The 144179-nt window shown below is 36.1% G+C and overlaps 2 long non-coding RNA genes across 2 annotated transcripts; one reads left to right on the forward strand and one right to left on the reverse strand.

The window, feature by feature from the left end:
• Positions 1-19270: 19270 nt before the first annotated feature.
• On the reverse strand, positions 19271-36687 carry LOC138693731 (uncharacterized). The gene is made up of 3 exons (XR_011330419.1): positions 36603-36687; positions 27372-27505; positions 19271-19425 (listed from the first exon to the last, which is right to left on the reverse strand). It is a non-coding gene; the product is annotated as an uncharacterized lncRNA (long non-coding RNA).
• Positions 36688-38578: 1891 nt separating this feature from the next.
• On the forward strand, positions 38579-81698 carry LOC138693741 (uncharacterized). The gene is made up of 3 exons (XR_011330430.1): positions 38579-38667; positions 68416-68489; positions 80647-81698. It is a non-coding gene; the product is annotated as an uncharacterized lncRNA (long non-coding RNA).
• Positions 81699-144179: the final 62481 nt, after the last annotated feature.

A 144179-nucleotide genomic window follows, 5' to 3' on the forward strand; every position in this document is an offset into this window, starting at 1 on the left:
TAACTGCACAGCACCCTAAAACTAAGAATATTACGATTGCACATTGTTTCAAAACAAAACATTTTCAATTAGTATTCGCCTATGTTGTAGATTTAGAATTATCTTCATTCAAAAAATACATAACTGGTACTTAATATGAGATAGCCTATTACATGCCTTGCAATTTGTACATCTGCATTATGTTTCTTCCAGTTATTGTAGTATACCACAGAAGTCAATGGTGATTCAGTTTCAGAAGCGTGGCCGTTCGTCTCAATACCTCAGATGCTGTCTGTCATATGGATGAGAGCAAGTTCGAGCCTCATGCGAGTAATTTTTTTCTTGAACAACGTGGAATAATAAAATTTTATTACTGCCCAGTTTGTTTGGGTTACTATTAAGGCTCATTCATAATGAAAATTAAACATAACGTAAGCGTTAACTTTAGAATATAAACGTTACGGTAAAATCAAGAAGTCATACCATCATTCACGATGGGAACATAAACATAACCGCAAACATACTTGGTAGCCATGGAAACATAACAACGACGCCATTTCCTCATATTCTGTCGTATACTTCAGCGCTCCACGATTGTGTTCTGTTTGCAAATCACGTAAGCATAAGCATGAAAGTTTGGAGTTTGCGTTAACGTCTTACGGTAATGTTTATGTCAATGCTTATGTGAATCATTGTGAATGATCCCATTTGGTAGCCTGGGCGCAAACTTCTTTGTTTATGTTACGGTTATGTTTAATTTTCATTGTGAATGGGTCTTTATGCTCGACCTTACATAAAGTTAGTGGTAGAAAATTCAGTTCTAGCTTTTCGCCCCTGTCGAATATATTTTATATATATATATATATATATATATATATATATATATATATATATATATATGTACTTTTTTTCCGGTAAAAGGCCACAGATTACATAGAAGGAGCTATTACATATCTGACGAGAACAAAGTGATTTTTGTGAAAGATAGAGCAAGTTCTTGGCCACGTATGAGGAAAAGAGGTAGTGATGACATTGTGTAATTGTAAGCAATAGTAATGACACTTTATACAGAGTGTTTCAAATAAATGGAATGAAAGTAATCTCAGCGTTAGGGAAATTTTAGCTATAAACAGTTGATGGTTGAATTGTACTGTAGCTTTCCTGAAAAATATGTTAAATGCAATCATCTTGTGAATCACCAGTGTCTTGTCCTGAAAACTGACACCTGGTCCAGCAGAGGAGCGTCCTAGGGAATAGTTTCAGGAGAGCAACAAGAAACCTGAGAGACGAAGTGGAAACATTACACTAGTCGACAAAAATGAACTTTTTTTCTTTCACAAGAAGTAAAATAACATTTTCTAGAAGAATATTTCATGCTGAATTCAAATACAATTTCAGTTTTTCCCCCATCAGGCAGAAGTTTTTTGTGATATTCATTTGAATTTTTATGATATTCTAAAAAAATCTGTAACTAGCTATCTAACTCAACATTATAACTACTCATTCTGACTTAGCTAGCAAGTGGTAGATAGTGATTTTCGGGCATATTTTGCATCTGGAACGTCTCTCTTCTTGGTCCAACAGTAGTCAGCCAGCATATTGGAACTCCACTTGCCTTGGTACCTCTTTTCCACAGTAGAAATTTGCTGATGAAAACGCTCACCATGCTCATCGCTGACAGCTCCAAGATTTTCGGGGAAGAAGTCCAAGTGAGAGTCCAAGAAGTGAATTTTTAAAGACATGTTGCATCCCATAGCTTTATAAGAATGCAGAAGATCAGTCACTATGTCACGATAGTTTTCTGCTTTATGGTTTCCAAGAAAATTGAAACATAAACTTTTGAAAAACTGCCACGCTGCTTTCTCCAGTGGATTTAACAGTCCTTCGAAATGATCATCACCCATTAATGACCGGATTTGTGGTCCTATAAAAATTCCTTCTTTCAGTTTAGCATCACTGACTTTGGGGAATTTTGATTTCAAGTACAAGAATCCATCAGACTGTTTATCCATAGCTTTGACAAAATTTTTCATTACTCCTAACTTAATATGCAATGGAGGTAACAATATTTTTTCAGGATTCACTAAAGGGACATATGACACATTTTTGTGGCCAGGGATATGAGATTCACGTTTAGGCCATGATTTTGTAACATAGTGAGACTTCCTATCTCTGCTGTCCCAGAGGCACAAAAAACAGCAAAATTTGGTGAACCCAAGTTGCAAACAAAGCAATAAAGCAATGACCTTTAATTCGCCACAGATATACCATTCATATTTTCCATATTGTAGGCTATTTTCTCTAGAATTACTTTCATATTTTGATATGTCTCTTTCATATCAGCGGCATGCGCTACAGGTATTGATGGAAGTTCATTGCCAATATGTAGCAGCACAGCCTTCAAACTAACTTTAGACGAATCTATGAATAGTCGCCACTCATCTGGCCGGTGTTGAAGCCCAAGAGTTTCCATAACTGAACAAATATCATTACAGAACACAATACCATTTTCTTCAGAGAAGCAGTCCTTGAAATCACTATGGCGGCCACGATAACTACATATTCTTACGTCTTTTTGGAGTAGATTCCACCCTTTGAGTCTGGAAGCTAAACCTTCAGCTTGCTGTTTAGACAGATTTAAATCCCGAATCAGGTCATTAAGGTCTTTCTGATTGGGAAAGTATGGTTCTGATGAACAGGTATTGGCTTCAAATGTAGGATCATTTTGATTTTCATCTGAAGCATTTTCAGTTTCAGTTAGGTCAGAATCAGAGTTATTACCTAAGGTCATATCGGCATATACTGGTACAGGGAACTGTTCATTGTGTAAGACAGGTCTTATTGCAGATTTAAAATTAGGATACTTAACTGTATGTTTTGTTTTAGATGTGATTCCTGTAATATTTGTCAAACAGAAATAACAATCACTTAAATGATCCTTCGGTTCCCTCCAAATCATAGGAATTGCAAATGGCATACGATGTGTACCCAGTCAGCAATCTAACACACGAAACACAGCATGTATTTGGGGCCCAACTCTTATCAAAATCACCAGCCTGACAGCCAAAGTAAAGTTGATAACACTTCTTTACAAGTGGGGTAAAATGTCGCCTCTGAGACTTGAAGGTCAGCTCACCACAAATATAGCAGAAACTGTCTACATGATTTACACACTTTCTTGGCATGATGAACAACACTAAGCACTACATACACAATACACTTCCGAAAAGAAAGGAAGGAACTATTTCACTACTGAACAAACTCACGGCCAGCTCGATACTGACACATCACAATGCCAGATGAACAGGTCTGAGCATGTCCAAACATGAATGAACCTGCACAGGATTGTTTTATGGTGCTTCAGCATAATATTACAAATCATTTCCTTAAATACAGCTTGGATAAAATCGCTACATATGAGGTAACGGTTCCTATGACAGGTCAAAGAAAATGCTAAAATCCGATTTTAAAAAGTAGCTGTCACAAAAAAAACTTTGCCTGATGGAAAAGTTCTGACTACATATCTGAATCCAGTATGAAAAACTGCACTAGAATCACTAATCAGATTTCTTGTGAAGAAAACCTTGTCAACCAGTGTTATTAGCAAGTACGAATAGACGCAAACTAACTTCTGCTGGTCAGATTAGTTTACAATAGGAATAACGTTAAAATTATTTTTAAAGAACAATTTTTCATAACTGTCTTTTTTTTTTTTTTTTTTTTTTTGTTTTTTACTTTTTTTAAGAAGACAAACTATCTTCTAAGTAATGGTTCGATTTTTTTTTCTATGTAAAGCCTAATAATAACTAATAGGATTTGGGCAGTAATTATTTCACTTTCTCTTAAACAAACTGAACATCGGTCCCATGACCCAGTAAAACCCCACTTTCGAGTTATTCAGGAAATAATAATCACTCCGATCAGGCTCGAATCCACTCTTCTCCGCATTACTCGCAGATGTCTGAGCTACTGAGAAGAGACGGAACACTTCACATAACTTTACCTAATTAGCATGTAGTGTTTCGGTTTTGCGTAACTTCCGATGTTTGGTTATTATAGTGGGACTGTAGCCTAAGAGGCAGGAAAATTGTCAACAATACATCAATTGCTTCTTGTAACTTTCCAATACACACTGTGTCCTTAAAGTCATGGTGGGGTTACCAAGTTTCCTAGGTGTACTAAAAACAGAAGACGGGAGTAACTCCAGGACACTAGTAAGTAGCTTAAAATCATGCCATAATGTTGCAGGAAGTCATGACCAACTGAAAAAAAAAAATCCTCTTAGTCATCCTTTTGTACTTCAGTACAATACATCATTACGATGAAATTATACTGAAATAGACAACATTTCCGTACGAAACTATTGCAGTTAATTTACCATGCATTTTTGGTGTAAGAATACTTTCTTTGCTGATATCAAATTATACTGGTCAACAGCCATTTTGCACCAGACATAAAACTAACAAACTCGTACTAATTTCGTCCTCCCGAATTAAAAAAAATAACACACAAAATGTTCCATCCGTTCAGGTTTTCGAGATGACAATATAATTCATTATATATGCATTCTATTTAAAAAACCACCGTATTTCGTCTGAAACTACTTTGTTCTACAAATGTGATGACCCATTATGTGAAAACATGTTAGAAGCACTTGTAGAAATGGAAATTATTTTATTGCCCTTTTACGAATCTATTTGGAGGGTGTGAAACAGGTTCACAGTATGAATTCGCTTGAGTTTACCTGATTTTACTTGAGATGTCCATTTCTTTCACTGTGAACTGTAATGACATTACTGTAATTTATATTTTGCAATAGACCACCTTGTCAAAATGACTTCTAAAAGTGGAAATTGTTTTATTGCCCTTTTTGGTTCCATTTGGAGGGGGAGAAAGAGACTTGCTATATGAAATAGCTTCAGTTTACCAGGAGATTTCCGTGGTGTTAGTATTCTGTGCAAGACGTGTATTTCTTTAAAGTGTGCTTTAATGATAATATTCAAATTACGAATGGTTTATATGTGCGGGTTTGAAGACTATAATATTGCTTCTTGGAATTCAATTAGGCTACACAAAAATGTTAATTTCTGTGCGAATGGGACAGGTGCGCTCAAGATAAACATTATAAAATAAAACGACGATAACTAGAGCCAGGGAAGAAAAATATTACATATCAACCCCTTCTACTTCAAAGTAAAATACCGTAATTTTAACCTCTTCACACATTAAGTTAGGGTTAATAAAGAATGTTGTTAAAGGGATGAATCATAAAATGAAGCATTTAAACATATCCAGGAAAAATTTCCTGCTATTAGTGACTCGAAACTAAAATAGGGAGTTTTCAATGGACCACAAATTAGAGAAATAATGAGGGACAATCACACTGAATCTTTGTTGGAAGGAAAAGAGAGAGCTGTCTGGACTGCATTCAAGGAGGTTGTATGAAATTTTCTCGGTAACCGTAGAAGTGAGAACTATAAAGAACTAGTGCAAAATTTACTGTTGGCGTATGAAATTATGGGTTGGAACATGTGCCTGAAAATTCACTTCCTTCACTTCCATCTTGACTTTTCCCCCCAAGAATTGTGACGATTTCAGTGATGAGCATGGTGAGCGCTTTCATCAAGAAATTTCAACTATGGAAAAAAAGATACCAAGGACAGTGGAGTACCAATATGCTAGCAGACTATTGTTGAACTTTATCTCGTGATTTACCTGATGCCCAGAATGAAAGAAAATGCAGAAAAAGAAAGCTGTAATCTTCTGAACAGTGAATATTTGACCTTAGTGTCATTATATAAAGCAGTACTTTGAATATATATAATTCGAAAATTTCTCGAAAACCGTAACCAACAACTGTTTTTATTGTCATATTCTTATTCAGGTTATCATCCAGTCTGCTGTCCAAAAATCTGAAAGTTAGAATTTATAAAACAGTTATATTACCGGTTCTTCTATATGGTTGTGAAACTTGGACTCTCACTCTGAGAGAGGAACATAGGTTAAGGGTGTTTGAGAATAAGGTGCTTAGGAAAATATTTGGGGCTAAGAGGGATGAAGTTACAGTAGAATGGAGAAAGTTACACAACACAGAACTGCACGCATTGTATTCTTCACCTGACATAATTAGGAACTTAAAATCCAGACGTTTGAGATGGGCAGGGCATGTAGCACGTATGGGCGAATCCAGAAATGCATATAGAGTGTTAGTTGGGAGACCGGAGGGAAAAAGACCTTTAGGGAGGCCGAGACGTAGATGGGAGGATAATATTAAAATGGATTTGAGGGAGGTGGGGTATGATAATAGAGACTGGATCAATCTTGCACAGGATAGGGACCGCTGGCGGGCTTATGTGAGGGCGGCAATGAATCTTCAGGTTCCTTAAAAGCCATTTGTAAGTAAGTAAGTAAGTATTCTTATTCAGGAGCCTCAAATTATAGAGAAAACATGTATCACATGCCCAGCACAAAAAAAAAGTTAAAATTTGTTACGCAGTGTTATATTAAGGTGTAAGGAAAGGAATGTAATGACATTAAAACAAATTAACAATCAAATCACATGCTACTCCTTTTTCCCCCCTCTACTGATCAGTGCTTGTTTTTTCTCCAGCTCAACTCGGAATGGTCACTAATGCTAGAACAGTTTGGTTATTTGTATTCTAGAGTCTAGCCACGACATGCAGCAATAATACCCATTCCACCTTAATGACTGTATAGAAAATGGATGTTCAAACAAAAGTGCAATGTGCGTTGTGGATGGCAACCCATGTGTGTTATGAGCACTGTATGTGTTTAACAAATAACCACTGCACAAAACTAGCATTCGTTGCTGGGATAGACAGCTGAAAGAGACGTAAATTTTACTAGACAAAAGCATTTAGATTTTAATTTTTTGCATTTTATTCTAAATTACACATGGTCCAATACTGGACACTACCAGTGTTTCCAGTACCAAACAGAAAATAATTATTGTGGCACATAAAATAATGCCAACATTTGCTTTCAAGATGACAGTGTCTAAAAAGGGAAAATGACTGTCAGTAGAGTACTGGTGGGGAGAGAAGCAGCAGAGCAAGACCGTGTTTGGGGTTTGTGCCCTTAAGAGGGGAGAATGAAATAAAATAAATCCTTTAAAGAACATTCGACAATGAATTGGAAAATATCTTAAACAACTGGACAATTGTTTCCTATCCTGAACATAATCGGACTTCTTACTCCAGTCTACGATCTTGCTGAGCACTTAAAAAATTGCCACACCAATTCAACAGAACAAAGCAGAGAGTGGGAAACAAGTTTTATGGTGGATTTATCAAGCAGTATTCCGAATTTTCTTTGTGTTGTGCTCAATTAACAAGCCTGCAGAGAGCTCCAGGCTTTAATAGGAACAAGTGAATGCTTTTTTTGCCGAACTAGAGGAACTAATGGGAAAATATTCGTTCCCTCCAAGCAGAATTTTCAACTGCGACGAAACTGGTGTAAGTTCAGTGTATTCAAGTAACTTGAAAGTCTTGGCTCTTAAAGGCAAGAAGCAAGTTTGGTAAATGTGCAGAAACATCACAATGATGCTTTGCATCAATGCTAGGGAAACGAATGGCTTCACAATTGACGAAAAACACACCAGACGGAAGCGTATTTGACACTCAATACAGCAGTTGGATCACAGTATCAGGCTTTCTGACATGGTTGAAAGCATTTGTCAGGCTGAACATGGATTTGAATATCAACAGGATGCATCAGGCATTTAAAGAAAAGTATCCAGGAAGTGTGGTTAGTTATATAAGTTCTATGATAAAGTTTTCAATAAGGAGTTTCCAAATGCTTCATTTCATCGGCTAAGAACTGATACGTGCAAAACATGTGATGGTTCTGCTTGTGAAATTTCTTCAGTCAAATAGACTCAGTCCCGTGATGTGAAAAGGTATCGAGACTTATGCCATACAAAATGTAAGGAAGTACTTGAGACTGTTATGATGCACGTTTTCCACACAGTGAAACAACAGTAATGTCAGTTGATCTTCAGCAAGTGTTACTAGTTCCAAACCTTACCCACAGCAACATGTTTTATAGCAGACAGCTCAACTGTTATGATTTAGGCTTACATGTTGCAGATCATCATGATCGTGTTATGTGTATGTGGGATGAGAGCATTGCCTCTCGTGGGACTAATGAAGTTGCATCGTGCTTATTGAAATTAATAAAAGGAGGGAATTTGAACAAGAGGAAATTAGTCATTTAGTCTGATAATTGCGCAGGTCAAAACAAAAATCGCGTAATGACTTTCCTTATTATGTCTTTGGTACATCATGACAGAAACATGGACATTACAGTGAAGTGAAGAGAAGCGAACAGAAGCATTTGAAATGTGGATATGGAGAAGGATGAAGCATGTGAAATGGACAGAGTAAGAAACGAAGCTGTGTTGGAAAGACTGCAAGAAGAAAGAATGATGCTGAAACCGATCAGAAAGTGGAAAAGGAATTGGCTGGATCACTGGTTGAGAAAAAACTGCCTATTGAAGGATGCAGTGGAAGGGATGGTGAATGGAAGAAGAGTTCGGGGCAGAAGAAGATATCAGATGATAGACAACATTAAGATATATGGATCATATGCGGAGACAAAGAGGAGGGCAGAAAATAGGAAAGACTGGAGAATGCTGTGCTTGCAGTGAAAGAACTGCCCTTGGGCAGAACACTGTGAATGAATGAAATGCCCTTTGAGGAAGTTACACTAGAAGTTGCTTATAACGCTCACAGCTTCTTGATCTGTGACCGTGATTTTGGTCTTATTGAGATGAGAAAGAGAGTCTGCAAGGCATGCATTCCAAGAGATTTGCATTATGTTGTGGAAACTGCTCGACATCTTCAATGTCATGGAGATTGAATCTGATGATTTCTTCGACCTAAAATATGCTGCAGATTCTGTCATTACGACCTCAAAATGTGAGATCTCAAAATTAAATATGATTCATGTAACTAAATAGTTACCAGGAAAGCTTCTTACCAAGAAAACTCACAGAAACCTAAAGTGGAAGGTGATGAACATTATGAGGACAGGAAAACTTCCTACTAAGATAAGAGACACTTTACTGCATGTACTCCCACAACCTATGTTACCAGTTGCTAAAATAGCAGATCTGAAAAGCATGATATCGTTTCTACCAGACTATGCAAAGGTTCTTTTTATGAAGAACTTTGCAGAAACTGAGTATTGGAACAGTAATCCTGAAACTATAGTCCCGTCGCTTTAATTTCCGGCAGCCAATCGCGTTGCAGGTCGGTTACATTTAAACGCATGCATCTTGTGATTCACTGATGAAGACGCTATTCATTTCTTAAGGTTCGATAAATACTTAATACAATCGCCCGCCATTTTGGCTCTTTCCTTGGCGTTCACAGAAAGCATACGAAGACGCTGTCACTCAATTACAGTGCGTTTGATTTATTATCATAGGAGCTACGACATGACAATGTTTAACAGTGTGGCAAATAGATTCCTCGTATGGTAGCTCAGCAACGAAAGAACAAAAATGGCGAATGATACTATCTACCTAGACTTTATAGAGCCTTCACTTCCTAAGACATAAACAAAGAGGAGGAGTCACGCCGGGAATAACAGCATCACGACTATATAATAAGACTTTTTTTTTAGTCTACATGACCTTATATTATCACCCCTTTGTGATGTACATGTTGTAATACCTAACTACAAAACACAGCATTTGGAACACTATGAGTGAGATGGACAAGGTACTTAGAATATTCTATAAGTTTCATTTTCTTATATTTTATTCTACATTCCAATTATCAAGAAAGTGTATTTAAGTCTTATACTAACATGTATCCTGTACAAACATGTGTCTATTTTGAACACAAAACGTTAAGTTAAAAAATTGAGAAGTTTTTATTGTCTCCTGTGAAATTTTCTGAATGGCACTTAGAACTTTTACCATTTCCACTCTTCAAATAATAAAGAAGGCTTTTCTACATAACCAATAGCTCGATTTTTGTACTTCCAACCTGATGTAATACTTGAAAGATTTCACTGTATTAGGTTTCTTCTCATTTCTCATCCCGTGTCGTTTTATATCACTGGCACATATACCTTGTAAGAACCAGTCTTGCTGATCCTTGCTAGCAATATTTAAAGGCATTCAATTGTCATATTCACCAATTTTTTAATCCCTCAGACCTATTTGCCATATGCACATACGCAGCTCTCTAGGTTAGTTCTCAAGTGATTTTACATACCACATGTAAATATCATGCATGACTGCACAAAACCGGCCATAGTTCGTAATCAAATTGAGATATGAATAGGCCTATGTGGTTTTTTCAATTGTATTGCAGAGAGTATGTTTTTTACTGTCATAATGGTTATATTATGTTTAACCATTTCGAAAACTGAAATAAAGGAGTGAAGTAATGTAAATTCCATTCTACTAGAGCATTTAAATACCACTTTAGCGCTTAGTGCAGGGACTTTTAGGGCAGTATTTATAGACATTTTTAGTGCGGGCTTTCGGTGGATTATTAGCGTTTTTTCATATTCATAAACCAGTGTTAGTGATAGGATATGATTTGAATTCTGTACTAGTAACCAGTGGATAGCCGGGGCTAGCTTAGTACGCTCGTAGCGCGTGCTACGAAATGTCTATGAATACCACCCTTAAATACCTTGTTGTCGGATTAAACCCTCTTTCTGGCATTTGCAGTCTTCACTATTCACTTTTTAGGAACATTCTTACCACTGTGGTTCATATGTTCTCCACCATGAATTCTGGCCTTTTCAACATTTCTTCTATATTCCGAAGAATGTTTTGTTCTTTTCTTGCTATAAACACCAGTGAACACACATGCAACTGGACGTGTATAGTACTGTACTCAGATAAAGAGCAGTTCTGCAGTAGTGCCAACTGTTTCTTGTTTATTGGAAAAACAACTGGAATCCTGCACTTCAGATGAATATTGATGCCTTGTGCTTCACAGTATTAACTGTCACTTCGGTTGTTTTTCTGCTCAGACTGATGTATCTATGTGTGACGCAGTCATTACAATGCTCCACTTATTTTAAACCAAAATGTGACTTAGAGTGTTTTTATAATCAGTATTTACTTGATTACACCACAGTTCACTGTTCCTGATCACTTAGACATGTGCGGAACTTTCTCAATATGTTACAGTCAACTATTCCTGACTACTTATCTCTGTGGAAAGCTTTGATGTACTGTACTGCAATCAACGGCTCCTGATAACTGAAATTTGGGTAGAATTCATCTGTATTACAATCCACTGTTCTAGGTCACTTATCTGTGCACGTAATTTTCTCTTTGTGCTACAATTTACTGCTTTCCATGCCTTAACTGTGCATACTTCCTTGCTGCGTTACAGCCCAACAGCTTGGACTCCACTGCACTTCTCACTTTATCAATAATGGAATCTTCGTGTAGAAAGTCCACTTCATGTTTGGCTGGGTGGACATTCACATCCACATTCCTAGGGTCCAACTACAGACTCATGTATATTAATGGTTGACGTTCTTGTGGGATGTACATCTGCTCAAAGGTCTTCTTCAATGCTGCCAACATGTTATAAACGTCAATTTGTTACAATTTGTACATTTGTTTACTGATGCTGCAGCAATAGAGAAAACAAATAGGAGTTCAATCTTGGCTAAAGGCAACAGATTTTTAGGTGGCAAAAATTTTAAATGTGACTATCATGTGATGAAGAAATAAAGCAGATGACCTACGTAATATATTTACTTTATGTACCAAAAAAAAGCTATTTACTGTATGTAAAAAAAAAAAAAACAAGTTTTTCGTTCATAAATTAAAATGAATAAAGGCAACATTTTCATCTGTATTACTAATTCTGGAGAAAGAGACCACAAATTACAAATTCACTGTTAAGTACTCAGCACAAAAGTAAGCCACCAACCAATTTCGCATGGACTTGGTAAAATTTAAATCTGAAAATTCCTGAATGGAAAATTAATGCTGTAGCTATTTAGAATGCTGTACTTTACATAAATACTACAATTTAAGTGTAAATCCAAATTTAATTCACTTACAATGGGAGAGGAGGTTAGAATTAGGCACCTGGGTATTCACAGTGTTGACATTTCCATTTCAGAACTACATAAGGTTCCATCTTCAGAGCAGACAGGTAGTCAACTACTCTGTTTGGACTCATTATGTCTGACAAATCTGGATCACTGAGCCAAAGTCTAAAGACGAATATGGGAGAGGAGATTTATTTTAACTTCTCTAAACACTACAGTCCATAAAAGCTTATTTCTGTTCTGTTTTGCAGCCCCATGAAACAGCTGCAGTCTCAATCAAGATGCACCCACAGGGACAACTTTAGTGCAGCAAGGAACTTGCTTGGCGAGGAGTAGAGTAGATGCAAGAGGAGCTGCACAAACTATCAGCAACGTTCATGTGCACTCGGCTTGGCTTGATGACATTTTGAGTGAGATTTATCACAGCGCATGTAATGTAACGTGAACCTTGTTGCAGAGTAACTAATAACACAACATGATTGAAAAAAACCTACCCCCCCCCCCTATCTCTCGCCATGCAATATTGATGTAAATCAGAACGTGTAGTATTACAAACTGTAATGGAACATGTTTAATAAAGTTCCTTACAAAAAAATATTCTCTCTCTCTCTCTCTCTCTCCTGCTGTTCTGTGGTTTTTAGTTAGAAATTACATTAATTAAATGTCACAATAGAGGCTCCTTTAGTGCTAAACTGGCGTTAATTACATAAAATTAGAGCCTACATGTTGAAGTACAAAATCTATACCAAAGAACAGGAATGAAATCATACGACAGAATTCCAGAACAGCCACAAGGTTGACTTAGTCATCTATCAAATAGAGTACCGGGTCTTTCCTGGGGATAAAACGCGATCATAACTATATAAAACACAGAATATTTAATGCTCACGTTGGCTTCTACCCGCTCTGCACAATACGAACAGCTCAAGACCATGCTTTCGAATCGCCCTGTAATCGGCATTAGGTGGTTCATAGCAGCAAGTTCTTCTTGCATCTACTCATTTTCTTGGATTAGGGTACTTTTGCAAGCCCTGACACTTCCTTCCTAATTGAGCACAGTATTCCTATCAACACTGCTCTCAATCAGAGTTCAATCCATGAACCTGAGATAACCTAAACACTAAACTAGAAAAACCAGTTATATACCAGACTATTTCTTGCAACAACAAAGAAACTGTACTAAACTGAAAAGTAATGAAATCACTATTATCATAATTTGTTAGCCAAAAAAAAGAGAGTAGCAATATGACAATGAGACGACTTCATCATGTCTTAGTAATCGAATACTTAATGTTTAAAAAGAAATCTGAATTAACAAAACTGATTACATGAACATGTGTTATCAATTACTATGTGCCATACCACTTGAGCTGCTAAGACACGAGTAAGAAGTCTCTACTTCGGAACACTTACGAGGCGCATCCAGAAAGTAAGTTTCCCGATTTTTTCCCCTTGAAAGTAAACGTAATTAGCCGTGTCAATTGCGCATGCATAACAGATCTATGACGTATCAATCATATGCCAGCCGGACAGGTCCCGCCTGGTGCCAGTAGCGTGGCAGCAGTGGTCCGAAATGGAAACTCTTATTCCTTCTCCCACCACCTGCGAGGTTTGGACGGTGATAAAGTTCTTTAATGCACAAAGCATTGCGCCAATTGAAATTCATCGGCAGCTCTGTCAGGTCTATGGGCCGAACATCATGAGTAAGCAGATGGTGCGTCGCTGGTGTAGGCAGTTTTCCGAAGGTCGTCAAAGTGTCCAAGATGAAGAGCGCAGTGGGCGACCGTCCCTCATCAATGATGATCGTGTTGAGCTGGTGCAGCAGTGTATCATGGAGAACCGTCGCTTCACGATTACGGAGCTGAGCAGGTATTTTCCGCAGATATCGCGATCCTTGTTGCATGAGATTGTCACTAAGCACCTGCTATTCAAAAAAGTGTGTGCCAGGTGGGTGCCGAAAAACCTGACACCCGAACACAAAATGCAATGTTTAGGAGCAGCACTGACATTTCTGCAACGGTATCATGATGACGGCGACGAGTTCCTCGACAGGATTGTCACGGGCGATGAGACTTGGATTTCGCACTTCACCCCGGAAACCAAGCAGCAGTCAATGCATTGGCGGCATAGTGGATCTCCGGTCAGGACGAAATTCAAACAGACGCTGTCGGTACGAAAAGTGATGTGCACGGTGTTCTGGGACAGGAAGGGCATTCTGCTCATTGCCTTCCTTCCAGTGAACGCTGACCGTTACTGTGAAACACTGCGAAAATTGCGACGTGCCATTCAAAATAAGAGGCGTGGAATGCTTACTGCAGGTGTTGTGCTCCTCCATGACAATGCTCGTCCACATACGGCTCGGCGCACAGCAGCTGTTTTGACGGAATTTGGCTGGGAGTTGTTTGATCACCCACCCTACAGTCCTGATCTTGCTCCCAGCGATTTTCACGTTTTCTTGCACCTCAAGAAATTCCTGTCCTCCAGTGAGCATTTTGGCAACGAAAGAGCTGAAGATGTCTGTCACACGCTGGTTCTATTTACAGGCGGCAGAGTTCTACGAAAGAGGGATACAAAAGTTGTTGTTGTTTTCTAATGCCAGGCATTTGACAATGAAGTCATTTGACCTCTTGCACTCCAATATTTTTCAAAGATATTATCATGACCAGCCACTGAAGCACAGATTTTGAGATGTTCCGAATCCATTTCTTGGTTTGAGTTGCACAATGGACAGTTAGGGGACTGATATATTCCAATTCTATGCAGGTGTTTGGCCAAACAATCATGGCCTGTTGCCAATCTAAATGCAGCTACAGACGATTTTCGTGGTAAATCGGGAATTAAGTGTGGATTTTGATGCAGAGAGTTCTATTTTTTCCCTTGGGATTGTGTTATTAAATTTTGTTTGTTGAAATCTAAGTATGTAGATTTAATAAATCTTTTCACAGAGTAATACGACAAGTGTCTCAATTCTGATGGTGGCTATGTTGAAAAATAGCTGAAACATTGCTGTACCTGTTGCCAATAAATGTTTTCCTGAAAGTGTGTGTTCTTTTTTTTAAAAACATAGGGAAACTTACTTTCTGGATGCGCCTCGTATTTCAAATACATTATTTGGTTCTAGTTATATTTATGCAGTTAAATTCAGCTATAGTGGCTGGGGGATCATCATTCTGCCGTCACACCCGTACTGGTTGGATGACTATTCACCTTTACTGTGGCATGTGGGCATGAGGCCAGCAGTCCAGCTGATTGACCATAAGCCTTGGTCCTCCATGGGTTGTTGCATCACAGATTTATTTTATTTATAGTTATATTTATAGTAAAAATAATGCAACCAGAGGAGATGTATTAGTTGGCATAAACTAATTTTCTGAGTTTGTATTTGGAGGAAGCTGGACATATGAGACTTGAATTAACTTATAATAATTAACAGGAAAACTCTGTTGACAGCTGTACTACTTGGTGAGCTGCAAACCTATAGGGGGGTGGGAGTGTACACAAGACATTTGAATGGCCTGAACTCAATTAGGTATCCCAAGTGTACAGTATAATTATATTACCGCCAACACTGTCTCTCTACTCAGAGTGTTCTTGTAAAATTATCTCAAAGAGCAATCGTGAACACTGATAACAGAAATCGAATATATAAAACAAAACAGAGATTCAAAACAAGTGAACTCCTATAAAAATTTGAGAATATTTCACTTCCGGTTGTTTCAATGCACACAAACAATAAAATTAACATTATCACAACACAAGAGATATATTCAACAATTAAAATTAAGCATATTTCAAGTCATTATGTTTCATGGCAGAAAAAAGACATAATTTATTATTGCTATGCTGTTTGAATGATTTTAATACACCCAACATTTGTATCATGTCACAGAATGTGTGAGTGCAGTTATGTGAGGGGTATAAAAAACTGTGACTTAGGAAGGTTCAGTTATGTAAATCAAGAGTGTAGGCTATATTCAGGGAGGTCGTGCAGTAAGTGTTAGTGATTGTTAATACGCGACAGTTTGTGCTAAATACGACTAAGAAACCAAAACAAGAACACCAAGGCAATGCCATACTAACTGTGCACGGCCAAAGGGCTGTACGAAAGGAAGAGCTTACAAGTGGTAGTGGATTTAACACTCTGCAGGCGAAGAGCATATTGATCAACTATGTCAGACATACGCGCCCAGCAGTCCCCACTATCTGAGGAGAAGATACAAAAGCAAGACGTCTGCCCTGTATGTAAACTAAACATTGATGTTATCAGAAACAGCAGCAGAATGCAACAGATTAGCCTGCGTAATGAGCCAAACAGAGTAGGCGACCCCTCTGGTCTTACTTATTTGTTCTGACCTGTATGTAGTTAGTGTTAGTGATTGTTAATACGCGACAGTTTGTGCTAAATACGACTAAGAAACCAAAACAAGAACACCAAGGCAATGCCATACTAACTGTGCACGGCCAAAGGGCTGTACGAAAGGAAGAGCTTACAAGTGGTAGTGGATTTAACACTCTGCAGGCGAAGAGCATATTGATCAACTATGTCAGACATACGCGCCCAGCAGTCCCCACTATCTGAGGAGAAGATACAAAAGCAAGACGTCTGCCCTGTATGTAAACTAAACATTGATGTTATCAGAAACAGCAGCAGAATGCAACAGATTAGCCTGCGTAATGAGCCAAACAGAGTAGGCGACCCCTCTGGTCTTACTTATTTGTTCTGACCTGTATGTAGTTCCAAAATGTTGTGGAATATATCCGAAAGCTTAATTTTGAGGCACAAAATTGTTTCGAAGCAGGTGTGTAGGGAAGTGAGTGATGTACAAATGTACACAGTACAGTCTTACAGTGGAGTGTTTAATAAGTGAGTGCCAGAAACATTTATGCAGAAAGTGACCTCCTCATCAAGATGACTCACCAATGGAGTAAGTAATAGAAAGCTGATTTAATGTGAGTGTTAAACAGAATCCCTGTATTGTGGGTCTCTATCACCACTGTATGGAGCGTCCTCAGGTTGTGGATAGAGGAGATGGCCTCCAGATATGGTGTGGTCCTCCAGCTTGGGGGTTGGCTAACAAACCATCACCATAAAAAACAGCTTGTTACGAAACCCCAAAATAAGCTTGGACTCTCACTTTGAGAGAGGAACAGAAGTTAAGGGTGCTTGAGAATAAGGTGCTTAGGGAAATATTTAGAGCAAAGAGGGATGAAGTTACAGAAGAATGGAGAAAGTTACACAACGCACAACTGCACGCATTTTATTCTTCACCTGACATAATTAGGAACATTAAATCCAGACGTTTGAGATGGACAGGGCATGTAGCACATATGGGCGAATCCAGAAATGCATACACAGTGTTAGTTGGGAGACTGGAGAGAAAAAGATCTTTGGGGAGGCTGAGACATTGATGAGAGGATAATATTAAAATGAATTTGAGGGAGGTGAGATATGATTGTGGAGACTGAATTAATCTTGCTCAGGATAGGGACCGATAGTGGGCTTATGTGAGGGTGGCAATGAACCTCCGGGTTCCTTAACCTTTAAGAGCCGAGCTACCATTATAGTGGTATAGCTAGTATTATGATCATGACATGATATTATATAAAATACATTACAGGTGATATCTTTCAGTTGTATGAACACTAATAAGTACAATAAAACTATTAAAGATGTTAGTTATAGTCTCCATCTTCAGTGACTAATTACCATGACTGCAAAACGAAAGCAATTATAATTAATCTCTTGTTTAGTTATATTTCAAAGATTAAAAAGTGACAAATGGAAAAATAGAAGATATCATAAGTTGTGATACTTTATAAAAGTCTTTCACTGATTAGAAAAGTTAAAAATATAAAGTATAATTGATTTCTAAATAAGCAATACTGTTATGTCTTCTATATATGCATATAACATTTGAAAATGATATAAGAAATTATAATAATGTATGAGATTGAATAAAAATGTGATAATAGAACTGACATGTTAAAAAGTTAAAATCTTATAATATATGTACATTCTTCTGATAAAAAGTTTACACAGATCATATTTAAAAAATAAAAATAAAAGGAGAATGGACAAAATTGCGACTTGGATGAATGACTCACCGGTGTGGTTCAGGTGATCGAACCGTGTTGTTGCTTGGCTTGAGGGAAGGACAGACTAATACTACGTTAGTCTTTTACTATTCAAATCGGAAGTAATATAAAGGTCAAAGAGAATGTTTTTTTCATAAATTGCTTTTTCATTCAAATTATGAGAATTAATGAATTTGTCTTTGTATATTTCAATAGACTCCAGAATATTTAATAATTTACCTTTCCTATTCATATGTAAAATTTCCATGTCTGAGTTAATGTCTGTAAAGTAATGTTGATTATTGGATATGTGTTCACTGAAAGCACAATGAGAAATTTCATGGGAGATATTTCTATGTTCTTTATATCTTATAAATTATACGTTGATATTCTTTAATTTCATACAACATTAAGGACACTGCATTTGATTACAATAATTAAAAAATCCCCCCCCCCCAAAAGGAGCAAAATCATTTCAACTGCAGTCAACTGAAACTCCGTATGCGTACCATTACACTGACTGTTTTACATGGGTCCTCCCCATCCTTTACCACAGACTCAATTGACTGCAGTGACTAGGACGCGAACCTGTGATCTTAGGCACGATATGCTGGCCGGACATAGCTTGTGCACCTTAAACCACTCGGCTAACGAACCCAACACGAATTTGCCTGATTATGCAGGTATACGAACTCCTGCTTAAGAGTTAGAAATTTGCGTGCAATAGTGGTACAGGTCTTGCGGCTTCTAAATGTTAAAAGCCATTTGTAAGTAAGTTGTTAAACAGAATATGTTGTACTTATTGCAGTTTGTGGCATGTCATTTTGTTTTTCAATTATGTGACAAAATATTTCATTTTAACTTCATATCTGAATAATACGAAAACATGTTCACAACAACAACAAAAATGAGGACCATGGCACTTCCGCCTTGTAGTGGTTTCACTGTACTAAAACTTCCAGACTGTCTAATTCCTTTCTCTTTTATATAAATCAGGTAACAATAATGCGGTAACTATGCACTTGTGAATAATATGATCTATCCTCTTCTATATCGAAAACTATGAGAAAAAAATTATACAAGTATGTCAAAATCATTCATGCCATTAACAAATAATAACATGTGACATTATCATGATTCATAAAGTTACCTGTACGCACACTGACCACTTGCTGTCTTGGTGGTTATGGCAATATGGCTAATGCTCTCCTCTGAAACTGTATGTTGCTATTGTACACAAATCTTCAAACTTCTGAAGTTTGCTTGCCCGACTTCACTATGGTTTTTATTGCAGTGGCACAGGCATTCAAACTGGAATGACAAGTTCACATTATGCATAATATAAGCCTATCAGTGAATGCTGCTAATTATAAAAATTATGTAATTCCAGAAAGTTTTATTCAGTATCAGTATGTATAGCTAAGAATTATAATGCTTGTATAGGGATGGTCCAAGTTGAACAGCATTTTAGTTTAGACTTAAAATTAAGGATGCAAAGAAAAAAAAAAGTTAAATTAAGAATGCAAGGAAAAAAAATTTGAATCTTGTGAACCAGTAATCATGAAGTTTAAAGATTCTAACTGAATCAAAATGCTACAAAAATTATGTATTCCAATTATGTCTTATAAGAATTGTTACTTGGTATCCAAATATCCAACATGTAACTGCACCTGAGGACATTTTTTTTTTCCAATACAAAGAAATGACACTGCTCAAACACAAATACATAACAAATAGGTCTAATGCAGGTGAAAAGATAAAAAAGAGTAATGATTAATTGAAGAGTTTTTTTTCAAAAAACAAGCATAGTCCTGGTTGAGGTTCTGGCTGATATGTACATCTATTGTCAGACAGTACATCTCACTTAATATGTGTCAGAGGAAGAACAATTGTTTGTATACATCTGAAGTCTGACTAGTGTAATATGTAGCTAGTCAGTGATATATGCAATGGAGGGGAAAGGAACTGGTCACCCTACCTCATTATCTCCTGGCTTACTTGCCTCATAAATAGTGCCTTCTTGGTATCACTTGTGAGGTTCAGACCTGTCTTTGGACAGTTGACTAAACAACAAGAGTCCAAAAACATACATTTTCAGGAGAAACAAGAAACTATCTGGCAGGAGTGTTGCTGACACTTGAAGGTCTTGTTAAAATTCATCATGCCACTTCTTAAGGTGTTATAAAAACTTGGGAAAACTGAAGTACATATTTTATAATGTAAATTGTCTCATAGAAATACATGAGTAAATATAGGTAACTGTGGACAATGGTTGTTTTAGGAAAAAATACTCTGTTGTGGCTGAAGTGTGCCTCCCCTTTAATCTTCTGTTTCTTTATTCCTGTTTCTTTACTTGCTTACATTTCTTCCATGGCATTACTTCTGCACCTAAAGATGACTTTCATACTCCATCGGCAAGTCTATCGTGCTTTCAGAAAGGAGTATGTTATATGGCAGTAAAAATTTTTTAAATAATCAAGATGTATAAAAATTTTTAATAGCCTCCATATCGATATAAAAATGAAACTCAAAACATAAGATTATTTAAGGCCAAATTAAAGAAGTACCTAATTTCTCACGCCTCCTATTCTGTAGGTGAATTCATGACATTCAACAACGCTTCATGAAATTGATACTAAAACTTTGTGTTGTACTAGTACACTCTATTGTAAACCTCTTCTGTATATATTTCCATTAGACTGTAACTATGAATTAAGACTTTATAGTAGTGTTAAGCCTTTTGACTTGTTCCATATTCTAGCTGTGAAGCAATGTACGAATACATCGAATGTTGATAAATACAATACAATACAGTAGTCCATAACGACCATAACTAATACAACAATTCACGTGCCAAAGTATTTTTCTCTGAGGTGGTTTTTGCAGCGAATCTACTACAGTTTAAAATTGAATGCATATTTCAAGGTGATTCATTCATTCATTCATAGTGTTCTGCCCAGGGGCAGGTCTTTCACTGCAAACCCAGCTTTTCTAGTCTTTTCTATTTTCTGCCTTCCTCTTAGTCTCCGCATATGATCCATATATCTTAATGTCTATCATGTAATATCTTCTTCTGCCCAGAACTTTTCTCCCGTTCACAATTCCTTTCAGTGCATCCTTCAGAAAGCAGTTTCTTCTCAATCAGTGACCACAAGGGATGTTTGTAAATGCTACAATCGTCCTGGCTGGACAATGACTGTTTTCACAAAAAAAAAATTCTTTGGACTATGGTTGTTTTATGAAAACCAGTGAAAATTTCCACTCTTACAACATAGGCTTACGGTGTTTTTTTCCCCCTAACAACTAGGCTAATTCTGTAGATGGCGCTACAATACACTCGCCATATGCTTAATATCTGAAATTTGTATTTTTTTGGACTATGATTTTTTTTTCAAAAACCCTTCAATTGTAATAGCTTTTGTAGCAGTAATGGTACTGATTTTGAATTCCTCTCCACTACTTTAATGAATTTTCCGCAGAAATGTGTTGTTGTTAATTTTAGCAGTGAAGCCATTGATTAACTCTCTTCTTCTCCAATATTTTCCACACAAAGTGGGTTTAGAGGAAAGGACTGAGCATCTTTGAAAAATTGAAAATTATTCTGACCCATTTCTTCCTGAAGACTGCACAATGGACAAAGTGATGAAGAAATAACTCCAATTTTGTTCAAGTACTTTGAAAAAGTGGCGTGAAATCTTGAGGAGAGTCCATTGCGTAAAATCCCCTATAGCACACACAAAACTTACCTCTGCAAAGCATTTCAGATGCCTGATGGCTTTTTAATGAGTAATTTCCTGACCTCTTTGATTCTGTCATGAAACAACAACTAGTTCATAAAGAAAAACATCCTGAATCAACATCTTAGCTTTCACCAAGGGTTCAGAATGAATTCATCCACCTAATGGCAATCAACATTCGGCAGAGGTTACTAAGAAGCATACAAGAAGTCAAGTTAATGTTTTACTCGAGTCCTGATCAAGCACATCGAGAGCAATTGTCTGAGATACGCTACATGGAAATTGATTTTGAGAAAAAAAAACAGTAGTCTATTTGTTGGAGAGTCTTTCCTTGGCTTCACTGAAATAAATCAGAAGGATGAGGAGAGCTTGGTTGAAGCAAGCTATAAGTGGATGAAATGGATATAATTATGAGATTATTGATCCCACTGCTACAATAATGCTGGACATAGAAGTGGTGTTTGTCAAAGAATAAAGAGGTAACTCGGCAATGTTTGTAAATTGTAGCAATCACTGGTGGGTATACATGTAGCAAAACAGATCTATTGATGACGACATTTTTCAGAATAATCGAAATCTTCTACATCTACTTGCTCGAAACACAGCACTGAGAAAAACTGTAATTTGTTATTCCTGTGGTTTGAAAGTTGGAGTCAAAAATTATGTTGTTGTTGTTTTCTAATGCCAGGCATTTGACAATAAAGTCATTTGACCTCTTGCACTCCAATATTTTTCAAAGATATTATCATGGCCAGCCACTGAAGCACAGATTTTGAGGTGTTCCGAATCCATTTCTTGGTTTGAGTTGCACAATGGGCAGTTAGGGGACTGATATATTCAAATTCTATGCAGATGTTTGGCCAAACAATCATGGCCTGTTGCCAATCTAAATGCAGCTACAGACGATTTGCGTGGTAAATCAGGAATTAACTGTGGATTTTGATGCAGAGAGTTCCATTTTTTCCCTTGAGATTGTGTTATCAAATTTTGTTTGTTAAAGTCTAAGTATGTAGATTTAATAAATCTTTTCACAGAATAAAACGCAGATTTAGTAACAGGTCTGTAAGTAGCAGTGCTGCCCTTCTTTGCTAAAGCTTCCACATTCTCGTTTCCCAGGATTCCACAATGGGATGGTATCCATTGGAATACAATTCTTTTATTGAGTGATATTAATTTTGAGAAAGCATTTTAATTATTTCTGCTGTTTGAGATGAAGGTGTGTGTTTAGAGACTAAATTATGTGTATGTGGCGTGCAACAGAAGAAGCTGTAAGACCCATCAGCAAGTACATCGAAGAGATACTTCAGGTGATGAGAACAAGAAGTGATGCGTGACAGTTACCTATACTGTACACAAGCTTCTTGTAGGATGACCAGGTTTTTAGGCACAAAAAGCAGGACCATTCCTAAAAGTGGTTTTGTAAAGCACTGTCTTAGGCTTTTGCTATTTATCTTACACATCATGTGTCTGAACTTCATATCAAGCAGTAATCAGTTTTAATATTCATATACATATTCATTTACTGCAGCCAACTGATCACATACATGATATGGGACATGTCAAAAGTGACACATAATTACTACGCTATAACAGAATTAAAATACAACATATGAAATTTCAACATTAATTATAAATAATTTCAACATTAATTATAAACAATTTCAACATTAACAAATAACAACCACAAGAACAGGTATAACACTTTACAAGACAAATCACATTTCATTTAGCAGTCTAGAGTCAATTTCGACCTATGCGTCCTTCATGAGAAGACATCCTTCTCGAAGTCAGGATCTGGAAAAGAGGAAGTAAAATTTTTGAAGTAAGGCATTCTTTTCTATTCAGTTATGTCAATTTTCAATAAATTCGTTCATACTGTAAAAGCAGTTTTTGATTAAAATTTTGTAAAGAGCTTTCTTAAATTTTTTATGTGCAGATATTTCTTTAAGATAATTTTGTACGTCATTATACATACGAAGACCAGCATGAATGAAACATTTTGTATAGAGTTGTGTTAAAACTTTCAGTAAAAATATTATCTTTATTTCTTGTATTGTGCTGGTGTGTGTCTGAATTTTTGAGAAAGCTATACAAATTACATTTGATAAAATTTAAAGTTTGATAAATATAAATACAGGGTAATGACAAGGTATGTATTTTTTTTAAGACTGGTCTGCAGCTGGTAGTTTGAGACACTTGAACTATGGCTCTAATTGCTCTCTTTTGTAGTTTAAATATTTGGATTGCATTGGGTGAATTACCCCAAAAGATTATACCATACGTTAGGATAGAGTGAGCATGCGAAGTGCAATGTGCGAGCAGATTCAATAGATGATGCTCTTATTAGTAATCGCAAGGCAAAGCAAATTTTACTTAATTTCTTTCCTAGTTCCTGAAGGTGTACAGACCATTTTAAATGTTCATCTAGCTATATACCAAGAAATTTTGTACTGTAAGAATATTGAATTGTTTCATTTTGATGTTCTATGACTGGCCACTCAGAATAATTGTTTTGTGAATGATGAAAAGAAATGGCTATGGTTTTCGACTTATTGATTACCAGTGTGTTTCTCTCAAACCATTCCACTAGTCTTTTCTGTAAGAAAACGCATGGTATTGACATCTTTTCCTGATAAAAAGATACTGGTATCATCTGCAAAGAAAGTTGGTTCTCCATGGCTGATGTATGACTCTAAATCGTTTATATATATCAAAAATAGAATTGGTCCGAGAATTGAGCCCTGTGAAACACCATACCTATACATTTTTTCTTAGACAGATAATTTATTATTTTACCATTTTCTTTACAAGTGATCTCTGTCCTTTGTTCACGGTTTTCCAGGTAAGAAGTAAACCAACTGTGTGCCAAGCCTCTAATTCCAATAGCTTTTAATTTTTCCAACAAAATAGTGTGATCCACTAGGTCAAATGCTTTTGAGAGGTCTAAAAATAATCCTATTCCTATTTCTTTCTTGTCAATAGATTCATATACTCTTTTTAAAAAGTTTATAGTTGCCGTATTAGTTGATTTACCCTTACAAAATCCATGTTGGTTTTCAACAATTATATTATGTTGGGTTAAAAATGATACAAGCCTCTTGTGCATAACCTTTTCAATTATCTTAGAAAAAACAGAGAGTAAGGAGATTGGTCTATAATTTCGAACTTCCATCTGTGGTCCTTTTTTATATAAGGGTTTCACTTTTGCCATCTTCAAACTAAGCTTATCTGGGAACTGGCTTATTGACAGTGAAATATTTACAATGGCAGTTATAGGAGTAACTATATTTAGGAAACATCTTTTGATAAGAAAATCTGGAATCCCATCGATGCCAGCTGATCTTTTACTCCCAAGTCGTTTAATAATTTCCATAATTTCTGTTTCATTAGTAGAATTTAGACATATGCTATTACAATTATCCTTGTGTTTTGTTATATTATTGTTTTTAATCTGTGTGCTGTTATCCAGAACAGTTTCTGCAATACCTACATAATAATCGTTAAATATGTTTGCTGTTTTATTGATGTCACATAGTTCTCCACATCACATTTTAGTTTGATATTTTTTATATCATTACTATTTTGTCCGAGTTCATCTTCAATAACTTTCCACATAGCTTTTGACTTGTTCCCAGCTGAATTTATAAATTTATCATTGTGCAGTTTTTTGGCTTGACTTATTACTTTATTATAAATTTTCTTATAATGATAATAATAATCTTTAAACGTTTTTGAGACATTCCCCCCTTTTAATATTTTGTTAAGAAATCTTAGTCTCTTTCCGGATTCCCTTATCCCTGTAGTGGCCCAGTTTTTTTGTATTGTCTGTAAATTTGATATTAATTTCAAGCAAAGCTATCTCATAATAATAATTGAATGTTTTAAAGAATTCGTCATAAGCAAGGTTTACTGAAGTTTGTTCGAATATGGAGTTACAAGATTCTTTCTCAAGTAGATGATTTAGATACTGAATATTTTCTTCCTTAAAGGATCTTACTTTCTTGTATACAGCAGAACTATTATAGTTATTTTTATTCCTATCTTCTAGATGTAACTGCAAGATTTGAGCTTCATGATCATAGAACCCAGTTGTTATTACATTAGAACTGTAGTTCCACAAATCCTTGTTTAGTATTATTTGACCAACTGCTGACTGACTGCTGCTTCCTATTCTTGTTGGGACATTTACTATTGTCTCTAAGCCATGTGTGTTTAATACTAGTTGTAATTTCCAATTAATATTATTATTATTATAATTTTTAAAAATCTACATTTATATCACCCATGATTATAATATTTTTGTTTCTATTTCGCAAAGTATGAATTATTAAATCCAATTTATCAATAAGGATCTGATATTACTGCTGGGAGTCCTATATATACAGATTATAATTCGTTTCAAACTCGAGAATTCCACCATACTAGTTTCAAAATGTTCTTCAACATTATCAAATAATGTAGGCTAAATGGTATTGCTTCTATACTTGTTTTACAAATACACATGAGCCTCCATGTTTTTTGTTTTTCCTATAGAATTTTGTTGGAACAAAGTACTTATTTCAATTGATCGAGCTCAAAAGAGGCTGCAGGAAATTGCACGATGCCACCCTGGATACGAAAGGTGTCAGAGATAACTTTCATGTCGAAAGAGGAACTTAGTCAACTGCTCCCTGTAAAAAGTGATATGGGTATGTTGAGGTTGAGAGATGTCAAAGACGAAAGAAAATTATGCCTGGCGAGAGCTGGAAATACATCACATTAACCGCTAGACAAAACATGGAGAAAGTCATGAAGGAATCACTCAACTGCCTTCACATGGAAATGGACAAAAGTTTCTCTGTGCTGCAAGAAGCTGAATCAAATCGGGTTCCTTCTAGATATCAGTCAATACACTATGTTATGGTGTTGACAATACCAGTAGTACCTTAAAAAACAAGTGCAGAAATTCGGACGAAAACTACAGCTGTGATACTGATGCATAACAGAACGCAGAATGGATTGCAGAATGCTGCTTTCGACTCACACTGCGAAAATTTCAGGTCTGAAGGATTCTCGATTTCATGAACATGATGTTTCCCCACTTTATGCATTGCAACACAAATAACGCTACCTATTTCAGTTTCCATTGCCAGCTGTGAGAGATTGTTCAGCAAACTGAAACTGATTGCTTACTGCTTGAGAGCATTTATAGGCCAACACTGACTCTTTAATCTTGTCAGGCACTGTTGGATTCGTAGAACAATACAGTATCAACACAATTTCACAATATCCCATTCCAAAAAAGAATCCATCTGCTCTTGTTTAAAGCAGGATATTACCAACACAATACATCTCTACCAAAAACCTGACCAAACCAAACCTAACCTCCAACTGTTCTCAGATCTTACGAAGACTATCTAGGCCTATATATCTATATACCAAAAACCAAACACACAATTCATACCAAAAACCTAACCAAATCAAACCTAACCTTTCACTTATCTCAGACTGTCTTTCTACCTATATATAAAAACTGCATACCAAATTTGGCACATTACATGTCTTCAAAACAGTGTGCCAGCGTTCTTGAGTTGGTAGATCTTTCAGCATCGGCATCATCTCTTTCAATAGGCAATATTCTTGGTACAATGCAGCACCATTTTCAAAGTCCAGTTCTGTATTAACATGCAATATATTCAGTAAGGACACTGAATGTGAATATATATATATATATATATATATATGAAATTTCAGAATGTAATACTGCAATGAACAAAATTCCAGACATTAAGAGTCCTGAAAACAATTTAATTTTTTTCGACAATCCGGAAAAATTCCGGATGGTTGGCAATCCTATACACAAGATGGTATGACAACTCGATTTTTGTGTCCAATAACTGTTCATGAATTTACACAACTTGTAACTTACATAATACCAAGTTTTATTTATAGGGTTACTTGGTGAAAGTAAACGTCTTTTACTATTGTTTTTGTCTTTTGCGCTCAAATTATGGCAGGTCAAATTTAGAACATCATTATCCAAAATACTAAGCTTTTTAAAGGAAGAGTTTTCAGTAACACACCCTTAGGTATCAGTTTTTACAGTTCTCACATTTTACATTTCTACACAACACACTCATTATCTGTTTAGGGTTCCCAGACATATTGGAAAAAAAATACGGGACACTTATCAATTATCACTAAGTAAGTTTAATATGCACATCCACCAAATATACCAATCTTTCAAACTGTGTATGTAGCGAAGTTTACTACACAAACACTTTACCAACTAACTAAGGGTAAGTAAACAAATAGTAAACAAAATTGTTAGGGAGCATAAGTTACTTGCATTAAGTTTAAGCTTCCTTATGTAAGTTGCTTTCAAATTGGTTTTACTAAGTTATTACAGAAATAGTTACAAAATACACTAAGTTACTCATGTGACAATATTCTTATAAATCAATCAGCCTTGGCCTTGTAATACTTCTCTAAAGAATGAATTTCACTTAACAATTGTTTATTTTGAAGAATCATGTCATGAAAAGCAACACAGTTCTCACTGAAGAATGATATTACAAGCATTAATTTTACTGTTTTTACAGACAATTTATTTTTATCATCAGTCCATAGAGCATTCATGCAAGAAAATAATATTTTGGCACACGCATTCATTCCAGGGATACACATAATGAACTCCACTACTCTCTTCAAATTTGAGAGTTCTCCTTCAGTACTTTTAAAAACATCCACCCAGACTTCATCTAAACGTTTGGTCTTGCCATCACTCGCCTTGAGAAATTAATAACTCACAATAATATTGTTTCATAACAGACCATCTACAGTCATCTGCAATGATGAAGTGCGACATTGTAACTTTTCCGTTTTTTCTCAGTTTGGAACTCTAAAATACGGGACAGAAAGCTGTCCCGAAGACTTTTCTCGGGAAACAGGACGCAATAGCAAAAAATGGGGTGATCCCATATTTTACGGGACGTCTGGGAACCCTATATCTTTTGGCATTTCAATGCAATGGACATATTTACATCAATCCTTTCCACATGCCCTCCCAACAGTTATTAATGTTTCCACTTCATTATCACTATAATTATATTATCAAAATCACCTGCATAGAATTGGAATATATCAGTCCCCTAACTGCCCATTGTGCAACTCAAACCAAGAAATGGATTCGCAACATCTCAAAATCTGTGCTTCAGTGGCTGGCCATGATAATATCTTTGAAAAATATTGGAGTGCAAGAGGTCAAATGACTTTATTGTCAAACTCCTGGCATTAGAAAACAACAACAACATATTATCAAAATCGCATTTCTCCTGTTTGAATTGGTACGGTTGGATACTTCTTTTAGTGGGTTATTTTACGATGCTTTTTCAACTGCTGAGGTTACCTAGCGTCTGAATGATGTCAGCAAAATGAGTCCAGGTTCCAGCGCCGAAAGTTATCCAGCATTTGCACTTAATGGGTTGTGGGAAAAAGCCTCAAACAGGTAACTTGTCCCAAACAGGATTTGAACCCAGGCCCGTTCATTTCAGGGTCAGGCATGCTAACTGTTACTCCACAGCGGTGGATGGTTGGATCCCTGAAGCCATAGCACACTATAATTTATCTCAAAATGAATGCGATTTATATATCTGCATAGAAACAGGTGTATGTATGCAATGTTGTCACCGGCAGCCGAGTCCAATGATGTCATCAGGTAGGCTACTCGCTTTTCTCCCTCTTTCCTCGGGTGTTTTTGAAGGTACAGATGCCACGTTTGAATTAAACTGATTGTAATTCCTTCCTATGTTAAACTATATGGTGAAACTAGTGCTGACGCTGAGGTAGTTCCAGTGATTTCGGAAGTGAAATTCGTCTAATTTATAAGGGATTTTATAATTCGGCATAAAACGTTGGTCAATATGGCGGACATCATGTAGAATCTGGGACAGGTTAGGTTTGGTTTGTTCAAGTTTTTTATATGCCTATCAAAAAACGTATAAGTATGCAAGGCGTACCAAAAACCTCAACAAATCATACCCAACCTGTCACTGATGTCCCTCAGATTGACCAACTTTTTCTACCAAATTACCAGGATTTTTGAAGTGAAACTAGCACTGAGGTAGTTCAAGTGATTTCAGAAGTGAAAATCGTTTAATTTAAAAAGGATTTCTTATGATGATGCAGTTGATCGTATATGCAAGGCATAACAAAAGCTTAAACTAACCAAGCCTAACCTTCATAGATTCGTATATACAAGGTGTATAAGCGCAGTATGAAGGAAACTACCTCAGAGGTAGCCTAGTTTAGCCATTTTTTTGTGGAAATGCAATTGATCGTATATGCAAAGCATAACAAAAGCCTAAATTAATCAAACCTAACCTGTCACAGATTCATATATGCAAGGTGTGTAAGCACACAGGAATTAGCTCAGCGCTATGTAAAGATTTACTTTTGGTCCTACAGAATTGATCTGTTATGGTTACAATGGTTATTAAAGGAGAAAAATTTGCTCTGGCGCACAGTGGTCCAGAATGCAAATTTAGCGGACATATTAATAACTTTTCAGCTACCGAACAGATTTTTATGAAATGTTACACAGTAGTTACAGGTAGCATATATGTATTGTATGCAAGCTCTCGTTACGTTGGTATAAGGGGAACTACCCCTTATAGGGGGCACAATTAGACAAAATTAGTAACTTTTCTCCTATTTAACAGGATTTTATGAAATTTTACACAATAGTTACAGGTAGCATATATGTTTTGTATGCAAGCTCTCGTTACGTTGGTATAAGGGGAACTACCCCTTATAGGGGGGGCACAATTAGACAAAATTAGTAACTTTTCTCCTACTTAACAGATTTTTATGAAATTTTACACAGTAGTTACATGTAGCATATATGTTTTGTATGCAAGCTCTCGTTACGTTCGTATAATGAGAACCACCCCTTATAGGGGGGGGGGCACAATTAGACAAAATTAGTAACTTTTCTCCTACTTAACAGAATTTTATAAAATTTTATACAGTAGTTACATGTAGCATATATGTTTTGTGTACAAGCTCTCGTTACGTTCGTATAAGGGGAACCACCCCTTATAGGGGGGCGCAATTAGACAAAATTAGTAACTTTTCTCCTACTTAACAGATTTTTATGAAATTTTACACAGTAGTTACAGGTAGCATATATATGTTTTGTGTACAAGCTCTCGTTACGTTTTTATAAGGGGAACCACCCCTTATAGGGGGGCGCAATTAGACAAAATTAGTAATTTTTCTCCTACATAACAGATTTTTATGAAATTTTACACAGTAGTTACATGTAGCATATATGTTTTGTATGCAAGCTCTCGTTACGTTCGTATAAGGGGAACCACCCCTTATAGGGGGGCGCAATTAGACAAAATTAGTAACTTTTCTCCTACTTAACAGATTTTTATGAAATTTTACACAGTAGTTACATGTAGCATATATGTTTTGTGTACAAGCTCTCGTTACGTTGGTATAAGGGGAACCACACCTTATAGGGGGGGGGCGCAATTAGACAAAATTAGTAACTTTTCTCCTATTTAACAGAATTTTATGAAATTTTACACAGTAGTTACAGGTAGCATCTATGTTTCGTGTACAAGCTCTCGTTACGTTGGTATAAGGGGAACCACCCCTTATAGGGGGAGCGCAATTAGACAAAATTAGTAACTTTTCTCCTACTTAACAGATTTTTATGAAATTTTACACAGTAGTTACAGGCAGCATATATGTTTTGTGTACAAGCTCTCGTTACGTTGGTATAAGGGGAACTACTCCTTATTAGACAAAATTAGTAACTTTTCTCTTATTTAACAGATTTTTATGAAATTTTACACAGTAGTTAGAGGTAGTAAACTTGTTTTGTATACAAACTCTAATTCTCTGGATTGTCTTTGTTTTGACCTCATACTTGCTGTAATGGAAAAGCTTTTTTGGGCAGACACGACTTTTTCCAGGGGTAAGTTTTCTATAAATGTTTATTATTATCACGAGGAGAACCTAATTTAATAAGTAGCTCACTAAGCCAATGTCCATTTCGTTTAAAAAACGCATATCCCTTATCCTCTTGCTCTCCAACGATAAATTATCTTATGGGAGGAAAATGTAACATTTTAGATACTATTGCACCTTTTGGGCACTCGGGAAGCTTATTTGGTATATAATTAACAAGCTGTCATCTTGGATTCCCTGTATTATACTGCGAAAGCAGATTCGATTCACAGATATTGAAATAGGCCTAACTGCAAACGAGAAAAATTGCACTACTGCACCTCGAAAGAATAGTGCTCATAAATTATTACTTCTGCAAATCTGCGCACCTTAAGATTAGATTTAATATAGAGGTAACTTAAATAGTGGAGGAAGTGAAAAAAAAAATCATTTTTGGACGAACCACAGGGGTTTTTTTTTTCTTCTCTACCTTAGCAAAATCTGCACTCAATGGTTATATTTATATTTTGTACCGTGTCCATTCATGCTAATTTTACATACTATAATAACATTAAATGTAACAAAAACAAACAGTGTTACATACCCAAAGAACTACTTGACATGTTGATACTAAATATGAATGGAATCGACCACTTACAACAGAGTTACAGCACAAGGAAAACGGCAGACTCGCGGCGCGTGCTGAGTAAAAATGCTGGGTGGCGAAATGTGGCATGTTACCGGCCTCTTATCTCGCTATGCAGCCACCTCCGCTGATTAAGGTAATCAATTGGGTGTTACTCAGTTATACAGGAAAAATAATTTAAGGATTTAATTTCATTTTTTACATGTCATTTTTCTGCATTTGTCCTCCTAAATATGGATTTTAGACCACTGTGCGGACCAGGGTCCTTGGTTCTACGTACCAAGTGCTGTAACTACTAAGCTACGCAAGTTCGATCACAGCACCGGAAAAAACACTAGAGAAGGGTGATTCGATCCGGTGCTGTGGATTGAACTTCGGCGTAGCTTAGTGGTCAGAGCGTTTGGTACGTAGAACCAAGGACCCGAGTTCGATCCCTGGCGCCGGAGCGAATTTTTCTCCTTTAATAACCATTGATACCTCAGCACTAGTTTACCTAACTATATGACAAACTAAATATAGGCCTAATATGTTTTTGTGTTGTGATTCCCTTTAACAAGTGGAAAACAATGGAATTGAAATGATATAGCTACATGTAGGGGGAGAGATGTAACTTCTGCGCCTCATGTGGCACTGTTTACACTAGATAGTAGGCCTCTTGGCCGGTGTGGATAACGATTAGCGCATCTGACTGCGAAATCAGGTGGCCCGGTTCGAATCCCGGTCGGGGCAAGTTATCTGGTCGAGGTTTTTTCTCCTCAACCCAATAGGAGCAAATCGCATCCCTAGAATAATACTGCCGTTCTCTCTCAAAAATTGAATTTTCAGTTACAGGTAGCTCTGTAATCTTTATTTAATCCTCTATCAAACAATAGAACTGTCGTATCTCTAAGTTCAAGCGCAAAGTCTGCAGGGCTCATAGGCAGGCTAATGATACTTGGTAATTCGGAGTTTTCATACGACTTTGATACGTTTATCTTGCATTTACTCAAAACTAACGGGCGCGCTTCCAAACAGGGCATTTCCACTAAGGTTAGACCTCAGTTTAGGTGTTTGTATATTAATAAAAAATAAGGGGCTAGAAAATATTGAAAATAGGACGCATGTTTATGTGACATTTTTTTTTTCAATTAATACACACACACCTAAATGGACTCTAACCTTAGGGGAAATGCCACTGCCCCTATTCGGAAGCGCGCCCCTCATTTCATCGGCATTATCACCTTCATTTCATTCAGACGCTAAATAACTTGAGATGTTGATACAGCGTCATAAAGTAACCCACTAGTAGGCTTCTTACTGAAATTCAAAAGTATAATGTAGTAGCAAGGATATACTTTAGTGCAACCTTTGGTAAACTATATACATTGTAATTATAATATCCTTAAAACAACATAACCTGTAAAGTTAAAAAAAAAAACTTGCCTGTTTTCTATTTCCTTCAATGCATTAGCGGGGCGCTGTATAATTTCTCCTACTGCTATCCGATTAACAACAGTGTCGTCTAATTTCCGAATTACTGCCGGTCGATTCATTGTATAAAATTAAATTAATTTATTTCCGTTTATTTGATTCATATTCGCGGTTATTTAGTAAGTCTATGTTCATATCAACGAGTTAGCGTTGGTTCATATCGTTGCTTACGAGATTACATAAGCTGGCGCATAGCGCTTGAAAAAAGAGTCTGAAGTGGTTCCCTCGTAATGCCAATTCCGCCGCTCGGAGCGCTGTTCTGCCCTAAATATTCATAGCAGAACACTTAAATGACATTGACATTTGGGATATTTACAGGACTCACCATTGCTTATTACATGCTTCGTACAATATTTTATGGACAATAGACGTAATTTCCTAACTACTACTCCTCAATTATATTACAATAAAAGGCTGTCATTCTTGATATTAGAACATATTACATATAAACTGAGGGACTCTCTGCTCTGTACTCCAGTTCATACACCAAACATTTCCGGAAATAAATTAACTTGACATCTTACATATACCTACGCACTATGGATAAACTCCAGAACATGGATTGCACCCTTTCCCTCTTACTTCAAAATTCCAACCTTGTGCACACAAAATAAATTATTGGCACTGAAAAGTGCCTTTTCGTAAATATAATGATGCGCATTCGACAAACGCAGACAAATCTGCTATTTTTAGTATTTTAAGACATAATTTGGTAGGTGCAATCCATGTTCTAAAATTTTCCCAAAATACGAACGTCACAATAACTGAGAAGTATAATTATTGCGCGATTTTTTCTTGCAGTGGTGAAAACATTTCTATAGGCCTACTGATTAATCTACTGAGCATAGTAATAGTAAATGCTGTAGTATTTTAGTGCGTGTAAATATATTTTGAATTAGCATTTATTAAATTAGGAAGTTAGCCTGTAATTTGTCTGATTGAAATGGTTTACTGCTGTGTGCCATTGTGCAAATCGAACCAGAATAAAGAATGTGATTTTTCGTTTCATTGTTTTCCACAAGATGAAGGACTAAGAAAGAAGTGGTGTGTAGCCATTTCTCGCGAAGGGGACAAACCAAGGACTCTTTGGACGCCAAACAAGAAATCACGTGTCTGCAGCAGACATTTCAAAGAAGCTGATTTTAGCATTAGCACAACATTAAAACGTTTGCTTCCTAATGTGGTACCATCCGTCTTTGATGATTTTCCAAAACATAAACAAAATGTTTCAAACATAAGTAGACGCAACAAAAGAAGGATAACAGAAGTGGTGAATAACATCCATCCTGCTAAGAAAAATAAACCCAATGTTAAACATAGTACGTCAGCTTTCAATGAAGCAAATGTTTCAATTGAAGAAATCTATGAAGCACATAAAAAAAACTATAGCCACCAATGCCAGTGCTCAATGGAAAGTAAAAAAATTCCCAAAACCATTACATTACAACGTAAAAAAAATTACTAGGACAAATCGGAAACAAAATCAGCTTATTGGAAAACTAAGACAGACAATGTGTAAATTAAAAAGCAAGCTCTGGAGTTTATAGAAACAAAACGAGAAGGAAGAACAAGGAATAGGAAAGCAACTTACCAAAATAAAAGAAGCTGCTAAAGAAGGTAGTTTGAAAGCAAGCTTTTTGACTGAACAAATTCAGGCTTTCGGAAAACAAAAGTGTAAATTTCATGAAAACACTGAAAATCTGCATATTGTTATCTAACAGGTCATCTACCGGCTATAGATTACTAAGAAACTTGGGTATTTTACACTTACCCCATCAAAAGACATTAAAAACTTATATTGGTCACTCAAAATGAGAAACAGGTGTAACCTCTTTGATAAAGGCTCGGCTAATTGCAGAGGAAAAGTCCTTGGAGCATGAAAATGAAAAAGTTGAATCTCTTATTATTGACGAAATGAGTATTAAACCGAAATTGATGTATGACAGAAATTTGGATATGTTGATAGGATTGAGACACTAAGAAAAATGCTATTGGGATTGAAAATAAGCTGGCCAATAAATTGCTGTGCATTCTGTTCAAGGGTCTGTCTACAAAGTACAAATACCAGTGTCATTATATTTTACATACAATTTAACCGGAGATGAGTTGGCAAAATTGACTATGGAAGCCCTAAAAGTAGTGGAAGATATTGGATTTAAAGTAATTAGAATTGTGACGGATAACTGCCAATTTTCGAATATAACTTAGCTGAACAAGCTTCAAATAACACTGTAATATGCTTGGCATATTTATAATATTCGTACTCAATCAGTAATGCACAATTAATCGAACTATTTTCACGATACACAATGCTTTGTAATGGTACTATTGATCATTTCTTAGGGCAGCGAGGCGAACCTAGCGGCAGAAATTGTCATAACTCACAGAGACCTACTCTCGATCGTGCTATGCGCCAGCTTGTGTAATCTCGTAAGCAACGGTTCATATTCATATTATAATTCGCACTACCGCTGCTGCCAACACGATAATGCTGAAAGTCTCCAAATGCTACGCAAAAAGTCCCCATTTTCAAGTAAAATACCTACCGAAAATTTCAAATTAATAATTAATTAATTATTATTTTGCTTAAAGTACCACATACTGAATTCCAGATAACAAATATTGAGATAAACAAAAAATTGATGCGAAATGTATGACCCCTCCCTGTCATATACAATGACGTTGTAGTTACTTACATTATGTTCGAAGATATATTATAGAGCATCGATCGACAAAGTGCAAGTGCAACCGACTGCCATGTAGAGGTATCGACTGAATTTATTTTCCATGTCACACTGAATATCGATCGACAGAGCCACTGCCATCGTGATCTAATACAGGCCACAGTATAGAGAACATACTATACGTTCTCTATACTATGTACAGGCTAGAGATGGGTAAAAAATAACACAACAGTTATTTTGGAACTGTTCCGGTCTCGGAACTGTTGCAAAAATGAACAGTAGGTCGGAACCTCCTGTTCCGAAATAACAGTGTTCCGACTCCGAGCTGCTCACTTCCCAACTGTTGCGGGCTCGCAGTACCGCGTGGCACAAGGTATGTTCCGACTCCCTCGGAACTGTTGCAAAAATTAACAGTAGGTCGGAACCTCCTGTTCCGAAATAACAGTGTTCCGACTCCGAGCTGCTCACTTGCCCAGCTGTTGCGGGCTTGCAGTACCTCGTTGCACAAGGTATGTTCCGACTCCGAGATAACAGTCGGAACGTCGGAGCTTGTTCCGATGAACCAACGACAGCTGCAGTTACACTGTACTTGAAACTCTCACGTGGTTGGAGGGGGGCGCATGGACATTGAAATCCTTGCGGTGGCGCGAACTTTAATATCAACATTTGTAAGACTGGCCAATCATCTGTAATGTTATAGTATGTATTCAATAATCTGTAATATTGATTCCCGCTTTATGGTTCATTTCACCATTAGTTGACTAATTCTGTTTTATAAACATTCTACAAAGTCATAAAGTACGCATACTATTATTAATTCATTGATCAGCTGATTCTATACAAAGGTTAAAGTCGTAAATGGTAATGAGTGGTTTAGTTACAATGTCTGTATGTCGTTTGTTGAGGTTAAGTCTGACAAGCACAAGTTTTTGTGCTATCTTCTCTGTTATCAAAGAACGACAAAAATGTTGTAGCATTATTTGTTGGAAACTACCCATATAAGTACTGATTTGGAGAGCGAGGTTTAATGCGAAGTTTAAATTACACTTTGGTAAAGATGCGATTCCAACATTTTACTAACCCACTGCGGGGTTTCCAGGTTTCAGTATTGCCAATATATATCTTTTTTTATTTATGAAATTGTAATATTTATTATTATTAATATTATTATTATTATTATTATTATTATTATTATTATTATTATTATTATTATTATTATTATTATAACTGTGTATTAAGAAAAGTAAAAATAAAAATTAATGATTTGTTTTTTTTTATTATGTAATAGAGAGAACAGAAATTACATACCATATGTTTTAGATGTTATGTTATTTTTTTTTAGTTGGCTACCATGTCTTTATAACTTTATGTACGAAAACAAAGTGTTGTATTCTGTCCTTGTAGTCAACAGCTGTGTAATTACTAACATTAAGCTTTTGAGTTCTGTCCGCATGCACAGCAATTTTCCAAAATCGATTCGAATGTGCATTGCAGTGCCATCTATAGATAAGAATGTGTACTATGTCATGCCTATGAGTGCTCCAGTGTGAGCTGCATGGTGTTATTTGCCTATGGTGAAGAGGGAGGGTACTGTACCGTTCGTTTGAACGACTCAACGACTCCGACTCATCACCACTGGTGACTGTTATTTCGGAACTGTTATTTGGAACATAGTATTTTTTCGGAACCGGAACCGTCGGAACTGTTCCGGGAAAAGAACAACTTCGCCCATCACTAACAGATATATGCTTATTACTACTCTGTGTTCTATTCTACTTTAATTTTTTTGTAAAGTCAATTGAATTCACAAATTTGCAAAAGTCTTTTAAGAATCTTTTTGTTAGGTCTCTTTCGCGATCAGCTGTTAAGCGAGTCACGTGGTCTGCCTGTACTACAGGCCGTAAGGCAGACCACGTGACTCGCTTAACAGCTGATCGCGAAAGGCGGTCTTTCAACCATATGAATTAGTTGCAGTGCATGAAGAATAACACATATTTCTCTGAAATGCAAATTGCGTCAGTAAAATTTTAAACAGTGATTGTGAGACACTTGAGACACAATTTACTTGCAATTTAAGGTATAATATTATTTTTGGTGTGAAAATTACGTTGTTGCAGGCAAAGTTCGTATGTGTTATACCTGCCTTTATTTCGATTAAATATTGCGTCCTTATGTGGTTAAGTGAATTTTTGGTCTTATAAACAGTAGGCTAAATATGTGTAATAATATATACGTGAAAGTGAAACATTGACTGGCATGTGAAGTAAGTTGTGATTAGGCCTAAGTGCAGCGTTATCGATGTTACTCTTGTCTAATCCATTATTGCTAGTTTACCGTATTTGTCTTATTAAATTTAAATTATTGCGCCCTTTTTATTTGTGAACAACCTACATTATACGAGTAAATAATACGACGTTTGATAATATACACAATTTGAACTAAAAACGAGATACATATAGTAATTATATTACGAAAAGGTAATTTCATAGAAGACGGGCACTTGGTTGAATATAGTAAGTATTACCAACTTCTTTATTTCAGAGTTAAATGTTAGTGATCTTTTAGTGACTTTTACATGTTAGTTCTAGGTTTTTGTACTAGGTGTCGCCGTGATTTTCTTTTAATTTTATTGGTTATAGTTGTCATTTGTTCTAGAATTTTCGTTAATTTTGAATGGATAATGACGTTATCAGTTGTTCTTGGTTGTTTGACGTGAGTGGTGTTATGTTGTGCCTGATGGCTAAAAGCTATTGAAAGTTTCTCATTTTATGATTTTTGTGATTTTCTTTCGATTTGATTGGTTATAGTTATCATTTATTCTAGAATTTTCATTAATTTTTCATGGATAATGACGTTGTCCTGTTGTTCTTGGTTGTTTGACGTGAGTGGTGTTACATTGTAGATTTGTCTGCATTTGTCGAATGCACATCATCATGCTTACGAAAAGCCACTTTTCAGTGCCAATAATTTATTTTGTGCGCACAAGATTGGAATTTTGAAGTAAGAGGGAAAGGAAGGAAACCGTGTTCTGAAATTTATCTATTAAATTTTGTGTCGATTTTGGTTTAGTTCTTTCGCTGGTGAAGAAGGATTGTGTTGAATGTTGAGAAGAAAACTGTTTTCCTGTGGTTTAAAGGAATTATTTACTGAATTTTCTGTAGAAGTTAAGATGTAATAAGTGTTCGAAGAGAATTTCATTTAGTGTAAACACGTGGTTTATTTATGCAAAGTTGACTGTACGACAAAGTGTTGGCTTAGTTCTTTGTTGGCTGCATGGTTTAAGTTTAGATTGCCTTGAAGCCTGTGTCATTTGTACTGGAAGTGAAGAGGTTGTCGTTGAAGACGTCGATGAGAATTGAATTTTATTTGATAAGATGATAAATTATTATGTTTTGTTTTGTGTTTTAGTGATTTTTGGGGGGTAAAGTACGGACGAAAACTGCCAGAAAAGTACTACCAACTATGAAGTTCGAATGCCACCAAACGCCAAAAAAATCAAAGGCGAGAAATTAAATATATTTTCATTTTTTTTGGAGGGCTTGTTCTTCTTTAAAAATATGAATATATATTTGATTTTTCATCTCTGATTTTGCGATGTTTGGTGACATTTGAACTTCATAGTTGGCAGAAGGTTTTTGGTAGTTTTCGTCAGCCATGTTGGATTTTGCCCGTCTTCTAGGAAATTACCTACGAAAAATTATACCCTATAGTTTTCATTACTGTTACAGTATCTAGAATTGTAATTAGTTGAAATAAAGCACTCATGCTTCATTACGAAATTCTTGCACATTCATTTATGCACGTTTCAACAATTTTCAGTTGCATCGCACGCATATTTTAATGTGTTGAAGTTATAGGTTATGTTTATTCTATCAGTAATATTCGCAATTATGCATTATAATTAAGCATAACGCTACGTATAACTTATAAATGCAATTTGTCTACACTTCAATTGTATTTATTCGTTTCAGACGGTACTCCAGTCTGAAGTCTGATTAGTTTAATATGTTACTAGGGCTAAACTAGCGCTGAGGTAGTTCCCTTCGTATTCATACATCTTGCATATACAAATTAGTTCGGTTCGTTCAGGATTTTAATATGCCTTGCTTATAGGATCAAATGCATCTCCACAAAAAATAAATTCAACTGTTTTCAGTTCAGAAATTACCGGAACTATACCTCAGCGCTACTAAGTAATATAACGTATGTACGTATCATAGGAGGGACTGTGGTGAATTTTCTACCTATAAGTAAGGACGGTAACCGTGTTCTGAAGTTTATCCTAAAATATATTCTTCTTTATTAAATCTCAAAACAGTTTTCGTTCTCAACTTTAACCTAAAATGTTGACGCAGATAGGTTATGTTAACATAAGTAAATTCTCTTCACATAAAAATAACACAGTTTTATTTATTATTCCTGCCACATTATGCAACACATAAATGGAACTTATGCACATGTTACATTGAATAAAAATTTAATTGTATTATTTATTTGTTCCCTACTATACTGGGTTGTAATGAATTGTATTTATCTAATCTACCAGGTTAACACACAACTGTACATACACTAATTTCATAGGAGGGACTGTGGTAAATTTTGTACCTACAAGTAAGGAAGGTAGATGTGCTAAATTAAAATCACAATATAAATAATTCTTCTTTATTAAATCTCAAAATAGCTTCCATTCCAAACTTAAAATGTTGATGCAACCAGGTTATGTTAACATGTAAAACTCCGTTCACATTAAAATAACACAGTTTTGTAATTATTTCTGCAACATATTATGCAATAAGAAGTGTGAAGGGGTCTTATACACACATTACACTAAATAAAATTGAGCGCCGACACGCTATAAAGTAATATATTTCACTCAGCTCCGTATACTCAAATAGAAAAGCCCGACTCATCGAGTGACGTCACACAACCTGCATTACGGCCTGGTCTAGATCACGATGGCAGTGACAGAGCGGTTCAAACGTAAACACTTGAACAGTAGAAAAATCATATTATGAAGCGGGAAAATGAATAGCGACAGCTCAGGTCAAGATAAATATACGTGAGAGCTTGGGAGAGTTCCACCAGCTTGTACCTTCGTTGTGGGATGACGAAGAAAAGTTTAAATATTATTATCGTTTGTCCATTAATACATACAAGGAAATAATAGAGAAAATGAGGCCACTAATAGATGTTGGGCACACAAATTTCAGGAGAAGCATAAGTTTTGAAGAAAGGCTGACTGACTGTAACTTTGAGGTAAGCATTTAAATGCTTTTTAATTGGAGGTTTGAAAGTGGCATTCAGTATTGACATAACGAAAAGTATGGCAATAGTAAAGTTTAGCGGTCCCTACTGAGATATATTTAAAATCATCTGCCTCAAGTGAGGTTGACCACTGGGGTCCGAAATTAACAAACATAAAAGATAATGGGAAATGAAACGAGTAAAATACTTATTAGATTTGCACATTAAAACAAAAATTTATGTGTTAACATATAAATGATAGTGTAGAATTTGAAGAGAGGCTTTCAGAATTTCCATCACAATCTTGTGAACCTCATAAAAGGGAGTTTTAAAGGATTTAAGGATATTACATGTAAATTTTTGTAAACAACCCCTCGCTCCAAATAGTAAGCCTGTAACATCCCAGTTGTAAAGCGAAGTGCCATATTTTTCACTGAGGTATGGAAGACAGGTACAGTACATATTCAGCTCTCTTGTCATTTATCTGCAGTGCCTGATTCGTGTCTCGTTCAAAGCAAACTGCAGGGTCTAAGACCGTAGTCGAACTTTCTTTAAATAGGATAATAGAGTCGAAGATATTCCTTCATAACATGCACACACCTGAAAATAAAAGAGCTGAATATGACGAGTTTCAGATTGTTTGAAAACCAGTTGCACCAGTACATTGCTTTTATACCTTAATTTGCAGCTGTTTGATTATAGTGCAGGTGAATAATATATAATTAGCCTACAGTTACATTTATATAAGTTTACTGTATATTACTTTTATTTCTTGATTAACTGCTTGTCCACCCTGTTGAAGTTATGAGATAATCATCTACTGTGAATTGATTCATACTTAAATTAATTTAGTAAACTAACATTCCATGGGAACTAGAAGTGTGATCTCAGGCTCGTTTTAATTCTGTGTATGATGCTGTTTGGATTTTTGTCAGTTTAATAGCAGGTCAATATTATAAAAATGTGTGATTTTTTTACGCTTAGAAAATGTTTTAGTATGTAACTTTTGAGTGCAGTTTAGTATTTTCATGACTTTATTTTAATATTATGCAAATAATAAAGTACCCCTTTCATTTTGTGCTACAAAATACAAATATGGTATAATATATGCACGTTTTTTATAATGATATTGCAAGAAACTTAACAAAAATGTAACATTAATTTTCTGTTACAATTGCTCTTTTCTGTACTAATTTGGAAATATGGATGCAATTTCACATTCATTTCTAGATAAATTCCATACAAGATTGCATTGTTACAAATTGGTGAGTAAAACCTTAAGTTTCTCTGAAAGCATATATATATATATATATATATATATATTTTACACCTTTCATATGACATTATTGCATTTAATTACATGTAAAAAATATACTGTCAATATAAATATCGGATGTTTGAGATATCTCATGATTCTAAATTAATAGTAATATTTTTTATTTATTTGAACAAAATTATGTAAGGAATCCGTAAGAAAACTAAAATTATAGGTGACAAGTAATAGAAATGATTGCTGCTATGTTTGAAATTGAGAAAACTATCTTATTCAAAATATAAAAATAAAGTTATGCACAACTTTGTATATGTACTGCACTTGTCTGTTCAACTATATATTTGTGTAAATATTGTATGGTGCACTAGCCTTGTTCATCTTGTGCATTTACATTAACGTAAGTATGGACAAGAAACTCTTATTTTGCAGAGCGTACGAAGCATGGTCAGTATATTTTTACAGTAATATGGTCTAGGACTTAACTTCTATGAAGAAATAGATCAATATAGGTGTTTGATCATTCTCACCATATTATTCCTCTTTTGACCTGTTTCATTACAGTCATTTACAAAGAAAAGCCATAAGAACCAGCGGTATATCCAAGTATTGCTGTAAGAAGACATGGATTGTTTTTTTATTAGACTAGGAATACAATGTGGAAGCTGTACTGGACTGGATATGGGGAATAGCAGCTTTCAGGCCGGTGCCCATGACTCGACAAGGCTTGGTACTTAATAGCATGTCATGAGTGTGAGGCTAAGGTCTGCAGTCTGGTTTTGTCTTTGCAGTCACATGGCATTTAATGTATAGTGTTTAGTAATGAGTTAGTGATTTATAATTTATATATCAATAATGTAATGGGGTAATGTCAAATAGCTTTCACAATCCAAGAAAGAATTTTTATAAGCAATATAAGGGTCATTCCATTGTGACAGTTTGTGACATTTGTACTATAATTATTCATGAAAGAAAAAAAAAATAGAACTAAATGTTCAAATTTGTTCAAAATTTATTTTTACAAAAGTGCTTCAAAATCACTAAAAGAACATTACAATAGAGACTGTACATTCTACAAAACATACTTTTTTTCTGTGACAGTTGTAACCATTTCATGACATGAAGTTCCCACAAGAGTTTTTTAAGACAAGATTTCTGTTAAGTTTTGGGATAAGTAATATGAACTTATATTTTTTTCCTGATACATTAGGTAGCAGTGTATAAGACCTCGTATACACAGTAGATATGATGCTTTAGAAAACACGGAAATTTTACTTGAAAGGTTTGAAAGTAAATCCTGGAAAGACCAAATACTAATTATGTCTCGTGACCAGAGTTAGAATTTATAAAACAATTACATTACCGGTTGCTCTGTATGGTTGTGAAATTTGGACTCTCACTTTGAGAAGGAAATAGAGATTAAGGGTGTTTGAGAATAAGGTTCTTAGGAAAATATTTGGGGCTAAGAGGGATGAAGTTACAGGAGAATGGAGACAGTTACACAACGCAGAACTGCATGCATTGTATTCGTTACCTGACATAATTAGGAATATTAAATCCAGATGTTTGAGATGGGTAGGGCATGTAGCATATATGGGCGAATCCAGAAATGCATATAGAGTGTTAGTTGGGAGATTGGAAGGAAAAAGATCTTTAGGGAGGCCGAAACATAGATGGGAAGATAATATTAAAATGGACTTGAGGGAGGTGGGATATGATGATAGAGACTGGATTAATCTTGCACAGGATAGAGACCAGTGGTGGGCTTATGTGAGGGCAACAATGAATCTGGGGTTCCTTAAAAGCCATTTGTAAGTAAGTCTCGTGACCAGAACATAGTACGAAATGGAGATATAAAAATTGGAAATTTATTCTTTATAAAGAAGGAAAAATTCAAATACCTTGCAGCAAATATAAATTATACATGAGAGGAAATTAAAACGCAAAATAAATATGGAAAATGTCTGATATTATTCGGTTGAGAAGCTTTTGTCATTCAGTCTGTTTTCAAAAAAGCTGAAAGTTAGGATTTATAAAACAGTTATATTATTGGTTTTTCTGTATGGTTATAAAACTTTGATTCCCACTTTGAGAGAGTAACAGAAAATAAGGTGCTTAGGAAAATATTTGGAGTAAGAGGATGAAGTTACAGAAGAATGGAGAAAGTTACACAACACAGAACTGCACACATTGGGACTGGATTAAGCTTGCTCAGGATAGGGACCGATTGCGGGGTTATGTGAGAGTGGCAATGAACCTCTGGGTTTATGTATGTGACGGTTGCCACGTTGTGTGAACTTTTTAATCGTATACGATGATATCTGCATGCACATAGGCTAATTTCTATATAAAGTGATAACATCATCATCAACTCTTGAAGGTTTAGGAGAGCTGTCTTGTTCTGCCTCATGCTTGATGCCATATTCATGCTGGTTTCCCTGCAGCCTCATATTAAAGTGGTACCATATTTTTATTTAATTTCTTCGTGTAACCACTACAGGTTGCCATCGACAAAGAATACCATGATGCATTAGAGTAAATGTCTTGAGGCTTAGTGATACATTGTTGTTAGAGTGAAAAATAACAGTTTGAATTATATTGAAACACATGATATTAAACGAAGTAACGTCAAGGAGATCCGAATTAGTCATGGTCCATATGTATGATGCCTGAAAATAGCTATTGAGCCTTTGAGTGCTGCAATTGTTAGATCTCTTAAAATATTTTTATGCAGGCCAAAAGATTTACAGAAGTCGACTAGGAACTAGGGTATGGTCCCACGGGCTCCTATCATTAGTCCCATAGTGACAATGGATTCCAGATGGTATTTGTCCTTATAAAAACTGATGGAAGGTTCGTATATATTTCTTTTTTCCTCGTGTACTTCTTCTGGCTGGTGTTCGTGCGATTCGAATCTCACAGTAGGATCTATGATGTAACCTTCAAGAGAGGGAGGTTTAAATGCAATTATGTCGATTCTTCGATTACTGCCCTCACTGGATATGCCGTGTATTTCTTCATATACTGAATAACCTTTGTTCCTTAAGGCAGTTGCTATTATAGATCTTACTGTATGATGGCGCATATTTCATAGAAGTTCACTGTGTGAACAGGCCCCTAGGACATGGGCAAGGGTTTCAACCTCCCTGTCGCAACGTCGACAGAGGTTACTGCCCGAAGACCTGCCAGGTACACTACGCACAGCTGACACGTTCGCATTCATCTTGATCGCTTCCCTCCACTCACTACAGATTCCGGATCCACTTACAAGCCGGGGTATATTGTTGGTATAAGAGCACTCCTTTGCATTTATGTTTTTTCTGGCTCCAGTTGTCAAACGCTTTTTCTCTTAATACTTGCCGTACCTTTCGCGTATCTACAGTGCCGTATTTATTTAAAATATTTGCTGATTCGGTGATATTGAGTGCTGTGAGACTGGATGTAATTTCTTGGGATAATGGCATTGTAGCATGTAGGAAGGAATTATTGGATTTAAGCAATATCTTACATGCATTTATATGTTGTAAGTATAATTCCCATGCTGAACAAAATAAACTTAATCCCTTGAATTTTGTGTCTGTATACAACATATCTGTAGGAAGGTCATTAGGCAGTTGCAGTAATAATATCTGCATCCATTATGAATTTATTAGAAATTCTTTTTGGAGGCACTGTCTGAAATGGATATATTAGACTAGAACAGATTGAGGTGTTAATGATGTTGTATTTTTGATCCGCTTGTATGGTGAAGAAACAAGCAATTCTACATTTGTTTTTACTTTAGACAATGTTGAAAGAGGATCAAAATTAATCTCATCATAAAAATTGACTCCTAGATAGTGAATGAAGTCACCTCTTTGCAAACCAGCTATTTCATTTCCAGACGAGATGTGGAAATTTTCTTCAAACAGCTGATCCTCTTTTAATACAAATGCCTTTACACTTGTTAATGTTAATATCTAGTCCAATTTCATCGAATTGTTGGAATGCATGATTGAAGAGTGTTAAAGCGGATTTTTTGTCTTTACCAATGATAACAATATCATCTGCGAAGCCCATTACAGTTAATTGATCTTCAGATGGACTTAAGTTAAATCCATACTGAGTAGTCATGCCGTGTTCACTATTCTTACACTTTTTATTCTAAATATATGAAAAATATTATTATTCATAATTTGTGTGACGATTGGGACATTAAGCGCTATTAACTGTGCTAAAGTAAATGTGATTAATATATTTAATATAAAAACTGGAGAACCTATGAACAACATGTATTTCTCTCCAATATTAAAGGAGAAACAATGGCACCCTTCAAAACAAAAGAATAGTGAGTTGCACAACATAGTTTAGCCAACCACAGAAATTATAAATTCAAGGCATTTAGTTTTATCCATACTTTAAATTAAAAAATCTGGAATATTACAGAACACATGGGATCAGTATTTGGTTGTTATATGCCAATAACCATAAAATTAATCATTACCTGTCAAAATGCACAAAAAATTAACTTTAAAATTGTATGGTTATGTCAAAGTTTACATGGAATGACTCATAAATATATAAATAGATCCTTGGCACAACAGCCTATGGAGGGTCAGATCATCAGTCGACTGCTGGCCTCACGTCTGCATGCCTCAGCAAGTGTGAACGATAATCAAAGCAATACTGGTATGAAGGTAACATGTGATTAGCACAATAATCCCTACCCCAGCCATTACAGTTGGCTCACGAGACCGGATTCCACTATGTGTTGTAGCTCCCCAAATTCAACATGCTGCTGAGTGGTCACTGTTCCTATACACTGGTCGAGATTTCATGAGAAAATTTGTTCTCTCCCCTGAGGACTGGAACCAGCGGTCATTTCGTATCACTAGGCCAAAGCATAATGCCTTATACCACGCAGATACAGTGATGGACTTTCATAAACATTACGTTGTTCGTCTTATAGAGATGTCATTGACAACTTCAAAGGAAGTTTCTGCAAGTTGATCCTCTTGGTAAATTCGGAGTTTATAAAATAACCAAAAAATTTCGTGAATCAGGTTTTGTGATCCTGTGATTAATTTGGCTACATAGGTATATTCTCATATAGATGCTGAACCTGACCAAGTGGTAATTACAACTTAGATCAGAAGCTACCTACCTACTCTGGAAAGAGAATAGCACCTACCAAAACTGGATCAGCAAAACGTAGAAAGGGAAAAACAGTTAAGAGACGCATTCACAATTCATTTTGAAAGTCAAGTAGTTCAAGGTAATGTTGTTCCATCTTGAATCTTGTGTACACTACTTTTAACACTTAAATATAAATGATTGGTTAAATGGCAAACTTACTAGTGTTAAATTATATAAGCACGTGTGACTTACAGCTGTTTTGGTGTATCTTTCACACCATCCTCAGAGCCTACTAGATCCTGGCATCATCATCGACATCGCTGCAAAGATTGGATCCTGCAGGTGCCCTTGTTCAAAATACTTGTCTTGCAATATTAGATGACTACAGGTATCAATGTACTCTGCCCTTAACTACATAACAACCCAATGGCTGGAAATGAAAACAGAACACAGCCTTAATCCACAAAGTGAAAAATTAATTTAATGATGGCGTGTTTCTTTCATTGTTCCTCCAATCAAGCAACTGCTGAAAAGACTTTATGAATGTATGAAAATACTGAAAAATGTTGCTAGTTTAAGTTTCCATTATGTTCTACAACAAATCAAGGTTTTCTTAATTCAACACAGCCAAAAAAGTTACTGAAAACATTTAAGTACAGTAACGCGCGATGAACTTGATGAAATGGAAAAATTTCAGCTTTACTATTGATTTTTGGGATAAAGTTTTCCAGTACAAAGAGGTATCAAATACAAAACCATTAAAAGAATTAGCATACCAAGTTCGCACCATCAATGTTATGTCTTGCTTGGTGAAATTCAGAAGTGGTTTCGAAGCATTATCGTTAAACCAAAATTAGTCCACCACTGTGGTCTTGTGGTAGTGCGTTCGCTCCCGAACTTAGCGGGCCAGGGTTCGATTCCCTGCTTGGGACAAGTTGCCTGGGTGAGGTATTTTTTTCAGGGTTTTTCCCTCCTATGAATGAATATCAGGTAACTTTATCAGGCGTATGGAACCCCACTCATTCTCGTCACTTCTTTTCCCCCTCATCATCCTTTCCTTATCATTCTGATTGTGTACTTGGTTTTCAGATCGCGCCTGCGGCAGCCATCCAAAGCTCCTGACGCTCTTGGCTGGCTCTATGGAGATTCCAAAGCATGGTAGTTGCGGAACCCATTCCCCTCCCGATGGGAGGGGTGGCCTATACCTTAGACCATTTAAGGGGGGAATGTGAGGGTGCTGTTGTGGTGGAATGGTACACGGACTTAGAGGGATGGTGGGACTGGTCATTAGGGTGTTGGGATTTAGGTCGGCTCGACGTGGGTGCGGTTGTTGAGCTACAACTCATCCCAGGGGCGCACAATAGACCTCAGGTCGCGGGTGCATAGAGATGTTCTCCTCCCGGCCTCATAGAGAGAAAAAAAAACAAAATTATAAATAGAATAGAAATTTCAATAAATTTTGAAATTAGGGCTGCACTAAGACGGAGTGTTATGTACTGTTATAATTTTTAATTTCTTCAACACAATCATGTTAAAAATTTGAACTTCAACTGCAGCTGCAGGTGTTTCAAACTTCATCTTCTACACCTTTATCTGAAACGTGAAATCACTAATTTTATAGTTTCGATATTGAGTGTTTAATAATTATTTATATCTTATCTACTCATTATTTAACAATTAAGTGCAAACAAATTTGTAGAAACAAAAATTAGGTGGGTTTTATGACGTTAAATTTGGTGAGTTTTTGTACGTGTGTAGTGACTTTTCGCAAATTGGAGTTGGCGGCACTGTCGAATAGGTGCAGGCGGTGATTTACAAAGTAGTTTAGTTTGGTGTTAAGTTGAGAGGATAAACTAATGTATTTGTAGTTTCTGAGTGATTAAGTAATGATTTTACGTAAGTCAGTTCGTAGACATTCATTTAATTTAATATACTGTAATCGTAAGCAGCAAATTTGGTTGTGAAATGGGTCATTCCTGTTGTGTGTCTGGTTAGAAATCGAACTATGGCAAAGCACCATATATTACAGTTTTTAAATTTCGTAAAGAGAAAACATTGAGGGGAAAGTGGCTGAAGAATATACAACGTAATAATTTTGAAGTGAATGATAAAACAGTATGTGTTATATATTTCAAACTTAAGTTTGTGGTTAGAGAAGATATTTTCTCTTTGCTGAATAGTGAACTTATTCGTGTTCCTCTGAAAATTCCAAACAAACCTGACTAATGATGGTTATCCTATAATTTTTCCTAATCATTCATCTTATCTCGCAGTGAAACTTAGCAAAGAAAGAAAAGATTCTGAAGAGCGTGTGCAGCAGATTTTACAGAAAGATGAGAATAACTTTATTGAATGGTATCAACAAGATATCATTGCAAATTTTGATTAGGCTATTTCACAAGTGAAATTACGGGAAAAGACATTAATCCATTCATAACTATCATCAAGGAAGATTACATCTTTTTCATTAAAATAGATTAACTTATGATGGATATACGTAGTGATGTACACCATCTGTGTCATTGAGTTTTAAAGTTTCGAGTAATTTAGATGTGACTTGAAATGTGACAGCTGGAGCAAATTTGATAATTTGGTGAGTTACCTTGTTAATTCTAATAATCATACTATGTCAGTCTCTGAAAGAATGCTTATATTGTGAAATTTATCGACTCATGCAAGTACTGATTAGCAACAATTACGAGTCTGAATTTTTTAAGTTAAAATCTGAGAGTTGCTATGATAACATTAAGAATTCAGTTCATTGAAAACTCTGTAAGCTAATATAGTAGATGGTGGATGAAGTTGTGGTGTGCCTTTGTTAAAAGTTGTTAAAAAATGTGTAAAAGTGTTAGCTAACATATTTAACTATACCAAAGTTTTTAATAACAAAAAAGTGTCCAAGGAACTGGCAAAAAAGAAAAAAACTGAAAGTCAGTTAAAGAAGAAAAGTTACTGACGAACTTAGAACCAAAGTAAAAATGCACAAGAAATGTGAACTTGGCAACAAGTAAATAGGGCTATGTCAGGTAATCTGCATTTTCCATTTTTTTTTTTTTTTGCACATCAGTTACTTTGTTTACATTCTGTTTTTTTCTAGTAGCCTGTATACGATGGATAGTATACTAGAAAGTCGACAGCAATTGGGAAGGCGGTCGTCTGCTAACGTTTGCGTCGAGAGAGACAGACAGATAGAGAGCAAGGCAGCGTACAACATTGCCACATCGCACTTACACGTGTGTGCAATACAAATAGCGCAGGAGAGAATTTAAATTCTCAAAAGATAATAATGACCTTAGCGTTGTTTACTGTAAGCATGACACCAAACAATCCCCCTTTCCTTTATTAACAGCGTTCTTTGCACTGTTCCCAATCCCACACCACATGCTTCTGCAGTCGTTTCTTGTGCGTGGGCAACGTTGCAGCCATCACCATGATGGCCGGCAGCATTCTGCTCGTCAGCATTTTAAAAATAATTATACACCTTAAACACTATTTCCCGCGCCTGCATGTGCAATACTTGTCTTTTTACAATCTCTCCTTTCATTTATTTATTTACCTTACACACATAAGTTATTATGTCAGTTTTATTTATTCAGTGTATTGAAACACTCACAGTGAACAAACGGACTCGGGAAGCACTTGTTACAGACTGATTCCGATTGGTTCTACTGTACCGCCTTGTGACGTCACATACCAGAAATGCTATGGAGCATATAGCAGACGATCTCCTTCCCAAATGCTGCCGACTCTAGTTGATTGAGCTGTTTTTATGCATGCAGTTGTGATTTAACGTAATCAGTAATATTAGACTATTTCGTTATAAGTGAAATGCGTAGTTGTGAAAAATAACTCTCGGTCGAAGGTTTCTTGTAGAATTTATGCCTAAATAATTTCAAAGCGTTTTCTCATAAGTTATGCCTGTTTGTACAGTGGTAAGTTACCTGTAACTTATATTATAGAATAGTTTCCATTTGAGTCTGATCTTGTATATTGTCAGCTGACCATCTTCGATGGCTGCCATGTTTTTTTCTATGTTATAGTAGAGTCTAGTAGGCTATATACAGTCACGAAGCTCAATACGTAGGAAATATGCATCCATAGGTAGTTGCTAACCACTAGGATTACTACTATAGCCTCGTCACAGACAATGCGAAATAGTACCAGCACAGTCTATTGTTCCTAGTACCCTCAACAACTCAAGGTTCGTGAATGTATATACTAGTCTGTGTAATGGAATCTGGTCTTGCCCTAACCCTCTAGCCCAAAGAGTTTGTAATACTTACTAGAGACACATACCCGTGAGTGGCAGGCAAGGAAAATGTCACATCCGTCCCATCGCTTTCAAGCATTTTGCCTTGGCTCGCTCTCTCCTTTATTTTTATCCTCGAAGGTTGAACCCAACGAGTCTTCTGAGCTCGTGGGTTGAATGTGTTATGGTTGTTACATGGACTGAACATTTCATTTCTGCTTTCTTTTATTACTGTTCATCATATTCACCAACAGATAAGGATACTGTGTGGTTCCTATGGAGCCATTAAAAAGAGTTGTCTCAGGAGGATAGGATGAGACGAAAAGTAGGCCTATATTGCATCTTGTGAATCTTATTTCATAACTCGAATATCCAATTTTTACTAACACTTATTTATTTTTAATAGTCGTCACTAAACTCATGACCAGACTGGCATCAGCCAGTAAACGTCTCCTCTCGTTTACAAAATAGCCTACATGCATTTATTCTCGAAGTGTGCAGAACATAAAATACTATGTGTTGTGGGATACCATTGATTTGTCTTCATTTTCAGAGTCCATGGATATCCAGAGTATCGCAATCCTTTGCGCCGGAAATACCAACAAATCACCCATTGTTATTCCCGTGGGCGCTATTTTCCATACCACTCCATTAGAACTATAATAGATAAATGATTAAACAGAGAAAAAGCAGCATATCTAGGATTCCTGGGTTTACACTCAGCTTTTGATGAAGTTCCTAGAGAAGAGATGTGGAAAGCTCTGAGGAAGAAAGAAACCCCTAAGAAGCTGATGAGAGCTATGCAATCAGTATTTCAAAAGGTAGAAGGAGTAGTATGTATGGATGGTCAGGTACATTTGACATGAGGGGACAGTTTAAGCCCACTACTGTTCATCATCTTTATGGATGAAATAATGACATGTAAAGCCAGAATGGATGAATCTGTAGCTTAGTTGGGATGTGGAAAATGAGACCAGTATATGTACAGGCTTTAGTATATTGTGCGCATAACAGATGCAGAGAGCAAACTACAGAAGGCAGTGACGGAATGGACGGAAACATTGACAGAAAGGGGCATGAGAGTTAATATGAAGAAAAGTCAAGTTATGATGATTACAAGGACGGAGGAAAATATAGAGATCATGTGCTTAGGACAAAAATTAGAACCTGTTGAGTCCTACAACTACCTCAGAACCGAATATGCCGAACAGAAAAACTCCAACTAGAAGTCCGTAACAGGGTCCAAAAGGCAACCTCGGCATACTTCGCAATTAATGACATTATATTTGGCAAGTCAGAGTTGGAAAAGAAAACAAAGACTAGAGTTCAGAAAGCAATTATATAACCAATACTAATATATGGATGGGAGAGCTGGGTCTTAACAGTTTGAATGCTGTACAGATGAAGGTACCAAGGAGAACAGCATGTGAAACTAGGAGAGATCGGAACACATCAGAGAGGAATTGCAACAAGAACCAGTAGGCTAGTCAAAAGAACAGAAGAACAGCAGTTGAGGTGGTATGGACACGTCCAAAGGAAGGAAGACAAGGCAGTTTGCAGAAGCTAAACCCAGGAAAGTCGCCTGAAAGGGAGGCCAAGAATAATGTGGGAAGAAGTTATCAAGGAGATAGTCGAAAAAAGACGGAAGTCGATGGCACAAATAAAACTTCTTACAGCTGACTGGGAACAATATAAGAAATGGATCAGAGGCAAGCCCTCCACGCTGCTCCGGTGGGAATCAGGAGGTAGTGAAAGAAGAAGAAAAGGAAGCTATTTTCCGTATATAGTCGTATAGGAAATGAATGTAGCCTAAATCAGAGACAAATATTTTTAATTTTAAGGACCACGGACTCTGGCCTAAATTGAGTTTTACTTTAAACATTCGTATCTCAAGCCTGTTGAAATGGAATAACATTGGTGGCCTACTAGCTGATTGCGTTACTCTAGGTGTCCACAGATTCTGTTCATTTTCTAAACCCACTGCTTCCTTAAGGGAGGCGATGGGTGAAATACCTATTTTCTATATTTCGTTAGCTAGAGACTTGATTTTTTGTATACATACTCCCATTGATATCAGTAGTGATGTGTTTAAGTTTCGTGTTAATACGATCAGTAGTTTAAAAGTTATTTAAATTTTTTGACAAAAAATTTGCATAATTTCAAAATGCTACTTCTCCAAAATTGAAGAACCAGGTCTGAATTTTTTTTACAACAGCTTTGATCTCTTCAGAAAGTTTCTATGTTCTCACATTTTTTAGTTTTACCTTGTGAAAAGAGGAAAAAAAAAATATCCTATTCATATTCAAATTTTTTAAAATTTACAGAGTACATGCACACATTTTATTTTTTTATTCACAAATTATTTACTTTTTTGAAAAAGTTGCAACATACGTTTGTTAAGTATACTTTAGAGCACTTGTAGCAAAAATTACAACTTCTTAGCATAACATTTGTGGAAGCCTTAGCAATGTGAATGCAGAGAAATGAGCTAAAATAAAAAGTGTGGAAAAATGAGTTTAAAAGTTTGCATGCATTTCAAACTTAAAAGAAAATATACAGGCCTTGTTAAAAGTGTCCAGCTTTGTATGTAGTGCCCTCTGTCCTCTTAGCAGCTTCTAGAAGTCGTCGTTTGGCAGATTTGATCGCCTGACGGTAGTGCTGGAACTTTTTTGTAGCTCGAAGCTTCGCTTTCACTACACGTCCTCGGTCACGGCGAACTCGAGCTATTGTTTTATCTCCAGTAGGCAATCCAGCAGCTTCTTGGAGACTGAGGACAGTTTTTGTGCAGCCAGCATTGAATTTGCATACTGCCAGGTCCACTGCTAGGTCCACTCTCCTCTTCGAACCAAAGGAGTCCTTCGGACAGTGTCTCCATATGACACTATGCAGACTTTCGTTGGCATTTTGTGTTAGACACTTTAAACACCTCTCAAGCAGTGTATTTGATGCCAGCATTTGATACACAGGCATCATCTTTGCAAGTACAGCTTCTTTGAGAGGTGTACCAACGTTGTCTTTATGAGGGCCTGGTTGCTTACCCTGTGCGACTGCCCTCTGATAGAAGCACCAACTTTCTGTGCCAACAGGGCAATTGCCATGCTGGGGCTTCTCATCAGTGGAAATGCTGTGAAACAAAGTGGCATATATTGCACTCTTCATGGCCAATAGATTACCACGGTTGTCGAGGATTGCCTTTTGGTAATACTTCTGAAGTTTGGCAATAGTCATCGCTTTCAGCGTACCATGTCCCCGACCACCTAATTTACATCCACGAGTTCTCCATTCACTCACAGCTTTCCTGAGGGCAGTGCCCAGCCTTTTTCCTATGTGGTTGATACACTCTTCCTTCTTGATAGCAACCGAGGCCCCGTATGGCTTTTTGTCAGAAAGTCTCTTGTATGTAGAGGCTCTCCATCGGAAAGGATTGTTGTGTATCTAAGGCCATACTGTTCTGACCTTTTCCATAGGATTAAGGCTGCTTCTGCTTCCATAGCTCCTGATGACCCCTCGTGATTTATATCATATTCAGGGGCATGGACAGCATACCAGACTCTAAAATCTGTGATGGGCATGCGTCTCTTGGCGATCATGCACCTGTAACAGTGTTTGCTCATGACAGTGTAATCAAGAACAAACCCTGTTAGTAAGTCAATTACACTGCCTACACCATACATGGAACTATGTCCACGTGTGAGCCATGTCCCATCAAAACTGACTGAAATATCTGATATTTCAGGTACAGCTGTATCTACAATGAGGTCGCTATAAGCTTTCCTTACCTCAAGTCTAGCATCATGGAGAACACTGTCAGCAACACATTCAGAGGCCTTCTTCATTACAGCTGCATGGTCATTGAATGTAGATTTGTTCATCACAGACATATTCATGACCATGGCAAACTGTTCTAATTCAGAGTACCCCTGATCTGCATTCACGAAGGACTGGACAATCCTCTGGTTCACATCGAAGCCCGGTCTCCTGGATTTATCCTCACGACGCCTCGAGGAATAAATTGAAGACTTTGTCTCTCCACTAACCCTACACACTAAATCTAACTTGTGGCTGAACCCATGTTTTTCATCACAAAGTACTATGTACAAAGACTTACAATTACAGTCACTACATTTCAAGTCAGAGACTAGGCCTGACAACAAACTACTATCTACCAATAAATATTTACACTGTTCATTATTAACACTATATACATTCTGACAACTAATTTCTAGTTGGTTTTGTCTCAGATTCCTTTCTGCACTATTGTTCTCTACACTAGGCCTACTTGAAATGGTTTCTACACTACTAGTAGTATGTTCTACATGAGGCCTACTATTTACAACTCGAGTTTTTTCTTTTTCTCGCCTTTTCTTTACCATGTTCAGACAACGTCTAACTTTCTTACTTCTAGGCATGTTGAATTTGTAATAGCTTATAACCTAAACGTACACGTGACTACACTTCACACGGCGATAAAATACTATTTACACAAATAAATATACCTTACATGTACACTATACTCTACTATACTACACTATACTACTGTAAGAAAACTAACGAAATAAATATATTTAGAAAAGTATTTTAAACGTTCAATTAAAACTCAAACTTTTGTAACAACGCAACACACTTTCTTTGTATACAAACATTCACTTCGAAGTTATAAGATCTACAACCTCTTACACATCTGTTTTTGAACTTACATCGCTCTGCCATCTATTGGTGCATCTATGGTAATTCCTAAACCAGTCACATAGAACCTTAAAACCTTCATTTTCAGATGCAAAATCCGTGATAATAAAAGGGAGCAACAAGTTCAGTGCAGGCCAAACCTTCACGGGAGAATTTAAAGAGCGCAGCCTTTTAAAGATGGCGTAATTAATGACACAACCGCCGTAGGGTTCTAAAACTCTGCCAAAGTGTAAAGTAGGCTTCATTACTTCATTTTCTACAAAAAACGAAAAAATTCAATTTTTCACCAAAAATTACGAAATTTTCACCCATCTCCTCCCTTAACAACTTATTTCGCAACAGAAATCTGTAAAGCAATATACATGTTACAGAATTTTTCTATCAATAACAACTGTTATAGGCTATTTATAGTACGCCGAATACTAAGTTATGGCAAACTACTTACTTGAAACATGATGTATTTTTTGTTTTGTCACTTCATTTGCTAAAGTTATAAGCAGAACACACAAGGGGCATCTTAATTAGGGGATTTAAAAATCTCCATTTGTGTATACACCTCCTTCTGCTGACCAGTTAAAACATGGAGTCCAGCACCACCCAGAGCACCACTCTATATCCTCACTTTTAGCTCGATGGTCTAGCCTGTATGGTCAGCTGCTAGTTCCTAGTCCCAACTGCTTGCCATGTTCATTACAGGTTTCCACACTGTATTCAGCTGTATTCATCTAGTTGGATTTCGATGACTTCCTTGATGACTAGCTAGTTCCCAATAACCCTATGCCTTTTCCAAGATGGTGGTGGCATTGAAATCTATCTTGTGGCCCATTTCCAGGCTGTGTTGCGCTACTGCCGACTTATCGGGGTAATGTAGTCTTATGCTGCATTGATGTTCCTTGCAGTATTCCATAATGGTGCGTCCCGTCTGGCCAATATAGCATTTTCTGCACTCACAAGGTATTTTAATAGACAGCATGTATACTAAGACCAAGGTCGTTCTTAACTAGTCTCAGCAATTTTTTTTACTAAAGATTATTATTTCTTTGTTCCTACAGAATATAGCCTATCTGTCCCAGTAATTGTTCTCAGTAAGTTCAGAACTTTCATATCTTTCTTGACTTTTGAATAACTAGCCTATATTTTTTCTCCCTTGTGGCCTATAACTTAATGTATTATTTTCATAGGATTTTTTTTTTTTTCCCCCCCACTCTACATGTTGCATCCAAGAGTTTCTGTAGGTTAATTGAAGGGTTCAGAACCATAGTGGGCCAAGCGCCATTTACTAAAACTGTAAAAAACAATGGTTAAAATGAAGTTATTACCATAATTGAATGAAAATGTATAGCAAGTAAATATAAAGTATATACATTAAAACTAAATGATGTCAGTCTTCATTAAACTATGGCATTCACTTAACTTTAACCCTTGCTTTCTCCATTTTTAATAAATGGCGTTTGGCCCACTATGGCTCCGGACCCTTCAATTGCTGATTGTATGCTGGTGACTAAGAGCCTAAACAAATATAACATTACAGTTAATTGATTCGTTTATTAGTTTACTTATACAAAAATCCGGAACATACCAGTATCCGCTTCCCTAGTACATTTTCAGAACACTGTAACAGAATATTTCTGATACCTAGTCCTGGAAAAATCGACCAAAATACTTCTTTCCCATACTCTTATAATGATAAAGTAAAACTCTTTATTCATTTCCTATATTTTCGTCTATGTATCAACTCGATAGCCTATATCATAATAATCACAATGTTTTGTAATCGGCATGGAGTTTATATTGACACGTGAATTAAAATGTTAACTCATTAGTTAAACGTATGTTAAAGCTGCTTGTGATTGGAGCAAATCTGAGAAATCCTGATCAATAAACAAGCTCTTATCTTACCTCTTCAAAGAAAAACGTCGTCTTTGACACTGCTGGGCAAACATGAGGCTACACGCAACTCAAACCCCCTTCAGCGAATTACTGGTATGTTTGGCGATGTACATTTCCAAAAAAAAAAAAAAAAAAAAAAAGCATTGCTTCTTTACGACTTTAATTTTCTTCCATAGCAAAGCTGGCATAACCTTTGACCTTCTCCCACAAATGGTGAAGTTGGAAAAATACCTTCAAAGTGGAGGGGTGCTGACTTAGACGTGTGGCTGAGAATGCATCTATGTTATACAGTAGCCTACTTCACCTCCATCAGGATGATGACAACAGTTAAGGTTCAAGTTCATTTGAGCCTGTTCCTGTGTCTCAAGATGTCTTGATTTGACCATCATTGTTCAGGTGTTCGTCTATCTCGGAATTTCCACTAAAGTTAGTTGACTTTAAACAATGGCAGCAGAGAAAAATTCTGATTTAACGGTCAACAAATTTTGTAACAGATTTGAATATTTTTGTCGGCGATGAAATTGATACAGTTGTGAACATTTTAAATTCATAACAGGCCTAGTTCACAAGTAAAACACAAATTTAATCTAGCCTATATAGGTAATATTTAAGTTTTACAGGTATATTATATAAGTGTCAATAAGCTGAGAATACAGAAGTTTATTGACTGTTTGCCATCAAAAAGCTTATCAATTGCTGAGTGAAGTGTATTCGCTAAATTAGCATGATGTGTTTGACAGTGTTACATAGGTGGACGTTTTCGGCAAATGTTTTGCCATCTTCAGATCATTTTGATATAAATGTAACAATAGGCTATATGAACACATTACTGGATTAGCACACAGACAATGTAAAAAATTAAAATAGTTAAAATAATTACTGCTAATTGATAAGTTGGTTAAAATATAACAATATAACAATGAAGAAAATTTTATCTTCCATTAATGCATTGTATGAAAAATGGTATTGTTTGTAGCTATTTGTTTATGTTGAACATTCTTTGGCTCTTATAACTGATGTTAATAATGTTGTAGTTTTCCATAAGGAAGATTGTTGCAAGTTGTGTAAATCAACCAGGCCGTATGCAACTGCAAATATTCAAACGAAAAAAAAAAAAAAAACATGTGCTTAGCTAGTAATTAATAGTTTTCAATCTCTTCTTTAGGACTTGCGTGTGGTGTTGAAAGCTGCTAGGTTATATCGTTGAATGATGGACACAAGCAGGCTTACAAAGTGTGTATGAGGGTATTACGTCATACGGGGAAGGTTGAGTAAAATAATGTTGGAAGGCGCTAATTACGGAGGTTTGTAAATGTTGATGAATTTAAATAGGCCTAAATTAAACAAAGGATTATGTACATTTGAAATTTGTTCGTTAAGAAGTGATATTCCTAAATTAAATTCTTTTGCAATATGGTATTCTTTGGTGGTTTCTATTTTGGAACACTTAATTATTTAAGATTTGTATATAGTTAGGGCATCATGTGTGCAACGATGTTGGGGAGCAAACTGCCTTAAAAATGTACAAATTGTCTGAAAGGAATTATCATTTTCTCCTGGCCGAATCCAATGTTTTGATGTGTTAGAATACATGTAAATTAGTAAGTGAACAATATCCTCCATCGTCCCATATGTGTAATACAATAGCATAATGATTTTTCTCTCTACTATCTTCTTTTATACTCTCTTTTAAGTGAACAAAAAAAAAAATCCCCATTGTTCACAATAGTTGGTTTTGTTTCTAAAATTGAGCAATGCTCATTGCTTGATGGAAGAACAGTAACAAGTTCATTTGGTGTTGGCATTAATAGAGGTTTGACCCACAACTAAGGTGTCACATTTTTCTGCAATGGTAAAGTAGTGGAGGCTTTGCAAATTTGAAATGTAAGTCACTTATTTCCATCTAGCTTCTAACAGTCCTCTTACAGCTTCAGTTTTCAGCAGCATTAATATATTTCATTTTAATGCCAGGATCAATTTCTTTTGCGCAGTTATAGAACTCCTCTGGAGTAATAATATTGGCTTTTATACTTTTCACTGCAAGCTAACATCATCTGTGGTAGGAAGCAAAAAGGTTTCATTTTGCCTTTACAGCAAAGTCAGAAATTTTATTTTCACTTTGCTCATTATGGGCCGTATTCATAGACATTTTTAGCGTGGGCTTTCGATGGATGATCAGCATTTTTCGTATTCATAAACCAGCTTTAGCGATAGGATATGATTTGAATTCTGTACAAGTAACCAGTGGATAGCCGGGGCTAGCTTAGTACGCTCGTAGCACGTGCTGCGAAATGTCTATGAATAGCACCCTATATGTCTTGTGGGTAGATTTTCTTGTGACAAAGAAATTCTTTGCTTGAGGGCTCTTCCGTAAAATCAATTTTTGTGAGGGCTATTTGGTAATGCTTTACTTACTCTATTCAAAGACTTCCCCATAGTTCGTGGACATCTACAGTATAAGCAATTTTTTTTAGTGTTTCACATGCTGTGTATACTGTACTTTCTTATTTTTTAGTTTTTGCTTTTTTTTTTCAGCCCAATTTCTCTTCTTTTAACATCTCTCTATCACTCCTTTGCCAAATGTTTCAGATATTTTGATTGGCTAATCTTCAATCTTTTTCGAAACTCTGTTACTCTCTTGTTTGAACTCATCTGATATAAAAATAATAATGTTACTTCATCTCATAGGAAATTATAGATCCAGTGACAGTATTATGGACATGCCATTAATGTCTCGCCCGTAACACTTTTTAAATAACTATTTATTATATGTGGCCTAGGTTAAGGTTGATGTCTGTCGTCGATTTGCAAAAGGGGACAAAGTGTTGGCAAAAAAAAAAAAAAAAAAAAAAAAAAAAAAAAACGTAACAGTCTTAAAAAATTAAAATGTTCATGGATCCTGAATGTATGTACCCATAGTGATCTAATTAGAAAAAAATATGTGAACATTTTAATTTGTTAACTTAGTTAGGCTATAGTTTTTGCGATTTTCCAAGACTTTGTTATTTTGGACATGTCCCCTTTAGCAAATTGACGACAGATGTGAAGTATGAAAGTCAAAATTTGCATTTTCTTACAAGGGAACTTTTCATTGCTCCCCCCTCCAGATTTTAACAAATGATAACTTATTTTATTGCTCTGAGAGATCTGAATCAAAATATAAAATCAAAACATGCCGAAGTTATGATTAAAAGGGCTTAAATAACGTTACAAGAATCACAAAACATTGTATGTAAATGTGTAATGGACATGGAATGGCTTCTGAAGGACACAGAGGTAACTCAACGGATAGCGTGTTTAGTTGTTAAGTAGAAGACCTGTGTTCAAATCATATACACATCTTGTCTTATAATAATGTTTTATTTTCTTGTGTAATCCTTTTTGTTAGTTTTTTTTATTATTCTTTCATTGTTTGAAATCTAATGGCAAAAAAAAAAAAACAAGACAAAACAAATGTGATTACTCTAAACTAATAAAATAAAAGTATCTTACTTATTTTATTGCGAACAAAGCAACTTAATTCTGCAGTGAATGATAGTGGAAGGTCTCATTACTGAACATATGATCAAAACAACACATCGTAGCATAATACTACAACAAATAAATTCCAGATTTTTTCCTTGTGCTCTGTCAAAGCATATATTCTTCAAATTTTCAAAAGTTTCAACGTCATAATCCTCACATCAAAGCATCGGTATTCAGAAGTCCAGTCCTCTACATGTTTTTGTTTTAAAATGTCAAAATAATAAAAAGTAGCCGGGAATTGAACCGAGAACTTTTACTCGAAAGGCACGTCACTAATGGTTGAGCTACGTGAACGATGATATAATTATAAAGTATACTAATTGGCATGCAGTGACTCTGAACTAGGATTTACGCCCTTTAGAAGCAACTTCGGCATATTTGCAAGGTCGTTCGTCATTCTCGTTTTCACGAGCTTCAAAATGAGCTGTGTTCCAATAAAATGTGAAAGGGGTGTGATGTAAAGTTTCCCTTGTTAGTGTAAATAATTTTTTTTAATATCTTTTTCATTTTTTTCTGTTATGGGCTGTTATTTTTGTCATATTTCAGATAATTTTTGCATACTTAACTCACTTTGGAAATGTGGTTTCATGGACTGTACTGTTTCATAAGAATGTATGTAATGTGGATGGAAAAATTTCACCAATTGCTGGAATAGGAAGTAAGAATTTTAATGGTCTTTCAGACAAAACTAGTAACTATTAAAGGGAAAATATTAAGTTCATCATACACTATGGACTTTCAGCTTTAATTTGACACTGAGTGTAGATGAATAGAAGTAGTGTCCGTGAGGAGGGTTTTAAGCTTAGTTCACAAGAGTCTGATATGTAATAATAGACAACAGAGCCAGAAGGACTGAGCAATGGATCTTGTGAACCGTGCGGTAATTTGTAAGTGGTGGATAAGAGGATTAAAGACCTTTAACGATACCAAAGGGAAAATACTGAATGACAAGAATGGCATCTCAAAGAAGTGGAGGCATGGCAATGATAAATCGTATGCTAGTTTGTAAATGGTGGTTAAGAGGATTAGAGACCTTTAGCGGTACCGAAGGAAAATACTGAATGACATCTCAAAGAAGTGGGGGCGTGGCGTCTATATTTATGAGCTATATGAGGAACAATATTAACTTTTAGCATGTAAAATTCAGGGCTCTAGCAATAAGTCATAACTAGGGAGAAGAGACTGTACATTTCATGCAGTAAGTTGCAACTAAGGAGAAGAGACCATATGTTTCATGTTGCAACTACAGTCTATGCAAAACTAGAAAGATATTGACAGTTCTCTCTCGCAGACGCAGAAAGGGAGCGACGTGACGTTGTGAAGTTGTGAAGTTGTGCAGTAGTGCAGTGTGGCTCTTTGTCTGCCGTGTCGGAACTAAGCAGCTGACACGAAATTGTGAACTCACAAATTTGTATCATACGGCACTCTTAGACCGGACTAATAATAATAATAATAATAATAATAATAATAATAATAAACGTATGAATGAATGTGAATATGGTACATAGGCTAATATGTAAGCGATAATTTCTCTCCATTAATATCTTACACCATTGATTTTTTATACTTGAAACCTAAATTCTTTAAGACAGTGTGCAGAGAAGAAACACTGCTGTGGAAAAGATCTGCATCTCGAAGTGAAGTTTGCAACTTCTTTTAACGTAGGATGCTCCTCCCGTCAGTATTATAAATATACATGCCGCCAGATTGCTCCTCCTGAAAGGCATCTAAATTTGTCACCCGCTTTTCTCCTTTTCTTTTCTTTCCCAGGGTTTCAAGTCAGGAAGGTCCATTTTCTTGCTCATTCATTTTAAAATTTTCCTTTCCTGTTTTAACGATGGTGTTCTTTCCTATTTTGAGAGCCTCTGCAGTACTATTTACCAACTGCTGTACTGGAATAAGAGGCCCGCCATTGTCTCTTCTTTCTCGAAATAGTCCCGCACATTACAAACCATTTCTCTCGCCTGCCTTGGAAGAGGAGCATCTTTTCCGTTTCTTCTTGCTGTCCCTTGCAGCACTCCTTGTTCCGTCTGAGCCTGTGGCTCGTTTTGTGCCACTATCTGCCTTGCGACATGGTATAAGTGTAACACACGGACACTATAAATCGCGTTACAAATACACTCACAACTAAACTCAAACTAAGCCTATCTTCATCAACAACAAAACATCTACGAAAACAATAGCAACAACAGAACACCAATACTTGCTGTAACACAGCAACGAAGATTCAACACTTCCAAACAAAGCATGTGCTCGCTGTGAAACAGTCGGCAACGTTGGCCTGTTCACATGGTCTCTGATTGGCTAGTTTGAGCAGTTGCCATGGTGACGCTTAGAAGCCACTGAAGTTTCAATACCTTTCTAGTTTTTCAGGGGCGTAATGTTAGGGCCTGCAATGCAGGTTGGCCCGCAAACACCACGCAAATAAAGAAAGTAACTACAGTTTGTTGAACGCCTCCTCTTCCTCTCTCTCCACCATTACGTGGTAGCTATTAGATTACGTCCATTTTCGGCTTTCTTCCCTCCAAAATTTTCTAGAGCTCCTTCAGTGGAGCAGCAAAACCCGAAATGAGACAAGTGGCCTCAGTTTTTCTCGGACCCAAACTCCCTTGCAAGGAACCTTTTAAAGTTTATTTTCCCATTTGCCTCTCTTTCAATCAGTAGCGTATACTGGTTAAAGGGTTTGGGCTACCACTGACCCTAGTATTACACAAAATATATTTTAAAATCCTTATAATAAAATTCCTTACATATTTATGTGAATTCCAGACGTCTTGATTGGGACGAAAATACGTTGATGACTTCGTCCTTGAAATTACAGTTGGGCCACTTGCAAAGTTTCTGTAGAAAAGACTTTTCAATGGATATTAGTGCCAAGCCGGATAAACGTTCTTGTGTATGAGTTGATCTACAGTAGGATTTTATTCTCTTCAACGCAGAAAATGTTCTTTCTACCGATGCTGACGTAGCTGGTATTGTCACAATTAATGTTGCCAATTTAAGGACTTCAGGAATAACTTGGTTCAGCTGGTTTTCATATATGGCAGATAATATTTCATGGATAGGTTTGTTCGAAAAATCAAAGACTTCTGCTGAATATATTACACTTAATTCATTTTTCAAACGTACTTGATCAAAGTGACTGTTATAGGACTGAAATAATTTGTTTAGTGCCTCATTCGGGAAGTTTTCTCTATAAGCAGAAAATTTTTGAGAATCTAGAAGATGTGTGAACTGAAGCTTTCCATAATCAGAAAATCTGTCAGTAATTTCCATGTGCATACGATCTAGTAGTAGTACAGCTGCCTGTATTTCAATTCATCATCTCCTTTTCTTCGCTTTAATGGTGGTTCCATTGTATTGGCTGAAGAATTTTCATTTTCCATATTACTCCATATGGACGGAAACCCACTACGTTTGAACTCGGATATAGTATGTTTTAACTTTGATACCTCTTGCAAGCAGTATGCTATGTCTAGACTTTTTGTCTGAAGAATATTGTAGAGCACATCTGTATGTGCGAACACACTAGCATAGACTTCAAGAAGAAATATATTCTGAAACTGTGTGAAAAAATTCAAATATCCTTGAGCCTGCACATTTACAGCATCATCTCAGTTTTCTTCAGAGTCATTACAAAAGATATTTTTAAAGAAAGCAGTCCGTTTTTCTCTGTATTCCTTTACTGTATTTACAAGCCGAGATGTAAAATTACATCTAGTTGGTGCTACTTTTGGGAGTTTCTTGTTCATAAATTCCTTGAGTTTTCTGATCTTTTAGGAGATGATGAGAAAAATGCAGCTAAACCCGACAGTGTTTTGAAAAAAATGCGGCATTCTGGAATGGATGAAGTAGTTTGTTGCAAAACTAAATTGAGGACATGGCTGTAACAATGGACAAATAGTGCTTGAGGATACTTTTCTTGAACTTTTGTTTTTAAGCCATTAATATTTCCCGCCATAACTGAAGCACCATCGTATGTCTGTGCAATTAACTTATTGCCGACATTGTATTCTGCTATAACACCTTCCACATGGTGAAACAAAGCAGCAGCAGTTTTGCCCGAACTGACATTTGTGAATCCTATAAACCGTTCTTGAACATTGGCAGTACTGTCGACGTATCTTAAAACAGTGGACAATTGACTCTGATTAGAGCAGTCACTTGTTTCGTCAACAACAATGGCCACAAAAGGTTTTATGTTCTTTATCATAACCCCACTTATAGCAAATATTAAGTCATTCTGAATTGCGAGAGAAGTACCACGAAATACTGTTGAACTCTCAAGATGATTGGCCAGTAAATGGTCAAATTCACTTAAGGAACTTAAATATTCAATATAATTTCCTATATTGTCTGATTCCACACTCTCGTTATGACCCCGAAAAGCCAATTCTTGTTTTCCTAGAAAGCAGACTGCGTTAATAAGATGCAGTAAAATCTCCCGATTTTTTTTTCACAAGAGCATTGTGTTGGTTGATGTGTAGAGCTTTTCGCTTATCTAGCTGTAAATCAATTCTTGTCTTCCCAAAGTTTGCAAAGTTCATGCTACTACAAATATGAGCTTTTGATTTGTCGTATTCTAGGACTGCCATTCGAAGGGAGTTCATATTAGAAAACCCTCTTTTGACCACACATTAGTTTCGCGGCTAAATAACAAACATGGCCAGCAAAATAGTTTAGACAGCTTAGAAGTACCACACAACCAATTCCACTTACCATATGATGTTGAAGTGAAATGGCGTGTGTACTCTCGCTGTTTTTCTTTTACGTCCATGGACAAATTTAACTCAGGAGTTGGTCTTTCCATTTTCACAATTTCAACTTTCTCATTGTTATGTACGACGGTTAAAAGGCACTTTTAATAAACCTTCTATTACACAGTCATTTTCAACACAAACCTCTCCAGAAACTTGTTCTGCCATATTTTTCACAATATCACTTAATTGGGAAATTAAAAACTTAATAATTCACAATTAATATAACTCTTAGACACTCGAACAAATCACAGATTTAAAATAATGCACTGCAAGAACACAATCACATTCAATTGCTAGCGTACTAAGCGTATAGCTGCTTCGCGCCTGCGAAGAAACCGATCACGAGAGCGGCAACTTGCCCGCCTACAGTGCACGATGGAAACAGTAGGGAGCGGGGGGGACGGGCAGTTGTGCGAAGGACAGCTTGAGCGAAACGGTCACAGGCTACCTCACGTAGCAAGCGGTTTCTCCAGCGATGCCGCCTTGACAACTTGTTTCTTTTCGAGAGCAGAGAGCACATATAAATCTAACAATTACTTTAATTTTAATTACTATGGTAAAACTAATAATACAAAATTATTACATTATGTTATATTATAAACTTTTTCTTTTGTAATTTTCTTGGGCTACCGCCGGTAGCCCTGGTAGTCCCCAAAATACTCACCTGCTTTCAATTCATTCAGCTCCTTCACGTCCAGGGACAAACTCTCGATCTTCACTGTCATGGACAGCCAGGAGCGCAGCATGGGTTCGCATCCCCCTTTGGCCTGTATACCTCTGTATTGACTAGTTATCAAAATATCTAGCTTGTGTTTATCAGGTGTTTTCTGTGTTGAACATTTTGGAGATTTGAAATTAGTAATATTGTTTCAACCAGCTATTTCCCAGAAGACACCATTTCAGTATATGGCTGGCACTTTAAGCAAATGGAATAGTTCTTGGGTATTGAATGTAACTGTGCTCAGTAATACCGAACTGGCTACTAAATCTTAATGTGTATTAAAATTATTAATAAATGCAGTAGAATATATAATCCAGTGACAAATTTTTGAACATAATAATTACTGGTTTCTTTTCTTTTCACAGATGAATCTTCAGCCTTCCGAACATCAGAGAGGCTTCTGAAGATTATCCACTGCTAAAGCCAATTTATGCCTAGAGTTCGTATAAAATATTTATTATTTTTTAATTCCTTGAATTAAAAACTTACAAAAATTGCTTTATGTTAATTTATTTCATATAAAAAAAAAACAAGCTTATACAGTACATTTTTATGGTAAGTAGATAGCCACCATACTAGGCCTATGTATAAATAAATTGACGTGATTATTGGCACATTAGATAAATGGTACTAAATTTCTGATATTAATTTAAAATCGTTTTATTTAATAACATCAATTAACTCACCCTAGGTATCATTTAGCAATTCTAAAACATAGGCCTTTTTAAATCTATAGTAGTTGTTCTATTGATATAAGTGTTTATACATTTTGAACATTTTTTGATAGTATTTTCAAGAATTAAGTTGGGCTGATTACTTGATTGGGTTTTTTCCGAGGTTTTCTCCCACCGTAAGGCAAATGTCGGGTAATCTATGGCGAATCCTCGGCCTCATCTCATCAAATACCATTTCGCTATCACCAATCCCATTGACACTAAATAACCTAGTCGTTGATGTAGTAAAAAAATGACATCAAATATACAGGTGAAGTTACAAAAGCTTGTGGTGGTGAAGAAGTGAAAGTGTCTGTGATGTCCAAGGAAGGGAAGTACTACAAATGGCTGACACATGGGTATATTCGTCATGACATTATACAGGAAATATCACCACATATGGTTGTAAACCATGGACCGTGCATTTTAGTGTAATCTAGTGTTGTTTTGTATAACAAGAAGTGTAGGCATAGTATACAAGTCTTTAGAAGAAGTAATGTATTATACTTACTTACTGGCTTTTAAGGAACCCGGAGGTTCATTGCCGCCCTCACATAAGCCCGCCATTGGTCCCTATCCTGAGCAAGATCAATCCAGTCTCTATCATCGTATCCCACCTCCCTCAAATCCATTTTAATATTATCCTCCCATCTACGTCTCGGCCTCCCAACTAACACTCTATATGCATTTCTGGATTCGCCCGTACGTGCTACATGCCCTGCCCATCTCAAACGTCTGGATTTATTGTTCCTAATTATGTCAGGTGAAGAATACAATGCGTGCAGTTCTGTGTTGTGTAACTTTCTCCATTCTCCTGTAACTTCATCCCTCTTAGCCCCAAATATTTTCCTAAGCACCTTATTCTCAAACACCCTTAACCTATGTTCCTCTCTCAAAGTGAGAGTCCAAGTTTCATAACCATACAGAACAACCGGTAATATAACTGTTTTATAAATTCTAACTTTCGGATTTTTTGACAGCAGACTGGATGATAAAAGCTTCTCAACCGAATAATAACAGACATTTCCCATATTTATTCTGTGTTTAATTTCCTCCCGAGTATCATTTATACTTGTTACTGTTGCTCCAAGATATTTTAAGTTCGTGATTTAGCAGTTACATGTACTAAACAAGTGTCTTAATTATATGGAAAACAACTGAATGCATTTATGTCATTTGGCACAATAATATGAACATTTTCCATTTTGGTAATAAATCAAGTGGCATACAGTATTTCATATTTTTTATATTATTAAATATTCCTTTTCATTAAGAATTTGTGTTAATATTTAGGAATGCTTATGTTAAAAGACAGTAATATATATTTTTATGAACTACTAAGTATTCAATTAAATATCCTGCAAAGATCATAGTTAATTACTTCAAAAATGTTACGTGTGTAACTATGGAATGACCCTAATCCCCTTTCTAGGCCTATTTTCTTCAAAAAACATTTCTCTCCATTTATATGTGGAAGATGGAGGTGAACGTTTGTTTTCTCTAGTTAATTGAATTGCTGATGTAAATATATATGCAAGGCTAAGACGTAGCAATAAAATTTTCGTGTGTAGAGTTTGCATATATATAGAGACTAAGTGTATCTCTAAGCGTATCTGTATATAGCAACTAAATTTAGACCTAAGTGTACCTACTCATGCCGGCTCCTAAGAAAAAGAAGGTAATTCATTCTCAAGTACGTGAAATAATAGTGAAAGTAATAGAAACGTGTGATAATGAAGCCAAGAATAAGAGTCTTACACATTTAGTTACTCAGGCACTAAACACGCAGCATATTACTGCACACTGGTTTGTCTGAATTACGTTAAAACAAATTAGAAAAGAAAATTAGGAAAGAAACTGGGATTGCCCCAAAGAGAACTGGAAGGGTTATTGTCAACATACATTAAAAGTGGAGAGCCAATATAGATTTCGGCATAATACTGTGCCTGCAGTAGTGGATAATCTGATTATTTCTTTGGATAAAGAAGACGATAGTGATGATAGAAGCAATGATGATGATGATGATGAAAGTGATTCAAAATTAGCTACCTACTCCATTGTAATGCGACACAGAATTGGTCAGTCAATGTTTTTATAATGCATGCCACATTGTATTTCTATTTTCAAACTTTCTCTCTCTCCATCCACCCCCTCCACTACTATTACGAAACTACCCCCAACTCCGCATTCCTTCCAGGGCAGATGAGCTGCCTCTTTGATTTTCTTGGGTGAGTGCATGAACTGCATAAAGGCCTGGTAGATCGACTATATTTACTAGCATGGTTTCTGTTAGCATTATAAGTCTTAGTCTCAGTAATGTCCTTTGACGACATTGTGAGGGCGTTTTTTAATCCTATGTTGTACAGCATTATTCAGTTGGAATTTGCTTAAATTTGATTTCTCCTCAAAGTCATGCGCCATTAAACTGTTGTTGATGAAAAATGAATTGCCTTACATAGACTCCCTTTGGCCAGAAGTCTTCTTCAGTGATTCTGTCATACTCTTCGCTTTACCTGGAAGGCGTTGTTTATACCTTCATGGTTTTCAGCTGGATTATAATTATTGTTCTCCATCTTGACTGGTGTTCACAGTCATGAAACTCGAATCATTTAATGTTGCCTTTGTGATGACCAGTAAGCTTCGTTCTATGTAGTTCGGTCAGAAAAGACAGTAGATAATAAGCACATGCTAGTCATGACTACACTTAATAAACAATTCTTATTGCAGAAGACTTTTTCTACAATATTTTGATACGAAGTTAATCCTAAAATGACTCCCTGCAAAGGGTCAGTATGCAGTGCTTTTAATTGTGCAACAACCAGGAGAAAACGCCAGAACTCTGTAAAATGATTTTGATTTACTTTATTGTGTATGTTAGTTGGAATTTTACACTATACATACTGTTATCCAGGTAGACTGCAACTAAATCTCACTGGAATGTCTCAATGACCACTTTACGAAAACTCACCGTACAATCCCTAGCTCCATCAACAAACAGCAAACAATTGCTGAACTTTAATCTATGGACCATCTCCTCAAGAGAAAAATTTCACTTTTCGTACATTACACAATCTGACGTGAAGGAAGCCTTGAAAGGAAACACAACTACCTACAACAGAAGGACCGGACCACGGCAACATTTCGTTATTAAACAAAATAATGGAGGTAATATTACCGACTGTGACTCACATTTTCAATGCCTCAATTATGACTTCGACTTGCCCACAACAATGGAAAGTCACTTTTGTCCACCCACTTCCCAAGACTAAACCACAGACATCTCATGACCGTAGACCTATCATCATTCTGTCTTATCCAAAGCATTGTACACAAGCAACTGACAGACTACTTAAACAAGTACAAACTTTTCTACTCAAGTTTCAGGGTCAGACATAACACAAGTGTTGCATTACTTAAAGTCATGGAAGATCTGTGTGAGGCCTGGGACAGACGTAAATTGACAATAATGACTTTACTTGACTTCAGTTCTGTAGACGTTGACCTGTTAATCTGTAAACTCAGACGCCTACACCTAGAAGAACATATCCTGTGGTTTGCCTTTCACCTTAATGGCTGCCAACAAAATGTGATAGCTGGAAATTGTTCTTTCTCTTGGCAGACCGTGAGGTTAGGGGGGATCATTTCTTGGGCTTCTATTATTTTCAGTCTATACAAACTACAATCTTTAAAGTACTGGTACTGCCGACACCATTTCTACGCAGACGACCTTCAAGTATACATAAAATTCCACACTGACAAAATAAATTATGCAATATCTAAAATTAATGACGATCTCGACTCAATTTGGATATGGACACGGAAATTCCGACTTAAACTAAATCCATAAAAATCACAGTCAATAATTGTGGTCATTGACGTTTGTTAAGCACTATTACTATATCAAATGTGTCTCCGATTAAAATAAATGGCACCGAAATTCCGTTCAGTAAATAAGTGAAGAACCTTATATGGATAAAAGTTTAAATTGGAACATTCAAGTTGCAGAAACTTCTAAGAAAGTATTCTTACCAATCCACTTGTTTAAGCAATTGAAGAACTTTCTTCCCTTTTTCCTGAAAAAGATTTTAGTGCAAACACTCATGATGCGCCACTTCAATTACTGTGATATTCTGTTTACTGGTCTAAGTGTTACTTTGATGCAGAGACTGCAATGTTTTGCCTGCAATATTCGCCGGGCTGATCACATAACACCGTCCCTCGAAATGTTGTCCCGGCTCCATCTAGAAGATCACAAAAAAATCCACTGACATTTCCTCTTCTTTCATGTATTGCATTTCTCCACTCTTGTCTATCTCGTTTTCAAAATTGATCCACCACATAATCTAGACACACGATCACAGCACTCCTCAGCATTGTCCTTGCCGCCGAACATCCTCATGCTCATCTTCTTTCAATGCGGCTGTTCCTCAACTCTGGAATTCCCTACCGAGATATGTCAGACATCAAACCAATTTAAGAATCGACTAAGGAAATATTTTTCAAGCAGTTCTCGTTAATAATAGTTGTTTCAAGTTTCCCAATGTTTAATGGTTATACGGATAAATGTTTAAGTCACCATCAACCAAGTCGCAAGCACGCTGTGTTACTTCTGTGCGCAAGGTGCAGGATCTTTGTCGGCGCAGAATGTAGTGCACTGGCAGCCTGCTTGCCTCTGTAATCTGTAGTTGAGTTTACCATTACGCTGTAGATGATTGGATAGTAAAGAAGAATACATCATGCACTTTGATAAACAGCTTGTGCCAACACTAAATTACGCCTAAAGCCTAATAGTACATTATGCATCGAGCCTATAATGATAGTAATTAAGAGGCGAGTATGTTTGTTTATGAAACGAGCGCAAATAAGTTTCATAATTTTCATGCGAGCATCTTAATTACCATTATAGGCAAGTTTCATACGACTTTTTATGCTCGACCATATTTCTAACTTGAAATTATTCAGAAGTATTCATTTTATTCATATCTAACTGAAGAGTGGAAGTGACCTTGTGCATCGCTTGTAAATTGTGAGATGTGCGCAGACGCGAAAATATTGATTTTTTTCCGAGAAACAATAATGTCATTGACCTTGTTATAATCTACAGAATAACTTACTTACTTACTTACTTACTTACTGGCTTTTAAGGAACACGGAGGTTCATTGCCGCCCTCACATATGCCCGCCATTGGTCCCTATCCTGAGCAAGATTAATACATTCTCTATCATCATATCCCACCTCCCTCAAATCCATTTTAATATTATCCTCCCACCTACGTCTCGGTATCCCTAAAGGTCTTTTTCCCTCCGGCCTCCCAACTAACGCTCTATATGCATTTCTGGATTCGCCCATGCGTGCTACATGCCCTGCCCATCTCAAACATCTGGATTTAATGTTCCTAATTATGTCAGGTGAAGAATACAATGCGTGCAGTTCTGTGTTGTGTAACTTTCTCCATTCTCCTGTAACTTCATCCCGCTTAGCCCCAAATATTTTCCTAAGCACCTTATTCTCAAACATTCTTAACCTATGTTCCTCTCTCAAAGTGAGAGTCCAAGTTTCACAACCATAAAGAACAACCGGTAATATAACTGTTTTATAAATTCTAACTTTCAAATTTTTTGACAGCAGACTGGATGATAAAAGTTTCTCAGCCGAATAACAACAGGCATTTCCCATATTTATTCTGTGTTTAATTTCCTCCCGAGTATCATTTATACTTGTTACTGTTGCTCCCAGATATTTGAACTTCTCCACCTCTTCAAAAGATAAATTTCCAATTTTTATATTTCCATTTCGTACAATATTCTCGTCACGAGACATAATCATATACTTTGTCTTTTCGGGATTTACTTCCAAAGCTATCTCTTTACTTGCTTCCAGTAAAATTCCCGTGTTTTCCGTAATCGTTTGTGGATTTTCTCCTGACATATTCACGTCATCCGCATAGACAAGCAGCTGATGTAACCCATTCAATTCCAAACCCTCTCTGTTATCCTGGACTTTCCTAATGGCATATTCTAGAGCAAAGTTAAAAAGTAAAGGTGATAGTACATCTCCTTGCTTTAGTCCGCAGTGAATTGGAAACGCATCTGACAGAAACTGACCTATACGAACTCTGCTATACGTTTCACTGAAACACATTTTAATTAATCGAACTAGTTTCTTGGGAATACCAAATTCAATAAGAATAACATATAAAACTTCTCACTTAACCGAGTCATATGCCTTTTTGAAATCTATGAATAACTGATGCACTGTACCCTTATACTCCTATTCTTTCTCCATTATCTGTCGAATACAAAATATCTGGTCAATAGTTGATCTATTACGCCTAAAACCACACTGATGATCCCCAATAATTTCATCTATAGCCTATATGGAGTTAATCTTCTCAAAAGAACATTGGACAAAATTTTGTACGATGTCAACAAAAGTGATATTCCTCGAAAGTTACTACAGTTAGTCTTGTCCCCCTTCTTAAAGATAGGTACGATTATGGACTCCTTCCATTGATCTGGTACAATTTCCTTTTCCCAAATAGCAAGTACAAGCTTATAAATTTCTTCAGATAATGCGCTTCCAACCTCTTGTATTAATTCTGCTGGAATTTGATCGATACCTGGAGACTTAATTTTTCAGATTTTCTATCGCAATTTCGACTTCAGAAAGTGTGGGTTCGGGTATAAATGGGTCAGCAGTTTGTATTTCAATTTCGTCCCGATCATTTGTATTTGGCCTATGTATATTTAGTAGTTGTCCAAAATAGTTTTTCCATCTGTTCAGGATTGAATGAGCATCTGCAAGCAAGTCACCATTCTCATCCTTGAACACGTTTACCTTTGCCTGATATCCATTCTTGAATTCCTAACATGAATAACATGAACTAATTTTGATATAACCTGGAAATTGATTTAGAATTGGAAAACGAGATGACAAATAATTGAATTTATTTGAATATTATTTACAATTAATGCTAATTATTATAGTAACAGAACATAACCTTCTGCGACAGTATTGGATTTCCAGCCTCTGTGACGTTTCCCTCGTCTTTCGATTGCATATCCGAGAATAATCGAAAACCTGAACTTTAATGAATGGGTGTACTTTAATGACATGCATTAAAGGACTGCTATCAGGTGTATAATTACTACATTCGGCATGGTCGAGCATAAACAACCAAATGCAAATAGTCTACATTATAGAAATACAAATACATTGAACCAATATAACTATAATTGTAGCATATACTTGCAACATCTTTTTAAGTGTAGTTATATAAGAAGGAAACAATACATTGTCAGTGAAAGTTAGCAATTTATAAATAAAGGTCCTACACACTGGGCATGTTGTAAAATATAAACAAAACATATTGACAAATTCAACGATAATACTGGAAAGATGGTTTCAAATTAAAGTGATCTAAATTGTGCAATGGATACATATCTCAATTAAGAGTCACACTTTCAGATTTAATCGGCACACACTCTTGCTTTTTGACATCTTTTGGTTTATATGAAATGAACTATATTTGGACATAATGAAACATAACTCTGAACCCTTAATGCACACTTTAAGTTATGATCACTGAGGGTGGCTCTTTCAGGGCCTTTGTTACGTTTCATAGCTGAAAATGAAGTTTCACACACAGAGGCCGAAGCAAACATTGAAATTAAAGATGCCTCAAGCCTATGGAGACAAGGGAATCTTCATTTACGAAATGGGCTGTAAAAGTCTAGCAAACTACGTCTGTTCCTGTGACTGTCAGCCAGCTCAATGGCACATTTCAAGTTGTTTAGTTCAGTTGGACATCTTTGGGAGTATCATCAATATTTATTGTAAACAGTATAGCAAATAGATCGAAATCCGTTTTTAGGCGACTTAAATCTTGAAATCTGTCTTCAAAGTCATTCATAAGAAAACAACTGGAGATTTTCAAGATAACAGCCCGTCTCTAAGAAATCAGAGTCCCGGACCACACGTGCCAACCTGAGAATGACCAGGATCGCCATTGGACAGTCGACATTCCCATAATGACAGCATATTGTTTAAAGCTTGATACTCCACAACATAATTATCTGTGATCAATTTGTATTTTCCAGCTGTGCAACAAGTTCTCCACTCATTTCCAGAAACAAATTTATCTCTTCCAATAATTCGAAAAATCTGCACAGAACTTTGCTACATTCCATGAAGTCTGTTGCTTCCCATTCAGAATTAAAATTGTTTGTTGGTGTCAGAGGCCTTCACTTTAACGCGTTTCTTTCCATGATAAACAGGCGCCGACCTACGAGACGCCTCTACTACCGAGAAGATACTGTACACGTTACTGCTCCACTCGCACCGTGCTCAGTCAGTTGGTTGTCAATGATTTGAGCTTTCTCATCATTATTATTATTTCTTATCATGGTTATTAAGTTACTGTCTCACAAACATTACTTATCTACTTATGGCTTTTAAGGAAACAGCAGGTACATTGCTGCCTCACGTAAGCCCTCCATCGGTCCCTGTCCTGTGCAAGGTTAATCCAGGCTCTCATCATATCCCACCTCCCTCAAATCCATTTTAATGTTATCCTCCCATTTACGTTTCGGCCTCCCCAAAGGTCTTTTTCTCTCTGACTTCCCTCTAACCTTCATTGTTTACTTTTACTTTCATTATTCACTTTCATCTTGTTTTACGACCTAGATATTACTGTAATAACTACTGTAACCTTATTGTATTCAATTAGAATTGGAGTGTGGCTGGGTGGAAGAGAAGGCCTACTGGCCTTAGCTCTGCCAGATTAAATAAATAAATTATTATTACCGTAATATGGATAACATTACAGTACTGGTAATGCTGTAAATCTCATTTTGGATTTTCTATAGCACACGACACTGAAGGTTTTTTTGACAAAAAAAAAATGGAAAAATGGTGTAATTTTCAGAGAGAAGGTAGACCTAGTTAGGAATATGAAGAATTCATATAGGACGTCAGTTGGCTTTAAAACATTAGAAAATAAACTGACCGGCAAAAAAGTGGATCACTTTGTAAAAATCGAATCATCTATAATAAACCACCAATTTAGAGAGAGTATTATTAAATTGAATAGGTTTTATGACCAAAGAGAAATGTATTCATAGGCGGAGTTATGATGGAGGGGCATGGGGGGGCACTGCCCCCCAAACTTGTCTAAACTCTTTCTTTTATTAACGTTACAAAATATTGAATTTTCTTTTGTTTATGATTAAGTTTTTGCGCTTAAATTGACGAGTTAATGTCTTCAGATCATTGTCTGGACAATATTTATTTTAAATTTTTGAATGTATAAGAATTTCTATACCTCATTTGTGGAATGGAAGCATTGTAATGTTTCTTTTGTAACATCCTGTACTCGTGTGTTAAAAGTCTGCAGGTGTTCAACCGCCACAGAGAAATATGAATAACATATTGCACAAAAATGCAGAAAAAAGAAAAGTGATCCGAGTATAATGTGTAAACTTAAAGATGGGATTAAATAAAATAATTCTGTGGTGTTCAGATAAGTCATTTTTTTTTTTTTTTTTTGTGCAGATGGAATTTTGTTCCCCAGATGAACACTCAGTTAAATTATACAAGTGAGTGTGCAAAAATCAAAAGAATACTAGCAGTTGATGTGTTTTATTTGTGTAGAAAGTTGTTTGCAATAAGGGTTCCAAGTTTAATTTCAATTTGTCTCCAAACTCATTTTTATGACTTGTCTCTCTGTACCCAAACAACACAAAATTAGATATCTTCAGGAAAGCTAAAGATAAAAATATTTCCTTTAGCAGTGATACCGGTACGTAGTTTTATTGATGTATGCATGTGTTTGTGTACAAGAGAGAAAAAGAGGGAGATTGTTTTAAATTATGCCCTATTATAATTTATAGCAGAGCTACAGTTCAAGCCCTATACTAATAAATGGTTATAATCTGATACGCTGTACTGTACCACGGTCAAGCTACAATGAGGGGAGGACGTAATTTTTTTTAGTAGGTTATTTTACGAAGCTTTATCACCATCTTAGGTTATATAACGTCTGAATGAGGTGAAGGTGATAATTCCGGTGAAATTAATCCGGGGTCTAGCACTGGTAGTTACCCAGCATTTGCTCATATTGGGTTGAGGGAAAACCCCGGAAAAAACCTGAACTAGGTAACTTGTCCCAACCGGAAATCGATCCCGAGCCATCTGATTTTGTGGCCAGATGCGCTAACCGTTACTCCACAGGTGTTGACGGGAGGACGTAAATGATGACACCATAACTGCGTTATGGGAATTCTATGGTTTTGCTTTGTCCCCCAAGGAAACTGTTCTCTCTCCGCCTATGGATGTATTCAAAATTTTTGGAGATGAACATAATGTTATAAAATGCCAGACCACCTCGTGAGCCACTTTGTATCCCTAACCTTTAGACTGTATGATTTATGATTTTACGACACAGACCAGTAATGAAACTTTCATGTTTTACAATTGTGTGGTGGCCCTATTAATGAATTATCAATGCATCGCTCATTGTCTGTCGTAAATCAAAATGTTTCTTCAGTTTCTGTTTTCAATTTGATAAGTTAAAATGCCTCTTATTTGAGATGACATTGCGAGAGCTGTCATGTTCGTTGAAGATGGATGAATCATTCTTTATGCAGTTAATGCTATCGTAGAAGCATTCTATGTGTCCTACAGTGATTCTGTGAACTGGGAACCAACCTCAGACAATCAGAATCAGGCCGTGGTAGATCTACATCAACCAAGGAGGACAGGTTTCTGATTCTCTGTATCTTGCAATATCTCCACACGACTGCGGTCCAGGCCAGAAAGCATCTCGAAACAGTGAGGAACATCACTGTGAGGAGAGAAATGGTACACGAAGACTCCAGGAAGCCAATTTGGCCTCAAAAAGACTGTAATTTCACCATCAGCACAGGGCAGTGTGATTACAGTGCATGCGTCAACACCAGAATTGGACTGTGGACTAGTGGTCAATGGTGCCGTTCACGGGTGAATCGCGATTTTGCTTTCGGTTATCTGATGTTAGAGAATGAGAGAGTGGGAAGCAATATTTGCCTTGCAACTTTCCCGAAAGAACGCTGTTTGGATGGTTCTGTCATGGTTTGAGCGATATCAGTTTTTGAACTCAAGCAAAACTTGTTTTCGTCGATGGAGGCGCACCAATATATAGTGGAGGTGTTAGCGGAACGTGTAATTCCCTTTGCATAACCATCCCCCTCCATGCTGCTCACTGCCTTGGGATGCAGCCGGACTTAAATCCTATTGAACATCTGTGCATATGTAGGAGAAGTGGAATCTCAGGATCTGGTGGTTAGCATGGAGGACACAATACGCGCACAGTAACAGTTACAGTGGCTTAATCATTTGTTAATGTAAGCCACAAAATGGATTACTTGAAATTTTGTGTAAATTACAACACTTTAGAACTTAAAATAAACTGCAAACAAAAAGCATTTTGATGACGGGATGAAGTGCACAGGTTACATGTTTTTTTCATTTTACAATATGCCTTAGTCAGAATGAAGAAAAAATAACCTAAAGCATAAGCTATAAAATGATTATAGTTCTTTAAAATCTTAGGTGATCCACTTTTTTGCTGGTCAGTGTAACTAAAAATTGGAAAGAACTGATCAGTGTAGGTAACCTAAAAGTGACTGTTTAACACGCAAAATAAAGAGGTAGAACACTTAAAAATGAACGCAAAACGTACATTTCACTTCACTTAGTATATGCAAGGCATACCAAAAGCCTAGACTAACCTGTCACAGATTTCCACACTACAGAACTTAGAAAAATGCAAGTTGGAAATTTCAGTGTCCCGTGCTATAGAAATGCAGACTAATCTAATCTAATGCTTTTTTTTTTTTTTTCAGGAACAGATTGTGGAAGGAAAGATTTAATGGATAAGAGTATTGACTATTTATATAATAATATAAAACTGTGCTCTAATCATTTCGAAGATGGGCAGTTAGGAACACTAATAGGAACAAGTTAGTGTGGAATGCTGTTCACACTATTCGATATTCCTAATCCGCCTCCTCCAGTAAAAAGAAAATTGAGCACCAGAAAGTATGAAGTATTGCGGAAAAAGTTACGTCAATCCTTTAATGGTGACTCTTTACTGCAAGATTGTGCGTCAACTGAACTTTATGACTTTACCAGTGATCTCTCAAATAAAATGTGTGATGCTTCCACACAAACAGAGCTTTCTTTGAATGAAAATGACATTATGCTAGCTATGTTACGAGAAAAGTATGAATATAAATCATTATAAGTTGCTTGGCTCCGGAAAAAATACAAGGAAGTCAAGAGAAATCGGTGTGTGCGTGCAGTTTCAAGAAAAGGTACAGAAAAATAGACAAAAATGCAGTGCTAGTGGATAGTTAATGTTAGATGTAAATGTATTACATTTCATTTATTGATAAGCAGTGTACCTTTGTGATAAAGAAGAAATCAAAAGATGTACAAAATTATAAGTAGGCCTACATAGCCGCCTGTGTAGGTTAATGCAGTTTATAAGAATAAACAAGTCATGAGTTGAGTAGAAGGTATGAATATGAAGAAATTTTATCAGTTCTATTCTGAACCTTTTTTCAAAGCTTTAAGATAATTAGACAGTGCATTGAAGACCGTGATGAATGAACAGTGAACTCTTTGTTTATGTAACAGACTAACAGAGGACAGATGGAGATAGGATTTATTTCTTCCATTAAAATTATAAAAGTATTGATTACTAAATACTAAAAATATCTTAGTTTGTAACATAAAACACCATCAGGGAAAGAATGTATACTCACAAAGTGAGGCCAATACCATATTTCTGTAGTTTAGAAAATAGGCTATTTTAAAGATATGATATGAAGGCCTTGATGATGTTACAAACATATTTGTAACCAATATAGTAGCCATATTGAATTAAATACGGTCTCCATTTTTGTAATAAATTTTATGAAATTCACATGATGTAAAATATAATTACCAACAAAACTTCCAAACGTTATATACCACAACATAACCGAAAAAGCCATACATCACAATAAAAATCCTGTTGTTTTCATAAATTTTCTTACGTCTTCCATCCCATTTGAGCTAGGTAGGCTGTCTCTCTTGCTTTGCTTAATGCATTATGCAATGGAGATGGTGGCAGCAGAGTGACCGCCATATTGTCAGATGGAGATGCTAAAAATCGCAACATTTGGCTCAACTCAACATTTATGACGATACCAAATTATGAAAGGGGAGTGCATAAACCATGTCGCCAAGTGCATGGGCACAGGACTGAGAAATTAGATCAGAGAGTGGAAGGTAAATGCATAACACTTGGAAGAAGAAAGCTGAATGGAAAAACAATTTCAGCTCTCACTAATTACTATAGAGCTGCAAATTGTAAGTGGCATCCTTGATGTACAGGAATGAAAAGGGGTATTTATGCAACTCTGTCTCAATGCATGTCAACTGACTAGAAACCAAGTCATGATCACTGTCCGATTCCTAACAGAAGCCAGGCTAAGGGAGAGGAGTCTCAGAGTCACACAAAATGAAACACCAGTTGAGCTCTGAAGTAGTGACAAAGTTTCTCACTATATCAACATTTGGCATGTAATGAAATTCTAGCCAGGTGTACACAAAATACAGATGAATGTGTTCATTCAGTAATCTGGGCCAAATGTCCAGAACAAATATTTGTTTCAAAGAAACGGATTGATTTTGCAGTGACAAATAGTGAGCTGACAGAGGTAGCCCAAATTGTATACAAGAGACATGTCGAAAAGAGAAAATGTATAAGTGAATGGAGAAGCTCTGAAAAGAGAACGAGAATACAGAGAGCCATGAAACATGCAGAGGATGAAACATATGATCCTGGGCAGTTGTATGAGTTCACTTGCTGCAGGGTATTTTACAAATTGCCATTTTTCTCAGGATAACATTTTCACATCTTCAAAACACTCCAAAATGGTTATTTTTCATCTGATTGCTGTGAAATTTTGCTTGCATATCACTAATAGGTGGTTAACAAACTGTAGTGGCATTTTTTGGATATTCACAATATGAACTGGTTAAGGAGCATTTATAACCCTGCAAAACTTAAAAAAAAAAGAAAATTAAATATCATTATTAATTTTAACAGTGTAATAACCCACGTCTACATATGTGGTGTAGTGTAGAACAGTCTTTACTTTTTAGTCACGTGGGTTGGACCCTCAGGTCTTGGCGAAGACAAACAGCAGTTACAAGAATCAGTAGTCAGTAGATAATGTTTTATTCTGGTATAAATGTTACAATTTTAAGTGGACTTGCCTGAAGCAAGATCCAGAGAGAAATCACACAGGGATACAATGTCCCGCCTCTTTTATAATATTGGGTCAGGATGTGATACAACCTTTCGGCCCTTTAGGCTAATTACTTCTTTGAGAAATAAAATGTTTTCTCAAGGGGCGACAGTCTCTAGGGGAATTAAGTATGCTTAGGGTCGTGTGAAAGGCTATGCCACCCCCTCTCACCACATATGTACCGTGAAGCAAAATGGATATTCTGAGGGTTGCTTTAGCTGCATGCAAGAAGAGTCCATCTTGCTTCCTAATTTTACATGATACATTATACTAGCTCAGTACATCAATTGACATGGTTAGACTTTACAAATACGTTCCTATGCTGTTACCTTGCATTTACATATGGTACAGACACATTTCACCACACATATAAGAATGGCAAACCTGCACTCAGAAATCAAAAGTAAGGTTCAGTTTATTATTTAAAAAAGTTAAACATCCAAAATCCAATTTTTCAAATTTTGGGGCTCGTCAAATATGCACATTTAAAAAATACAAAATACTTAATAACTTCAGAACCAAACAACCAATCAGCTTCAAATTTTGCATGGTACTTAGTTTTATAACATTGCATGTGCTAACTTATATAAAAATCATTCAGATCGGTTGAAAATTGTAAAAGTTAGAAAACTTGCTAGTGTTCTCTCTTAAAAGAAAACGTTTACACATAAAAGTAGAGTATTCACAGATGATCGCCGGATCGAATCTCAATTCGACTACATTTTGACATTCGACTACGACCATTCTGTTACAAGCTCATTACTAAAAATTAAGCTATGTTTAGTCGAATTCGGCCACAGTTGGCAATGCTGGCAAGATGTCTTTCTTCACCTTCCTTGTTAGGACTCAGGACTGACAACTTAAGCCAAAAGCACGCATGTTCATTTTCCATTTCTTTGAATTTGAATTCATTGGTTGGTAAGAAATGGTGGTAGCACTCATAGTGCTGGATAGTGATGAATCCCTCTCTTATATTATAGCCCTTTTGATCTTTATGGACAGGGAAAGCTTAGTAAAGACAATTCGTTTTGGTTGTGAGTAGTTGAGTTTCCAAGAAGTCTGACAACCAGTTTAATTAAAAATAGAAGGAAAAAGGAAGCCCGGACAATGCCGGGTGCTTTCAACTAGTCCTGTACAGGGTTTCCACAAAAGAACTCCAGGATATAAAAAGAATCATAATAGGAGAAATAAGTGAGATGAAAACATCCTATTCTTCACGCATGTTCAGTAACTCAGAATGTTTGATGTAGTGTAAATGGGTCGTTAGTTGGCTCACCTGGAGCACAAATTTACAGGCATTTGTTTGTTTTTACATTTCATTGCTATCAATATCTGTGCATTTCGAGCTGGCTGTTCAAGGTCACATACAAGAGTACAAATCACGCACGAGTCACTGAACTGAAGCACTGGTAATCCCTGCTGTTCCAGCTGACTTTAGTTGAGGAGACTATCCAGGATTGGGGTAAGCACACATCACAAATGCAGTCCATTGCTTGACCTTGAGCTGCCAGTTCGAAATGCACAGAAATGTCAGAATGGCAACGCCACAGCAGAAAGCACAGACTGTAATTTGGATGATTGAAACACTGTCAATTGTAACATTTCAACGAAATTTTCGTCGAGAAGATTGTGGTGATGCTCCAACTCAGCGGTCGTCAGCACAGAGCACCCTGGGGCTAGCATCTCTTACCCACGGAGAACACAGTGCACCATGGTCTGCTAGCGGGTATGCTCTCTACTTCTTCTTGCTGCACGACGGGGCTTACCCTTTGCACATCTCAGCACTGCTCTAACTGGTAAGACTATTCATCAATGGTTAAAATGCACAGCGTTAAACTTATGGTTTCCTAACAGATGGCTTGGAAGAGGAGGGCTGATCCCTGGTCACCACAAAGTCCAGACATTATACATTATGTGGGGGTATGTTAAGAATGTTGTGTACTCTGACCTTCATCATCTATGATCTACGTGAAAGGATACTTGCAGGCCTAGCAAACATAACTCCCAACATGATGGCAGGCACATGGGAAGTGATTGAATATTGTTTACACATATGCAGAGCTACGAACGGAGTGCATATTGAAATCTACTAAATGAAAACTTTTGCACGTTTGCTTTCATGTCATATATACATGTTAGTTGACCTTTTGTTCTTAGTGTAATAAATAGACATCGGATTTATATGCACTAAAAATATCTAAAATATGCATGCATTTATGCTGTCAAAATCTGTAAAATATACACCATTTCGAAAATATGTGTTAAACATGCACTAAAAATTTTAATTTCAGGCTTATGCATATTGTTACTTATGATGTACATTCTTCCTTAGACACATTCTGGTTACTGTAACTTGATTTGCAGTACACAATGATTATTTTCTCCAAATGCTCGGGTAAGTTTATGACCTTTATCACAGAACTGAGAAGGACCATTCATGTCTACAAATGTTATTGAGCAAAATTTGAAAGCACTTACTAGCTCTGGCGAAATTTCTTCTGGAAGCACAACATTTTCACATTGAAAATATTTATCGACAGAACTTAAAACTTTGTCAGGATTTCTCCCTAAAACAGCGCACAATTTATCACTTAATTTTTCAACATACTTTAAAGGAGCACTCTGACGTTTGCTCTAAACATCCTTGAGGACTGATAAAGATTCATATAAAGACAAACCATATTTTTCAAGTTTTATGTGACTTCAGCTAGGTATAACTTTGAATGTGCCTTGATTACAGCCAACTCCCTTTGCAAATATTCACTATTAAAATATTCTGTGAACGTTGAATTGACAAGGCTTCAATTGGATTTAGCGCACCAACGAATTCTTTAACTGATATTCTTATTGAATTTGGTATTCCCAAGAAACTAGTTTGATTAATTAAAATGTGTCTCAGTGAAACATACAGCACAGTCCGTATAGGTCAGTTTCTATCTGATGCTTTTCCAATTCACTGCGGGCTAAAGCAGGGAGATGTACTATCACCTTTACTTTTTAACTTCGCTCTAGGATATGCCATTAGGAAAGTTCAGGATAACAGGCAGGGTTTGGAATTGAACGGGTTACATCAGGTTCTTGTCTATGCAGATGACGTGAATATGTTAGGAGAAAATACACAAACGATTAGGGAAAACACGGAAATTTTACTTGAAGCAAGTAAAGTGATCGATTTGGAAGTAAATCCCGAAAAGACAAAGTATATGATTATGTCTCGTGACCAGAATATTGTACGAAATGGAACTATAAAAATTGGAGATTTATCCTTCGAAGAGGTGGAAAAATTCAAATATCTTGGAGCAACAGTAACAAATAATCGGGAGGAAATTAAACGCAGAATAAATATGGGAAATGCGTGTTATTATTCGGTTGAGAAGCTCTTATCATCCAGTCTGCTGTCCAAAAATCTGAAAGTTAGAATTTATAAAACAGTTATATTACCGGTTGTTCTGTATGGTTGTGAAACTTGGACTCTCACTCTGAGAGAGGAACATAGGTTAAGAGTATTTGAGAATAAGGTGCTTAGGAAAATATTTGGGGCTAAGCGGGATGAAGTTACAGGAGAATGGAGAAAGTTACACAACACAGAACTGCACGCATTGCATTCTTCACCTGACATAATTAGGAACATTAAATCCAGACGTTTGAGATGGGCAGGGCATGTAGCACATATGGGCGAATCCAGAAATGCATATAGAGTGTTAGTTGGGAGACCGGAGGGAAAAAGACCTTTAGGGAGGCCGAGACGTAGATGGGAGGATAATATTAAAATGGATTTGAGGGAGGTGGGATATGATGATAGAGACTGGATTAATCTTGCACAGGATAGGGACCACTGGCGGGCTTATGTGAGGGCGGCAATGAACCTTCGGGTTTCTTAAAAGCCATTTGTAAGTAAGTAAGTAACGAATTCTTTAACTGCATTGAAATTATCTGAATAGAGAGAGCAGCTTCAATCCACGTGCCCCAGCGGGTGAGTATTGGCTCTGGGGGTAATGGGAGGTCTGTAAATTTTTCTTTGTAAGCATTAACTCTGGATGGGGCTCGCAAACACTTCTGCTTTCAACTGTAATTAGAAATGTTATTCCCCAGTAACATCATGTTATTCTGTCAGTAGCACTCGGAGAGACTCCTCACAGCTGCCTCCACAGTAGAGACTTTATTATCTTGTCACTGATGTGTTTAAATATTAATTTTAAAATTAAAAAGAGTTTCCGAGATTTCTGGAAAGTCTCAACAACCAGTTTAATTAAAAATAGAAACAAAAAGAAAAACCCGGTCAACCCTGATATTTTCAGGCAACGCCAGGTCCTTTCATCTAGCACAACATAAAAATTGCATTATTTTGTTTTGTTAAAAAAATAAAATGAATTAGGAATACAATAATGATTACTTTCACGTATTAATAGAACTAAGTTTAAGAATACCTTAGTTGAATACATTTGAAACACGTTCCAGTTACAAAGAACACATCACAGCCATAACCAAATCACATGACACTTCCACATATGCACAACACCTCATAAATGCCAACCACTCCTACAGCAATATATACACAGACATTGAAATTCTACATGTCCAACCGAAAAACCAGAAACTAAACACACTAGAACAATACTAAATATACAGGTACACAAAAACACACCCGCAACAAATCCTCAACACACAACTGAATTTCAGAATACACACTATTTGACTTCATATTGCACAACACAAACGCACCCCCACTGGGGGGCGAAGATACCTGAAACCACGAGGACCAATGCAGTTCTGAAGATGGCTTCCAAGCCAAAACTAGTCAACTAAGGTAATTCTTAAACTTACAAGGAGAAGTTATCAGAACAATGTCACAATTTTTCATGGGGATTTTTTTGGTGAAAATACACTAAAAATATAAAGACTCGTGTCTCATTGTTCTCTCCCATAGGTCTTAGATCTCCTGGAAAAAAAAAAAAAAAAAAGTACTGTATTAGAGCAAATTTTTAATATTCATATGTATTGGAAGTGCAATAATTTAACATCCTGCAGAAACTTGGATTCTTTTTAGTTGATAGAGAATAAAAAAATCAAGGGATACATGTTTCGGCATTTTCTTTCATGTGATCCAGATAAGCCCAAAATAATAGTCCCTTCTTGCGCGCATAGACTCATTGTCAGTTATAGTTATACCACAATCTAGTACATACAGTCACGAAGCAATGTGCATGCAATGACAGTAGAACTTTAGTTGCTAGCCACTAGGATCACTACTATCACACAGATTATTGTTCCTAGTATTCTCAATTGCTAACTGCTTGGAGCATTGTATCGTGAGAAATGCAAAAATCATCTCAAGCTTCGTGACTGTATGTACAGTAGCGTGCAAATTAATCTGAACACGACATATTTTTACATTTTCTGTCATTATTGGCCTCACAGCTGCTCATACCGCTTTAATTGACATCTGTAGTACGTGTAATTCCGTTGTTGAAGGTCTGTCGTTATTATTTTGTTTATAATATGTGACATTTTGCCTGTCGTTTTGTACTTATAAGCATTTCAGTTGTGTTGAAGACTTAATACTGCAATCCTGTGTACATTCTGTCGTCTTCACAAATGGATACAACTCCACGAACACGGTCTAAAATTATAACATTAGCAGAGCATTCTTCTATGACACAGAGGCAAATTGCTGCAGAACGTCACATCAGTTTGGCTACTGTTAATTCGACCATAAAACGATACAGAGAGACTGGATCCATCACACCCCAGAAAAAAGGAAACTGTGGCCGGAAAAGGAAGACTTCACCTGCAAATGATCGTTTAATTGTCAGGAAAAGTAAATTAAATCCTAGACTAACTGCTGTCGACTTAACCCGCGAGTTAATGGCTACCACTGGGGCGAATATTCACGTCACAACAGTGGGGCGTAGGCTTTTGGAAGCTGGACGAATGGCTCGTAAGCCTATTACGAAGCAACTGCTAACCCCTGTTATGTGCAAAAAACGGTTAATGTGGGCAAAATTACATCAACACTGGACAGTGAATGACTGGAAGAATGTACTTTTTTCTGATGAGTCTCATTTCGAGGTCCACGGCCACCGTGTTTCTTACGTACGGAAAGGATCCGAAAAAGTAACAGCAGCTCAACTCCAACAAGCACCCAAATACCCCCCTAAAGTAATGTTTTGGGGTTGTTTTACACATGAAGGGCCTGGAGCATTAATACCTATGAAGGGAATGATGAATTCTGACAAATATATTCACTTATTGGAAACCAGAATCGTACCCCAGCTGCAAAAATCATTTCCGGATGGCAGAGGTGTGTTCCAACAAGACCTGGCACCATGCCATGCGTCTCGAAAAACTACAGAATTCTTCAACAAGAAGAATATTCAGGTACTCCCCTGGCCAGGCAACTCACCCGACATCAACCCCATTGAGAACTTGTGGTCTATTTGCAAAAGAAGAATGCAAAAAATGGATTGTTCTACAAAGGAGAAGATGATTTCTGCCCTCATTGGTGTATGGTTTCGCGATGAAGAAATGAAGAATATTTGTGGGAAATCAGTGGAATCCATGCCAAATCGTCTCAGAGGTGTTATTAGGAACAAGGGAGGCCACATAGATTACTGAGGTATGTCTTAGATCCTTTTTTTTTTATCCCGTTTGTGTGTTTTTGCATTAGTAATTACGTTGTGCGGATTAATTTGCACGCTACTGTATTAGACTATGGTTATACTCCCACGTAGCTACTGTCATACTGCAGACCAATTCATGAAGGCTATGCCCCATCTGTTCCGAGGCATAGCTGCCACAATACCATGATGAGTCAGAAGTAGACCTAATGCTTTACATTGTTCTTTCAAGGATTCTAATCAAAACATTTTTGGAAAATGTATTATGTTGTCTTTCACGTGTTAAATTTAACACGTGAAAGACACATAATACATTTCCCAAAGTGATTTAGTGTTAAAAGCTGTGCAGTCAAGATGTAGAAAACATTTTAAGACACAGAGAAGCATGCTATACTAATTGAAGACTTGAAATAAAAAAGGCTCTAAGTGCCATAATAAGGAATTTTGAAATTGTGTGCAAAATGGGATCTATATGCCAAGCCCAATAATGTATTAAAAGACTTGGATTGCCACGATTGAAAATGTAGTACTAAATGCAATTGAGAGATAGCATGCAATTTAACTGCCGCTGCTGTTATGAAAGGCTCTATGTTGCGTGCGCTTCCTCCTCATAGTTAGATTAAATGGCGGAGGCAGCAGATGTTTGTAACAGTCTGAGTGGAAAGAAACGACGAATTAAAGGAGAAGGTACTGCGGCTGCAATAAAAAAAAAGCTGAAAAATGAAGGAAATGAATACATAAGTTCAAATAATAAACATGTTCCTGCAAAAGCTTGTCCAGCACAGGAGGCTAGTCTCATTACTGATCGCTAACCTACACCATACCTGGACAGACTGTTTATTCTTGTTCTTTTTGCATGAAAGCAACAATAAGGTCTAACTAAATTAGGTTGGTTGTGACATCAGAAAAAACTGATAGACCTAGTGAGGTACAGTGCACAGGATTCTCCATCTTGCTTTCAGAATCGGTGTGCATGCAAGTATAAATGCAAGAACACAAGGTCGGGCTGTTTGAAGATTTTTATGACCTGGAAGATATTGAAAAGTGAGGGAGTTACTTGATGGGGCTGATGCAAGTATCACATGTTAAAAGAAGATGTCATGGTATCTACGATGACCCTTCACAGAACAGGAGACAAGCAACTATTCATTACACTGTTCCAGATGGGCAAGGTAACTTAGTGCAAGTTTGCAGAGGAACATTTTCTGAAATATTTTCGTTAACTCTGAAGAAAATCCAGGTATTAATCGAGAAGAAGAAGAATTTGACTGAAAAGATACAGTACCTGACAAATTATGACCACAAACAATTTTACAGAAGCATTACAGAATGAACTTTTACTTTATGAACAATTAAGCATTTTTGTTTCATTCGTTTGTCCTGTTCACTATCATTTTGCTGATTCTGAACCATGGAGCTTAGAGCCTTTCATTAAATTTCCACTTCCAGTACATTTTTCATACTATTACAATATTACGTTTGTAAGTTCCTTTGGACACTAGCTCCATACTATGCTTAAAACACATTAATACTGAAACTATGACCATTAATTACCTAGTACACTTAAAACTCATTTTCCTCAAATTCATGATTATGGCACTTAGAGCCTTTTTATTTCAAGTCTTCAATTAATGAAAGGACTCACCTACTCCTGGTCCTTTGCAATGGTGCACTCACTACAGGACTGTGGATGGAAATAGATAGACTTCCTGCACCTGGCACACCTCGTGAAGCTCATCATTCCACAATCACACTTGCTTCTCTTAACGTCATTCAGAAGCACATGACTTTGATGTTCAAGACAAGCTTTCTTTCCGCTACTAACTTACTTGCACATCATACATACAGTAGCATGTCTTTAAAAATAGGAGCCCACAGCTGATATGTAAAAGGGAATGAACTTCTATTTCATCCTCCCGGCAAGAGATATTTTGACTCCTTTCTAATAGATATGTAAACTGTTTAATCTCCCGGTAAAAATACATGTGACATGATTGGCATAATGGTGTACATTTAGAGTAGTACATTTGGCAGGTTGTCTTCATTAACAAACTTTTCGTTGTACTGTTTGTCCACCCCATGAATCTAACATAAGAAGGAACTGTTTTTGTTTCACATATGACTGGAGGACTGTACCTATCCAAAAATTTCTCGAAAGGTGGAGAAGTCAGTTTTCCTGAAATTGAACATGTAACAACCACATTTTTTAGTTCCTCCTGTAATTCATTAACCTTTGCACTTACTCTAGACCAAATTTACCTCCAAGTTCCTCCATACACAATAACACTTTAGGTAAAACTTTTCCCAAAGATGTTATTGCATATTGGGCAGTATACGAATGTTGTTGTTTTCTAATGCCAGGCGTTTGACAATAAAGTCATTTGACCTCTTGCACTCCAATATTTTTCAAAGATATTATCATGACCAGCCACTGAAGCACAGATTTTCAGGTGTTCCGAATCAATTTCTTGGATTGAGTTGCACAATGGGCAGTTAGGGGACTCATATATATTCCAATTCTATGCAAGTGTTTGGCCAAACAATCATGGCCTGTTGCCAATCTAAATGCAGCTACAGACGATTTTCGTGGTAAATCGGGAATTAACTGTGGATTTTGATGCAGAGAGTTCCATTTTTTCCCTTGGGATTGAGTTATCAAATTTTGTTTGTTGAAGTCTAAGTATGAAGATTTAATAAATCTCTTCACAGAGTAATATGTAGATTTAGTAACAGGTCTGTAAGTAGCAGTGCTGCCCTTCTTTGCTAAAGCATCCGCATTCTCGTTTCCCAGGATTCCACAATGGGATGGTATCCTTCGGAATACAATTCTTTTATTGAGTGATATTAATTAAGAGAGCATTTTAGTTATTTCTGCTGTTTGAGATGAAGGTGTGTGTTTAGAGACGATTGATAGAATAGCTGCTTTGGAGTCTGACAATATAACTGCATTCCTAAATTTATTGATGTGGCATAGAAGATTCCTGAGACATTCACTTATTGCAATGATTTCTCCATCAAAACTTGTTGTTCCATATCCAAGAGATCTATAAAGTGAGAAGAGACAGCACGTAACACCTGCACCGGCACCTTGTTCTCTGGAGATCAAGGATCCGTCGGCGTATAAATGAAGCCAGTTGTGTGGAGAGTACCTAATATTAATTGTCTCTAAAGACAATTGTTTCAGCATTTCAGTGTTTACTTCTGATTTCAGTATTTCTTCTGTTAAATTTAGATTATATTCTATATTTAATAGAGTTAAAGGGTTTGGTTTAATTTGTAAGTTTTCTTTTAAATTCGGGATATTGATTTTCTGATTTAATTCTTGAACAATGGATATGAAACTTTTTTGAGTTTTCAATCTACAAAGAGGACTGTATGAATGCCAATTGTTCCCTGGTAATCTGATAAGTTTTTCATATTGAATCAGTGCTTTTTCTTCTATTGTCATTTTGATGCTGTTAATATTAGTGAGGAATCTCATAGAATCTATTGGCGTTGTTTTGATTCCACCAGTAATGAGTCTGAGAGCTTGGTTTTGAACATATTCTATGTCGTTTATGAAAGGTGAAGTAATTAAAATTTCTCCGCAGTATGTCAGCACTGGCTGTATAAACATTTTGTATGTAGTGTTCAGAGTATTCCTAGAGCATCCCCATTTCTTTCCTGCTAGTCTTTTTAGAAGGGAGAATTTTTTACGAGCTTTTTCAGAAATGTATTTCAAATGGTTGCTCCATGTTAACTTACTATCGAAAATAACTCCAAGATATTTGGATTCATAAGTCCTAGGAAGGTGTTGGCCATTGTATTGGATATTGAATTCTCTTTCTTTTTTACCGAGTGAAAATATTTGGTAGTTACTTTTGCTTAAATTGAGTGTCATCAAATTTGATGTATTCCATTCATGTAAGTTGGTTGATTTAGAGCTTTAAGAGCAGAATTTTGAATTTTGTCTCTATGTGTGTAAGATCCGGAAATCCACAAAACTATATCATCTGCAAATAGTGCTGTTTTCATGTTTGATTCCTCTAATAGGGAGGGTAAGTCATTTATATAAATATTGAATAAAGTTGTGCTGAGGACGGTGCCCTGAGGTAGACCTCGATATGTTTGTCTGTAACTAGAAAGTGAGTTATTGAATTTAGTGGCAATGAATCTTTGACTAAGGAATTCTGATATCCATCTGAACATATTGCTGGAGATACCTAATTTCTGGAGTTTTAGTAATAATTTATTTCTCCAAACAGAGTCATATGCTAACTGAAAGTCAATAAATATTGCCAAGGTATCTTCATTCTTGTTAAAACTGTCTTTTATTCCTTGGCTGAGGCGTATGACTTGTTTATTGGTAGAGTATAGTTGTCGAAAACCGGCTTGTCTTGGTGATAAAAGATTTTGGGATTCTAAATACCAAGTTAACCTGTTGGAGATCATGGACTCCATGGTTTTTGCTATCATGCTTAATAGTGCTATTGGTCGATAACTATTAACATCATGAGCAGGTTTCCCTTTTTTGTGAATTGGTACAATGATTGCTTTTTTCCAAGCGGCAGGAATTGAGGTGTTCCATGATAAATTGAAAATGGATAAAAGTACAGACTTGGCTTTTTCCCCCAGATGTTTAAAAAATTCGGAATGAATGTTGTAGGGACCAGGAGATTTCTTGGTTTTTAAATTTTGTATAGCTAGAGTTAATTCTTTGGAAGTAAAATTTTGATGAAATATTTCAGGTTTTGTACTAGTAATATTGTTTTTATTATTTTTATGTAATTCTCTTTTGATAAATTTGTCAGTTTTTTTTATATTGGGATGTAATCTGTGAGAGTTTGAGTAGTGTTTATTAAAAGCGTTTGCTATATCTCTACTATCTGTTAGTGTTTTGTTATTATGAATAATAGGTTGGCTAGTGTTTTCCTGTGTATTGGAAATATTCTTCAGAAATTTATATGTTTTAGCGCTATCGGTTCTGTAATTAATATTTTCAATAAATTTATTGAAACTGTTCTTTTTTGCTGTTATGATTGCTTTTTTAAGAATGGCAGTCTTCTTCCTCCAATCTTGAATATACGAATGTTTGACTTTGTTCAGGTCGCCAACAGTAACAACAACTTGTTTTTCTCCTTTGGTAGTTAAAGTTGTTTTAACGTTGACCTGATACGTGCATCCAGTCTGGTCGGTATTAATGATGTAATCAGGATCAAATTGTGGAATGAGGGTGGATGCCTGCTTTTGGAAACAATCTGCTGACTGCAGTATTTCCTCTTCCGAATAAGTTTCTCGAGCAGAGACCAGATTCGTATTTTTCTCTGCCTATTTTATGTCGTTTCTTAAAAGCAACAACTCAGCTGTAACTTGTGTGAAGTCGAAAGAAGAACCCCAATATTGAAAGGCCACCGCTAAAGCCCACTCCTGCAGTCTCTTGATTGTCACTTGTTCATTCCTTCCACAAATCTGTCATACACCCACGTCTATCATCACCATTTTATTGTACCATGTACCTCCCATTTCAGTGTTTCTTCGTCACAATGCAAGAAGTCTCTTGTGTCTTGACGGATGGGAACCCTGTTGCTGCAATGCATGCAGACTCCAATTCGAATGCTCGTGAGCCACTTTTATTTTTGTGTCCAATGGTATCCACTCGTATCTCGGGAGATTTCTAGACTTGGTATCACTCTCTTCTGTTGAGGTAGCACTACGTGTTTCTGCATCATTTTCAGGATCAGCTTCATCGAAGATTAATTCTTCTGTATCTTCGAACTTGAAACTTTCTAGAGTGTTCATGAATAAATTTACGGCTTTGTCACCTGTCAAGACTGCAAATTTACTTCTGCACTGGAGAGGTCTTCAATCAGTCCCACCTTTAGATGCCGATCTGGTAGTTAAAATAAATAACATAAAAAAATTCTGTTCTTCTAACGAATTAGTATTCTTTCAAAGTATGTTTTATTTAGTTAATTTTGTTGTTATTTTAATGAGTGTATTTCTACTATGAATGAAAATTGATTTCAAATTTTCATGAAACGAAAAACCATTATAATGATGGTAATTTTAAAAAGTAGTGATACATAACGTCTTTACCTTGAAAATATTGCGCCGCTCCAGTGAGAACAGCTTTAGTGACAGGTTCCACATTTATCGGAATGTCAGACGATGTGTTTGTGTCCATAAAATCAACAAATAATAATTATAATAAGTAAAAAATAATAGGCTTAATAATATCTAAACAAAAAAATAATATAATGTATTGTAAACTCGGTTACAGAGATCGAAGACATCAGTCTGTGTTGCTGTATGAATATGCAACAGCAACTCAAGAACATCCGATAGTATTTCATACTTTATTTTTTACGTGTAAACTGGGGCCTATGGGAGAGAAAGCTGAGACACTGGTTGTTGTATTTTTTGTGTATTTTCTCCAAACAAATCCCCATAGAAAACTGTGACATCGATCTGACAACCTTTCCTTGTGCTATTAACACGTGAAAGTAATTATTATTGTATTCCTAAGTGATATAAGCCTAGTGTTAAAAGTTGTATAAAATGAATAAGTGTACTAAAGGACAACGTATTATAGCTGAAAGAAAAAATAATTGCATTTCATCAACATCCTCTTGGATTGCAGAATGGGCACTATTTTCGTTGAAATTAATGAATTTTCCAAATAATGTAAACTTCAAAAATTAGAATGCAATGTTAATTATCAGCTTCTTCTTCTTCTTCTTCTTCTTCTTCTTCTTCTTCTTCTTCTTCTTCTTCTTCTTCTTCTTCTTCTTCAACTCTCAGGTGAAAGTTTTGGCCTTCTCAACAACTTTCTTCCATTCCTTACGGCTTCCAACTATCTTCGTCCAGTTTTCCACCTTCATCAATTTCAAATCATTCAGGACATCATCCTCCCATCTATTTCTTGGTCTACCCTGCTTTCTGTTAACTATTGGTTTCCATTTGTACATTTGTTTGACCAGTCTATTATTCTCCATTCTATTTATATGACCAAACCATCCTAATCTTAATGATTTATTATGTTCCTATTCTTTATCAGCTCATTCAGTTCACTGTTACATTTAATTCTTCATGTACCATCATTCATTTTAGTTCGACCAAAACTTTTCCTTAATATTGCTCTTTCAAAAATTAGTAGTCTGTTTTTAATGGAGTTTTTAAGGACCCATGTCTCGCTGGCATTAGTTACTACAGGGCTTATTGTAGTACAGTATAGCTTAAATTTGGACTGTTTAGATATCAATTTACTTCTAAATAACTGCAGGTTGGCATGGTATGCTTTGTTTCCCATTACAATTCTTTCTCTTATTTCTTCCTCAATGGCGTTGTTGTTATTAACAGTTGATCCAAGATATTTGAAACTTGGTACTTGTTGAATCATTTTATCATTTATTTTAAAATCTCGTAAAGTTTCTCTTTTTGTTCTACATTTTAAGAATTTTGTTTTCTTCTCATTAATTATCACTGTGTAACAAAAAAAACCTTTCGGTTTGTTTAAGTAAATTTTATTCATTTATTGGATAAATTAGATCACAAATAAGATAAATTGGGCACTCCTACTTTCTTGTAATCATTTCTCTGTTCCTAGTGGTCAATTATGTAATTTAATAGTTTACGTAATATTTGCTTAGCACGTCTTCTGTATTTTTTGTAATATTCAACTTATATTTATAGAGTTAATCCAATTTACTGCTTCACTGACAAGGTTGATTAATGATGGTGTCTCCCAGTGATTGTAAGCATGATCCAGACTGGTTTTGCTACGTGTGCGGGTCTTCCTGACCTCCAGAGTGCTGAAGAACAGAATCAAGTATGCCAACAACTCCTGCTCAGCCTGCAAGTCATATTGCGGCGTACCTATGGGTGACCAAGACAAAGTTGGGCACCACATGTTGTGTGTAGGAGCTGTAGATTCATTCTGAGGCCTGGCACAGAGGAGAGAGCAGAAGAATGAAGTTCGGTATGAACCAGCAGATCACCGGAATATCTGCTATTCTGTGTTGTTGACTTATCCCATCACAGAAGAGGTACGGAAACAATGTGTAGGCCCTACCATCATCACTCAGGCCTATTGCACACAACGAGGAGCTTCTGGTTTCTCCTCCTCCAGGACGGCAGTAGTCTGACTTTTTCAATAGTAAATCTTGTCAGCGAGGAAGAGGACTTCTCAGAGGATGCAGAGGCTACACCTCACTTTCCCACTCAGAAGGAGTTAAACGATTTAATCAGGGACTTAGGATTAATAAAATCCTGTGCAGAACTTTTAACATCAAGATTAAAAGCAGTGGAACATTTTGGACTGGAGCTGCAAGGTATCCGGACAAGAGGAAGTGTCACCAAACGTTCTCGCAATACTTCACTCTCGCTGACAAACTGTGTTATTGCCACAATGTGTTAAAGAAATGGCGTTTCCCTATGATCCAAAGGACTGGCAGCTCTTCATTCACAGTTCGTGCAAGAGTCTGAAAGCTGTCCTCCTCCACAATGGCAACAAGTGTCCCTCAATTCCAATTGCTCATTCAGCCCATCTTAAAGAAGATTACTCCCATGTCCAGCAGCTTCTGCAGATGGTTAACTATGCAGAACAACAGTGGAATGTAATTAGTGACTTAAAAATGATTGCGTCTTTGATGGGACAACAAGGTGGGTGCACAAAATATCCCTGTTTTCTCTGCCTGTAGGCTAGCAGGGATATAGCCAGGCATTTTCAGACCAGTGAATGACCATTGAAGACGGAGTTTGTGGTTGGTGAGAAAAACAGGTGGGAGCTCTCTGTGAAGGAAAACAAGATTCTGATGCCTCCGCTCCACATTAAGGTTGGCCTCATCAAGCAATTTGTAAAAGTACTAGATACAAATTCAGATATCTTCAAGTATCTGTCTTCCCCAAACTCTCAGAGGTGAAGGTCAAGAGAGGAATTTTTGTGGGCACCCTGGTGAAGAAATTACTTCACGATGATGAATTCATTGTGAAACTTCTACCTATACAAAGGGGAACCTGGAAAAGCTTCCGTGATATAGTGAAAGGTTTCCCAGGTAATCGTAGAGTGGACAATTACAGGGAGGTGGTGTAGGGTCTTCTGAAGAATTACAAAGCAATGGGTTGAAGAAAGTCACTCAAGTTACATGTCTTCTAGCCGCATGTTTTCTAGTCACACATGGATGCATACTCATAGGAACAGGGCGAAAGATTCCATCAAGACCTACAAGAGATGGACTACCAAGTACAGTATAGTGAGCGGATTGATCAGAGTCTGATGTAAGCTGCGAGAGAAAAAGTAGGAAAAAAAAAAAAACACATTTTTAGACACTGTGAATATCTTTCCATGACGTGTAAGTGTTTTAATCTACAAAAGGGAGAGTAGGAAAAAATACATCTTTAGACACTGTGTATGCGTTTTTATGATGTGTAAATGTTTTAATGTACTTACATAACTTCTGCACATTAGCTCAGACCCTGTATATGTTTTCTGCCTTAATATAGAAAAAACTATTATTGTAAACTCACCTAATTGTACAAAAGGAAGATATTTTCTTGAAATTAAGAAAATCGATGCCATATCTCTAAAAACAATTTCACATATGGGAAATTGATGTTTTCTTGTGTTTTGCAACATACTGAATTATAAACAGCAAAAAAATTAACTTAAAATCATTGTTACACAGTGTTATCAATCCATATTTCATTGGCTGTTCTTTTAGATTGTTAAATGTTTCTGTCAAAGTCGGTTTTGTTCTTGCAGTTATTATTATGTCATCAGCATAAGCTATACATTGCCTTAATTTTGTCGTAATGTTTCCCCTCATCTCCAGTTTCTTCAATATAAAGTCTATAACCAAACTAAATAGTGCAGTTGAGTGCAGATCACTTGTTTCGAATACTGAACTTTTCGCTTATCTTATTGGTCACCTTTATTTTTGCCTCAGTGTTTCTTAATGTTATGGCTATTAATCGTGTCATTTTATTAGGTACTTCATAAAATTTTAGGCACTCAATAATTCTATTTCTACATATTGCATCTAAAGCATTACTGAAGTCAATAAAGATGTTATATAGGTCAATATTAAAATCAAGGCATTTCTCAAATATTTGTCTAACTATAAATATATTGTCTACAGCTGATCTGTTAGCCCGGAAACCCATTCCATAGTCATCCAGTTTGTTTTCTGTTATTTTAACAAGTCTTTGGTTTAATATAATGACATATATTTTATATGTTATATTTAATAACATAATACACATTAATCTATCTCCTTTTTTAAAGATTGGGCAGATGATTCCTTCATTCCATTGTGTTGATAACTTCTCTTCTTCCCATATCTTTGTCATCAATTTATGCAGTTCTTGTTTGAGCATTCTTCCCCCGTATTTTATCAAATTCGGTGGGATGTTTTCTGATCCAGGCGCGTTATTTGTTTTCAGATTGTTAATTTTATGACATACCTCATTAAAACTTGGTGAGGATACTTGTTGATCAGTATCTATTTCCATTCCTAAAATTTGTGTTATTTCTGTTTCATTAGTAACTTATTTATATTAAGGAGTGTCTGGAAGTGTTCCTTCCATCTATCCAGTACCTCACTTGGTTGCATTTGTATGTTGCCATCGGCACTTTTACATATCATGGGACACACACTTTGCTGACATATGTAATTCTTAACTTCTTCAAAACATTTTCTTGTTTCGTTCTTGCTGGAATTTTCTTCAATTTTGATGATCTTCTCATTTAACCATTTTTTTCTTGTTTCTACATATTTTATTAGCTTCTTTCCTTTTTTGATTATAAATATCATTACTAGCTCTTGTCTTATTATGCAATGCTCTCATTCTTGCTTCATTTTTTTCAGCTATAATATTCCTACAATCTTCATCCCACCGCTCATTTCTTTGTTTCTTCTCTTCCTTACCAATTGTTTCATTTGCCGCTTCATCTATTGCCTTTTTTAATTCCTTCCGATTTGTTATTGACAACCTGCTCTTCTGGTAGGTCTTTAAGATTTTCAAACACCTTTGTTCTATATTGCTTAATTTTCTTGGTATTTTGTAAATTAACTTTATTCCATTTAATCATCTGATCAGTTTTCTGTTTCTTGTATATATTTGGCAGTTTTTGATTCATGATGACTTTAACTAAAAAGTGATCAGAATCAATATGTGGACTCTCAAACTTCTTACGTCCTCTATGAGATCTTTCTTATTATCATTATTAATTATAACGTGGTCTATTTGGTTTACAGTGTTGTGAGATCCAAGTACCTTTGTGTATCCTTTTGTGCTGAAATTGTGTACTCATTATTATTAAATCATTCGCCGTCGTGAATTGACATAAGAGTTCACCATTTTCATTAATTTGTTCTTGTCTTCTGTTGGTGCATATGCACTTATTAAGGTAATCTTGTTATATTTGCTCCTGATTCTTAGTTTACACATTCTTTCATTGAAATGTTTAAAATCCATTATGTTATTTTGTAACTTTTTTCAAACTAAAAAGCCAGTACCAGGCTGGCCTTTTCTTTCATCTGAACCACTATAATATAGAGTAAAATCTTTTTTATTTATTATGCCATTTCCACTCCATCTAATTTCTTGCAATGCTATTATATCTAATTTGGTCTGAGTTATTTGTTCTACTAGTTCTTGCATTTTTCCCGGTTTTAGAAGAGCAGTTACATTCCATGTTGCAATATTTAATTTACTCGTGTTCCTTTGTCTTCGCCTTAGTCCGATTCCATTTTTCCTTCTGACTTTCGTTTGTTGAGACTTTTTAGCAAATTCTTTTTTACAGTGATAGGTAGCGGGCCTAACGACCTACCCCCCACCTGGAGGGCCAGAGACTCTGCTGTAGGGGTTACCATTCCTTAGCATTGGTTTCCCGATTAGGCACCGGATTTTCGCCTTTGGACTTCCCTGGGGAGATCGCTGGTTCTTCAGATGTTTACCTGGGTTTTTGTAGATATCTTTCCAATGCATAAGAATATCTCACAGGTTTATCAACCATCCAAAAAACTCACCGGATTACCATGTGTTGTTGTTCTACATATCGGGGCTTTTTTATCGACTAGCCAAGTCTAGATCCGCCATGCTTTTTTTATTGGGTTATTTTATGGTCCACCACCGAAAGTTACCCAGCATTTGCTCGTATTGGGTTGAGGGAAAACCCCAGAAAAAAAACTCAACCAGGTAACTTGCCCCGACCGGGATTCGAACCTGGGCCACCTGGTTTCGCGGCCAGACGTGCTGACCATTACTCCACATCCGCCATGTTCAGTATAAGCAGGGTCACCTCTTGCAGGATGTGGCGCTTCGCCATGCATGGACGGTCTTGACTATAGCATCCTCGGTAAAAAGATCTTGCAATTGCCTCCGCTTAGCCCTGGGTAGATGAGGACCAGTGTTGGGTCAATCCCAAACAAAGATACTACCTCTATCATCCCCTTGACTCTGTTAATTATCAACATTCGTTTAAAGGAGTTACTAGAGAAACAGACATTTATTCCAATTATTCAGTGTCGAATTAGGTAATATATTTCTATTGTATTATTATTTGAAAACGTTTTGACCCTTACAGAGGTTTCTAATCTTTATTTTCAATCAGTACGGTCTTACTACATGACTGACATAATGTGGTATGATAGAGAAAACTGTGAAATTTCAACTGTCTTCTTTCACTTGTTCCAGAGAAAATGGAGACACATGCAAAGAAATGTAATTTTTTAAAAACCAAATACACGGATGAGCATGTGAGAAGAATTGTGTTTATATTCCATTGTTATTATTATGAAACACTTTCCCTAAACAGGGATTGCCTAGAAGACAAAGTACACCATTTACAAAACAAATTTTGAATTGTACATATTACATGGATAATTTGTTAACTGCAGTCACAACATTAAGGTTCATCTCCTAACCACAGCATAAGAAGAATTGAGTCCTAACTATAATGAGAACACAGCCGACATAGTATAGAATGAGTTTCACCTTTCAGTTACAAAATTAATAAAAGAGGAAGAAAATCTTCAAGCCAAAGAATTTTGAAATTAATATTCTCAAGAAAAGTAAAGATTTATGATTTTTATACTGATAAACATCAAGTAACACGAATGCAGTGCGTGGCTCTGTAACTGCTCATAAAATGTAAGTTATATCAATTTCTTCAAAAAATTTAAAAATATGTTTTAAATATAAAATATGAAAACAATATTTAAATTTCCTTGAGACCAGTTGACTATATTTTAAAATCAGGTCGAAAATACTCGACTCAAGTACTATCAATTTATTGTCTTATGTACAGCTTCTATTCACTGACACTGGATCCATCTTTTCATTCTCTATGGAATTCACATTCATCTCTCAACGTGTAACAATGCTGCCTTCAACAATGTAAATGACATATTGGGTCGCCATTATGATTTTTTATTTCATTTAAAGCACGCAAAGATAACGTTTTATGGAGAGTATATGTATTGAAGAGCTCGGTTCGATTCCCATGGGACAACCAGGATGAACCTCTTCCAAATAAAGGTAAGCTTCCTAAGTTATATTACGATTCCTACTTGAAAACTGCAATAATAAGTAGGGAATAAAAACATTTACGTTTTTTAGCGGCAATGGTGATTCTAGGAATAAATGTCTATATTATTGGGGGCTGATAATAAATTAAGCCTCTATTGGACAGGCACATTTAGAAACACTACCAAACGCGTGGCGCAGTTTAAAAATCACTGAGAACAATGAGATTTTATAGTTTTAATACATGATATTTTTTTTACCAACCTGCCTTATCAATAAATACAAGCAAAATAAATCGCACAATGCAGCGCTTCTGAAAGTTTGGAATTCTGTGAATCGTAAATTGTATTTAAATAGTATTTTAAATTTGGAGAATACTGCAAAATATATACAAAGTCACGAAAATACGAATCAATAAAAACATGAAAACTCACCAATTAATATTATAATATAGGCTAATCGTAATATTACAAAAGAAATATTAATAATTAAATTTCATTATTATTAATATCATTAATACTATTAAAGGTCTAAAAAGGAATGTAATATCAGTTTCATATCTGGATTCTCTGAATATCCATGAAAACAAATTACCGAAATAGGCTAAATGCAGAAGCAATAAGGCTACAGCTTTCCTTCCTAAGGGTGAAGCCACAGTATTTCTGTTCAGAAGAGACCAGACATAAAATGAGTGAAAGACAATTGTGTAATACATCATTTTAAAGCTTGAAATCTCTATTACTTAGATCCATGGATAATTTTGCAAAAATGTACAGAATTTTGAAAGGGAGCTTGAAAATGTTTCCAGTGGTGTAATTTTGTGTTATGTATGGGACAAAGTTTAAAAGGGCTTAAATTTTAAATAACTTATTTGAAATATTTCTACCTGTGTTTTTAAAGACATACATCTAAACTGACATTTTATTTTGTGCCTTGGCATACTACTGCTCAAAACCCAACATTTAACCTAAGTATACATTTACACAGAGTTTATATAGACCCTACATATTTATCACTGGAGTTTAGCATTTTCAACAAGCTTTTTTCCATTCCCTGTGCCACGCATTTCTGATGAACGTCTTTTTTTAAATGTTTAGAAATATCATATTTACCACTGAATTCACCTCTACAAACCTTACACTTGCCAAAATATTCGTTCTTTCCAATGTTAAAAAACAAAAATTTTAAATGTAATTTAATTAAATATAATAGTTACTAAGATCATACAAGTGATGTTAATTTTCTAAAGGAGGACTTTTTGCATCCTGCCTAGAATCGAAGTGGGACTCAGGATTTTTATATGAAAATTGGGACATCTGGCAACTCTGTTGAAGTCTCTTAGTCATACTAGAATGTGAGTCAACTAAATTTAAATTGAAGTCCTCCATGATTATAACGTTCTCATATTGCGGCGTTACGTTTAGTAAGGAGATTTCGCTGCCTGTCATAGCTCCCCAAGTGCATCACGATGCTGGACACCCATACGCTGGCAGTAATTTCATGAGAAAAGTTCTTCCCCCATGAGGACTCGAACCAGCACGCATTCCGTAACTCGAGTCCTAGGCAGAAAATAAGAAAGATTGGAGAAAGCTGAGTTTGCAGTAAAATACCTGCCCTTCGGCAGGACACTAAATGAATTAATGAATTATTAGAGTGGGTTGGGGTATAAAAGCAGCCTTGTTTAAGTTACGCGCCAGTACTAAGCTCGAATTAGGTTACTTGGTGATGGCTGCATCATATGCAGGATTATTTTCCAATTTAATTTTGAATTGTGATAAAGTCCGGCAGTCTCTGACGTCATTAGGTAACGAATTCCAGATGCGAGGTATTTCTTACAGTAGGCTATAGAACAAGCTTGTGGCCTAATGATGTGGTATTCATAAAGTTACAATATTACATAGAAATAAACTAAGAAATCATACGTGCAGAGTGGAAATTACTCGTACTATTAAAATATTTTTTCTAGGCTATCTTGTCTTGAATTATCAGTATGGACTTTAAAACTGATATCATAAGGTTAGTTGAGCCATTTGAGATGTAGGTATACAAGATAGTATTAGAATGCTATGAACGATGGAAGCTAGAAATGTGTTGTGAATTCCATAGTTAAAATTTGTTACACAGTGTTATCGAAGTGGTCTCAACGATGACAGAAATTAAAATGATATGATATGTTTATTCCACATCAGTAGTGATGGCCCTTCACATTTCTGTATATGGTGCCATCATCCGGCTATTACATATAAATGACCCAGATCTCTTTTTTATTACGTCACTCACCTCTGTTTCCCTCCCTTCTTTTTCTATTTACCCTGCCCATTCCTAGTTATCTATCTTATTCTAACTAATCTCATTTAACAATACAATCGTCCACACCTGTGGAGTAACGGTCAGCGCGTCTGGCTGCGAAACCAGGTGGCCCGGGTTCGAATCCCGGTCGGGGCAAGTTACCTGGTTGAGGTTTTTTCCGGGGTTTTCCCTCAACCCAATACCAGCAAATGCTGGGTAACTTTCGGTGCTGGACCCCGGACTCATTTCACTGGCATTATCACCTTCATATCATTCAGACGCTAAATAACCTAGATGTTGATACAGCGTCGTAAAATAACCCAATAAAATAAAAAAAATTAACAATACAATCACTTCTCTCAACCTCTTATTACTTGTTCCCAACATTGTTTACATTAGTTGAACTCTTTCATAGTTTTTAACGTATTTATTCACTTGAATTACTAACGTTCACTGACCACTTATTCCCATTAACCTACTCTGTATATTTTCAAACGAAGAAGTTTCTACAGTTTCATTAAATTTCCGTTCCTACTTTATTTATTATATTTGTGTCACTACTGACGGCCTTTTCTCTACCAGGTTATATAAATAAATAAATACTAAATACTAAATAAATATTTATTATCACTCTCTGGTTATTACTTGTATCTTATCCTTTTTCACTATCATCCCCTTGCCTTACCATCTTTTCTGTCACCATCACCATTTTCACTTCATCACTTTCCTAAGTTTTGTCACTCATGTATACCATTTTCACTTCATCACTTTCCTATGTTTTGTTACTCATGCACCAACCTCTTAAGTTATAACTTTTCTGTCCCTTATTTTCTTCCCACTGACATAACTCTATTCGGTGTCGCTAATATTACTTCATCCCTTCCAGTTCTTGCAGAAGTTTGACTTCTTATCTTAGTATCTTCTTCATCTGTCGATCCCTTTTGTAATTGCTGACCCATATTTTTCTTCCAGCTGGATTCACTGCACTCTTTTTGCTGTTCTCAGCTCCTGTATGCCGTCCTTCTGTTCTCCCCTGTCTACCTGATGGCGTCATCATAATTTTAGTGCAAGCCTCTTGTTTCTTCTTTAATCGCTTGTTGACATCCTCGTCTGCTGCTGTTGCTGCGCTGTGCAAACTCTGGTCGCTGGCCTCTCTTCCTGGCTCATTTGACTCGCTGACTGATTCATTCCATCGCTTGTTATTATTTCCTGTGTGATGACTTCTCCATCTTTTAATTTTTCAAATAGTTCTCCCTTCGTATGTTTCATTATAATGTTCCTTAGCTCCTCTTTCATTGTCCCTATCTCTGTATGGTTGAAATTTTCCAAACAGAATTCCACATCAAACATCTCCCCATTTATATAAATTTGACTCAGTATAATCTAGCGAAGTGCCCATTTTTCCTTGCAGCCTTCATAAAAGAAATCAATATTCTTCTCCTGCATCTTACTTCATATTCAAAATCATGTTCCAGTCTAATATTTGAGTTTATTAAGTCCTTTTGTTTGTTCAAAATTTTTTCTTTTGCCATTACACTTGAGAATTTAACTAGAGTAGGACTATTTCCATTTTCCCCGATTCTGTATGCTTCTTCTATTTGTCCATCAGTCACATCAACCCTGAAGCAATTCCAGCACACTTTCATCACAGTCTCGTATGTTTCCAATGCCTGTTCCTCCTCCTTTTCCTCGATTCCAAAAAATATTAAGTTCTTTCTTCTCTGATCTTCTTCTAGATATTCACCTTACTTTTCATTAGGTCGTTTTCCTTCTGTAGAGTTTCCAACTTCTTGTAGATCTCTTCAATGTTTGCTTCCAGGTTTACTATTGCTTGGCTACTATCTTCAATATTCGCCATTATTGCACTGTTACGCGATGTCGGTGTCAATGCCTCTACACAATATTTCTTCACTGCCGAACTCCCTCCGCACACGTGTATACTGATCCACTGTTCGCTGTGGACTGAGAAATTGAAATGTGTTGAACTCCATAACTACTTGCATCCCACTTGGTCTAATCACTTGCTTGGGTCACGTAATCCCGTAGCTCATCATGAATTCATTTTGCCTTAATATCATCTCCATTCCACCAATTCAGTCGACGCTAAGTGATCTCGTTAAATAACAGACTTACAACCTGCCGGAAAGGAAAAAGAAAGTGTATACATTTTATCTTTCCACGTTTGTATGTGAAAAGTTGCACTGTGTGTACTGCATTTTCGGCATTGCCGCCAATAGCGTGAAAAGAAAAAAAAAATGTGCACATAATTATAATCAATCAGCCGGAGTGTAATCAAACTCACATCCCAGCACACGAGTCCCTTTTCCTACTCCATTTACGCCGGTTATCACCAGCTGTGTTAAATTGCATTCCAAATTTTAGGCGGCGTTTACAAGTCTTTCAGAACTTTCGAAAGAATTCCAGGAATCTTCAAGTAATTCACTGATTCGATTATCGAAGTTTCTTGCAGTATTGTAGGTTTACAGACACATCTTTTTGTGAAAGAGAACATTTTCAGAGAAAATGAACTCTCAATCTTTCATAGAATCCACTCATTCAGGAATAAGACTAATTTAATTGCGTCAATCTGTATCATGGGATATCTCACTTCATTTTTGTTCTAAAGTGAGACAAAGAGCCCTTAAAATTTCACCATCGTCGATTAAAGTTTTACCATTTATTGTTCCACATTTCTGAAATTTTCTAGGAACAAGAGGGGCCCATGTGGTGGGAAGGCATCGATGCCGACAACGACCTGCAGCCCATGGGTGAGACCCTTTAACTAACCCAGTTGAACATCAGGATTCCAGACAATGGAATTAATGATGGAGGACTAAACGTTTCGCCAACAAGGTAAGGCCTTGCGGCTTTCATCTTCTTTATTAGGTCTAATAATTGAATTAGCTTGAACTATTACTCCAGAAATATTCCGCATTGCAGTAGCAGGAACTGGGGGTTTAAGATTATTTGCCTCTAGAAATGTAAGACTTTGGCTTTGAGAAATATTAATGTTAAATTATTGCATGTTCATACCATCTTGAACGGGCAATTCTTCTTAATTCTTGAAATTAGTTAGTAGAGATTTCTTGATAGTTTCTGCGTTCAAATTGTGTGAAAATATGTTGATTTTAATGACGATAAAACAGTATGTTCTTCCTTATTGGGGTTTGTGTCTTTCGGGGTTTAGGCAACACCAAGACTCAAGGGGCTTTAGCAGCACAATCAAAATTATCCCATGCATACCTGTGTGCCTTCCACTCCATATGAATATAAAACTTGAAGTTAAAACTTTTTTTTTTTTTTTCAGAATTCTATCAATCCTATAGTTATTACTCTAATAAGTTATATTCAGTTCACGAGTTTTCTTTGTATTTGTTTCACAACTTCTCTTATCACTGCATAAATAAATAACATTGAAGTGTTAGTTTGCTTAACCCCTTCAGGCCTGATGTTCCTACATTATACTGTACATTGTTTCTTTTTTTCTTTTTTGGAATGTTTTCGATACTTTTAAATATTTTGAAAAATTCAATGTGATAGAAATGGAGAATATTATTTTTTAAACATTTCTATACCTGAATTTAAAATAAAATTTAAAATTTTGGGGCACCAGGGGTCAAAATTGTTCCTAAATTTTGATTTTCTGTAAGACTTGATTCGGGAATTTTGGATCCCCAGAATGATTATGTGACCAGTTCCCCCCCCCCCCCTGAAGGGATTAATCATGATAGAAGTTTAACTTTATCTTGTTCCTGTTTCGCATCTAGTTATTGTACAAACTAAAAATTAATTAATAGTATTTGTGAACTTAAAAATTATGTCGTTCTAATAATCTTATTATTAATGTAGACAGAACTTCACGTTTATTTCTTAGCATGTAGCCTGTGTATCTATTGTCTACTCGCTTCACTTTAAGTGATTCGGATTCCGCATATTGTGGATAGATGGCAGGACTGTGATCCATTTTCTAGACTTGTGTCTTGCGCCTAACCCATCAAAAGCTTCCACTTGAGTAAGTAGTTATAATTTCACTCACCAGGTGGCAGTGGTGTTAATACAAAAAACCAAGGTCGGTGAACTGTCGGTCGCTATCACTCTCACAGGTCCCTTTATAACAGCATTTAAAGAGGGTTGTAAATATGTGACGTCACCACGGCAACATTGTCAACCCTCAGCTTGCACTTTCTAACGATAACCAAGTGATTTAAAGACCTATATTTATATATTTGTTTGTGTTACATACACACTGTAGGAGTAAAGGCTTAGAGGTAGAACTCTCACTTCAATATCCCATCTTTTTTTTTTTTTTTAATTCAGTGATCGTTTACTTTCCAAATTCTCATAGTAATATAAAAACTACTATGAATGCTTCATTGTACCTACTTGCTTTTGTATCTCTAATCTTTGTAGAATATTTCAGTCCAATTTTAAAGAATGTTATTAACGAATACACATTGCACAATAGGTAGCCTATATTGAATTTATTTTACATGGCAATTTCTGTTTCCGAGCCTCAAAATATTAATTATATTACTGGTGAACGACAGAATTTAAATTACACATGTAAAATGTATTAAATTTCTCTTAATAACAGTGGAGTAGAGTGTGTACTAAAACTAATTGATAATCAATTTTATACAGGATTGTCAAATGAAATTTTGTAAATTAACCTATTTTAGTGAAATGGTTAAGGATGAATTGCAATAGCAGCGGAGAGTAAAAGTATCCCAATTGTAACACTGATTGTACAAATACAACAATTTATTTTAAGAATGTTTCACAAAATTTGAACTGACTCAAATAGTCTTGTGAAGGATGCGACGGCCATTGCTTCTGCTTCATACGGTTTCTTCCTGTTTTCTTCTATTTAGGTAACGAATTCTAAAAAATGTTCGTGCTCTACTAAATAACTTTAGTAATTCCAGGTCTTCATTTGGAAACTTTGTCCTCAAAAATCTAAATAAGCGGCCTATTACATTCTTTTTTCTTTTGACTCATTTTTTATGAAATTTTCTAAATATAACTTCACACTCTTCAATTGTTGCCATCCACTGAGGAGAGGGATGAACCAGTCCAACACGTGTAACGACCTCTATTCATCCTGGAGATTGTTGACTGGAATTAGCATTCAAAACAGCATTTCTGTTGTTACATTTTCTAGCAATATAACCAGCAACATATCTGAGCAATTCTACTTCTTCCCTTTTCATTAGCTCTGTTGTGTCAATTCTATCATCAGTATCCACTTCTAATGAGTTTATTTCCTCAAGGATTTCGTTCACGCTTTCATGAGAAATGTCCACGAGATCCAGAAAAACTTGCTTTGTTATTATTACTCCACCTGAATCTTCTACTGCGGCACTTGTAGGGTGGGGCAGGCGACATCCTAATATTAATAGGCGCAAGAGATTTTTCCCTTCACAGTCAGATGATTATTATAAAAATGTCCCATCCCACGAATTTGGGAAAATAGGTTCTCCAGAGCGTCCTGATTGAGTTTCCTGGTCATTATAGAATCAATTCCTTTTCTTTTAAATCGCTATACAACCCTTTCAAGCTCTTAATAGAGTTAATAGAGGTAAGGCAGCCATTCTGAAAAGGTAGAAGAGTATTTCTGCCTCTGACTCTCAGTTCTACTGTTTCCTACATTCCTTCTACTTGTTCCTTGTGGGATCTTTCGGAATTCATTACATCTGTGAAGTCATTTGTGAATAAAAAAATTCATGAACTTACTTTCGGGTACCAAATATTTAATCAGCGCAGCAGTGTGATGCGAAAAAAGTTCCATGGCTGGTGCAACTCTTTGCCCATCATTCTCTTGCACAGTAAAGTGACCCCAATGTCATTTCGGGAATAGTTCAACTCCTAAAAATCGGATTTAATAATCCGTTCAATTACATTTTTTCTATAATTGTGTCTTTCAATTGAAACCCACTATCAATAAAATGGTTCCTTAATAACTTAATCAGATGGGGCAAATATTTTCTTCCAAAGCAGGATTTGAAAAGCAGGTCTGATTTACATTTATTTGTAACTCATTCCACAGTCTTCTGTTATAATTTCGAACAGTAGCTCTCTGTCCATTGTTTTATCGAAATCATAATAGATGGGCTGCTTCCACTCACCTGTCAATCCTCGGATCATTACGATTTGAGCACTTCTGTGAGGGCCCAATATCGAATCATCCTCGTGGTCGTAACAAATGACACCATTGACACTCAACTCATCAAATATTAACACTCATAACTTATCCATTTCGCTCAAAGATAGTCCCTGCTCTTTTAAAATTTTCAGTACCGGTGTAAGAATACCAGGAGAAAAGGGCAATTTTTTTGTCCAACGCTGCAGGGTAGCAATGCTTGGTAGAGGAATTCCCACCTGTGATCTCAAATGATTGTACAGTTTATCACTGATTGCTCTCTGAGCTAATGCAGGGATTATGTCTTGTTCTTCCCTTCTTTGCTTCCTTTTCCCGCTATAAGCATTTTTATTTGCTCTGGAGTGAATACTTTAGCTAATCTAAAAAAAAAACTGTCGAAAACAATCTGAAAGAAGAAAAAATAAATTTGACTTTGAACTAGCTCAATTTTATTACTATTATCAAAGGAGGAAAATTGTTCGTCATGTAATATCTTCTTCTAATTCAATTGAATGTAAACTCAATACCTCAACTGTTTCCGATTATGTTAATAACCACTTTGGATCTACAAATGATATTCTAATGGAAAGATATAATCTATATGTTGATCTTGATAACTTAGACCAAGAAAGTATACTAATAACAGATACTGACGTCATCAAAGCTTGTATGAGTATACGCATTGATACTGCCCGGGAGAGGATGGAGTAAGGATGAAAGTTATAAGAGAACTTAAAATATGTAAAGCAATTTCTTACCTCGCGAAATACATGCTTCGTAGGGGTTATGTCCCACTCCCTCTCAAGCATGGTCGAACAATTTTAATTTTTAAGAATGGTGACTCAGCCAAAGTTAAAAACTGGCGCCCAATCACAATTTTCTCCTTAATCTGCCGAATTGTTGAAAGAATAAATGACACCAAATTTAGAATGTTTCTCTGCCTTAATGCCAACCGACGAGGATTTATGGCCATTCCAGGAGCTTACATTAATTCATCGATTTTGAATGGTTGTTTAACTGATTCCAAATTGAAACATAAAGATTGTACAGTAGTATTCTTGGATATAACACGAGCTTTTGATAATATTTCTCATGCTCACATAGAAGAGACTCTTCATACTGTCCCTATTCCTTCTAAATTGAAAAATCTCATCATTGCTTTGCTTAATGGCAATACAACTAGGGTTTCCATCAACAGAACATCTAAAACAGGACAAATGTCAATTCAAAAATTAGTTGCACAAGGTGCTCCTCTTTCTCCTATTCTCTTCAGTATGGCACTAGATTTTCTTTTAAAAGAATTGAGTTAAAAGCAAGTTGTAGAAGAATATCGTTAAAATATCATTCCTAACTTTGAAAACAAATCAGTGCTAGCTTTTGCTGATGATTTAGTTCTTATAAGTCAAAATGATAGTGCTGCAAAACATCTGACAATGTTAGTCAAGAACTCACTTGCAAAAATTGGACTGCAGATTAATACTGATAAAAGTAAAGTCATTTCTCTTCACCGAGGTCAACTCTCTTCTCAGCCATTTAAGTTAATAGATGGATCTGTAATATCCTGTCTGACTTCTAATGAAAACATCAAATATTTGGGAATCACTTTTCATGATCAAATTAAATTTAATCCTACAGAAATTATTAATAAATTGACAAATAGTCTCAACCACCTAGTGTCATCACCTCTGCTCATTCCTGATCAAAAACTGAACATTTTAAACCAATATATTTGGCCTCAGCTTATCTATCCATTTCAATGTGCACCGTTAAAGGATCTTAAATTAAAATTTCATAATGATATTGATAAACTTATCCGTAGTTCTGTCAAGGATATCGTTGGCTTACCGACAGATGTACCGGATGCAATGCTATATGCACCTCGAAATTTGAGAGGACTTGGAATTTTTAAAGCACAGTGGGAAGCTTTTCTCCAACATCTTAATGTTTGCAGATTATTAGTTATAGAAGTCAACCTTTATATTAATCTAACTAGGAACCTTCAAGCCGAAATTACTGACAGCCTTTGCCACTTACCAATTAATGTCAACGATATTGGAACCATTAATCCACGTAACATCATAAACAACTTCGTGTCACTTCTTATAATAAGTGGAGCGGATTACCTGGGAAAGGTAAAGGAATTACATTCTACTCTCACTGGAAAAAAGGTAACACCTGGATTAGCAATAAGAAAGGTCTATCTTGTGGCCAATGGACCGAGGCCATAAAAATGATCACCAATGTCATCGCAGTTAGATCTCTTCCCGGTAGAAGCCTTAGCAATACCCATTGCAGGAGATGCAATGAGCATGAAACATTACCCCACGTGCTAGGTTTCTGCCCTCAGGGCGAATTACTGCCAATTGACAGACATAACACAGTCTGCTCAATAAGTGCTAATAGATTAAGAGAACATGGTGAATACGAAGTATATGAGGAAGTTCAATGTCTTTCTACGGAAGGATCTACACGGCGTGCTGACATCAAAATAATTGACCGTGATAAAAAAACTGGTCTCATTCTTGACCCCACTGTAAGGTTCGAAATTAATGAAGATCAACCAAAGCAGGTACATGAAGAGAAATGCGCTATTTACCTTTCATGCTGTGATGATCTCAGTCATAAATATAATATTCAAGATTAGAATGTCATTGGACTTATGTTTGGTGGGCGAGGAACAATTCCCAAATTTACATTGGAGATCCTCAGAAAATTAAAAGTTCCTGAAAAGGCTCTTCAGATAATTGCATCAACCATTTTAAAATCTTTATTGAACATCATCAATTACCATCTCTATTCATCTTTATAATATTCAATGTATATTATTTATTTTCAATAAATTTTTATCGTTTTGATAGCTACCACATCTTGTCGCAGAATATTCTTTTTTTTTTTTTAATTTCATTATGTATTTTTTTTAACATTAATTTACATTTTCTTTTTTATCAGATTACCAGGAAACAATTGGCATTTATACAGTCCTCTCTGTAGATTAAAAACTCAAAAAAGTTTCATATCAATGGTTCAAGAATTAAAACAGAAAATCAACGTCCCGAATTTAAAAGAAAACTTACAAATTAAACCAAACCCTTTAACACTATTAAATATAGAATATAATCTAAATTTAACACAAGAAATACTGAAATCAGAAGTAAACACTGAAATAATGAAACAATTGTCTTTAGAGACAATTAATATTAGGTACCCTCCACAAAATTCGCTTCATTTGTATACCGATGGATCCTTGATCTCCAGGGAACAAGGTGCAGGCACAGCTGTTACGTGCTGTCTCTTCTCACTTTATAGATCTCTTGGATATGGAACAACAAGTTTTGATGGAGAAATCACTGCAATAAGTGAAAGTCTCAGGAATCTTCTCTGCCACATCAATAAATTTAAAAATGCAGTTATATTGTCAGACTCCAAAGCAGCTATTCTATCAATAGTCTCTAGACACACACCTTCATCTCAAATAGAAGAAATAACTAAAATGCTCTCTCAATTAATATCACTCAATAAAGGAATTGTATTCCAAAGGATACCATCCCATTGTGGAATCCTGGGAAACGAGAATGCGGATCCTTTAGCAAAGAAGGGCAGCACTGCTACTTACAGACCCGTTACTAAATCTACGTATTCCTCTGTGAAAAGATTGATTAAATCTACATACCTAGACTTCAACAAACAAAATTTGATAACTCAATCCCAAGGGAAAAAATGGAACTCTCTGCATCATAATCCACAGTTGATTCCCGATTTGCCACGCAAATCATGGTACATTTGCATCGTAATGATTATTTTGTTTGAGTAAACTGAAAATGCAAGTTTTTAGACAATATAATGTGAATTATTAACATAATTAGTTTCAATTCTATAGTTACATCCACGTCAATAAATGTGTAATAATAATAATAATAATAATAATAATAATAATAATAATAATAATAATAATAATAATAATGAAACTTCGAAATCCTCCCATTCCACACATGAGACTGTTGTCTGATTTGTGTTGTATTTTTTTTTCCAACATTCAGGCCCGTCATTGCTCCGGATGCACCGCAGCCTTAAGCTTATTGTGCTACCTATGTTTTATAATATAATACCGATTCATCAGCCCTGTTAACTTGATTAAGGTATACAGTTCAGATATAGAACTCGGTTCAAAATCTTTTGGTTCTAGAGAATCTTTCCCAAGGATAAGGTATGGTATCTTCTGCGAGCCAATGCATCGCAGAAGCAAGTAATGTTCTGGGCTGTTTCAGCCAGTGTAGGTTACCTTGAAGTAGGCACATTAAATTAAGATGTTTTTTCACAGGTGCATGACCTGTGAGAAAAGCTGTGACTGTTCTCAGCTGAAATCTGTTACATTGTAGTAATATTTCAGCTCTTTTGTTGCTTGATCTAATAATAAATTGTTTCCCATGATTGATACCTGGTGTCTTAATCCAGGTTTTATATTGTTGAACCTTGGACCATTTTTTAATTGCTTCTCTGACAGAACAACTAGGTATTCTGTTACAATATATTTTGAAGCAACTCCTTGTCTTGCATGTTCGTCAGCTTTTTCGTTTCCCTGGTACCCAGATGAGTTTAACCTCATTCTGTTCTGCCAGGATCGAAATTATATTGAGGCAGTTAAGAACCAGTCCTGAAGTAACAATATGGTATTTAAAGCCATAAGGGCAGCCTGGCTATCCGAGAATATTAGAATCTGCTTTCCTATATAAGCTCTTCTTATATTTTCAAGAACGCATTGCATAATGGCGTATATCTGTGTTTGAAAAACAGTGGCATATTTACCCAAGGGGAAGCTTAAGCTAACCATTGGTCTGATGCCATAGACTCCTGATCCAGTTCCTGAGTCTGTGTACCTCATCAGAGACTTCTCAGGAAATTTTGGAGTTTTGTTTTTCCAAAGTTCAGAGTCAATGATGACTGAAATTCTTTGTATAATGTCGAACAGGATTAATATGGTCTGATTCCATGCACAGTATGTCATCTGCCATAAATCTCTTGAATTCCAGCAAACCCAACTCTGCATCTGAGAATATCAGTTGCTTAGAATGTTGCAGTCTCGCTTCCTCCATTCCTACTGTGTCTAATGCAGTCAAGTTTAAGAGTGCTTCCATAGCTGCAGTGGGAGTCGTTTTCATAGCTCCTTTATAGCCATACAGGCTGTTCTTTGAATTCTGCATAGCTTGATTTTGGAGTTGTTTTGAAGAACTTTTTTCCACCAAACGAGAGCTCATAGGTTATAGATGGTCTGATTATTCTAGTGTAGATTCAGTGAATCATACTAGGCCTTAGTCCCAATTTTTTTCCGTACGTGCGTCTAACAGTTTCAAAAACTGTATTTGCTCGTTGTGTTATTCTTTTTAAATGTTGATTCCAGTCTACCTTAGAGTCAAAAATCACCCCTAAGTACTTGACTTCCTCAACCATTTTGAATTTTTCCCTTTAAGAAATAATGGTCCTAATCCCTTCAAATTTGTTTATCTGGTGAAAGGTACTAAGGCTGTTTTATGAGGATTGATCTTAAGACCTTCTCTCTCAGCCCATGTTGTTACCTTATTTAGGGCCACTTGCATAAGTTCCCTAATGGTATTCGTGAATTTTCTCCGAACTATGATGGCTATATCATCAGCATAGTCCATAATATCAAATCCTAGATTACTGACTTCATCCAGTAATCCATTTCACAGGATGGGTGATAATACCCCTCCCTGTGGACATCCACTCATGACCTTTGCAGCTGAATTGCTGCCCATGAGGGTTGTACGTACCACTCTGCCTTTCAAGATGGACTCAATCCACTGATACAGGTTTCATCTATACCATGTTCCTTTGCAGCTGTAGTAAAAGCTTTAAAGGAGGTAATGTCAAAGGCGCCTGCAGTATCAATGAAGGCACCTAGTGCCACCTCCTTTGCTTTAATTGTCTTTTCCAATTTTCGTGAAACCTGAATAAGTGCAGTGTCTATTGATCTGCCTTCCTGATGGGCAAAGAAAAGGTATTCAAATCACCGTCCTTTACCAATTTCTCAAGAGTTTTGAGTTTAAATGACATTAAACTGATAGGTCTTAGGGACTTCGCCAGGAACAAAGATTTCCCTGGTTTTGGTATAAATACTACCCTTATACCTATGCCTCCAGTTTATTGGTATGTGTCCTAATACCAAACCAGCCCTTAAAATAAGTATCAGTTGTTTGGACATTGGTTCTAATCATTGCTGGAGCGTGATGGGCATAATTTCGTCATATCCTGGGGATTTGTATGGTTGGAATGAGCACACGGCCCATTTCAACTTGTCGTAACTAATAACACTTTTGGCAGTGCCCAGTTTTCTCTTAAACCCCGGTAATTTGGAAATTCAAGTCCAAAACTGTCCCAGCCACCAAGAGGTTCTTGTATGATTTGTGAACCAGGGAAGTGGACAAGGAGTTCCTCCAATGTTTCCTTCTCTGTTTTAGTAAATTCTCCGTTTTCTAATTGGAGATTGTCAATAGCACACCGAGAGTCTTTACTCTGGCACATTCTGGTGTCTGTTCTATCTCCTCACAGTGTCTTCTCCAGGAGGCTCTTTTAGCTTCTCTCAGGGCTTTATTATATTCAGTCCATTGTCCTGTTATCTTTGCTATATTAAATAGCCTTCTCGTCTCCTTCCTCTTATTAGCAAGGTCCAGGTTCCTTGTTTTAAGAGGACAGTTGTCATTGTATGCAGAGATAATTGCATCTTGCAATTGCCTGCAGCAATTTCTAAGTCGGAGAAATCATTAATCTTATCGTCCATCTTCTTTAGATGCCTGGTTAGGTCTTCCTTGTAGGAGCCCCAGTCTGTCCTTTTTGGATCCCGATAAGATTCTTCCTGTTTAAAATTACATAATATTTCAAATTGGATGTATCTGTGGTCCGAATAACTTACATCCTCAGATACATACCAGTTTTTAATAAATGTACCAGATAATTGGTGGCCAGAGTTATATCGATAACTTCCTGCCTTCTAGAGGTAACAAAGGTAGGTTTGTTACCAATACTGGCTGTATCGAAGTTATTAGATACAATAAAATTGTACAGAGACTCACCTCTGTTGTTGGTGTTTGAACTCCCCCATGCAGTGTGATGGGAGTTTGCATCACAACCGATGACCAGATGTAAGCCCTCTTTCTGACAGCTTCTCCACATCTCTGGTGGACGAGGTAAATCGATCCAAGAACTATCTCCCTCGGTCCCTCCTTACTTGATGATTTTATTTTTACTTTTGTAAGGTCCCTGGAACAAAGGTTTATTAACGGTAGTATTTTCATATTATTTTTAATTATAATGCAGGTTCTTGGAGTCTTGGTGGTTCTATTGTATATCAATTCCTCACCAGCCTCCTTGAGACCTCTGATTATACCATTGTAGCACCGGAGTTCCTGGATGAGTGCTACATCGCAGGACTTATCTTTATACATAGGGCAGACAATGCTGCCCTATTGTGATGTAGATTTAATACCTGCAATACCCTCATCACCAGCCTCCCAGTCCAATTTTTTAAAGGTGATCCTCCCAAGGCCCCAAAAGGCGTTGAAATCTCTTTTTTCCAGTTCCTTGTACGAGTGGAAGTCAACTGATAAGCCAGCATTTGCTCCTTCTCTCCCACTTTCCGACTCATAAGGAGCCAGTCTTCAGTTTTGAACTCAGGATTTTGTATCCTGAGTCTGTTTTTAACTGTTGATAGTTCAACAGTTTCTGGTATCCAGACGACACCTTGGGTTGTTTGGAACTGACAACTTTCAAAGGTTCTCTCCCGGATAAGCCAGTCTTTACTACCGTACCCTCATTTGCACAGGTTATCCATAGGTTGCAGTGGTGTTCCTTCTCCAGTAGTGGCTTCCACTGCTGCAGTTAGTTTAGTCTGAACCAGGTCAGCTTGCTATCAGGATGACGTTGACAGACAACTGCCATCTTGATACCCGCAATAAGACACAGTCTGCCCCGCAGTGAAGCTCCTGTGGTTTTTGGGATGTTGTTTGACGGAAGTAGAGGTACTAGAATCCTGAGTGGGGCCTTTTAAATCTCCCACTGAGTCCCGCTATTTCTTTTCCTTTTGGAGAGGTATTCTTGTGCGATTTTCAACTGTCTAAGTACCCTCTTTCATTTTTTTCTCTTTCAGGAGTTTTTTCCTTTGAGTTCCTGAGAGCTTCCCGGATTGCAGTCTCGTTTTCTCAACGCCTGTAGCCAAGGACTCGACAGCCTTTTCTGAGGAAGTACTGCCAAGTCTGCCGAAGTGGCTCCTTGGTCAGTTTCAGTTAGTTTGATTTCTGTACTTGTGTTCGTTTAGATCCCACGAGTCGCCAGTTTCTCGGAGACTCCATTAGTAACACGTCCCATGTGCCATGCACCCCATTGGCACGGAAACGCATAACACTTTAGGGTTGGGGAGTTTGTTCACAGTCTGTTATTTGATATTCAGAGACAGGCCTGACCAGGCCTACTGTTTCGCACTATTCCCAGTGCAGGGCCTCGGCTATCCACCACCTGCTGGCACGTCCAGTACCCACTCAAGGTTGGGCTTTTAGGGGTTTGTGGATAATTAATATCTGCCAGGGACCCCCCAGCCCAACTGTTACCTACTAATATAACCTTGTCAGTGAAGACATCGTGTCTCTAGAATGGTATGTTACAATTTTGAAGTTATTTTCAATTATATATGTACGTTTTTCCTCCCGAGTGTGGTGAAGAAGTGCCGATGATTAATAATAATAATAATAATAATAATAATAATAATAATAATATTGAATTTAAATACTATTATAGTCACAATCATGCCATGGTATGAAAGAAAAATTACACAACCTCGAGCGGGAATCGAACCTGCGACTTCCTGTGCTCCGGTCAGGTGCTCTACCACTGAGCTATCGAGTTCGTCTCACGCCAAAGGCTTGGAATTATCCTTTCATATTGGCGACTCTGTTATAGAGTACTGTCCATAGCGTCTGATCTAGTCAGCAATGCTTATGGATGTGAATAATAATAATAATAATAATAATAATAATAATAATAATAATAATAATAATAATAATAAATGGACTACAAGAATTCTAAGTTTGTACAATATGTTAAAAGTGATCGGAAATGGAAAAAGTTTGAGAAAGACAGGCATAATGCATTACAATAAGTTTACAGTTATTATTAAATTTAATTCAAATTCAAGTAACTGTTATGAAAATCTTCACCTGTCTCTAATTTAACAGGAATATATTGTGCGAATGAACAACTGCTACGAAATGTTTGTAATTTTTCATCCATGTTATGAACTCACAATATCAAAGGCACAGGTCCCTTAATAACAACTAAATTGACATGAACTCATCTTTCTTCTTTGGAGCTACTATTATCGAAGTGGTCTCAACATTGACAGCAATAGAAATATATTGAATTCCACAACTGCTTGTATCCCACTTGGTCTGATCACTTGTTTGGGTCATGTAATCCTTTCATTTTGCCTTAATAACATCTCCATTCCACTAATGAGTCGATGAGTGACCTCGTTAAATAACAGACATATAAGTTGCTGGAAAGAAAAAAAAGTGCATAGGCCTACAGTTTATCATTCCTTGTTCAGATGTGGAAAGTTACACTGTGTACTGCATTTTCGGCACTGCTTCCAAGAGCGTTGAAAGAAAAAATATATGCTAATATAATCAGTGAGCCGAAGTGTAATCAAACTCACTTCCCCAGCACATGAGTCCCTTTCCCTATTCTATCTATGCCTGTTATCACTAGCTGTGTTAATTACATTCCAGGCTTTCCGAAAATTTTATAGACGGCTTTTACAAGTCTTTCAGAACTTTCGAAACAATTCCAGGAATCTACATGTAATTCGCTGATTCCATCATCAAAGTTTCTTGCAGTATTTTAGGTCTATAGGGAGATCTATCTGTGACAGAGAAAATTTTCAGAGAAAGTGAACTCTGAATGTAACATAGAATCCACTCATTCAGGAATAAGATTAATTTAATGCATCAATCTTTATTTTTGTTGGAAAGTGAGCCAAATTACGGCATTTATAGCCCTTAAGACTTCACCATTGTCGATTACAATGTTACCATTTATTATTCCACTTTTGAAATGTTCTGGGAACAGCAGGAGCCCATGCAGTGACACCGAGAATGGCATGCAGCCCATGGAGTGAGACTAACCCAGCCGAACAGAAGTAATGATGGTGGACTAAACATTTCGCCAGCAAGGTAAGACCTTGCGGCTTTTATCTTCTTTATTAGGTCAAATAATTGAATTAGCTTGAACTTTTACTCCAATATTCGTTATCCGCATTGCAAAAGCAGCAAACTGAGGATTTAAGATTGTTTACGTGTAGAAATATAAGGTTTTTGCTTTGAGAAATATTCATGTTAAATTATTGCATTTTCATAATGTCTTCAACGGGCATTTCTCCTTAATTCTTGAAGTTACTTTGTAGAGATTTTTGATAACTTGCATGTTCGAATGCGTGAAAATATGTAGCTTTTAACGACGATAAAACAGTAGCCTATGTTCTTCCTTATAGGGTTTTGTGTCTTTTGGAGTTTCAGCAACACCAGGGGCCAGGTATGGTGTTGTACATTATAAATAAATTCTCTAGTAAGTAGTGTACATACTAGAGTTTCTATTCCACAACAAACTCCTCTACAGCAGTATTTTACCACTCCATACTTACAAATTACCAATGAAGTTTCCTGATTGTGTTCCACAAAAGTACTAGTATATTAACTTACTAGTGAATTGTCAAGTATTAGGAGACTAATACATTACATGTACCAATGCGATTTAATTATATTTATTTCATAATATTAAGATATGTTTTGATAAATATGTGCTATAGAATATCTTCTTTTCTTGCTCCTATTTCATTCAAAAGAAACAGTTTCATCTCCTTTGACGCCATTTCAATAACTTTGCAGTGTTTGTAATTTCGCAACAATTAAGTTTGAGGATGAAGATCATTATTATAGTAAAGGCAGAAGAAATAGGTGGGTTTTTGGTCTTGTGCGGAAACTACTCACTCCACACTTTCCCCAGCGGTTCATCACCTGAACAAAGAGACCTTCCTGTTCGAATGCTAGTTGTTACAAGTGCTCGCCTGTGATATTACTATGTTAGAGCTTGTTCGAAAAAATATATAACACAATAAACAGTATTTTGAAATACTAATCATCCAGGCAATCGCTATCATGTCTCAGTGGAGCCCTGTTATCAGAAGTCATCACTAAAGGCATTATTTAAGTGCAAGTTTGAACCAATAAATTATTGAGATTTGCAATAAAATAATGAGTCTAGGAAATTGTATATTTAGTATGTAGAACTACATTTGTTTATAGATCTTTTGTTATATTATTAAGTTTTGTACCTGTGAACTATATCAATAAATCAATATGTCAATAAAGGCGTTATTTATCAAGTTTGTTGTTTCTTGAAAGAATTTAAAGTTTATGACGACATTAAAAGTGTCAACACAGACAGCCATTGCCAAGGAGTGTGGTGTATCTCTACAGTGGTTAAGAGAATCTGTGCAGAACGCTTTTTTAGTCATATTTATTGTGCTATTTCTTTTGTTAAGCTAAGCCATTCTTAAGTGTGCTTCTAATACATAAGTATTTTTTATTACGATACTCCATGTTACAATAACGTGTATGGGAACGTCCATCGTCAGTAGTGTGACACGATTTTTATTATTGTATGAAATTTAGCAAGTTATTTCTTATTAATCTCATTTACCAAATGTATGTATATACTCTTTGAGAACTTGCAAAGTTATGTACAAAATTTTGTTAACAACAGTCGAACTTAATTAATCCTACCTCAATTTTTTTACACGTCAGTAGTGTGACAATTTTTAGACTGGCGTGAAGTAGTAGAAAACAATTTGATATGTTACTGCAAAATTGAAAATGATGGACTAATAACAGTGATTGATGACACAAATATGAGTCTTTCAATGTATCTTGCATAATGTTTTGTTTAATTAGCTACAACTATTTTAATTATAAAAAGTATTTTATAATATAATGTGCGTCAGTAGTGTGACGTCAGTAGTGTGACTTCCAATTGCATTTTCTATTTGATGTGCAAGACAAGTGTTCTTACAACCAGGGACACACTCTTCTTTACTTGTGATGAACTGGACGCTTTCTCCGGCTCTTACGGACTTCAGGGCGAAGATACTCTTCCAATTCACTGGAGTTCTGCAGAAAATATTTATATTTGATCTTATAGGCTGACACAGCAATAACATGTTGAATTTTTTGCGTCTTCGTAATAGGTAGGGTATTTTCCCAAGCTTTACCCAGTTTCTGCGTCACAGAATTTATTTCCTCACTCTTAACATGAAGCACATTTACTTTGAGTGAGCTACAGGCTCGAGCAAATGTTTCAGCATCTCGCATGGTTACCTTTCTGGCTCTACCCAAGTTCCAAATCTTTCGTTTCATTACAGGACCAATACCATCAATGGCACCTTTGCCGTGTGACATGGCAAAGAATGTCCAAGTCAGATTGGACAGATTGAACTGTTCTTTGAGAAGAGTAATGTTTGAAAAGTTATATTTGCACTTGAGTTGTCCAGCACACCCATCAGAAAATATGTTAACATTCTTCATCGCTTCACTTTTCTTTTGATGGTCATAGACAGGTATTTGTATGAAGTCTTTAATGGATGCTCCAAATCCTGGCAGGACACCTGAAATCTTCTCATGAAGATTAGAGAAATTCTCATGATAGCGGCATACACACATTATGTGGCATATCCCTGTATGGTTTCACATGTGGAGGGCGCAAAGAGGCAAACTTGCTACGACCAACATTCTTGTTTGGATATTTCTGCAGAAAAGATTATGGACTTCCCTAATTGGCTAGAGAAGGTGTCGTCATGCTGTTGTGTTGAATCTTTGTGATGAGACACCCTTCAGACTTGGATCAACACGACTGATCTCATCATTTACATAAAATTCTGTAATGAGATTAGTTACATCATCAGAAAGTCTTTCCCTCTTAATAGCTAATATTTTATTTTCTTATGGAACACCGTATTTTGTGGCTAATTTTACAACCATAGCCCTCTGCTTCCTTGGAGACTGAGGCATATTTCTATCAACTTTCTTGAATGCCTTTCCCAGTGCAGATGGTGAAGCGTCACTACTATCCTCGAGTAATTCTTTATTTTATTTTTTTATTTTTCCGTTTTTCTCTTTTTTTTCTGTTTTTCTGTTTTCCACTCTCTTAAACTAGTACGTACATAACACCCGTGCCCGAGGCGGGACTCGAACCCACAACCTTTCGGAACAAGCGATAGAGACCCTACCGCTGGAGCCGTCTGGGCCGGCTATTCAATTTGTCTTTGACTCTTCTGCTTCCTAATCGCAACCTTAGATTTTCTTATATTCCATTCCTGGATAGTTTCTATCGATTTTCTCTTCTCTCTATAATGCTTATCAATGGCAGCTCTATGGCGTTTGTAGCCTTCATCACTCTTATTTTTTTCTTGCATATGCCCTTTGTCTCTCAGCTCCAGTTTTAGTCATTCTAGAACCTTAAAAATAATAAAAAGATGAAGTAAAAATATTTAAATTAATCTACAATAACCTAAGTTGCTTGTAAAGTTAGGTTAAGTATGGAATCAAATTGAGGTACTTTAGCTTAAATATTGCACACATAATATAATACAATATTTACTACTTGTTATTAGGCTAGTAGACTCAATAGAGCAATTTTTCAGATGGTATAGCACTGAATACACTTCAAACAGCAGCAACATCAGTAGTGTGACCAATGTTTGGACAATTATTAAAAAAAAAACGACGTTGCTAGCGAAACAACTTTTTACGCCACCTATGGACCACTCAATAAACTAGCATTTCTTAAAATTTCCAGTAAATTGCACCAGTAATAATCTTATTACGGAAACTTTTAAAATATTTTGTTAGTAGTGTGACATGAAGACAACCATTTTCAAAATTAAAAATATTGATTTTTCCTTATAGTGTACTTACATAAAAGGATTATATTTTTTAAATAGAAGATAGAGTGGATATCTTGGTGCCTAAAAATTATGTGTGCCTCACTTATTACACTTCTGAACATAACGTGAAATAATGATATGAATTGTCATAATGCTAGGTATTGGACCATGTCATATTTCTTATAATGTAGTGTCCAATACATTCTTAAAATGAAGAAAATTGATATGTAGCCTAAAAATAGTAATTTCAAGCTTTCATTTGATATATAATATGTAGACGAAAATATATTTTTATTATTTTCATTTTTGGACATTTTCTCATGGACGTTCCCGTATATTTTTTACACACAGAAAAATATATTACTTTTTTTGCACTTCAATTTTTAATTTCCTCATGATTCAACAAAGTTGATTACTGTATAAACATCATTTAGTAGTTACTATTTCAATACAGTATTCTGAAAACACATAAAAACAAAATACTAATAATTGTGTGTAATGCTAAATATTTGATTTCTCGTATTACGTTCACATTACATGATGATAATTATTACATTTGTGAAATGGCTAACTTGCAAAATATTATAAATGATAATATAATCTAAAGTCTGATTAGTGTAATATGTTACTATTCAGTGACGTATGCAAAGGAGGGAAAGAGAACTGTCCACCATAACTCATTATCTCCTGGCTTAGTTACCTCATTAATGATGCCTCATTGTTTTGAGTTTGAGACCTGTGTTTGGACAGTTGGCGAAACAAAACAACAATGTTCAGTAAATCAGGTATTTGTAATTACTAGAAATCACGTTATTATTTGAAGGGCTCGGTGCAATAAGATGTTAATCCACACGTAGTTACTTCTGAGATATGAGCATTTTAAAGTTTAGAAAAAGGCATAATTCCAAATATTGAAATTTAAATGCTGAAACTGCTTTCAATGTGAAGCTGTGACTCTTAAGTTACATTTATGTAATTTTGAAACATTTTACCGAATTTGGAAGACCTATATTACAGGCATATTTGATAATCGCGGATGTCTATGTTGGTTAGCACCTTATTGCACCAGATGGTTGGACACTGCTTTGAGAGGGATTACGAATGAATTACAAACATAAATTTATTCTGAACACTTATACAACCTAACTAAATTAGAATTATAATGAATAATATCTGAATTTGTCCTCTACACTTAGACATTCCAATTTAACGTTGTATTATTCTGTGTTTACAAAAAGATTTGCTTACAATAATAATAATAATAATAATAATAATAATAATAATAATAATAATACTAATCCAAGGCATGACAGTCCATGAAGGACCATGATCGTCCAGCCGGCTACTGACCTCACGTCCACATGCCGAAGCAGAGGTGGACGATCATCCAACCAGGATGCAGGTATCGTGTCGTTAGCACGGTGATCCCCCCCAGCCGTTATAACGGCTTTCGTAATCAGATTTCGCTACCTATCGCAGCTCCCCTTGTGCATCACGATGCTGGGTGGGCACTGGTCCCATTCACTGGCTGAAATTTAAATGGCATTACAGCAATTCAATTTTATCATGCACTATATATCATCAAGTATATCCACATTTTCAGGTTAATGTTCTTCACCTGCACTACCGCGAGTAACGAGATTCCTGTAGAAAACATGATGTACTGGTGGGATCTATTCCAGAAGTAACATTACATCTGCTAATTTTCGACTCTCTCTAGGAAGTTGTGTTGAATATTAAGGTTGTAAATCACAAATTGAAATTGTTGAACTATGACGACCCCATTTCTTGAGAGTGTACTGAATGTAGTGACAGTTCATGCTAGTAAGTGTAACAAACCTCTAAAATGTCTGGTAAAGCTGAGTCAATCTTAAACAAAGAGGCATTTGAAAATTGGAGAGGTTTCTTTGAATCTGAAACTATTTTCTTCAGTATTGAATAAGTCAATGGACGAAAATTTTTTAATCCAACTGATGCATCTTTTTTTGTATTAGCATTTAAGATTATACAGGGTGTATCAAAAGGTCAGGTCAAGCCTTAAGGAGGTGATTGAGGACCCTATTTGCAACAAAAATCCTAATACATTTTTTCAATATTCATCCCCGTTTCCGAGTTTCATGAATATCATGTACTGTAACTATCCCCATTTGATTCCACACCTAATGTACCTGTCTGCTTGAGAGAAGGTAGGCTAATTGTCAGTAGTCTAGAGCAGATGCTCAAAAGTCCCCCTTTCGCACGAACACACGCTTCAGCACACCGTCTGACCTCTCGTTGCACATTATCCAATCCGTTGTGGTTATCTCCATTGCACCATGTTAATCTTTGCAACTAGCTCTTCCCTGCTTGCTATCTCCGTTTGGTACATTTTCTCCTTCATGGAGCCCCAGAGAAAGAAGTCCAATGGTGTTAGGTCTGGGAACTGGGCTGGCCAGGCAATGGGACCACCCCTTTCAATCCATCTACCTCGAAAATGGTGATCTAACCATTGGCGTACTGGAAGTCTGAAATGTGGTGGAGTACCGTATAGTTGATATCATAGTTGCCCGGCCAGCCTGGTCCCCAGACTTAACACCATTGAACTTCTTTCTCTGGGGCTGCAAAAGGAGAAAGTGTACCAAACAGAGATAGCAAGCAGGGAAGAGCTCGTTGCAAAGATTAACATGGCTGCAATGGAGATACACCAGTACGGATTGGATAATGAGCAGCGAGAGGTCAGACTGCGTGCTGAAGCGTGTTTTCATGCAAGGGGGGACATTTTGAGCATCTGCTCTAGGCAACTGACAATTAGCCTACCTTCTCTCAAGCAAACATGTCCATTAGGTGTGAAATCAAATGGGGATAGATATGGTACGTGATATTCGTGTAACTCGGAAACGGGGATGAATATTGAAAAAGTGTATTAGGATTTTTTGTTGCAAATAAGATCCTGACTCACCTCCCTAAGGCTTGACCTGACCTTTTGATACACCCTGTATATGACCAGTCTTCTGTAGTATAAACGGTGGAACAATATCTCCGAGAATACAACTCTACTGTATGCGACCAAAATCACGATCGCTCTAGTTTGAATAACTTTTTTGTTGAATAGTGAAGTATATTGTTGTCCTTTATTTTTCCTTCTCTTGTGTTTGAAATGTTCCCAGTCTTGATGGTGATGCTTTCTTTTCCTGTTTGGAGGGAATTTGATGTGACTGATCTCAGGTTCCCTTGATACGTTTAATTCACACTGAAACAGTGGAGTAAAATATATTCATATATGTAACTTTTATAACGTTTAACTTTGATGCAAAAAGGTGCTATCCCTCAATACTATTTTAATAATGAGAAATTAAATTAATTCTTACCTCTTCCGATGTGCCTTCATTTCCAGTCTGATATAATATAATCTGGGTCGTCGATGCTATCATCAATGTAGTTACTTACGTCATCGTTTCAAGTTAACTTATTTTTTTTAGAATCTGTTCATTTGGCTACTTTTTCCTTCCAGCTTTGTATAGGTTGGCGCCTTATTGCTCAGAACAAATGACTCAACATTGGTTAGAAAAATGATATGCATTTACTGCTGCGAGATTTATACTCGTACCAGAGCCATCTTTTGACAGAAAGTGCACAATATTATTCCACGTATGTTTGTGTATAAATCTCAATTTTCACAAAAGTGAGGGTTAGCACCTTATTGGACCGAGCCCTTCATTTTATTTGTTCCTTTAAGTTTTCCTATAGCACAAAAAGTGTGAATGGAGGAGTAAGTTATTTGGCACAGGACCGTACACCAAGCAGGTTGTGAGGGGTTCGCCATTCCCGCCTATTTCTTCTGTCCCTAGTATAGTGCTAATATGGGAAACTATCAAACTATCAAGGAGCATTATGTGGGGATCACAGAAGAACATGATGATAATAAGGAAGTAAATTTTTCATTATTAAAGAAGTAAACTAAAATAAATAACATTGCAGTGTTACGAAATTCATAGAATCAACGAATCTTTGCTCTGTAACCAACCTTAAAATACATTACAATTAAAGAGGCAAACATAACTGAATTCGATTAATGAAATACGAAGATAACCAGTTGCTTCATGTTATGACATAGTATGTTTATTGATATGACGTCATTGGTAATGTACAATACACTTTAATTCTTTCGTGGAACAGAAAGATACAACTCCATACTTTACAACATCTTTCATCAGTAATTTGTAATGTACAACACCATATTTTTGTGGAATAGCCCCAGGTGTTACAAACCACGTACAAAAGTGTCAACCACAGATCTACGAGTATGTACAGATACGGAAAACAAATTTGGAGCTCTCTTATTGTATAAGTTTTGCTTACAGCACACTGCGCATGTGCAGTAAACAAGAGCCCCTGTATATATGCTACTTGTGGACAGTCGTGCGAAATTGTTGCCTACATACAGGTGGACTCTCAACAAGACTCGCTCCAAGAAAGAATTTGGAGAAGAATGAGAATGCGCGTATTTTGTTACGATATTGTTCAGATGGGCTGTGCACTCTCTGCAGTGCTGTTCAGCCTGCTTAGCATTTCGTGTAACTTAATGGATCAGACCTGGAAATGAAAAGTGCCGTAACTTTAACTGTGCTTTTTCTGGAATGCACAAGAGTAAGATTATTCCAGCTTTCGTGTTAAACAGTGTAACGTACACAAATTCACAATATGAATACTGAATACTGTTATTGTTGTTGACCCATGCTAAGGATCTTGGATTTCTCTGATTCTACCAATAATATATGGTGGGCTGTGGTGATAAATCAGCATTTATTCTCTTTATTGCTGGGCATTGTAGCAGATGTTGTTTATTCCATGATGGAGTTTTGATTTCTACAGAGGGTGCAGTGTGCACTGTGGATGCTGATAAATATTAATCCAATGCAAATCAGAGGCGAGACATTCATGTCCGGTGATTAAGCGAAATATAACGACAGCAAATCTGGGATGTTATTACTGTCTAGCAGAATATTCCAAGGTTTGCCTTCGCTTTTATTCAGGGATTCCTGTTTACAAAAGGACTGGACTATGTCTTTGATCCTGACTTTTGAGGTATGAAAGGAGATTGTACTCATATTATTTCGAGTTTGTCTGATGTTTGTTCCTTTTTTGGCCAGGAAGTCAGCCTCCTCATTAGCTACTGTTCCACAGTGTGAGGGTATTGATTGAAAAACTACCTCTTTACGAAGCCCTTATAACATTTTAAGAGCAGAAAGAATTTCTCTTACTCGTCTGTTTTGTTATTGTTTGGAGTCTAGATTTACAATCACTAAGCATAACTGCTTTGTTAAATTTATGTATGTGATGGAAAGCTGTGTTGATTGCTTCTAATTCACCATCATAATGAGTGGACAGTGCTCCAAGAGATATGTAAAAGCTAAAAAAGTCACTTAGATTCCTGCTCCAGCGTTACTGTGTTTGTCAAGCAGAGCCCCATCTGTATAAATATGAAGCCATTCAGATTTTGGATATCTTGTACATATGGTTTCAATAGCTAATGATTTTAATACTGATTGGTCAATGTCACGTTTTGCAGTGATGTATTGTATCGGTTCATTTTCACATTTAATTTCTGGGAGTAGAAGTTTTTCTATATTTTCAGTTGTTTGTACATTGTATTTACTTCGTAATTTTTAAATATCCTGGAAGAAGCCAGATTGTGTTTTGAGTTTCCTTCAGAATTTTTGTAGTTCCTCCTAGTAAGCATTCTTTGGAATTCGTTTTAATTTCTCAAACAAAATAAGACTTCGTTTCTCAACTTCGTATTTAATAGGTACAGTTGGCAGTTTAAATGTAAAGTTTTCAAATCAGGCTCACACAAGCAAACTCATTGTGTTCGAAGGCAGTGCTGTGTTGTTGAGTCTTTGACAGCGACCCATCTGCAATGACGGCGAGGTGGTGTGGCATTGGGGTAATGTTTCTGATTTCGAAACCAGAGGTGTAAGTTTGCTTCCTGGTAGAGTTGATTTTCTCTTATTGTATTATCTTATATTTTTAATGACAAATGTTAGTGGAATTTGTTAATAAACTTAGTTATGCAAGTATCATTGTGGGCTATTATTAGGCACGACCTAGCCTGTATACAAAATTAATAGTTTATTTGCTTTTTTGAAAATCAGAAGCACATCAAATATGAGTAAACAACATTTATAGTCAGTTTCATGTGTTCACCATATCACCTTAATAATAGTAGTAGTAGTAATAATAATAATAATAATAATAATAATAATAGTAATAATGATAACAATGATAATAATAATGATGATAATGACAACCGTGATAATAGCGATAATAATAATAATAATAATAATAATAATAATAATAATAATAATTTCCCAGACTCTTATACTTTGCAGAAATTAATAATTTTATGTGATATTAATTATATAAGTACAGCCATGCTACACGGGGAAATTACAATTATATCTCAATAAACAGAAGATTACAATAATAACTGGAGACAACACGTAGAATGAATAGAATCCTGGAATACCATATACAGTAAACTGCTTTATTACAAACCAGTTGAAAGGAAAAAAATAGGACGTCCAAGAAAACGCTGATCAGACAAATTTTAAACCACTTTGAAACTGGAACAATCTTGACTTAATCCATGTCGCAAAAATATGATGATGTTGATAATGATATTATTTCTACTTGTTTGTTGAGAAATGTCCCAGACCAAGCCACATAATCGCTGAGTGAAGACTGCCTCATTGTAATAGAATTCTCTTCCCTTGTCATAACACATTTGTAAGACATGAATGATCCAACATTATGAGAGTTGTTAAAATTTCGTGTCACGGGTATTTTTGGACGAAAATACAATTTATTAATGGAGTTAATATTCAAAACACATATTAAAGAAAAATAATTTTAATATGTATCTAAATAAAAAGACGAACTATCTTTCTCTAGTCCCCATGCAAAATTTTACGATTTAATTCGATATGTAGGCCCTAATTAATGTTTGCAATATCATGTCTGGCCCAAAAATGGTCTTCAAGAACCTAAACAGCTTGAAGTATCGGCTGACATATGACTGACGAAGAATACGAAATATCAATATAATATGTTATATATTAAGTAAAGTAAATCCATTGCACTACAGCCCATGAAGGGCCAAGACTGACCAGCCAGCTGCTGGCCTCACGTCCACATGCCGAAGCAGATGTGGACGATCATTCAATATGTTATATATTATTATAATATATCGCTCTACTTTTTATTATTATTTCCAATATTGTATCATTATTTATAAAAATTGGCTTTCAAACGTTATCAACACTCCCTGTGAAGAATATAGGCAAACAAAACAAAGCTAAACTGAAGAATGGTAGACAGTATCACTTGAGTATTGCCATTATTAAAAGAAATAGAAGAAAATTAATGTTTACAATGGTAACATGTTTTAATGTTGTAGTTAAACATATTTTTAAAAGCTATAAGTGAGATATAAATGCAGACGGTTTTATGCAGACAGTAGTGTTGCCCAGGGGACGGGTTGTGCTGTGTACTAAACATTCAATCGACATGGTAATTTTGTAATGTAAAACACTGAGACTAACCGAGATTCGAACCTCCTACAACCAATGCTATCTCGTTTAGACCCATGTTTAAGCTACCTCTGCTACAATGGCTCACACTTTAATCTGGCATATTACGTAGCTTTCTCATTCATCTTCTTTTGGTAAATTTTGTACCCCATTTTGATAGATTTAGTATTTATCAGTTTTATTGCCATTTCACTCTTCAGTTGTTTTAGAACAAAATGCAGCACACTTACATGGACTGGAGCCAGCATGCGCACTGTTCTGTTCCTGGAACTCAGACATGTGTCATCGGCCCATTCTTTTTTAACCTTATTGTACGTATATTGTCAGTACTTATTTGCGTGGGGGCAGATTTAACACTACATGTAATTATCCTCATAGCTTGATTCTATTTCATTAGGTTGTGTAGATATAAGAACTTCATTTCCATACATTAAAACTGGTTTCACATAAGTCTTATATGTCATTGATTAAATTTCCAACTTCCTTACTGTGTTAATCTTTAGGATTTACCTTGCTTGACTAGTTTCGAAGTCTTGTGCTTCATTGTCCAAAGTCTATCTTCTGGTTTCTGTTGTGTTCATGGTTGTGTGTGTTTGAAATTGAGTTGAGTGTTCAGGATGTGCTGTGGGTCTGTTTTGTATGCTTATAAATTTCATATTGTTCTAGGGTGTCAAGTTTCTGGCTGGATGTGTAGTATTTTCATGTCTTTGTCTATGTTGCTGTAGCTGTGGTTGGAGTTTGTGATGTGTTCTGCATAGATTGAATTGTTGTGTAGTTTGGTAAGGCTGTGATATGTTCTTTGTAACGTGTTTGAAATGATCTTCCAGTCTGTCCAATGTAGAAGTCGTTGCTGCTGTTGCATGTTAGTATGTAAACTCTTGTTAAGTTGTATTTATTTGTGATGTCTTGTCTGTGTGTTAAGATGTTTTTGTAGTGTGTTCTGTGTTCTATGTTGTATTCTAGTTCCTTGAATGATGATGCAGTTTTGTATGTGTTCATGTTTTGATATGTTAGTGTTGTTTGCATATAGTCTTTCTTGTGATGTTGTCTGTTATGTTGGGGTTGTATCCATTTTCCTAAGCCACGTATTTGATAGTGTGTATCTCTTACTTATAGTCCTGCTAGTTCATAGGAATGTTGATGTATCGTGGATCGGAATGCTGCGTGTTTGTGTTGTGTGGGGTGATTGGAGGTGTTGTGTTACCATGGTAGTGGGTTTCCTGTATATTTTGAACCTGTGTGTGTTGTCTGTATTTGTTATTGCGATGTCTCAGAAATTTATGGATTTGTTGTTCTCTGTTTCTAGTGTGTAGTGTAGTTTCGGGTGTATTTTGTTTATGTGTTTGTGTAGGATTTCAATCTGTCTTTTGTTTCCTTTGTATAGATTTAGTATGTCGTCTACGTATCTGTGCCAGTATATGATGTTGCAATGCAGAAGGAAAGAGAGGGAATGGAGGCAGTAAGCATGGAAGTTGAGAATGTGGAGGTGCCAACAAAAAAAAAAAAAAAGAATAAAATAGGTCTACTTACATTAATAAGATTGTGGCAGCTAAGGAAGTCTGCGACAACATCGCAAATCAAGCAAAAAGAAGATTTTCTTTTACTGCTCACTTTTCTGCCTTGTGTCTCTTTGATGCCAAAAAATGTCAACAATATGAGAAACACTTCCCTTATGAACTAATTGAAGAAATAATAGATGTTTATGAACTTCTGGAAAAGGATTGCCTTAAAACAGAATTGCAGATTATCTACAGAAGATCGGATTTTAGGAATATGAGTGGCGCTGTCAGTCTTTTGCAATTTCTCATAGAAAATAACTTACAATATACATTTTCAGAGACTTACAAGCTATTGCTCATTGTTATTACAATTTCTATGACAACTTCTGAGGCCGAGAGATGCTTCTCAACCTTAAAAATGATAAAGACGTTTCTAAGAAGTACCGTGACCGAAGGAAAGTGAAGTGCATTAGCAATGCTTTCTATTGAAAAAAGCATGATTAGCAACATTGCTAATTTTAATGAAACTGTGATTGATTTGTTTGCTTCGAAGAAAGAAAGAAGGATCGACTTTCTATACCAAAACTGTACATGAACATTGTTTCACTGTGTGCCAAATTCTTAAATATTGTCTTATTTTGTGTCAAATCTTTTTATGCTAGTATTATATTGTCCTATTGTATGTAAAGCTTTAGATGTTGTTCTATCATGTGTTAAATTTTTAGAAGGCGTATATTTCCACAGATAAGACGAGGTATACATTTCGAGCACAGTATTATGGCTTTACTGCAGCTTATATCTGTCCTTCAAGACGAACCCCAAACTATGAACATGTGTGCTGCGTCACTTATGAGTTCGCGCTGAAATCATGGAAAAAAGTGGAAGTGGAAACAGTGATAAAATCCTTTAAAAAATAAGTGCGGAATTTCTGACGCTATGGATGTCCAGAGGATGATTTGTTATGGAATACTGATGAAGTAGAACTGAGTCACCACTTTCAGAATGGGACCATATGACGACGCTGTTAACACTGAAAGTGAGGACGTGCTTGACCAGTTCTTTGCCTTTGACAACGAAAATTATGATTTCGCAGGATTTTAAATATACAAGTAAGTGATTTGTTGTATTTTGTAATGGTTTTAGTGTAGAATTTTAAGATCTCCTCCTTTTTGTATCTGCCAGATGAGACTACCCTCGTCTTTTGGATATTTTTATAATTCAATTGTCGTCTTATCTGCAGAAATATACAGTATTTGTGTTATTGTGTGTAAAACTTTCTTATTTTGTGTCAAATCTATAAATATTAGGCCCATCTTATTTTGTAACTGATCATTAGGCCTACGTGTCTTATTTTATGTCAAAGCTTCATACGTATGTGTTATATTACCCTACGGCTTGTTAGATCTTTAGATATTTGTGTTTATTGTGTGTCAGATCTTTATATATTTTCCTACTGTGTGTAAAATATTTAGATGTTGTTCTATCTTATTTTTGTGTCAAATGTACAAATATTGTTTTATTTTATGTCCGATCTTTAGGATGTCTTATTATGTGTGAAATATTTAGATATTTTCTAATTTTGTGTCAAATTTAACATACAATATCAATGTGTATCAGATCTTTTATTTATATTTAGCTTATACATGTATAAAGGATAGAAGAAAAATCGAAGTCCAGCCGTGACATAAAAACTGAAAGATGCATATTCCTAATGGGTACTTTTAAGATAATACACTTTATTTTTTTTAAGTACAAACTATCAAATTGTTTTAGTAAAAGGAAATGTTTATTCTAGAAACAAATAGTAAAACCAAGCTATTAAATGCTTTTACTTTGACAATTTTAGATATGAACTTGAATTTCAATCTTCATATTAATTAAGCTTATTGTTTAAATTTAGTTTCAGACCTTGTCAAAATGAATTTCTCTTCCAGTACCTATTTAAAAATATTTGTCTTATATTATTGGCAATTAAAGACACATAAGAAAAGGACAACATTTAATCAATAGTCTCTTTTGTTATCCATATACTATTGTGAACCCCGAATTTAATAATTCACGAGCCGCCACTGTATTATTATTAATCATATTGGTGTCATATCCTATTTTTTCTAGTCAATTAGTTCAAGTGATTTGTGTATTCTAAAAATACAACTAATTCAATAAATAAAATTCACTATTTCAGATTATTGTGCTTGTCTTTTACACTTGCGTAGTAAAACAATGTAATAAGGACTGAAGTCCATCTCTTATCATCCTCTTTATTACCCACACTATTAAATTCAGACGTGAGTGTTCATTATCAGTCAGAGTGGTGCATTATGACCTGCAACTATGCAAATTTTTGTTAGTGTTGGTGTAATGATTTAGGAGATGTGATGTTTTTTTCGTCTCCTGAAAAATTTACTTCTCTGGACTTCAGTCCTTATTCCACTGACTGATTCAATTATAACATTTTTAAGTCTTTTCCTGTGTATAGCATGCTTTGTTAATGGTTACTAACAATCCGCCACTGATCGTCCTAGCAATTAAGATAAGCGGACGAGTCCACACCTGTGGAGTAATAGTTAGTGCGTCTGGCCGCGAAACCAAGTGGCCCAGGTTCGATTCCTGGTCAGGGCAAGTTATCTGGTTGAGGTTTTTTCCAGGGTTTCGCCTCAACCCAATATGGGCAAGTGCTGGGTAACTGTCGGTGCTGGACCCGGACTCATTTCACTGGCATTATCACCTTCACCTCATTCAGACGCTAAATAACCTAAGATGATGATAAAGCATCGTAAAATAACCTACTGAAAAAAAAAAGATAAGTGGACGCTGGTCGCAGTTTGAATCTTCCTTCCTACTCTGCCCTCCTAGTAAACAAAGTATTGCGTAATATTGTGCCTCACGCAACTGAAAATTCTGCCCATGTATGATTTATTTGTTTCGTGATTGTTCTGTCATCAGTAGATATTAACCCAGCAGATTATTGATTTTTTGGCTATCTGAAGGAAAGGGTATTCTTGAGGAAACCTAAGACAATTGATGAGTTGGATTTCATCGCACACACCGTGGCAGATATTCCAGAACACGAACTCAGCCTGCTGTGTAAAACATTGAAGAGGGGCTGTTACTTGTGCAAGAACAACGTAGTGAACACACAGCAACTATGATTAAGTTATTACGATGGGTGGTGATGCGAAAAATCCTATTTTTTGTGTAATATGCCAATGCCAGAATTTTTACTCTTGATTAGGTATTACTTTTTTCATTCATTCATAGTGTTCTGCCCAAGGGCAGGTCTTTCACTGCAAGACCAGCATTCTCCATTCTTTTCTATTGTCCGCTCTTTTAACGTTTATATATTATTGAAGAACTGTTAAGTTCTTTTTTAAATAAAGAACTACTTAACTGTGTTGATATTAAACTTTGTATTTTTGCCTTAATTGATTAGTTACAATGTGAGCTATGCAGAACACATAACAAACCCCAACTACAACTACAACAATACAGAAACAAAAAGGGACTGAAATATTGTTATGGACGACCTCCCAACTTTTGTGTCACAACTTGAAATGATTAGTTAACTGCTCATTTAGGAATGAGTTTCTCTCAGATCTTCAAATAAAGAATGATGGCAAGAAATGGGCTGGTCTTGTTGACAAGTCAGAGATAGTAGAGAGACTGTAGCTGCCACAGGACACAACTGCCTGGCAGAATATTTATATAAACTGGGTATTTTACCATCACCTCAGTGTGTCATTTGTAATGAGGAAAATTCTATTATGAATTGGGAACATTGAAATGTTTGTAAAAAACTTGTACATTTTAAATCCTCTATGGGAATTTTGTACTTGTCTGCCAGAAACCAAATGATGTTGAATCAATCTGGCTGAGCATTACATACATACATACATACATACATACAATATAGAAACCGACATTCAACCAAAACTCTACAACAGGGATGGGCACTGTTTTCCCATACGCACACTGTGTACATTCATCATTTCTCTCCACAAATATTTTACCTGTCTGTGTGTATACAGTATACTGGGTGTTTCAGACCACCTGTATCAGCCTTTCTTCTCGAAAACTATATGATACTGTTTGTTCATATAACAATATTTTGATAACCAAAAGCTATGTAAAGAATCGATTGGTGGTAGTACCATTTCCTGTAACTGTAACAAACGGAAGTAGGGGTACCTGCAGTCAACTTCAAAATTTCAAATGAGAACATGGTTCATTGAAGGTACTATTGGAAATTACTTTTAAAAAGAAACAACTTTTACTCAAACTTTTTACTGTTTACTCACAAAGCAACAAAAATGGTATGTTCTGAGTAAGGCTGTGCACTCTTCATAGCAAGTGTTCGAAATGACCGCCAGCCTGTCTGATCTCCTCCTAACATCCACGACTGCACTGAGCATTTCAGCACACCTGACGTGAGAGACCCACAGGCTTCTCTAATTCTTTGTTTCATGTCTTCTCTAGTTGTTGGACGCACCTTGTAGATCATGTCTTTAATTCTCTCTCACAAGACGTCAGGAGATTGGGCCAGCCAAGCTACTGGTCCTCCACTGTAGGGGAAATAACCAGTTAATAACTCACTGAGCCCTATGTGAAGAGTGAGCTGGACAGCCATCCTGCTGAAGCCACATTATTGACCAAAGTGCAAGGGGAACATCATGAAGCAATGGTGCAAAATGTTTTAGAGGAAGCGTGCGTACATTCTACCATTCAAATTCTCAAAAAAGTGTGGTCCTATGACTCAGTGTCTGAGGAGGCCACACGATGTGTTGAGGCTCCACACGTGCTAATAATCCATTTCCCCTTAGCCAGATAGATAGGTAGGTAGGTAGGTAGGTAGGTAGGTAGGTAGGTAGGTAGGTAGGTAGGTAGGTAGGTAGGTAGGTAGGTAGATAGGTAGATAGATAGATAGATAGATAGATAGATAGATAGATAGATAGATAGATAGATAGATAGATAGATAGATAGATAGATAGATAGATAGATAGATAGATAGATAGATAGATAGATAGACAGATAGACAGATAGATAGAACTTTATTGTCGATGGCATAATGTATGCATAGACATGGTCAAATATGTACAATTACAATTTAATGTAAAATAAGTCAAATATAAAAAAAAAAAAAAACATTATTCATTTCAACGGCCCATGCGTGCATCCTCAAAACTGTAGGGACACAGTTTTATTAATTTCGTTTTTACATAATTCTTAAATTTCAGAGAATTTTTTGTATATTTGATGTCATCAGGCAAACTGTTGTATATTTTAATACCAAAGACCATATATGTTCTACTAGTGTTTGTAAGGTGGTGAACTGGAATAGTTAAACTATTTTTGTTACGAGTGTCGTAGGTATGGAAATCACAATTTTGATGAAAATCAGACAGATTTTTATAAATTAGTAGTAAAACATTAAAAATGTATAAACCATAAACAGTAAGAATATTATATTGTAAAAAATGTTCCCTACAAGAGGTCCTACTGTCAACACCCGCTATGCATCTGACAATACGCTTTTGAGCAATAAATATATCATTCAGCATGGTTCCAGATCCCCAAAAACAAATACCATATGAAAGCCTTGACTCGACGTGTGCGAAATAATAAGACATTAAAACATCGTGATTTATTATCGTCCTCAAAATTCTGATTTGATAACAAATGCTATTGAGCTTAGAAATTAAACTTGTGCAATGGGGTCTCCAAGACAAACAATCATCAAATGTAACGCCCAAGAATTTAGTAGTTTCCCATTTACATAAGTATTGATCTTGAATAGAAATATTGATGTCCTTCAAATTTCTCTTTTGAGAATTGTGAAAGTAAATATATCCGGTCTTATTAACATTTAAGTGAAGCAGATTGCTATCAAACCATGTTTTGAGATCTTTTAACAGGTCACAACAGGTTGTCTCTAAATCCAGTTCCTCTCCATCTTTTACAATGACAGAAGTATCATCAGCATACATACACATAAAATGATTTCTTACATACATGGGTAAATCGTTTACATATAAAAGAAACAATACAGGGCCCAGAACAGAGCCCTGAGGAACACCCACATCAATATGTACATTCTTGGATCTATATTTATGTGTAAAATTATTTATTTTATGATCCTTGTGTAGTATTTCCACATATTGAGATCTGTTTTGAAGATAAGAGGCAAACCATTTTAAAACTATCCCACGAATACCATATCTTTCAAGCTTAGCCAGAAGAAGGTTATGATTCACACAGTCGAAAGCTCTGCTAAGATCGCAAAAAATTCCAACAGGAGGCTTACCATTATCAAGAGCAGACGTAATTTCATTGAATACGCTATAGATTGCAGTATTGGTGGACTTAGAGGGTCTGAAACCATGCTGATTATTGACTAAAATATTAAAACGATCCAGGTACTTGAGTAGTCTGTCTAGCATGCAATATTCAAAAACCTTAGAAATAGTATTACCAATTGCAATGGGTCTATAATTTTCCACTTTCAATTTATCAGATTTTTTAAAGACTGGAATAACTTTATTAAGTTTTAATTCATTTGGAAATATACCTGAACAAAAGGACATGTTAATAAGGTATGTAAGTGGTTTAATTATAAACTCACTACCTGTAATAATTAACATAGAAGGAAACTCATCAGGGCCGGATGAGAATTTACGTTTAAGTTTAGTTTGTATAATTTTATGAACTTCGGACTCTGAAAACTCACTCAAATACATGGATTTGTCAGTAAACTTAAAATTACTAGCATTGTGTTCAAAATTAGAACCATTTAAGTGAGAGATAACTTGTGCTGGTGCATCTTTAAAAAATTTGTTGAAATTATCAACTATATCTTGAGGATTTTTCGTAATAACATCATCAATTTTCAGAGAAATATTTTCATGTATATTTTGACGATTTGTTACCTTTCTGATGATTTTCCAAGCCATACTACCTTTATTCAGTGCATTATCCAACATATTACTGTAGTAATGTCGTTTGGTGTTATTAACCAATATTCTATGGTTACGCTTAGCATTTTTATAGTTGGATTAACCTGAGACCAATAATGGACATTGTAGAGATTCACCTGACCATTACTTTTGAAAGTTGCCTCACCAGTCAACAGAATTTTGAGCTCGAAATCATAGTCCATGTTTAGAAAGTTGCAGAAATCAACACGAGTTTGGAAGTCATGTCCCCCAAGTTCCTGATGGAGATGAATATGGTATGGATGAAATTTGTCTTGGAGAATTCTAAGTACTGTACTGTGTGTAATTCCTTCTTGTGGAGTCATGCAGATAACTATCACTGCAGTGAGGACATCGGCAGCTCACAGGTCGTCTGATGCGCTCACCTTAATTGCACCATGCTGTTTATATGCAAAACATTGTACGAATGAGGGGCTCGCAATGGATATTTCTCTGCATGAACATGTGTTGCTTCTCTGCAATTCCAATGGCATTCTTCCAAGTATCATGAACATGTTAAATGCTTCTTCGTTTGTAAATGGCATTTTCCAAATAGCAAACCCAAAGGAAGACGATGTGATATGGATGAATGAACAAAATGCACTATGGCTATGTAAAATAAAAGACAGTGAAAAGGACTTGGTTTCAAAACCTGCATTGTTTACAATAGCTGTACCTACTACAGGTACAGTAAGTATATAAACAACATACAGCATTTTTCAGAAGACAATTTCTGTTGCTTTGTGAATAAACAATAAAACCTAGAAAAAAAAATGTTTGAGTAAAAGTTGTTTCTTTTCAAAAGTGGTATCCTATGGTACCTTCAATGACCTATGTTTTCATTTGAAATTTCGAAGTTGACCACAGATACCTCTACTTCCGGTTTGTTATGGGAAATGGTATCTACTACCACCAATGGATTCTTTACTTAGGTTTTGGTTATCAAACTTGTTATATGAACAACCAGTATCATATTGTTTTTGAGAAAAAATGCTGATACAGTAATCACAGGTTGACGTCGGTACCATACTGTTCTGATTAGGGGTGTGTAAAATCAGAATATGACGAATAAATTGTAGGTTTAGTTTTAATTTCCAAGAAATATGGGAACAAGACTGTTTTGTTATTATGAATAAAAGTAAAATTCAATGTCTCAACTGTTCAGTTGAGATTTATGTAAAATGTTATAATATCAGACACCACTTCAATCTTGAACATCAGAAGGATTTTGGCGAACATAAACTTATATATAATAAATAGACAGTCAAATGAAGGTTCTTTTATCATCATTTATTTATACATAAAAGTTTAAAATGGGATTGTTAAAAATGGTTTACATGAATGAAATAGTTGTTACATGCAATGAAGCAGTGTGTTATTTTAAGTAATTTGTTGTGCAAGTTGAAATAGTAAGAAAGTTTTAAAAAATCCATAAGAATAATTTTTTAATGGAAAAGCCAACTCATAATCACTAGATTACTAATTGAAAATGAAGTTCGATCAATTTATTGCATTTCAATCACATAAGCCGGTCATAGAGAACAATCCCCTTTTTCAAATGTCAGGTAAAACCAGCAAGGAATTGTATGAATTATTACCTAATAACAGGTCTCCTAACTTACGTAATTTCGCAACTAAGATGCTGGCAATCTCTGAATCCCCTTATGTCTGAAAACATTTCTTTTTTCTAAAGTGAATCTGATGAAAAATATTGCTTGTACACATCTAAAAACCTATCATCTCGTAACTGCTCTGCATTTATGTAGTAATAGTAGCCTACTCATCGTAATATAGACAGACTCATCCTGACCAAACAGTATAGGCGATCTAACTTGTGAGTGATTATTTATAATGAGTATATTACATGTTCAGCGTAACTGTTTGCCACATTAATTTTGTATATCCCTAAGCAGAAGAAAAGCCAAGAAATATTGTTATGTCCATCCCTGCTCTACAAGAATACGAAATTTATAGACGCACAAAATCATACCCACCACACATACTGAACACACACCCGCTGCTAATCAGGAACATACCGCACCAAGAATAACAGAAAGCCAGAAGATTGCGCGAGACCTCACTAGAATTCAGAAGATAGTGCACATCACATCGAAACTATGAAAGTCTAGTTTTTCAGGTAAAGCTCCTTGTGACGCAGACTTGAATAATTTCAAGGAAAAAATTGTTCTTGGGCCGGATATCGATCACGGAACCTCTGGTTGAACGTACCAGTGCTCTACCAACTGAGCTACCCAGGAACTCCATCCGACACCATCTCAATTTTTCCCCTTATATGCACACAACTCGACAGGGCTGACAAGATGCCAAAGATCCACATTGAGTGCTCACAAATTCTGTGTGACTTGCAATTGTGTTAGCGTACCTATAATAACGTATATACGAGGCGTGTTCTTAAAGTAATTTCCAAAAAGGTGTAATAAGTAAACGGGAAGATATTTACAAACCATTTTTGTTGCATTGTATTCTCCAC

This window comes from Periplaneta americana, unplaced genomic scaffold (genome assembly GCF_040183065.1).
Source record: "Periplaneta americana isolate PAMFEO1 unplaced genomic scaffold, P.americana_PAMFEO1_priV1 scaffold_20, whole genome shotgun sequence".
Classification (NCBI taxonomy): Eukaryota; Metazoa; Arthropoda; class Insecta; order Blattodea; family Blattidae; genus Periplaneta; species Periplaneta americana.